Raw genomic sequence first — 103,744 nt, 5'->3', positions numbered from 1 at the left:
TCAGGAGTTTCTGTTTTTTCTCATTTTCGCACTTCACCAGGAATGAAATTGAAATTAGAACACAAACAAGATATTTGATATACATTATGTATGTGTAATGAGATTAAGGAGTCAGTTGTTTGGATAAATATTTATCAATGTGATTTGACCTTTGTCCAAATATGTTATAAGCGATAATAGGGAAACTAATGAATCGAAATAAGTTCTCAGCTAAAGGTGCATAAATATGCATTATTCTTAGAAAAAGGAAATTCTGCAGTAATTGTGAATTCTTTGAAGAATTTCAAGGATGAAAAATTTGAAAAAAGCACTGACGTTCCTTTGCGTAGCCATTTCATTTTTGCTCTTCGCTATTTTAAATACCACAGAACTGATGTATATATTATATTATAATGAGATTTGATTCATCATGACGTCGTTGTTGTCTGTTAATTTCGAGGTTAATTCATTTAGATGAGATATTTTTATTCGATCCTCCTGATAATGAGTATTTTTCCGAAATTCTCTTCTGGTTCTGGTTAGGCTATCAACATAAAATTCTGCATGAAGCTTGAAATTATTGTCTTAACAGACCAATTGAAAAGTACCCGATCTATCATAGTAAACACATTTTTTTGGCAAAATTCGATTTTATTAGTCAACATAGTTGCCTTCGAGGGCTATACAGCGATTATAGCGATCTTCCAACTTTTCGATACCGTTTTTGTAGTACGATTTGTCTTTCGCTTCAAAATAGGCCTCAGTTTCGGCGATTACTTCTTCATTGGCGCTGAATGTCTTTCCAGCAAGCATTCTTTTGTGGTCTAAGAACGGTAAAAAGTCGCTGGGAGCCAGATCTGGCGAATACGGTGGATGCAGAAGCAATTCGAAGCCCAATTCATGCAATTTTTCCATTGTTTTCACTGATTTGTGACACGGCGCATTGTCTTGATGAAGCAGCACCTTTTTTTCTTCAAATGGGACTGTTTTTTAACGCTATATAATAATTGACGTTGATGGTCTGGCCTTTTGGAGGTAATCAATGAATATGATGCCATAACCTTGCCATCTGACTGTTGTGTTTTTCCTCGCTTTGGGTTCGGTTCATCGTGTGCAGTCCACTCAGCTGACTGTCGATTGAACTCCGGAGTGAAATGATGGAGCCATGTTTCATCCATTGTCACATATCGACGCAAAAATTCTGGTTTACTGCACTTAATCAGCTTTAAACACTGCTCAGAATCATTAACACGTTGATGCTTTTGATCGATTGTGAGCTCCCGCGGCAGCCATTTTGCACACAGCTTTGTCATGTACAATTATTCGTGGATGATTTGATGTACACGTTCCGATGATATCTTCACAATGTCTGCTATCTCGATCAACTTCACTTTACAGTCATTCAAAATTATATTGTGAACTTGTTTGATTTTTTCGTCGGTGACAGCCTCATTTGGGCGTCCACTGCGTTCGCCAATCAATGATGGTTAATTTTCCTGGATTTTGCTTCAACTGTATTTTTCCCTTCAAAAAGCAATATCTTGTCAGCAGACGGAATTCTTTTTTTTTCATCTTTTTTTATATAACAAAGGAAGCTACACTCACTTGGCAATATCCAACAAACTAATGGTCGGACTGCTGTCAAATTTTGACACGTATCGTTTAAAGGTTGGGCTTACTAAAAATCATATGGATTTAATACTAGCACTGCCATCTGTGCATCAGACCGGGGACTTTTAAATTGGCCTAATACATCTGAATACGATTTTACCTTTTATCAAAAATTCGAAAGTTATCAACAGAACAAAATTTACAGAAACCTTTTTCGAATTCTACCGCTCTGTTCGGGGATCGAACGCTCAAAAATATTGTTGAACTGAACATGAAAATGAAATCGAATTTTATGATCTACCTAAAACATGTAGAAAAGTATCAAATATTATGGCCGGCGTTATAGCTGAAACAGTGAAGCGACCATTTCAGGCCCCTCTTTTTGAAGGGCGGTAATTCAGCCCAGTTTGCTGATCACTTTTTCCTACAATTTTGCATTCGAATCCAGGTATTTTTGAATGTCGAATGTGTCAGCTTGTTGGATGCTTCATTCTTTGCTTCAAAATTTGAGCCAAAATTATTCGCGCCGACTCTGATCAATAGTATAAAATCAAATGAGGAGCTTCGAAAGACTTTTGTTTACTTTGCAGTGCTAAAACACTTAATTAAGAGACTCTTTTCAGCTTTTGTTGGAATGCGTTGGAATGATTTTTAGATACTACTCCAGATGAGCAATATTTATTGATAAGGAATGTTGTTTTTGATGTGGGCATAATGAATTCTGAGAGTTATTTAAAAATACTTCAATTCACTAGTTAATTGAAAATTTTTCAATTCATTTAGTAGATGAACGTCATTTTATCCTGGATTGAATGGATTGAATAAAGTTGAATAAGCAAAACGGAATAGATGAATATTTCAATATTGAGAGTGAAGATATTGTTACACGATGTTTTGAACCACTCTCCACCGAACATCATAAGAATGCACATTATGAGAAGCTGTAAATTTAAATTCTGTGCAACGAAAGATCAAAGCTGGTAAATTGCAATCAGGTAAAATCCTAAGCTATCGCGATGTAATACCGATGTAGTATACGGCTCAACCTGTAATGAAGAGGAGTCTGATGAAGACTTCTTCTCAATATGTGGGACTTGAAAGAACTGACAGAATCCGTTTGCACTGTCCGATACGAAGAATCCATTCAGTACGGTGAATTACTGCCTTTTCATTTGACTTTTCATATCGCTAGGATTGATTCAATACGAGATAAAGCTGACTCAGAAAGATGAAGTTTGCCTTTGTTCTTCTGAACTACTGACCTAGTTCGAATATTTGAGATGAAAGTAATTTTCATTGGAGGAGAATTCACTGCTGCTATCTTTTTCGGATGTAACATTCAATTTTTTCGATTTTTAATCCGTTTCCTTCTGATATCTACAAGCTCATTCCCTGAACACATCAATAATACGTCCATTCGGCCGTTAACACGACAACTCTTGATATCGGCCTAAAAATTCAATTATGTCCCTACGGCCGCCCGTATACACGATAACTCTTAAACAAAAAGTCCTAAAAATTTGAAAATTTCAGGGTAGATTTAAATCTCTACTACTGTGGTTAAGTCAGTTAATGGTCAAAATCTGAACAAAAATGCGTAAATATGGCTATTCGAAATTTTTTGTTTCTACACTGTGTCCGTAAAGTATGGAACAAATTCATTTTTAGCAAAACAGACCATTTTAAGAAATAATCCTGAAATACGTCGATTTTTTATTTTAATTTACCGTATTTTAAAATAATAATCTAATATACAGGGTGAATTACTTTCGAGTAATGACATCACCATCATTTTTTTTTTAATGGAACACTCTCATTTTGTCTCAAATTTCCTATTACTCTAGCTGAGCTTATTCCAAAAATGCATCACATGTTGATTGCAATTGGTACAGGGTGGACAAAAATAATAAATTAAATCTAACCAATAATTAAAAACATTTTCGAATACCAATAATATTGTAGTACTGAACTGTCATTGAACACCAATAAATTACTAAACAAATAATGACATTTCACAAAAAAGTAGACTATGATTTTTTTTTTAAATTGATAAGAAATAATTTCTTTCATATTATGTCTGCTAGACCACAAGTACCAAACATGTTTGGAAACAGCTTATTTTTATTAATCTAAAAATGTAACAAACTACAGTGTGTTACAATCAAACCAATTGCCGCTAGACAATAAGTATTTTTAATAATATTGTTAATTTAACTAATAAAGAATATTACGCCTTACTTTATGAGCAAACACAAAACTATTGTATTTTTGTCCACCCTGTACCAATTGGAATCAACATGTGATACATTTTTGGAATCAGCTCAGCTAGAGTAATCGGAAAATTGAGATAAAATGGGGGTGTTCCATTTGAAAAAAATGACGGTGACGTTATTACTCGAAAGTAATTCACCCTGTATATTAGAATATTATTTTGAAATACGGTAAATTAAAATAAAAAATCGACGTGTTTCAGGATTATTTCTTAAAATGGTCTATTTAGCTAAAAATGAATTTGTGCCATACTTTACGAACACAGTGTATTTATTTCGAAACTGTAAGTTTGAACGAAAGGAAAATTAGCATATAGAATGACAATTCAAAGCTTCTTGCGGAGTTTTATATCGATCGCCTACTCAGAACCATGATTCATGATAGATTAACTACCTCTCTCATTCTAGGTTCTTCAATGCAAATTCATTTTGATTCTATGGAGAGATCGCTTGATCGATTCTTTCAATTTTTGGATGAAACCTGCGTATGATAGAATGATCTCACTGATTCTCACTTTATTTTCTGTAGAAAAATTCGTCATCGCCTTCATTAGAAGTAATTCAATCTCTTTCCCTGGAGCTTTCTTTTGAGGTCTGCAAAATGCCAGTTATCACTGATCTAGAAAATAATCTGAGTGCTCAAGAAATTTATTGGCACCACGTTTCCAAGTGGTTAGTTAACTTTCAGTTCAAATTCTTCTTCGTTGTGGCTTGGTAAGCCTTCCGGGAACTGCGACCATGTAAATCTTATGTTCTCTATTCATTCATGGAAACCCAAGGAAGTGGTCAATGGCGTTGATAAAACTGACAACCTCCTAAGGAGCCTTAGCCTTTACCTCTAGGGGATCCAGGACTGGCTTCCCCAAATGAATGGTTCTTAGGCCAGCCAGCTCTAAACACTTGCATACCATGTATTCAGCTGTTTCTGATTCTGATCCACAGAGCCTGCAAATCTCACATTCTTCCCATATGATACAAATGATGTTTGTGCCGACAGTGCCCCGTCAGCAGTCGAAGCTCAGCTCGTGACAGCTTCAAGAGCTTTCTGGCATAGGTAGGTGAAATCATCATGAATTTTTTGGCCTGAGTAAGTCCAGAAGTGTTTGATCAGTGGGTTATCCTGTTATTCAACTCCCAACGAGTTTCTTAGTTATCATTATGTTGTGCCTAATAAGATTCCTGAAACGTGTTATTTTTTCAAACTACTCGAAAGATTATAGTTGATTCGAGAAACGAAAATGGTATGTTAATTATTATACAAAGTTATTTCATTCTGCTCCACTCGGTTAATTTAGTTTTGTATTTCAACATAGGACCTACTAATAAAAAAGTTGGGAAGGGACGAATTGTTTTTCTTTATCTGGATTTTTTCCTCGATCAATTGTAAAGTTTACAAATGAAAGCACCGCTTCAAATGTGCCTTATATTCATAAGGTATTGTTGTCAGTCTAGAATTGCGATGCTATGTTATAATTGGGTCAGACCCTCCCCCGGCTTATTTCTTTGTGGACCAATTCCTTTCATATATTGAATGCAGATCTTCAATGGATATCCGTCCATCTTGTTCGGCATCTGCCTGAAACTCTACGATATAAATTGAACTCACTAATCTCTCAATTCATCAAACTCAGAGAAGGGGTTGCTTCATTATGTGGACCAAAACAACCGTTAAGAATCGAATTCCAAGATTGAATTTCGGAATTGGATCTAGAAACGTTTCCTCTTTTTCATTTTATATCTCGTTCATTGTATGTTGCCGGTATGACGAACATATGAGATTCGATGGAACAATCTATAAATAGACATTTTTAGATTAATTGATTGATTGATTAGACATTTTTATTGATTGAAAATTGATGTCTGCAAAAATATAGTTAAATTTCAAGAAATTTTTTTTGGTCAACTTATGTAATACCTATCAGTAAATAGAATCATTTTTCAGGTACTCTTAAAAATTTGAAATAATCGGTCATTTTCTGAATGATTTGTTTACAGCAAATTCTCCTGATATTGATGCTCTGAACTCTCAAAATTTCTGAAAAGACAGAATCAATTCAATTAATACAGGTCACTCAAAACGTTCTGGGCTTTCACTCAGAACAGAATGTTTATTGATCACCCTGTATGACGGTGCCAAGTAGAGATGTAGAATTTTTATTATGAATTAATTCTTTGTGGTTATAAAAACAGAAAAAAATTAAAATGTTCACGTACAGTGTGATCCAATACTCACGAAAATAGAATAAGTCAGATATATTCCTACTCCGGATCTGATTTATTCGATTTCAGAAATATTGAAGGAAAGCGATAGTAAAAGGAGACAGAACTTCAGATTTTGAAATTATTATATTAGTTAGAGAGTTATTGCATGAGTGAAATTTCACCCATAAGATAAACATCATCCTATATATCCCAAAATAAGATACTAAAGCGATTGAAACCTCTAGATACGAGTCCCCCATGATGAGTTTTAGTCATAGTATTCGTTTGTCGCATTCTACCCGGGACACCCTGTATACGAGACCCAGTTAATCTCTGCATGATTCGTGAATCCACCTTTTACAATCAATGAACGATTAAATTTTAGGTATTGGTATAGTAACAAATCTCAAAGAATGTGCGGTATATCTAACTTCAACCAAAGGCACAAATTTTGGGATTTCAGGTGTTGTTTCCTTAGGTAAAATTATTGCATTAATTAAATAACTTTATCAGAATAATATTCAAGCCATGTCCAGTGTGAATTACATAACATAAAAATTAACCGATGAAATCGTGTAAGAAATTTTTTCATTCCTAATATTGAGGCTGTTTTATTTCAGTCAAAACATCTCAGCAATTTCTGTTTTATTAATTATTATTGGAGTATTTTGGGCGACGAACTCCACATAGGCACTGGTAGGTCCTTCTCATTTAAGTTGATGTCCGGAACAGCACAGCCTTGAAGGTTGTTATCAAGAAAATGAAATGGATCCACACCGTTGAGTATTACTAGGACATTGTAGGTCATTTCCAGACTTGATGGAACGGGATCTGTGAGCTCTGTATATGACCTTCCCTGTTGACGCGTTTACCAAGCAGATTAAAAATTAAAATCACTATATATAGTTCATTTCAGTCCAGATAGGCTCTAGAGACAATTTCAAATTCAACAAACAGACGGACCCCATTCTGCATCTTTTATTTCTGACTAGTTGAAGACTGGTAAACCCTTCTCCGAAGGGTTTGATATAGTTGTCATATAAACTATAGCTCCAGTTACAAAGACCGAACCTCTTTAAGAAAAACTCTAAGTACATAGTCAATAAAATATTATTTTAGTTTATGATCAAGAACAAAATATTCGAGAATATTATAAGACCCTATATAGCCCATATCCTTATATAATCAACTTTCAAAGCCCTCTGCGTCGTTTGCTCGTTCCAAGTATGTCTCCACTGCCAGTTAGCATTCCAGAAATCCCTCGCCGCTTGAGGAGACCCGTTCCTCCAAGGTTTACCACCAGGATTCTGGACATTGTCGGGGAAGTAACCATTGTTTGCACCAATAGCCACGTTGATGATCAAAAAGAACTCTTCATCGAAAGGAGCCATCCGGCTTCCTCCTCCCCATGGATTGTCCCCAGATAACTGACCGAGTTGGTAGAAGCCCCCTTGTGGAGGAGTGACCCTCCCAATCTCCTGGCCGTCGATGCTGTAGGCGATATGGTCTGGCGTCCATTCGACCAAGTAGTTGTGGTAGTCAGTGTCGTAACCTGCACCGTTTCTCCTCTCGTAGTGGGTCCTTTGGAATTGGTTCTCGCCGGGGCTCTTTCCCCAGTGGAGTGTACTGAACGCCAGTTGAGTACCGATGTTGCCCCCATTTACGTACAAGTTTTTGTTGCCTCTACTTTCTAGTATATCTATTTCGCCTGATCTAGGCCAGCCTCCGTATCTTGAACTCTGTGGCATCATCCAGATGGCTGGAAAGAGTGGTTTTTATTAGATTTTAAGAATAACAAGTCTGATAATATAATGTTCAAAGGTTTGATGGACTTTTTCAACAAATTTAGAAAATTCCAGGCTTTCAGTGGTCTGATCGGTTCTTCTCCTAGTGTTTTGCATGAAACTATGTTAACATCTGTCAAATGAAACATCGGGTGAAAAACAGACTAGACTAAGACCTCAATTAAAATATCAGGAATTTTTCAACTCTACTGGTACCCGGTTTGCAAAAGGCACTGAAAAAGTATGATGGTTGTCCACGTTTAGAGCATTTTAGCATCGTGTTACAATCTAGGAAGAATAATGAAGTTGCCTAAAGCAGTTTTCAATGAAACATCAGGTCAAAAACACAGACTAGACTAAGACCTTAATTTAAACACCAGGAATTTTTTAGCCGGTTTGCCAAAGGTATCGCAAAAGTATGACTGTTGTCAACATTTAGAGCATTTTAGCTTCGAGTTACAATCTGGAATGTAGAATTAAGTTGCCTATCGCAGTTTCAAATTAAACATCAGGTGGATAACAGACTAGACCAAGATCTCAATAAAACACCAGGAATTTTTTAGCACTGTTGATATCGCTTTCCAAAAGGCACTGCAAAAGTATGACTTGTCCACTCACAACGATAATAGAGTACAAACCTTTACATAATCACACTGGTGTTGATGATATATTATAGTGAGTTTGATTGATTTGTAATTTTTCACGACTTTCACACATTCCCAGTAATTTTTGTTCTCCGGCTTCAAAATTTCCGATAACAAAATGAATTGCCGAATATTCAGAGTATTTTTTGTTTCATGTCTGTCTGCCAATACTTGAAATAGCGATAACTTCCACAGTTTTTATTCGATTTCAACAGGAATTGGTGCACATTCATCTTTTCAGAAGAAGTTAGAATTGATCGCTAAAATTTCCTCTTACCTGGCCAAAGCCAATCACCAGCGGGAATTTTTGCCCTTGCTTCCAGTTTGCCATATTTGAAGGAGAATTTTCCTTGAGTTGTCATCCTAGCACTTTGTACTGGATTGAAATAACCACTGAAAGATAGATGAAAACTTCAATAGGTACTTTTTATTAATATATTATCTTGATCAAATTTTTATTCGAAGGGTTTTCCAAGAAGAAGTTTCATTGTGATAAAAAGAAAAACATATATATTTTAAGGGAAATCAGTGGATGTTTATAACATATTGAAGAGAATGGTATATCATTAATAATGAAAAACAATATTAGCGAAATGGCCACCAAAGGTACGGTTCTTATATTCATATTCTTTTCATGAGATTTTTCATGACCAATTCGCACTTTTGTGACTGTACCGAAGTTCTCGATAACTTCATGAATTCCATCTTTGAGGTCTCGAATTAATTGTGGAGCATTGACTTGGGCCTTATCTTTCACATGGCTCCAAAGAAAACAGTCTAAAGGAGTTGTATCACCAATTAGGGTGGCCAATTATGATCACTTCTTCGAGAAATAACACGGCTAGGAAACCTTCCTTGCAAAATTACGATTATTTTGTTGCTTGTGTGACACGTAGTGCCGTCTTGTTGACAATAAATGTGGCACACATCAATATCTTCAAATTCCGCCCATAAGAAAATCATTAATCATTGATTCATAGCTCGGTAGCGCAATCCATTCACCGTGACAGTTACACCAGCCTCATTTTCGAATAAGTAAGGTCTAAGCACACCAACAACCCAAAAACCGTACCAAAGAGTGAAACCTTGATGAGGGAGAAGCTTCTCAACAATCATTTTTGTATTTTTCGAGCCCCGTCACTTAATGTGATTTTTCGATGAAGATCCGGATCATTCTGATGCATTCCAAGAACCCAATCAACCGGCTTCAAATCTTCCCAAGATCGACGAGTAACCGACAAACCTGGGTTTTGGGCAACATTACGGACTGCAGCAGTAATATTCTTAGTTGTTCTTAAGCGACGCACACGATTTCGTTTCTTCACATCACCAAGTTGTCCCAACAGTAAAATGTTCTGCACTTGTTTTACTTTTGCCGGCCGAGAAGATGCTTCGCTTCATGACAACCCAAAAGTACATCAGTTTTGCGAACTTGTGAGTTTTGTGTGACTTTTTGGATATACCTTGTTCATGCGAAAACGTGAAATTCTTGGCACCTCGTTATTTTGCTCACTAGTACTCCGAATTCGATGAAATTTGGAATTGGTATATTCGGGTTGGGAACTAAAAGGTTCCATAGGAATTTGAGATTTTTCTATATAAAATAGGCGCATCTAAAAATTAGGGCATCTTTTCAAAAGAACGGTGAATGTCACAACAATTGGAAAATTTTTCGCCTTACCTATGGACATAACTCTCGTTTTATATCCTAATACTATCACGAAATAAAACTTACTTATGTAAAGGTCCATCACCAATTATTTTCGGCAAAATAAACAGCTTTCCATCTCTTGTATAACTGATAGATCTGTCATTAACATATTGTTGGAACTCGCCATTCTGAAGCAGAAAAGTACCTAATTATAATCAGTTTATCGGCTCAACCATTTTGCTACGAACCCCACAACCATCTACTTGATGCTCATGATTCCAAAGGCCTTCGTTCAAATTGTCGAACCATTCAGCAAAAATAAGATCACCTGAGCATATTTGACCTTGTTTCAACTTTGGAAAGGATCCTCCTACTGTCGTCGGACTCCATCTACACTGAGCATCTGCAGGATCAGTTGAGTAGAGGTAGAAGAGGAAGAGGACAACAATAGATTTCATTCTGTGAAAAAATAAACAAAATTATTAGATATCACGATTGAAATAGTATTAAGATTAAGATTTAATTAAGGAGGTTTCGTTTCACTACAACCTAATGGTCAATTGTTCCCCCCCTCAGAGCTATTCTCCCAATAACGTGATCTACAGCTCGCCTTCCAGTTCCAGAGTACTGATGACCTCAAATTCTGGGATGGCTTCAAGGACAATAATTCCTCACTTCTGAAAGTTTCGTGTCCAAAGCAGGTTTTGCGTTGGCTAGCGATGGCGAGGCATTCCGTCACCAGGTGATCCGGAGTTTCTTCCTCCTCCCCACAGAATCTGCACTCGTCATTTTCTGTTAGACTCATTCTCATGAGGTGTTTCCTAAGGCGACAATGCCCTGTGAGGAATCCAGTGAGGAGGTGTAGCATGTTCTACTAAGATCCAGATACTTCTTAGATCTCGCAGAGTCAAAGTTTCGAAGAAGTTTTTTGAAGTGATTCAAACCAGGAAGATTCCGCCAGAGTATTTCTCTTCCGGTTACTTCCTTATCCGGAAACTCTTTCTTGTAGGTAGGTAAAAAGAAAAGTTCTGGGCCGATGAAAGAAATTTGTCCTCCTTTTCTGGCAAGTGTGTTGGCCTCCTCATTTCCTCTAATTGCCGAGTGGCCGGGAACCCAGATTAAAAAGACCTTGTTATTCTTACCTGTTTCATTGAGTTTTCTTCGTCACTCCGATACCATCTTAGAATCGATGATATGCGAGCTCAGTGCTTTAATTGCAGCCTGACTGCAATGTATCACTATATCACATTTCTGCTAGGTTAATTTCTACACATCAAATAGTATTAAAAAATTATTTGAATATGTTCAATAATACCACCTTATGGATTGTATTGTTAATTTATTTGATTTCCTTATATTCCCCTTTTAATTAGTTTATTCGATTTTGTATTCACACTATTAATTTTTGGTGTATTATAAAAACCTTTGGAAAAATTGTATATTCATTACAAATTTGTGTTTTATCTATTTTATCATTTACAATGAATCACCATCAAGTGGGGACCGATTCGATCAAAAAGTCGATACTATTACTATTATAGAGTTTTCCTGTGAAAAATGTTTTATTAGGTACCAATCATGGGAAAGATAGGATTATTCAATGTTATGTTCTGAAGTTCTCTAATTTGATTATCAGTCTTTAACGTCTATGTGACAAAATTTCTAAGATAATCGAATTCTAAGTACATAGGTACGCAAAACGTTTTTGAGAGCAGTTTTAGTTGCTTTCATCAATTTTTATATTCTATATAATCTGAAACGTGATTTGAGAACATTTCAAAATATGTATAACCAATATGCTGCATGTGTGACATCACTAAAACGCGTAGTTTTGCTGAGTGAAATAAATATTAATGCATGATTTCAAAATTGCAACAACTGAAAAACAACGCTCTACACAAATTGTGAAATCGTCAGCTAGGGACGCTCGTAAATTCGTGCGCCAATGCGCCTTTGGGATGCCACAAAACTGCTTATGTGGCTTTCAAGGGCACAATTGATGCATGGATGAACGAACACTCAAAATCTGATTAGGTATACTATGTTATACTTTAGGACTCCTTTCATTTGTTTTCCATTATCAGTTTGAATTTTTTTATGGTTACACTCAAAATTTAAACTACATGAAATGTGTGAATTGTTTTTCGATATTCTGACATTCTTGAAATTTTACACGAACCTTGAAATGGGTATTTATTAGATAGTCGTGAAATCTCAACAGCATCGGACTTTTAATCACGAAAATTGGGGTATTTCTTCTTAAGATGTCTATGGTTCTGATTGTGTAATTATGAAATTTTGCTCGAAGCTTGAAATTGTTATACTAACTGACAAAGAAACTGCAACACCCAGAAATGGCTGTTTGAATTCTAAAGTCGATGTTAAGTTGTTGTTAAAATGCCTAGAGCACATGTACGCGGAATTTATCGCCAGCTAAGTGAATTTGCAAGAGGTTTAATTATTGGTCTACGGGAGGCGAGGTTGTCATTTCGAGAAATCGCTAACCGTACGAACAGAAATCCAACTACTGTTATGAGACGTCAAGCGTAGTTTGATAATGCCCAAAATCGCAAAAGAGTAGGCAACGGACGTCGAAGGGGCACAAATGAAGTTCAAGATCGACGTCTAAGACTTACGCTGTGTCCTACGTGAGCGAATCATTGCGAGCGATTAGCGCGACGCGACCAAACGCGATATATCAAACAATGTAATATAATAGCGCTGTCCTACGTGCTGCACGCAGGACAGCGCTATTATATTACATTGTTTGATATATCGCGTTTGGTCGCGTCGCGCTAATCGCTCGCAATGATTCGCTCACGTAGGACACAGCGTTAGCCCCGGTGCACACATCCGACATTTACAGTTGCGACACCGTTGCGGTGTCGTACGCTAGTGTGCATGCTCCCATTTGATTTTTTGTACCACAGCCCGCATGATGGCAGTTACGACGTCGCAACGGCACGGCGGGTAGTGTGCATGCTCCCATTTGATTCTTTGTACAACAGGCCGCAAGTACGACACAGCAACGGTGTCGTAACTGCAAAAGTCGGATGTGTGCACCGGGCCTTATGGTCTAGAGACTCATTTGTGACAATTCGATTTTTGGCTGATGGGTAGTTAGGAGAACAAGGCCATCCTATAACCGTCCGAACGGTTTACCGCCGGATAAGGTCTTTTGGACTGCAGCATTATCGACCCCATCTTGTGTTACTTCTAATGGTTGAGCACCACCGGCAACGATTACAGTGGTGCAGAGTACGTCAATATTCGAATGTGGAATGGCATCAGGTCGTCTTTTCTAATGAATCTTGATTCTCCTTGGGTGAACATGATAGCCGAAGCAGGGTGAACCTCAGTTTGATGTTGAGCATCATCATATATACTGGACAGTAGGTGTTATGGTATGGGGTGCTATTGCACATGCAAGTACCTTAAGTCTTTATTGAGATAACATGACAGCGCTGCGTTACCTTCAAGAAATAATGTAGCCATCTCCCTTACCTTAACCGGCTCCAGAATCCAATATTTCAGCAAGATAATGCCCGACCTCATGGTGCCAGAGCCAGAGTTAAATTAAACTTTTTTGAAGCGACCCATGTGAATCTTTTACCATGGACGTCCAGATCGTCCGATCTTTCATCCATAGAGCATTTTTGGGACATCATGGGCCCAGGTAGCATTAGAAGGCTTGAAATTTTGCCCAAGCCCTCACGGACTTTGGCTGCTCTGAGACATGAAGTACAGGTAGCTTGGGATAGTATCCCTCAAAAAGAAATAGACCATCTTATTGCATCAATGCCGAGTTGTATCGGGGAGTGTATAGATAATCGCGGTGGACAAACACATTTATTATCAAATTTATTGAAAAAAAAATTCTAAACCCTTCGTTTTTTTCTCCAAATTTCAATAATTTACTGCTTGCTTGACAATGTTTTACAGAAAAAAAATTTTAATTTAAACAGCTCTTTCTGGATCTTGCCGTTCCTTTGTCATTTAGTATATTCTAAATCAACTCGGTGGGAATAACAATATTCTGTTTGAATTTGTTATGGCTCCATACAAAAATTTGTAAAATTTAAAACGACTACTCTTTATGTGAGAAATATTGGGTACCTATTTCTTTTGAAATATCTTTCTTCAATTTTCTATGGTTCTGATTAGGTATTCAGCTTGAAATTTTCCACAAAGCTTGAAATTACGATTTCAATATAATCTCTAAATATTTCAACATCGTCAGCTTTGCATAGTCACAGAAATATTGTATTATTTTTTTCGATTTTCTTGAATTTTCTTTGGTTTCAGTTATGCGTTCAACATGGAATTCTTTATAGATTAATTTCTCATTTTAAATCATTTTACATCCAATTGCGAATTCCATTTTAATTAAATCTATATTTTTGATATAAACAGAAAAAAAATTGTCTTCCGGAAGGAAGAACTCATCGAGACGAACCTTATTTGGGAGAATCCCCGTCTCAAAATTCTAAAATTAGCATTGTGACGAAATATTTGAGCCATCTCGGTTCTACCTTGTATATTGAGTGAATTATTGAATAACTTAGACATTGTTTTCCGTGTAAATAAAAATGAACAATCTTGAGTCTCACCTGATTTAATTCCGCTGAAGATTAGATTGTGACTAAAGTTACAATTAAGGTGAAGTTTTTTATAAACAAACAACAACAACGATAAGACCCTTGAAATGATATCGGAAAAACATTCGGTTTTTCCTGAATAATATTTTCCATCTGAATAATAATGCAAAATGTTGAGAATTTAACGTAGTGATAACAGATAAATTAAGTATATTCACTGTTAAAAATAGAAATTCATTCCTGGAATTGTCAGGTTTTCTGCTTTTCATTTTTAACATTTATGGCACTTACTCCATTTCTGTCGCTCTTGTTATCGATTATCTGCTGAAATATTTCAATGGAACTAGTTTATAGTTCCTTTGAATCATGGATCGGCACAGTCCGTTTCATTCACAAAATATTTTCTACAATGCTATCAACATACTTTTTTTATAATTTATCACACTTGCTCTTGTCTGAACAAACATTGAAGATGGTAATCTGGTGGATAGAGCTAATATACTCGTAACATCAACATTCCTTCTAAACCACAAAGGATAGTCCACAAGAACATAATTACTGATAAGAAGATAAGTTCTTATCAATCAAAGTGGTCAAGGTATTGCAACATTTTAATTCATCAAACAGTTACTTAATCTTCCTTCCGGTTGCCGAATTTGACCAGAGATATACACTGTGTCCGTAAAGTATGGAACAAATTCATTTTTAGCTAAACAGACCATTTTAAGAAATAATCCTGAAACACATCGATTTTTTATTTTAATTTACTGTATTTTATAATAATAATCTAATATACAGGGTGAATTACTTACGAGTAATGACATCACCGTCATTTTTTTTTTAATGGAACACCCCCATTTTGTCTAAATTTTCCGTTTACTCTAGCTGAGCTGATTCCAAAAATGTATCACATTTGGTACAGGGTGGACAAAAATACAATAGTTTTGTGTGTGCTCATAAAGTAACGCGTAACATTCTTTATCAGTTAAATTAACAATATTATCAAAAATACTCATTGTCTAGCGGTAATTGATTTGAATGTAACACCCTGTAGTTTGTTACATTTTTAGATTAATAAAAATGAGCTGTTTCCAAACATGTTTGGTAGTTGTAGTCTAGCAGACAGAATATGGAAGAAATTATTTCTTATCAATTTAAAAAATACATAGTCGTCTAGTTTTTTGTGAAATGTCATAATTTGTTTAGTAATTTATTGGTGTTCAAAGACAGTTTAGTACTATAATATTTTTGGTATTCGTGAATGTTTCAATTATTGCTAAGATTAAATTTATTATTTTTGCCCACCCTGTACCAATTGGAATCAACATGTGATACATTTTTAGAATCAGCTCAGCTAGAGTAATCGAAAAAGTGAGACAAAATGGGGGTGTTCCATTTAAAAAAAATGACGGTGACGTCATTACTCGAAAGTAATTCCCCTGTATATTATTTTAAAATACGGTAAATTAAGATCAAAAATCGATGTGTTACACGAGTAGTTCTTAAAATGGTCTGTTTAGCTAAAAATGAATTTGTTCCATATTTTACGGACACAGTGTATAGCGAAACTACCATGTAACTGTCTGAATAATAATGTTTTTCTAGTTTTTAACCTACAACATTTTTTTTTCTGTTTTCCACGAAGTGGCGAGTTTTGGAATGAACGAGTGGTAGAATGAGCCTTCTGTACGAGTATTATACATTATTTTCTCTAATTCATTGCATTTTCATTGAAATTAATGAAATATTTCCATAAATATATTTTAGTGATTTTTGCATTGAAAAATGTTGGTTGGCAGAACTGATTTCTTTAAGGCAAATTGATGAATTGACAGATAAAGCCGTGGCGGAAAGTTCGGAGTACCAACATAGAATAATAAAATATTACCATGAAAACTGTGCGTTTCTGATATATTCCCGCACGATTTTGTTCTACAAGATGTGGAAGAATGAACGGAATAACCACATAATTAGAGAAATTAAATTCTACTGCTTAGAGCAAGTACCACAGGGGACATTTGAGTAATGATAAAAAAACATATATCTACCCGAATGAGTTATTTAGTTTCCTGAATATAGAATATCTTCTCATGAACGAGTCGCAATATTCAGAAGGATTTACATAAAATTAAAAAATAACAAAACGATTTAGACATTATAAAACTCTGTGTTGGATTCGAAGAGAATTATTCTTTATGTTTCGCATAAATACGAATTTTAAACCTATTCTTGTTAAAAAGTAGACGCTCCTGTATAACAATTAATTCTGCATTGATTCAGTTTTTTTCGGTGTTTGAAAAGAATTTTTATACAGAACAAATCAGCTGTGACGTATGTCCTATATGATGAAATAAATTTGGATATTGAATATATGAATGAAATAAAATGAATCATGGATTCCTCTTTCAAAGCTTTCGAAAGAAAAAATCAATATGTGTAACGCTTTATTGTGTACACGCTACAAACCACAATTTTTGAGATATCGAGATTCAACATAGCGCGAATGAACACAGGTGAATCGAATCAATGCAAATTGGAAAAGCTTTTCCCAATCCTTTCAAATTTTCCGGTGATATCGTTGAACACGCTACAGGTTCCAATTTTAGAATAATTAAAATTTAAATTGAAAAAGAGGCTGCTTCTCTTATTCCTTCAGAAAACATAAAAACTCTGCCAATGATGGTGACTTTGTTTTCTCTTCTTATGCTACAAAGAGGTTGTTTTCGGTCTTGTAACACATAATCTTGTTACGTTATATGATTCCATCGAGATCAGACTAGAAGAAAGCGAAATATTAAGTTCCTAGCACTACTAGGAATAGACTAGATGGCAGTTATAAAGAATGAGTAGTTTAAATAATATAGGTTGAAAGGATAAATAATGATACTGTTTCAATTGAAAGATAGAGATCAATAAGATTTTCAATTAAATAAAAGTATGAAACACAGCAATCAGCGATGATATCTGAAACACCAATCAGAGCCAATGATGTCACTTTTAAGTATTATTCATAGACATGACATACGTAGCCTAATATTCTACTCTATGTAGATATATGATATAATCCCAAGCCCTATAGATTAGAAGTCTAATCTATAGACCTTGCTATAATCCTACTTCGAGACACTTCAAAGTTGTTTTGTTGTTATTGCTGGCGTTTCGACTCATTTTTGCATTATTCAATTGTTGTTCGCCGTTTACTTTTGTTTTATTCCTTGTGGATCAGCATCTAGTATATTTTTTGACGTTCTCCAACATACACAATTAGGGATTCATCAAGCCTAGTAGCTTGACATATTAAACAACTACTTGACTTGAAAATCAAGCTCGTGAAAAATTACATATTAGAGCTTGACTTGTCTTGATTTTAGATATTTATTGCTTAAATTGATATCAAGCTACTTGATATTACTTGAGCTTGATATGCATGAGTCCTACGGCATATATTTCTGCAATATCGTGCGCGCTATACCTACTAAATAATGGTATTCCTCGAGCGCCGAGAGACCGAAGCATTCACCAGTGTGACTGTATTAGTAGTTTTCTCACATTTCTATGAAATCTATTGGTAGATTTTGGTAGTTTTAGAAATATCTTCACAAACTTGAACAAAATGGCCAAAGATTCTTAATCAATACCAACATCTTCAGCTCCTGTCGAAAGACAATTTTCCAGAGCTGCTCTTACAGTTACAAAAAACAGCAAAAGCTTAGGCGACAAATCCATAAGATGCCACATGTGTATTAGATCCTTGTTGGAAAATTGAAAAATCAAACAAAGCCTGGAGGTTTCTCAATATTAATAGTTTTTATTTTCTTATTATTTTTTATTTTGTTATGATATAGTATTTAATTTATGTTTATATTTCAAAAAAGTTGATATTTTCGGTTCGTTTAAACAATGAGTTTTATAAATAAAAGTGTTTTTTGAAAGGTTCCTTCTCATTTCATCATTTTATTATTGATGTAACACTACACATTAAAAATGCTAAAAATTAAGTAGCTTGATATGATTCGAGTACTTGATAAATAAATACTTGACTTGTGATTGAAAAACTACTACTTGACTCGAAATCAAATCAAATTCAAGACAAGTAGCTTGAAAATCAAGCCAAGCCGTGAATTCCTTTATACAATGAAAGGTTATGGAAAGGTCGAGTCATAAGCGGGAACCATGGCTACTATGACAGTTTTCGAACTAGATTTGAATTACATATATAATGAAAAAAATGCCACAGTTTGCCTTAAACCTTGAGTTTATTGCTAAAGTTAGGTCTTTTCAGGAAATAGTAGACATAGGGGGATTTCAAAATCTGTTATCTAACCCATTTCACTAAAAAGAAATAAAGCATATTTTGTATATACCTGAAATTTTTATGGAATGACTTATGACCCATCCATACCAATTTTCATTCTCATCGAAGTTCCAGTTATTCGAGGTTTGAGGATATTCAACCTGCAGCCACTGAAACAGCTAAATTCTATATTGGACAAAACTGAATACCGTACCAATTTACATCTAGTTGATTTGAGGTTTTTAAAGTATATATAAAGTCACTTGAAGAAAGCCAAAATATTTCGATTATACAAGGGTTGTCCAAGTTTCCAGAAATTCCTTTGGAGCCTGTGAATTTATTGCCTAACAATACTTTCAAATAAACCCTGGTATTTAGCAGATCGCGGTATCCAATTCAAAGGGATATCTATGTCTAAACGTTTTTATGCACTAGTTCAAGTGACTTTGGATATACTATACAAGGCTTTGCAGATATAGAGACCGATAAACAGAAACAACAAACCAAAATTGTATCCGAAATGCAATTTGTAAACTAAAATTTTAAAATCGGATATCAAATCATTTTTTTCATTGTTTAAGAATGCCAATTTCTCGAAACATATTGAGATCACAAAATATGCTTATCAGTTTTCAGATCCGTTGCTATACAAAACAAAATGATCTTCTCGGCTGTTTTATGTCCGAAAAATTTACTCTTCCGTCGAAATTTTCCCCTTCTGACTTTTTAAAAAGGTATACTTTGGATAGTAGGTAAATTCAAAATTCATACAAAATCTTTGATGATCACAAAGATTACTATTTTTTCCATTTCTTCTGTTTCTTCTAACCGAAATATTGCAATTTTCTCAGTTTTCTTAGTGTTTTAGATTTTGTGAAAACTCTGGTTATCGATCTCATGAAGATTAAATTATGAAGATGATTTCGAAATAATTATTGGAATCCCACATTCAAATTTATTAGAACAATCAACTTTACATAAATTATGTTACAACGCCCAAACTTTAACATAATCAACTTGTAGAGCGCTCTGTCTAGTTCCTTCATTCCAGGTCTGTCTCCATTGCCAGTTTTGATTCCAAAAATCTCTAGCAGGTTGCTTGGATGTATTTTTCCATGGTTTACCACCAGGATTGTAACAATTTTCAGGGAAGTAACCACCCGTGCCACCAACAGCCACATTGAGCAGTATATAGAAATCTTTGTCGAAGGGAGCCATTTTTGTACCACTAGAAAATGGGTTTTGTCCTGTAAGATGGCCTAATTCATAGAATCCGCCTGCAGGTGGTGTTACCCTGCCTATTTCCCTGCCATCAACACTGAAAGCTATGAAGTCAGGTGTCCAAGTTAACCTGTATGTGTGGAAACCGTTGTCAAATCCTGGTTTATTATGTGCTAGAGATGCCAAATCTGTGAGATCGTAGTTTTGTCCGAAATGCACTGTACTGGCAACTTCTTCGGGACCGATGTTTTTTCCCCATGCCCAAAGATTCTTATTACCTCTGCTTTCCATCAGGTCTATTTCACCAGAGTGGGGATAACCTCCGTAGTTCCGGCCTTGAGCAAGCAGCCATATTGCTGAAAAATGAAAGCAAAAATATAACATTTTCTCTAAAACATGTTTTCCGATGCGTTTAAAATATTTAAAGTTGTGATATTAACAAAACTCAACAATAAAATTAGGGAAATTACGTTACTATATTCAGTAATAATTTCAATTTACCTCAATTTGATTTATTTTTTTCAATAATAAATCAATAAAAAAGTAACTTCCTCTGAAATTTGAACAATCCAAAAATCGAACGACACCTTCATCTCTTCTCCATCTACAGTGATTTCAAAAACTATCAGAGATAATTTTTGGACTGAACGTTATACAGAGATAGAACTATTTAGAGGGGCACTACAGGGATATCAAAAACCGTTAGAAATACAGGGTAGCTTAAATCACAAAAAAGTTGCGTTTTTTTGGGATGAGTGTGTTGGTGTGAACAGATCCAAAAAGAGATTTCCAATGGTTGCCGAGATATCTCGAAAAAAACTAAAAATCCGGATTTTTTTCCTATGGACGCCATATTGGTTCTACTTATGGGGGAATAAGGGACAAATTACGAATTCAACAATATATCACACTCTAATATCGAGTCTAGCTACGCAAATTTGAACTTCCTTTTAATTTTTTTGTTTAAGAAGTTGGCTGATGCCAAAATTGTCAAATAACTTGTTACTTCGTTCAGTTGTTATATGAAGACATCACTTGATTTTTTTTTAAACCTGAATCCTGTTTGATAAGTAACGTCCTATTAATTACATAATCATGCTGATACCAACACTCTACATAGCGTACTTCTGACAATGTCTGTAGAAATTGTTCTACATAATTTAAAAATTTCAAGTGATGATTTCACATAACAACTGTCAACAAAGTTGTTTGAAAATGCTGGCACTCTGCTACTACTCAAACAAGAAAATAAAAAGGCAGCTAGACTCGATATTTTTGTACAGTTTGATACGCGAAATTGATTCCTAGCATATCGCTTGGTGAAACATAATTTTAATATTAATAAAAGAAATCAAAAATCATAATAGAACACTTGAACGTGAAACGTATAGTCAAGTGTTTTTTTTCAATAGTGTAATATATTATTGAATTCGTAAATTTTTTCTTTATCACCCCATAAAGAAAACCAATATGGCGTCCATAAGAAGAAAAAATAATCGCGTATCGAAAATAATGAAGAAAAGAAAAAATCTCATAACACCATTAGAATCTCTACATTGTTTAATGGCTACAAACCGAATTTATCTCCAGAAACAAATGAGTTATACAGAAAAAAAATCTCGATTTTTAGTTTTCTCGAGATATTTTGGAAACCATTAGAGATATTCTGGATCGGTTAACATCAACACACTCATCCCTTATAAGAACGCAACTTTTTTTTGTAATTTAAGCCCTGTATTTCTGACGGTTTTCTTCGGTTTTCTGTATATTCCTGTGTAGTCAGTTTGCGAGTTCTTATTTTCCATTAATTTTGTGAGAATTAATAGCTATATATTTCGTGTATAACACTTCTAATGTTTTTACCCAAGTACACAGCCAAAATACCTGTGTGATAACTCTGGTTATGTTCAGAATCTGAATTAGAGATAACATCAAATTGGACACGATAAAATCTGAGCCGTATTTTGTTGTTTAGTGTATATTTTCGACGCCCGAAGTTTCTGGAATGAACAGTCAGGCAAATTTTATTCATGTTAGCATCAGTGATCTCAGCAATTAAAAAGGGGACATATATTCACCTGGCCACAGCCAATCTCCAGCTGGCAATTTGGCTCTCGTTTCCAGGACTCCAAATGTAAATGCGAAACGTCCCTCTGTGGTCATGCGGGCACTCTGAACTGGATTAAAATACCCGCTACAAGAGAAATATGATGTTAGACAAATTATTTTGTAATTAAGTTGCAGGTTTGTAATGAAGAAAGGTGGAAATCGAAACTATGAACTGCCCGTTAATAGTAGGAAAGAACGAGCTCTTTGGATTGATCAGAAAATCTTTACAATCAGCAACCAAAATGTATCAATCTAGCTATACAGGGTGTATGGTGACCAGGGGTCAACGGTTAGGTGAAGAAAAAGGATATCTGTGTGAGCTTAGAAATGATATTGAAATGTCCTCAGGAATCTCGTTTCCGGATTCAACACAGTTATATTTTCTCAACATCTTCAAAATAATTATTGAACAAATAAAATCTATCGGTGTTAAATCCGGAGACCTTGGTGGCCACCGAATATTTTGATTATCTGAAATTCACAGATTATCGATGATAGGCCCAATACATCTAAATCGTTATAGAAAGGTCATTTCATCGATGTCATAAAACATTTAAGTAATTCAAAACTAGAAAATAGTTTCTGAAAAAATTTTGATTTGTATAGGTAGTCCTCATCATATTTTCTTGATTAACCAAAGGAAAAATCAGATTTCTAAACGATTTGTCGGATTAATCTGAGAATTATCATAATCTACAAAATGCTCATTTAGATTATATAAAAATACCTACTGCTTCAAAGGAACATCGCCAACAATTTTCGGCTGGATTACCAAATTTCCATTTTCTGTGAAACTAACAGATCTATCGTTTACATATTCTTGAAATTCGCCATTCTGAAAAAAAATAAATGAAATGGCTAATTGAATTGAATATTTGTGAAATTTAGAGAAGATACTGCTTGTTTTGCTAAAAACGCCATCCCTCCTCCAACATTCCTATATTGGATAATATTGATTATATAACTTTTTTTGCCGAGAAGTTCTACCCCAAATATTTTAGAGATATGAATAATTGAAAATTTTATTCAGAATTCGTAAATAATATCCGAAGATTCAAACCCCACATCATGATAAGCACTATTAGCAGTATAAGTTAATATCGAAATTATTACACAGATATAGGTGTAGATAGGATTGATAGGAGGAAGTTTGCAGTGTTTCTAAATACTGCATTATCCAAAGTTGGACTGTTAAATTCCATATAGTCCTCATACAATATATAAAATAACAAATAAAAAGCTTTGAAAATTTCTACAAGATACTCACACCATTGCCATTAACAGTTAATTCATGATTCCATAGATTCTGGTTGAGACTGTTGAAGTTCTCTGACAGGATAAGATCTCCTGAACATAGTCTACGTCCATTGGTGTGAGACCCACTTACTCTTGTTCTTGAAGGTCTACATTGACCAAAAATAGGAATTACAAATTCAAACAGGATAATAATACATGTCAAGTATTTCATTGTCAAGAGGTGCAGCTAGAACAAAATCCCTGTTCCTGCAAATATACATATAGTAATACTTGGAAGGACAACATAAACATCAATTTATACCACGCACAAAACCACTCATGAGATATGTAAAGTAGGTACCTATGTAGAAATCTAAAGTTATCTGAGCTTTGTGGTTGAAATTACGTTTATTTTAACCATTAAATTAAGTTTGCTACTTTTTCTCGAAATAATGAAATAAAACTAACTATTCTCTAATTTCATATATATTTATAAGTACATATTTAATATTTATTATACTTATATGTACTTAGGAAATGAATGCATATTCAGAAAGAAGTAGTCAAGAACTAATTTGTGAGCTTTGCAGGTTGACCATTTGAAAGAACATGATATTTGAAAGTGATTATCTGTAGATACGTTGATCCTAAAACATACCCAATATATGAGAAGAATCCAACAATTTGACTATTGGAGAACAACTTTGAATTATATCAAAGGAACCCCATTCATTTCAAAACTAATAGCTGATAGTTACATGAATAATTCTGTCATGTTATTGAATACGGTATCATAATATATGCACTGCCATCCAAATTTCTTTTTATACAATATTTACAAATATTCTTAGAATGATGAGTTAAACATTCTTAAATTGAAATATGCAAGTATCAATGTTGATAATGCTCTGATAGGTATATATTGACATTCCTACTTCCGAAAAATAGGAATACTTCGTTAATAACATACCTTTTAGATTCTATCAGCTTAAAAAAATTTACTTTGACTGACAACTCAATGAAAATTCCGAAAAAACTAGGTGTATTATATTTATCTATTTATCAATGTTTTCGAATCCAATCACGTAACTACTCAAAGTTTTGTATTTATAGAATAGATTAGAATCGAAAATTTCAAGATTGCATGATTGACTTCAACCTTCTTCAAGCACTAAAGATCTGAATCAGAGATATTCGAGAACAAAATTACATTGAAAAACGCACGAGTGCAATTTCTATGTTTCAATCAAGTTCAATGTTTTATTAGAGAAGGTAGGTTATGCATTATTTTTCAAATTCCTGCAAACGGCCAAATATCATAATAGCTAAGTTATATTTCCATAACACATCTCAAGAAAAAAAATTCACAGGCCGACATACAGGGTGAGTCAATAATGCTCAATCGGTCGATAACTCCTGTAAATTTTGGGCTAGGAGAATGAATCAAATTCTGACGGAATCAACAGCAAATTATTTTTGACTCTACAGACTGGTCCGAATGTGACGAAACACGATACAACCCTATTTTTACAAATGGGGATTCCCAATTTGTATATCAAACTCATGATCTCCATGAAATTCTGATTTCGAAATACTCCACTTGTCATCATTTATCTGTGGTCAATAATGCTCAATCGGTCGATAACTCCTGTAAATTTTGGGCTAGGAGAATGAATCAAATTCTGACGGAATCAACAGCAAATTATTTTTGACTCTACAGGCTGGTCCGAATGTGACGAAACATGATACAACCCTATTTTCACAAATGGGGATTCCCAATTTGTATATCAAACTCATGATCTCCATGAAATTCTGATTTCGAAATACCCCACTTGTCATCATTTATCTGTGGTACTTTTTGGCGTAGGCCACTTTTTTCGAGAAATTTAATAATTATAATGGTTTATACTAAAGATCATATCTTGAAAACCGTTTGAGATAATTGTACGATTTATTTTTTATTGAATTCCCGAAAAGTTTTCAAGTCTTCTGCAAATTTACGGATCACTCTACAGGTGGTTCGAAAGACATTGCAATTTTCTAAAAATGACCTTTAATAAGTGTCAATAAATCCATTTTTTCAAATAGCCTAGTGAGTAATCTCCATTTTTTTGTCTTAACATGTTGTTCCTAAAATGAATAATCTTCAAAATGCTTCGCAATTCATGTTTTATACTGGAGCTGGTAGTATACTTCTCACGCATACAATTTAGAAGGGATAAGATTACTCAACTCTACTATCTACTAGTAATATCAATTGTAGATGAGCCAAATCAAAGAAATTATCGAAATATTTGGAAACATTCATTTTGTCAAATTAAATGAAGACCACATGAAAACACCGGTTGATTTTGAATGAAAAAGTATATTTTGCTAAGAAACATTCCGTTTTCTTGAAAACCGGAAGTTCAAATGAAGAAAAAATTGGTGAGAAGTTGTCTATGCACCTTCGTTAAATTTGCAAAAAAAATTTTTTTTTTAAAAACGGTGTTTCCTCAATAACTTTCCATGCCTTGGTTTGATAGTTTTTCCAATTACATATTTGAGTTGCCCGTGAGAAATACTATCACATTGATGGGTCACTTTTCAATTTTGCTTGAAGGATAAACCTTAAAATCCAGTGAGCCGCTCACGTGAAACACCCTTACATTGAACATATCATCAATTTTTTTGCGAAAAACGAAAAGTTACCAACATTTTTTTTTAATTCGCGAAGTAAAAATACTGTCATTCTACAATGTAGATTATGGTTTAAAGAAATTATATGAAAACCCCATAAAAATGATGGTTGTAAGAGGAAAAATCTATAATTTCGTTTTGAACTGAGCAGTCACGTGTGGTGTTTCCTCTTAAGCTTCGAGCAAAATTTTGTATTGAAAGCTTCATTATAAAATTTAAAAAGAATATGAAAAAAAACAGAAAGCTCTGACGTGAAGTCAGGAGCTTTTGACCAATCGTTAATTCTGCGCCAATTAACCAAATATAGAAATATACCGTTATAGACTTCTGTAGTCTCCAAGAACGCAATTGGCAAAAGAACGAATAGCTCAGGACATCACGTCAGTTTTTTTTTTTTTTTTTAATTATGTTTGAATGAAGATTTCAACACAAAATTTTGTAACGAATTTTTTCTTACAGCTCTAGATGATATACAGGGTGAGTCTTTGACTTGTACCGGGTTTTTCACCATAAGTTGACCCCCCCTTTAACTTTGTTACTGAAAGAGGTACAAAAAAATGTTTTCTACAAAAGTTTCATGAAATCGACTAGTGTTTTTTAAAATGATTTCACAAAACGAAATATATAAAGGGTGGGCAACATATTGATTGCAACTTCATTTTTTCAAATGGAACATCCTGTATATTTCTCTATATTTGACTAGCTCTTTTTCCCATGATTTCGAATATATAACATATGTTTGGCCTACCTCTCTTATTCTGAGTACTACAGAGTTTCAAATTTTAAGAACCTGGCAAGCTTAGTTAGTAATCAGTTTTAAAGTGGTAGGCTGCGATAACTCAAATTGCCCTTTTTTGTGTTTTCTCGTTGGCAGCAATTTATGACATTCATTTGTCATTGAATGAAACTATTCATCGAATATGAACCACACAGAAACGAAAAATTTTGAAATATTTTCACTTTATGTGAAGAACAATAAAAATAAGAAAGCTACAAGGAGAGAATATGGAGTTGCATTCAAATCATCCAATTCCAATTAATAGTGAAAAATGTATGTCATATTGTTGCCAACGAGATAACTCAAAAAAGAGGATTTTGAGTTATCGCAGCCTACCACTTGAAAACTGATTACTGAGCATGCTAGGTGGTTCTCTCCTAGTAGCTTTCTTATGTTTATTGTTCTTCACATAAAGTGAAAATATATCAAAATTTTTCGTTTCTGTGTAGTGCATATTCGATGAATAGTTTCATTCAATGACAAAAGAATGTCATAAATCGTTGCCAATGAGATAACTCAAAAAAGGGCATTTTGAGTTATCGCAGCCTACCACTTTAAAACTGATTACTTAGCTTGCCAGGTATGGTTCTTAAAATTTGAAACTCTGTACCTAGTACTCAGAATAAGAGAGATAGGCCAAACACATGTTATATATTCGAAATCATGGGAAAAAGAGCTAGTCAAATATAGAGAAATATACAGGGTGTTCCATTTGAAAAAATGAAGTTGCTATCAATATGTTGCCCACCCTGTATATATTTTGTTTTGTGAAATCATTTTAAAAAACACTAGTCGATTTCGTGAAACTTTTGTAAAAAACATTTTTTTGTACCTTTTTCAGTAACAAAGTTAAAGGGGGGGTCAAATTATGGTGAAAAACCCGGTACATATATTTCAACCGAAGATTCCTGAGGTCGAGAAACACTTTTTTCCTTGACTATTTTTTCCAACTCGATTTTTTTTTTCACTAAATATAGCAAGAATTCTGGAGTCGACAGGACTTTTATGGAATTTGGAGTGTGGAAAAGATTCATCACATCAATTAAAAACTATATTCCTAAAATCATTTCCTTCGATTCCATTCCATATGAGAAATATAACTAAAAATTCCATAAAAAATGTAATTTCGTGAATCATTATTACGAAATATATTACCTTCCGCGGTTTTTCTATGAAACCAGTTTGATAAGATTTATACATCCTTCTTCTTTTATTGGAGCCATTGTGTAGTTGAACTCCGTTCATTCTGCAATTCATTCAAGGTAAGAAATCTTCGAGCTCTGAGTGATTGATAGAACGCTCAACGTTTTATTGATTAGTAACCAATCCGAGATTAAATCCCAAAAGCTCTTCAATCATTCGATTGTCACTAGAGAAATTTGCAAAATTGCACTGGAGAAAATATTCATCGTTCCACCAGTTTGATCAAAATAAAGGTCAAAGTAGTTATAATGTTTATCTGCATATTAATTCATTAATTGCTTAGCTATTATATTTCTGGGAAATCCTATTAAATGTTTAAATATTCTGAAAGAGAGATTGGGATTTTTATGAATTTTGAAGTAGTGTACAGATTTATGTTTTTTATATTCAGTTCATTCAAATTTTGTATTTTGCCTATTGAAAGAAAATACAATAAGAAGAGGACTAACGTGGAGTCAACAGCCTTGCACAGTTTTTTCAATAAGTATTCATGTAATTTTTTATGAAATTTTGCGTATAGATTGGTGCTTCAATCTGAACACTTAGCTCAATCTTCTCGCCTGAGCACAAATCTGAATTCCAAACTCCCTGGTCTGATGAGACATGCTATGAAAACAGAAAGACGTAATACTTTCAACACAATGTAATTGCCGCTTTTTTGGGTCAATTTTGTGTCAAAAATTCGTTGTCTAGTGAGGAGATCTGAGAATCCCTTCGAGCTGGAAAAAAAATGAATGGTATACTTTCGGGCTTGATTTTTGATATAATTAATTTGGTGAAAAGCGCAATCTCATGAATTCAACTGTTGCATGAAAATTAAATCTTCTTTATTAGGTACCTATTATTATTATTATTAACATGCAACAAAAACATCTTTCAAGCACTTTTTTCAGTAGAATCCATTGGTATTATCATTTATTTTTTATTGCGATCAGTTTTGAAGTTATAATAAAAACTTTTGTTTTAAGAACTTTTCAAAAAGATAAAACATATGATATAGAAATTTCTCTAAAAATTCATCGAGCGTTTCAATTTCACACGGCAAATCTACTGATTGCTTTAAAAATCTGTGAACTTCAGATTAAACAATTTGAAAATATTGAAATATTCGGATGCCTCCGGATTTCTGGATTTAAAACTGTTAGATTTTTTCAACATCAAAAAAATGATTAACCAAAAGATAAAATCTAACGGTGTAAATCCGGAGACCTTGGTGCTACCGAATATTTTAATTATCTGAAGTTCACATATTATTATGGATAGGCACTTGGTTGATTTGCTGTATGAAACTGAAACTTTTGATGGTTTTTATAGTTTGATAAGAAATTGATATATTAAGTCATAGATTCTTGGGAAGGGAAAAATTGAGCTATTATATTTGTTATATAGAAATTGTTATTGTTTTAGAAATACAAGTTATATTATAACTTCACAACTAATCCAATAAAAAGTAAATTATTGCACCAATGGATTTTAGTAAAATGAGTGCCTGTTTTAGTTTTATGTTAATAGCACCAATAATAAAGAAGTTATGAAAACTTCTCATTTCACATTTTCCAATTTTCCCTTATACCTTGAAAACAGTTGAATTTATTAGGTTGCGATTTTCACCAGATCAATCGAGACCAAAAATGTTCCATTTATTTTTTCTAGCTCAAATTTGGGACACCCGATGCAATTAATATTGCTGTACCTTACCTAAAAGAACCAAGATAAAGCAATTGATTAAAACTTGTTTTAATCATGATCAACTACCAAATAGTAACGGCTGAAACAGTTCAATATTTAAAGCAATTGAAACAAAACATGATGTTCATGGTATCAGAGATCTTTTTCTATTGGTTGTATCACATTTGTACAACACATAAATAAATAAAAACGAAATAAATGAAAACCAAAGGTTCTAATTGTTATAATCCAATATTTTCGATTCTCCACAGTTGTTCCCCATAAAACATGAAGAATTTACTAACCATTCTGAGCCTTGTTTTCGAACTAGTCAGCAAGAGTAACCAAAAATTATTATGTCCGGAAAGTCTGACCACAGTAAGCGGAACTTCCGCTCCAAAAGGAAGAATTTGCAGTGGTGACTTAATCTTCCAAGACAATTTCGAAACATTCAACCTTGATGTGTGGCAACACGAACAAACACTAGGAGGAGGAGGGGTGAGTCATAAAATTTTATCTTATTTACGTCATTTTGTTTCTTTTACTTCATTAACTGAAATTTTCTCAGAGACACCAAGAAAGAAGCAAAAATATTCGATGTTTTTTTATTTTCTCCAAGGCCTCTAAGAGACCTATCAGGATCTCATATACTTAGCTTATGCTAGCTATGTAACTTCTTAGACACTTAGACTTCGTAGACTTTGTTACTAAGTTCCATCAGTTTTTTAAGCATAGTACTGTTGTCATAGCAACCGGTTAGACTATAATAAGGAGTTATATGGTGTCCCAAATTCGTTGCTCACTGAAAGCATCTAAAGAACTATAATATAAAACATAAAACTTAGAGAAAAAATCTTCAAGAACCCCCTTTTTTTTTCGAACTTATAAGATATCCAGAAAGCAGATCAAATATATACAGGGCGTTTCTGAAAAACTCAATATCTTTGAAACGCATGACATTTTCGTAGAACTGATAACGATATACTTTTCGACAAATCTGCGGCTAAAAAACTGCGTTGAAAATATGGGGTGTCCCATTTAAGAAACACAAACTTTCCTACATATATCTAAAATAGTAAATAATTTGTATGGTCTGATATGGGTATCATATAATAAACGAGAAAAATTGCCAAAAAAAACGTTTTAGATTGTTTCGAATATCTCGAGCAGAAACCAGATATAGCGAAATATTTGAAAGAGTAATTTTGTTGAAACCGCCTGTAAGTCGAATCAAGATAGATATATTGATTGGCAGATTCTAGATATAATCTGCTTTCTAATGTCTTATTATTTTGAAAAAAGAGATCGGGGGTTCTTGAAGATTTTATCTCCAAGTATTACAGTTTTCAAGATGCTTTCAATGAACATCGCATTTGGGACACCTTGAACCTGAACAGTCAAGTGAACTCCAAATATGTGCATTAAATTATGGGCAATGTGGTAGTTAATTAATAATATGTGTCCCTTGAGTGGCTGAGTTCCTATAGACACTTTATGTCGCTATTGTGACACCTCATTCGATATAATTTGAAATTCATTGCTTGCTTATTCCAGAGTTGTTCCTACCTTCCTTCATTTTAGGATTCAATCTATCCCTGTGAGCTACACACTATGTAGCTTCACCAAAGACCTCTTTCAAGTAGACATTGATCCATGATGGATAGTCTCCTCCTCAGCATATCCCTCTTATGTTCTAAAAGATTTAAATCCAGTGAACGGAGTTATATTCACCACAAGCTTCATGGACAAAGACGACGGGCAGTATACAAACAGGTGTTGCCTTGTTGAAAAAAATCTAATCACTCTGGAGCATGATATTTTTCTCGACGAACTGTCCTCTATTGGGCCTACTATAGGCTTTGTGCATTTTTGGGGGTCTTTCTTCACAAAAAGCAAGGGGTCTACTTGAGAATGAATTTATCTGGAAATCGTTAACAACATTATAAAATTTACAATTTTTTGATTTTAAAATTATTTGATTTTGAAAATTAATATTGTTCAAATTTCATTTCAGAATTGGGAATTCCAATGGTATACCAACAACAGAACAATCAGCTATGTGGATGAAGAGATTCTGAAAATAAAGCCAAGATTGCTAGCAGACGACACTGGAGAAAGTTTTCTTTACTCTGGCACCCTTGACATTAACGGAGGTTCCCCATCTGACGAGTAATTATTTTTTTTTAATAGAAATAAATATAGGACCAACCAGTTTTGAATCGAATGGTAAAAATTAAAAGCAAGCCTTATTATACATTGTTTCATTGTGTTTCATTGGGAAACGGAAATACTTCACAGGTGCATAGGTGGCACCAATGCGGTTCTGGAGATACCCCATTCATTGGGTCTTACTTCGTAGCAGAGATAGAGGGTGTTTTATGGATTTTGCCCGTTTCTTTCTGAGGCCATATCAAACGAAACACCCGGTATATTATCTTCATATTTGGTAAATATGTTTCTAATTGGGAGCCTAAACGTATCATGCAATAGCCGCCTTGAAAATCCAGGTCCGGGTTAACAAAAAATTATGAATCGTTTGAATCCTCGTAACAACACCCTGTACATCGGAATTTTGAAAATCTGTTTTAATATTCGGAAACATCACTAAAATCTAAACTGAGACGTTTACTTCAAATTTTCGCGAAGACAGTTTTACTGCACAAATTTTCAACATAAAAGTGAAGTTTTTAAGAACTTGGATACCTGAAAGTGGTTTGAAGTGACTTTTAACAATGAACTATCAAAAATATTAAATCCATAATTATTTCTGAAACTGAACTGAAATGGTATACAGCTATAAAAAGGAAAACCAATGTGACAATGAATTACAAAGGAATGTTTAAATAATTATTGATTCAATATTTTTGATAATTCATTGTTAAAAGTCACTTCAAACCACTTTCAGATATCCAAGATCTTAAAAACTTCACACTACGTTGAAAATTTGTGCAGTGTAACTGTCTGCGCGAAAATTTGAAGTACACGTCTCAGTTTAGTTTTTAGTGGTGTTTCCGAATATTAAAACAGATTTTCAAAATTCCGATGTAGGTACAGGGTGTTGTTTCGAGGATTCAAACGATTCATAATTTTTTGACCTGGATTTTCAAGGCGGTCATTACATGATAAGTTTGGGCTCTCAATTAGAAACATATTTGCCAAATATGAAGGAAATATACCTGGTAGTTCGTTTGATATGGCCTCAGAAAGAAACGGGCAAAATTCATAAAACACACTGTATCCTGTATCTAGCTACGAAGACAGTAAGACCCAATAAATGGGGTATCTCCAGAACCGCCTTGGTGCCACCTATGCACCTGTCAAATATTTCCGTTTCCCAATTAAACACCCTGTAATGTGGGGATTCTATTAGTGTTTCAACTTTTCAAAGTAGAATAAGAGCAAAACACCGGCAAAATCAGCAGAGCAGACAAAATCTTAATGAAGTTTATAGTTCATTTTCTGTTGAAACTTTTGGCAATTTTTTATTGTAGTTTGATTCCTCGGCAACATAAATGTTCAAATGCCGTCCTCAGTTACTTTGTGTTTTACTATGTAAAGGATGATATTGAAAATATCAATGGACCAGATCCTTATCAAGTAAATTCTAATTTATTAATTTCAGTTCCTTATTTATGTTTTAGATGTACGAATCCTGCTTGGTATGGTTGCTCGAGAACAGGTAGTCCCCAAACAGTAATAAATCCCATAAAGAGTGCTAGAATAAGAACTTTGAATTCTTTCCGTTTCAAGTATGGAGAACTTGAGGCTAGAATCAAAATACCTTCAGGCGATTGGCTTTGGCCTGGTAGGTGTAATAAAACCATTATCAGTAATATTCTTTACATTTATGAATATTTTTGAAAACAAACAGTCCCTGGTTTATTATTTTCTTAACTTTGTAATGATCCAAGTGAAAACAATTTCTGCTTACCCTGAAATGTTCACAATTTACTCCTGCTTGAAGAATCTTAAATTCAAATGGAACATTGGAAAAGCACTGTCATGATGTTAGGAGCTTCGAGCGGTCGTGATTCATGCGCCAATTGCACCCTTGGATATACCTATTCCTATATACGAGTAGGTATGTGTTCTCCAAGGACGCAATTGACGTTCGAATAAATAAGTGCTCAGAAAACCTCATTCTTTCACTTGATATTTTACCCAATTATTTTCGAATCGATATCAAATGAAATTCAATCATACACTGTGGCCATTTGAAAACGAATTACAGACGAAATAAAGTTTTTCGATAGAAATGCTCGGACAGGTCGATTTCTGTTTCGAGGGGGACAACTTAAGATGTAGGTTACGGACGCATAGCGCTTCAACCCTTGCTACTACAACCCTCACCCCCAAATTTTGAATAGGGAAGATGGGGTGAGTGATACCTCATTTGAAAGGTATTTTTATACTGATTTCAGCACAGTAATTGTTTTTTCATTTTATGCATTAGTTCTCGAAATATTCTTAACTAAGTATTTGAAAATGAAGTGTTGTTTTCATGGCACTTGTAGTGTTTTGTGAAAAATCGACATTTTGAGCTTCAAAACAACCATGACTGTGGCTTCCTTCCTAACTAACTAACGCATGAATATTTCGAGAACTAATGCATAAAATGAAAAACAATTACTGTGCTGAAATCAGTATAAAAATACCTTTAAATTGAGGTATCACTCACCCCATCTTCCCTATTCAAAAATTGGGGGTGGGGGTTGTAGCAGCATGCGTCCGTAACCCACATCTTAAGTTGTCCCCCTCGAAACAGAAATCGACCTGTCCGAGCATTACTATCGAAAAACTTTATTTCGTCTGTAATCTCGCCTGTTTCGTTTTCAAATGGCCACCCTGTATAATATCAATTCAATACTCATTTCATTATTCATAAATTCATTTTCATAAGTAATACAATCATGAATTCAGATGACAAAAACTAGCCTCTCAACACACATTAATGACTTGAATCTCAGCTCAGTCCCCCATTAAAATTTTCCGGAACTTTTAATTAGTTTATAGCTATTCTGCAATAAATCACAACCCCCTACTCTAATAATGTCCTTTAAACGGGATAAGTTATACATTATGAATAGAGTTGAGATGAATTTGATGAAACTTCGAATTGTTGGAGAACTAAGCTTCATTCTGTTGTTAGAATGAATATACCTACTTTCAAAATATTATTAGCTATTATGTTCTTTCTAATTTCAACATTCCTCAACCCTTGCGAATTATATATATATAGTTCGTAAGGCATAATAACACTCGCTTCTGAAATTAGTGGTTCCTCATTGGGGAGAATCTTCAGCTTCCTCGGTGGCTTAGTGGATTGAGCGTCGAACTAGCTATTCGGAGTTTGCGGGTTCGAGTCCCACTCGAGGAGGTACTTTTTTCAGAATCGAAAAAGTGTCTGAATGCCGTGAAATTAATTCATTTATTATTTGCTTCAATTTAACCATCTTTATAGAATTCTATTCTCAAGAAACTGACTAAAGAATTTTCACAGCTCTCTGGTTATTACCACGTAATAACCAATATGGTGGATGGCCTTCCTCAGGCGAGATAGACATCATGGAGAGCCGTGGTAACAAAGACCTAATCGACTCAACAGGCAAAAACATAGGATCTAAACTAGCCTCAAGTACCCTCCACTGGGGACCTTCCACGTTAATGAACAAATATACGAAGACACACTACGAACAATCCAGTTATGAAGGCTTCGATCAAGAGTGGCACATTTACCAGATGGTGTGGACACCAGACAATATCACGTTCAAGATCGACAATCAAACCATAGGTACAGCATCACCGCCAGAGGGTGGTTTCTGGGAAATGGGAGATTTCAGCAACACAAACATGGTGAATCCCTGGAGAGGAGGATCAAAGATGGCACCATTCGATCAGGAGTTTTATATTGTTTTAAATTTGGCAGTGGGGGGAACTAGTTTCTTTCCTGATGGTGCTAATAATAGTGGTGGTCAAAAACCGTGGAGTAATAAGTCGCCTAGAGCAAGTGGAGACTTCTGGGAGGGGAGAAATCAATGGTTGCCTACTTGGAAGATGGGAACCGATGATCAGACTCTTAAAATTGACTATGTTAAAGTGTGGGCACTTTGAATAATATACTCCTTGAAATATTTTCAGACCAGACCAAATAAACAAATTACATAGAAAACCAATTACTACTTCTTTTTCGTCTTACTATCCAAAGATAGGCATTAAAAAAACACGGCTTGTATGGGGAATTCTATGGATTATTACTGCGAATGCAAATTTAAACTCAAACATAATATGGGTTTATTTCGTTAATTTTTTAAATTACCTGCATAAAAATTTGAATTCAGTTTTCAAACTTTGTTGAATCGCTTCGTTACGACTGCACAAAGTGGCAACAGCGCCTAGTACGATAGCTTGTACAACCAATTCAATGTAGAACATCCTTATATGAAGTCTGTACTTTACTGTCTTTATTTCTTGGCTTTCCTTTGCAACCAGATCAAATTATAGCTATTTTTGTTTACTCCAAGTAACAGATTTTACGACCTTTTCTAACCAATTAATATGAAGTCGATGTTGACATCGAATGGAATCAAATTTTAAATCCTCAAAATTATTTTCCTTTTTAGGTAGGTAATTAATTGTTTTGTTGGAAATGGCATGTTAGAAATGTGACGTTTTAACAATATTCCATAACAAATATTTAATTTACGTTCGAAGGAGAATTCCCCATTAGATTAGGTAAATATAGAATTAATTATTATTAAAACTTCTTATTCTCTTTCCCTTGGTCAAGTGAAGGGCTGCCATCACTCTAGATACGTTTTACAGTAAATTTTTAACAGAAAAATGCAACGGTATATTTTTCCAGAAAAATAGGCATATAGGCATTCGAGAACATTTTGGGATATACACTGCAAATTGTACTACTAATAAAATATTCTTCCTTATGACTATGACCATGAAAATTTTAAAAATAGTTCACCCAGTCGCTATTGAAAAAGTTTAACATTAAAATGATCAGCCTTCTTGAATTCAAATGAAATTATATAAAGTTTACATGATTTACGCATCGATTCCTATGGCGTCCTGAACAAAAATTGATTTGGACCCTTTTTATTGGTATCTAAGGTAAAAATCATATTCTCTAATTCTGTAGATGATCTGTCCATTCTGCCCCATCTTGAAGAAAAAAATCATGCAAGAACAACTAAGATTCAGACAGATTTCATGGTCATATTTTATTATTATACCCTCATTTTTCAATGGAAAAATAACTAAAAGATATTCATGGAAATATTACATTAAAAATTCAGTGAATTAATGAAAATATCTAATGTACCTATAATACTCGTACAGGAAGACTCATTCTAAACGTCGTTCGTTAAAAAAAACTAGCTTCTTATTGGTGGCTCGTTATTGAATATTGAAGTTGTGGAAGAATATGCCTTCTGATTCTGCACTTATTATAAATAACTATTATTATAGCAAAATCTTAGCCTTGATAGTTTCGGAGACTTACAAAATTTTATACGACTTTCTCGACGAATAAGTACCTATACCACTGATCGTGATAGGCATATATTGAAAGATGGCAGCGAATCATGAAAAAAACGAACTTTTTTAAACATAATTAACTTTTTTTATTCCTTCGAAATCAGATAAACAACAGTATATTTTTCTCTAATAATTGTAATAGTTGAGCTCGGTCTTAAACAAAATTTATTTCATCAATGTTAGTTTCTCAAATAAATTGTTTCAGCTATACAAATATGGATAATAATTTTTGATAACTTATTGATTGCATATTCATTCTAAAAATATTTTAGTATGAGGATAGGTATCCGAGGCTCATATAATATCATTGAAAATGATATAAACATTTTTATATTATCCATATTTTATTCCTTAACCGTTAATAATGGAGATAATTTCTGAAATTAAATACCAAATCTTTCCAAATCGAGTAGGGGTAGAGAAATAATCGACATCGAAAAATTTGATAAATACAAGAATTGTACCACTACCACATATAGTTGATCAGTATATAACATGATAGAATAAAAAAGATTCTTCTTTTCATTGTATCATGAGTATATAAGACCGTTTCATTTCCATGGCAATGATCTGTTTGTTAGACAGTTTGATTTCCATGGCAACCGCTACGCAAACAACATATGTTAGGCTAGAAATAGTGTTTTGAATTAGAACTCGAGAATGAGATTCAAACTATCACAAGCAGAAAATCCCTCTCACACCGCCCCCGTGACGTGTGTGGGTTGGAGTAGCACAGAAGAAGTTTATTCAGCTGGAGATGACAATATTCTCCTATCCTGGTCAGTATCCAATAACACATCATCTAAGGTTGCACAGTTTCACAAGGATTTATACCCAACTGATATGCAATTCCTTCCAAGAACTAGTGGCTCTGTAGGAAAGCATGGTGACATAATTTTAATTACGGCTGCAGACGGAAAATTTCATATTTTGAACAGAAACGGAAGAATAGAGCGTTCCATTGAAGCTCACAAAGGGGCTGTTTTAGTTGGTCAATGGAGCAATGATGGATCAGGCTTACTTACAGGTGGAGAAGATGGAGTCATTAAAATTTGGTCTAGAAGTGGAATGTTGAGATCTACGGTAGTGTCAAGTGATAATTCAATATATTCTGCATGCTGGTCACCGGATAGTCAAAGCATTGCTTATACTCAAGGAAAGTGCATTGTTATAAAGCAGTTGGCCCCAAATACTAAACCATTGAAGTGGAAAGCGCATGAAGGTATTGTTCTATGTCTGGCTTGGAGTAGTGCCTCTGAATTGTTAGTATCTGGTGGTGAGGACTGCAGATATCGTGTGTGGGATAGTAATGGACGACAAATGTTTTCAAGTATGCTGCATGACAACCATATAGTATCATTAGCATGGTCACCAGCTGGTGACCTATTCGCTGTAGGATCTTACAACACTCTTAGACTATGTAACTATTCAGGTTGGTCTAGATCCTTAGAAAAACCAATTACAGGTTGCATATACAATATGTCATGGTCTGCTGATGGAACTCAATTGGCTGCAGCATGTGCTAATGGACATGTCCTCTTTGCCCATGTCATAGAAAGAAATGTGCACTATGCCAATTTCACTGCGTCACTTACTGAACGTAAGATAGTAACAGTACACGATGTTCAAGAAGAAGCTTTTGAAGTATTGGATATACCAGACAGAGTTATACAGATGACAATGAAATATTCCCACCTGGTCCTCACGACACCCACACAATGTTATATCTACAACACAACAAACTGGAATACTCCAGTCATTTTTGATTTGAAGGAAGGTTCTGTAATACTCCTACTTTTAGCTGAAAAACACATGCTATTGGTAGAGAAACACAATATTAATCTTTACAACTATCAGGGAAGGTTAATAGCAACACCTAGATGGCCAAACATGAGGCTTGAAACCTTGAAAATTTCTCATATATCACTGTCGTCTGACACACTAGTTGTAAGAGATGCTGGAGACCCAAAAATAGTTTATATTATCGACTTGATCAGTAGTCGAAGTGCTGGTGGAGACAACACACAAAAAGTTGAGCATACAATGAACATTTCTCAAATATCTCTTGATCAGTGGGGTCCAGCTACAAACAGAAATATGGCAGTTTTAGATAAAGCGAAAGATCTTTATATTGTATCTGTAAAAGCCACAAATAAAACATTTTGCAAATTAGGCAGGAAGATAGAATCATATCAATGGAATACTGAAGAAAACTTGATAGCAGCTATTCAAGATACGCAGCTAATTGTTTGGTATTGTCCCCAAGCTTCATATGATGCTACATTACTAAAATTATGTTCCTTTTATTATGATTCACCGGAACTGGGCAGAGGTCCAAGAATTAGCGATTTTATAGGTAGCTCTGTTTCTGTAAGAAAAGCTGATGGTTCTCTGATCAATGTGTTTATTTCACCTCTACCATCCATTCTACTGAAATATATTCAAGAAAATAAGTGGACAGAAGCATTGAATCTATGTCGTTCAATGAACAATACAACACTTTGGGCTTGCTTAGCTGTTCTGTCAACACAATGTAATCAAACAAATGATTCCATTAGTATTGCTGAAGAAGCATTCGCTAATATCAATCACTATGAGAAAGTATACTACATTAAATACATAAAAAATATAGAAAATTCAGTACAACAGAAAGCTGCCTTGGCTCTGCTAGGTGGCAAACACCAAGAAGCAGAATCTATACTCTTGCACAACGGAATGGTTTTTCAAGCTATCTGGACCAATATTCAGTTATATCACTGGACAAGAGCTTTAGAATTGGCAATTAAACACAAGACACATATAGATACCGTTTTATATTTGAGGAAACAATATCTGAACATCCTGGGTAAGCCAGAAAACAATAACCAGTTCATAGGTATTCAAGAAAATGTTAAGTATGACGACGAGAAAGTTAAGGAAAAAATCGATCTTGAAATGAAGAAGATGAATAAAACTGCTTGAATGAATAAATAAATGAATAAGTACTTATGGAACCAAAAACGTTAGAACAAAATTTAAAATGATACATATGTATTTTTATTAGTTGAAAGATGTTTTCATTTTTTTCATTTTATGGCTTCATTCTTACAAGAAAAATTTTATGAATAAAATGAAATGAAATAGAAAGAAAAAAAAAAAAAAGAAATAGTCCATTCCTCTAGGATTTTAAGTTTTTCATCATCGACTTCATCAATATTGTTAGCCGATTCAATTAATTCAAGAATGAAGCCATGAAATCGAAAAAATTAAATGTCTTTCAATGAATAGTAATCTACATCATTTTAACTTGGTTAAAATAGTTACAATATTTCACGAATAAATGTTTCAGCATTCAATAAAGCTGATAATGGACTGGAAAAAACATTCGAATTCTTTCTGTTTCTTCTAATTTTAATGAGTTGCTCTAGCAAGAACACATCACTGAAAAATTTATTAAAGATATGATTATAATAAAAAATAGTTAATTTTCAAAGGAATAGTATTATTCCTAAAATGTAAATTGCAAAAAGCAATTACTAAGACTACCAATATTCAAGAGGAAAATAACTGAAAAAACATAATTCACTAGACAGTATAATATATAATTAACTGACTAACAAACAAAAACATTTTTATAAATTTACATATTCATATAAAAATCCAATATTGATCAAATTTCTATAGGAATGGATTTCAAAGAGCATATACTTTAACATGTTCAACTTCTAGTACACTTTTATCATTCCAAGTGCTATGCCACTGAGATTTCTTCTTGTAAAATTTCTTCTGCATTTTTGGATTGTTATTTGACCATGGTTTATTATCTCCATCAGGAAAACTAAATCCGCCAACTCCAACTCCGATTGTAATGTACATCTTAAAAAAAAAGATTCATATGATTATTAAAAAAAAACCCAAAAAGAGGAAGAAGAAAGGGTAAAGGTATTAAAGCAGAGTCTACCTATTCTATTTAATTCAGTCTTCTGAATACAAGATATATTCAGTCTTCTGAATACAAATTTGAAGGCTAGACTTCCTGGTCTGTGAGAACATAGAATGATGTGAGATTGAGATTTTGAAAGAGTGAATCGCACAATTCTGCTGTGCAAATTGAATGAAGTGAAATGTTCAGGAGTGTTTCCGCCAGGAAAAGTGATTTATTCCAATAATAATAATTTCTTTCATTTCTGACCTATAATCATATCTAATCCATCCTAAATCTACAATACATTCTAAAAATATGATCTTCATCAGTTAAATATGTGGGGCGTGACTATCAGAGTTAATATTCAGAAGTAGAGGGTGGTCGCATTTAGGTTTTCAATCAGGTGGTGCTGTAGCTTTTTCTTCAAGCATCTCTCATTAAGATTTATCCATTCAATTGAGAGCCTGTTGTAAAGCCTGATGCCAAGATTTTTTCTTTCTATTATTTGCAGTCTAGTGCCTGTTATGTTGAGATCATTCTTACATATTGTATTATATGTGTGTCAATCTGAACTTTTATCATACTGGCCTACGTTCTCAGCGACATCCATTTATTCATCAATTCAGCCAGAATTGGCTGAACATATACAACACTAGCACATATTGCTTTTATCATTGTTTTTGTCTTCCAATTCTGTTATAATATTACCTATTTCTCTTCTTATCAATGATATTTGGCTCTAATGGATGATATGTAATCAACTTTGTACAATTTGCTGTCTTGTAATTGGGAATCTTTCCTGTTTAGACAATAAAATTTTTAATTTACTTAATTTACCTTATTACCCTTGACTCGATATTCTAAAATTACAGATATTTGGCCAAAATTATAGCCTGCTATTCCCCGGAATAAGCACACAAAAAGAGAAATATAAATCAGGAAGGAATTTAAGATTAAATTTGATTGTATAGAAAGTACTAACCTCCTTGTCAAATGGTGCCATTCCTGAATGAGAGTTTCTCCACCTGTCACAATTTTCCAAACCAAGTTGTGACTCCAAAGAAGCAAATCCACCTTGTGGAGGGGAAATATGGCCATAGATATTGTCGTTGACACTCAACGTGATTTTTTCTGTGACGAATAAAAATATTATGATTGTTAATTTATTTTTGATTTTGACTAAATAGGAATGACCAAAAAATTAAATATAACTTGAATATTGGATGGAGGCTAAGAAAATTTAATTTAAGAAATCTTCAGATAAAAATTTTCAACCAAGGAATCATTTTGTTTATTTCTGAAGTCAATATGATAGGTTTTTCCATTTTTTTACACTGCCTCTCCTGGGTCTGTATGAGACCTTCACAACTTGCAAGAGTTAGGAATATATAGTTATTGAGCTTAATGTTCCTGGAATTCCAAGATGTATTTCAGATTGAATGGGGGTTGAAAAAACATAAAATATTTCCTATAAAGAACTGCACAGTGCTTGTTAGAATTAGGTATAAAGTACACTATCTAACAGATATCTTTTGATTTTTTTAGTTATTTGATACTTACCATTTGACCATTCTACTCCAAACCTATAGAAATCATCAGACCAACTATTTGTTCTTCTAATAGTTTTCATTCCATAAGTCCTACCGCCGTTAGATGTTCCCAAGATGCATCCTCCATAAACTACTTTTGAAAATTCTGAATTTCCAGGCAAGAAAGCAATTCGGATTTGGCCTGACTGGAAATTTTCTCCATATTCTTCATTTTTGGGATTCAAATATAACTCTAAAATACAAATTGGTTTATCCAAGACAACCTGACAATGATAATGGATGAAGTTATTATTCTTAAACATTAGAAGATATTACATTACCTGGATATATCCAGTCACCTTTTGGTAATTTTGCTTTAACTTCTATTTTACCATACAAAAAATTAAAAGATGACTTAGTAGTTATCTGGGCTGAAGCAACAGGTGGTTTTATTAAATAAGACTCAGATGCTTGATAACAATCTGATGTTCCAAGTTTACCAGTGCAACTAAAATGGGTCAAATTTTATATTATCAATTTTTTTTTTTTTGAGCCGTATATTATCCATTTTTAAGACATTCCATTTTGTTTTAAACAGATAAATTGCTGAATATCTCTTGGATTTTACATTTCTGAGAAATTTCCAACTTAAATTAAAATTTTCAATTTATACCATTTCCCTACAAAAATCAGTTGTACATTTTTATAGCTGAAATATCACTTTATTGAAATAAACATATGCATCATCATAAACATCTAGTGCTGATGGTTTGCGAATTGAATGAACGTTTGAAGTAAGATATTCATTAGTTTTTAATTGTTCGATGCTAGTTGTGTTCAATATTATTTTCAAAATAGAATGGTTGGATTCATTGCAAAGATGTTGCCTTTGTAGATTATTTGAAATACTTTTTTTCAAAACAAATTAAATGAATTCTTCAAAAATTCCATCTGATTACTAAAGCAAAAATCTATGAAGTAGAATCTTAGAAAATTGCTCACCTTGAACCTAAATTGAATACATCAGGTGAGGTTTCAAAGTCTCTTCCAAATAGAGAACTAGATAGTACAGGTTTGATTAATAAACGCCCATCAGCAACTTTCAATACTTCTGGCTTGGATGTATATATGACAAATTCATAATCCTACAATTTCATTGAATCAACTTAAAATTTCACTGATATCAATGGAAATCAGTATTCTTTGAATTTTCTTCATGTTGCATATTCACAAAATGAGAAGTTGACATTTTATAATAGGGACTTACTGGTTCTCCAGCAAATTTAACCTCTGGACTCCATTTGGAACTATCTAATTCATTAAAATCTTCAGAGAATATGAGTTGCCCTTTACAAGTCCTAATTCCATTATTGTATTTTGTTATTGATGCATGGCAGTTCTCAATAGGATCAATTGTTGAAGAATGGACAATAAAATCTGGAGTTTTTGTAGGGACTAAAGGTGGTTTACGAGTTGAAGTACCTGGTTTCTGTATATCTGCAGGAAATATAAAATAAATTGTATCATTCATTATATCATGTTCTTTATCAATAGAGATTATAACTTTTACCAAAATTTCTAATCAATAGAGTTCAAAATTGAAAAAAGGCTTTCTTCATGATATTATACTTGATACACTCGTATATTACTCACCTTTAGCTGTAACTGTGAATTCTCGATCATCATTTGTATAGCCTGATTTGTTTCGTCCATCGAAGTAATCAACATAGGTCCAATAATAAAGAGTGTCCCCAACGTTCAATACAGCATAAGGATCGGAAAATGTCCATCTCCCATTTTTCGCTTTAGTGATATCTTTTGAAAATGTTCCATCTTCCCTGCCATTCATCTCTTCGTTGAGTTTGGCATGGAATGCAAATAGTTTGATACCATCCACATCTGAGCAATGAAAGATAATTCAGAATATTTGATTATGAATGAAAACATCTTTCCGCTATTTTTTATTTAACTGAAATTGTTTCATCATACTGTGAATTCATTAGGTCAGCATTACTGGATATTCGTTGTTATTGATATTTCAAGGAGAATTTCGGTCAAATAAAGACCAAACAAGTAAAATATAATTAATTAAAAAATTGTAAGTTGTGGGAACAGATTCATATCCCAATAAGAGGTGCCAAATTATTATTTTCATAATAAAGCTTGTGTAAAATAGCTTTTTAATTTCTCATTCGAACTCCAAACAACCCATCGCGACGGCGAGGAGATCAGGACATTTCGGAAACCAGAAAATATATGAAAATAATGAATATTTAAATTTTTAGAGGTTAGGTTACGGCTAGTTAATCGGATGCATAGAATAATATTGTAAGTAGCGATACTCTAGATCCGAAAGTACCTATTCCATTAGTATCGATACCAAGTCGAAGATATGGATACTTCAAATACCGTTGCATTGAACTTGAACAGCGAATATTTTCATAGACATAGAGCAGAAGAGCAGGTCCATCAAGAGGAGAGATGATGGTGATTTACCCTGAGCCCGTTATTTTTGGGGACCGCAGTAATTTTTAGAAGACCGTAAAAAGAAGTATAGATAAAAAATTCCTGATTGAACATTATATATCCCTGTTATGGGTCCTTTGATGAATTCAGGTAACCAACCGATGTTTATTATGCAGAAAATAGGCAATAAAAGACAATTATGAAATAATGACAACACGTGCATGCGTACTTCTTTGTCGGTACTTTGGAAATGAGAATATGAAATATGTATAATGCTTGATTCAATAAAAACAAGACTGATTTTCAATGAGGCATATCCGCTTAATTTTTCCTATTTCGTTTTGCTATCATAAAAATTATTTAGCTTTGTTGTAGAATCGTAGGAAAAAAAACAATTGCTTATCTGTTATGAATTGAAATGAGAGTTCTTTCATTTTTATTACCCATATTCCTATTATAGTCCTATGTAATACTCGCAAACGTTTTGTTTTCAAGATAAAGAGTATTTCTTATAGTCCTACGTTTTGTGATAATTATATCTACAAGATAATCTTCGCTATAGATTCGGTCAATAAAAATGAATACCAAAACTTATAATAAATTTATTCATAAAAGCTTACTGCCTGGATCTTTAGATTAACTGGGATATTTCTGAAGATTGCTCAAGATTTGTTTTAATTTTTTTTTTCTGAAATCGGTAGCATATTCGTCAAAACTACAAGAAAACAAAAAGTGTAATACTAGACCAAAGTTCATTTACATTTACCAGTAGTCCACCCAAAAAAGTTCTGGAGAAAAAAATCGGTCGCACTGTTCCAAAAAAATATCACCCTGTAGATTTACATTCAAAATTACCATATGACATGATGAAAACTTCAAAATGTAAAATTCAAGTTGAATATCTTGTGAAGGAAAGGTGCTATGAGAAAAAACTTCAACACCCTGTATCTCGAAAACGAAGGGTTTCCCAGTCCATTTTTATAGAACTTTTTTCGCAAAATGATACAAGAAATCTGTCATTTTCACGTGTACCGGGTTTATCACCATAATTTGACCCCCCCTTTAACTTTGTTACTAAAAGAGGTACAAAAAAATTTTTCTACAAAAGTTTCACGAAATCGACTAGTGTTTTTTAAAATGATTTCACAAAACGAAATATATACAGAGTGGTCAACATATTAATTGCAACTTCATTTTTTCAAATGGAACACCCTGTATATTTTTCCATATTTGACTAGCTCTTTTTCCCCTGATTTCGAATATATAACAGATGTTGTTTGGCCTATCTCTCTTATTCTGAGTAATACAGAGTTTGAAATTTTAAGAACTACCTGAATCAGTTTTCAAGTGGTAGGCTGAGATAACTCAAAATGCCCTTTTTTTGAGTTATCTCGTTGGCAACGATATGACATAAATTTTTCACTATAAATTGGAATTGGATGATTCGACTGCAACTCCATATATTCTCTCCTTGTAGCTTTTTAATTTTTATTGTTCTTCACATAAAGTGAAAATATTTCAAATTTTTCGCTTCTGTGTAGTGCATATTCGATGAATAGTTTCATTCAATGACAAACGTATGTCATAAATCGTTGCATGGGCGCCCGCAGAAATTTTTCAGGGAGGGGCGAAATGAAAATTATTGAAAAACAATAAGGCGTCCATGATTGTCATTGAAAACCTCTCCTGCCCCCCCTGCGGTTGCCCATGAATCGTTGCCCACGAGATAACTCAAAAAAGGTCATTTTGAATTATCGGAGCCTTCCACTTGAAAACTCTGCGATTACTTATAGCTTGCCAGGAGGTTCTTAAAATTATTGAAAAACGATAAGGCGTCCATGATTTTCATTGAAAACCTCTCCTGTCCCCCCTGCGGTTGCCCATGAATCGTTGCCCACGAGATAACTCAAAAAAGGTCATTTTGAATTATCGGAGCCTTCCACTTGAAAACTGATTACTTAGCTTGCCAGGAGGTTCTTAAAATTTGAAACTCTGTGGTACTCAGAATAAGAGAGATAGGCCAAACATATGTTATAGTATATTCGAAATCAGAGGAAAAAGAGCTAGTCAAATATGGAAAAATATACAGGGTGTTCCATTTGAAAAAATGAAGTTGCAATCAATATGTTGCCCAGCCTGTATATATTTCGTTTTGTGAAATCATTTCAAAAAACACTAGTCGATTTCGTGAAACTTTTGTAGAATATATTTTTTTGACCTCTTTTAGTAACAAAGTAAAAGGGGTACAAATTATGATGAAAAACCCGGTACCTGCAATTTAGGAACAGCCTGTATGCTGGGTGATTCACTGCGATGGCCTATTAGACGTTTAAGGAAAACTAATCATAATTTTGTTCTGAAAATTAGTACTGGGATTTGAGACAACGATCTTTCTCCCAAAAATATTTTCAGACCTCAACAACTTCCGGTTATACCAGAAACAAACTATGTACTATTTTCTTATTTTAAAGGTACATACATTATAATAATATAGCATCATTTGATAGCTTATTTGATGGCAATTTGGGCAATATGACATTCCTACCTCAACGGTTCATGATATGAAAATTTGTTAAATATTTGAAAAAAATTCGAAAAAAGATCTGATTTTGCGTGAGGTGTACTTCATACTCATTCATTCCATGAAACTTGATATTGTCATTTTATATCTGAAAAAACATTTCATTTCGAGTGAAATGGAAGTTTTGAAATTATCGAAAAAAAATTTCAACAGACGAATTTACGGAAACCGTAGCTGGATTTTGCCCACTAACGAATCTAAGTTTCTATATCTTTCCGTTCGAGAGTTATCGTGTTCACGGACGGACATAATTGATTTTGAACACAGATTTTTCATCAATGAGTCCAACACTTTATCGTTTGAGACAATCCCTGTAGCTCAGGAAATAATAATAATAATAATAATACAGCAATCTGTTCAGGGCGAGCGCTCAAAATTATCAAGACTTTTGAAATAAACATCTATAAATCAAATAATTAAAATATCCAAATTATGATAACATTGTTGCGTGGTTGTTGATGATTATTATTTGGCCATGATTTTATTTCTTTTTATTATTTTCTCACCTGGGATAGATACTTTGAATCCTTTAGGCCTGAAGATTTCAAATTTCGCTTCAGGGACATCGAAGGAATAGCAACAAACGAACACTAGCACAAGCACAGTAAGTGTTAAACGAGCATTTGTCAAGATCATCGTAGAATAATAAAAACAGCCTTGCATGCACAAGACTAAGCGAAATATCTTTCTTAATTGTTATATGTCCACTGCAGATAAATGATATCGCAATGTGGTCAAACTCTCTGGTATTCCCGCTCGTAAATATTAAAAAGAAGTATAATCAAAGTAGAATCCTCATAAAAATATTCATGATTCTATTTTCGGCGGAGGCTATGAACTGATGATCAGTTTTTATCGGGCAGAGTGCAAAGATGATATCTTTACAATAATAAATTAATAAAACACACTGTCAGAAATAATTATAAAAAAATCGAGAAAATCACAGACTTGACGTCAGAAGCACTCGTTCATTCATGCGTCTATTGAGTCCTTGAAAACCAAAAAATTGCAAACCTAAGTATCACACCTCACACAATAAATTCTGGGCCTAATCGGTAGGATCGCATTTTTCGTGAAAGCCATCTCCAAGAGTGATTTCATCTTTCCTGGAAGACCTTTCAACCGTCTCTGGAGAATGAATGCAACATATCAAGCAATTACTTTTCTTGCACAGTATATTATGAATATACCGAAGTCATTTTTATCCATTTTTCCAACAACAACGAACGTGGCGTCACTTAACCTTAAATTACTCGATCAAGACTGAACTCTTCGCTCTGATTTTGACACGCATTTTTTGAAGCTTGATATGTTCTGGTTATGTGATCAGCTTGAAATTTTGCACGAGCCTTGAGATTGTTATTTTATACATCATGATTCTGCAGAAGCGAGTACGAAGGCTCATGCTCAAGATAAAAACTACTGAATCATGTAGGGGCAAGTTCAAGAACAATCGAATTCTAAGGTTCTTTTCACACGGTGAGACGTACGGCTCTCGCTCATGAGCGAGAGTGTTTTTCGCCAATACATGCAATCCTTAAGAAAACAACTTGTTGTATTTGATCAGTAGTCGAAGTGCTGGTGGAGACAACACACAAAAAGTTGAGCATACAATGAACATTTCTCAAATATCTCTTGATCAGTGGGGTCCAGCTACAAACAGAAATATGGCAGTTTTAGATAAAGCGAAAGATCTTTATATTGTATCTGTAAAAGCCACAAATAAAACATTTTGCAAATTAGGCAGGAAGATAGAATCATATCAATGGAATACTGAAGAAAACTTGATAGCAGCTATTCAAGATACGCAGCTAATTGTTTGGTATTGTCCCCAAGCTTCATATGATGCTACATTACTAAAATTATGTTCCTTTTATTATGATTCACCGGAACTGGGCAGAGGTCCAAGAATTAGCGATTTTATAGGTAGCTCTGTTTCTGTAAGAAAAGCTGATGGTTCTCTGATCAATGTGTTTATTTCACCTCTACCATCCATTCTACTGAAATATATTCAAGAAAATAAGTGGACAGAAGCATTGAATCTATGTCGTTCAATGAACAATACAACACTTTGGGCTTGCTTAGCTGTTCTGTCAACACAATGTAATCAAACAAATGATTCCATTAGTATTGCTGAAGAAGCATTCGCTAATATCAATCACTATGAGAAAGTATACTACATTAAATACATAAAAAATATAGAAAATTCAGTACAACAGAAAGCTGCCTTGGCTCTGCTAGGTGGCAAACACCAAGAAGCAGAATCTATACTCTTGCACAACGGAATGGTTTTTCAAGCTATCTGGACCAATATTCAGTTATATCACTGGACAAGAGCTTTAGAATTGGCAATTAAACACAAGACACATATAGATACCGTTTTATATTTGAGGAAACAATATCTGAACATCCTGGGTAAGCCAGAAAACAATAACCAGTTCATAGGTATTCAAGAAAATGTTAAGTATGACGACGAGAAAGTTAAGGAAAAAATCGATCTTGAAATGAAGAAGATGAATAAAACTGCTTGAATGAATAAATAAATGAATAAGTACTTATGGAACCAAAAACGTTAGAACAAAATTTAAAATGATACATATGTATTTTTATTAGTTGAAAGATGTTTTCATTTGGCTTCATTCTTGCAAGCAAAATTTTATGAATTTAGTCCATTCCTCTGGGATTTTAAGTTTTTCATCAATATTGTTAGCTGATTCAATTAATTAGAGAATGAAGCCACGAAATCGAAAAAAATTAAATGTCTTTCAATAAATAGTAATCTACATCATTTTAACTTAGTTAAAATAGTTACAATATTTTACGAATGAAAGTTTCAGCATTCAATAAAGCTAATAATGGACTGGAAAAAACATTCGAATTCTTTTTGTTTCTTCTAATTTTAATGAGTTGCTCTAGCAAGTACACATCACTGAAAAATTTATTAAAAATATGATTATGATAAAAAATAGTTAATTTTTAAAGGAATAGTATTATATTATTATTCCTAAAATGTATATTGCAAAGAGCAATTATTAAAATTACTAGTTCCATAAAATACCAAAATTCAAGAGGAGAAAAATAACTGAGAAAGCATAATTCACTAGACAGTATAATGTATAATTAGCTGCCTCACAAACGAAAACATTTTTATAATTTTAAATATTCATATAAAAATCCAATATTAATCAAATTTCTATAGAAATGGATTTCAAAGAGCATATACTTTAACATGTTCAACTTCTAGTACACTTTTATCATTCCAAGTGCTATGCCACTGAGATTTCTTCTTGTAAAATTTCTTCTGCATTTTTGGATCGTCATTTGACCATGGTTTATTATCTCCATCAGGAAAACTATATCCGCCAACTCCAACTCCGATTGTAATGTACATCTAAAAAAAAAAGATTTATATAATTATTGAAGAAAGTGCACAAAAAGAGGAACAAGAAAGGGTAAAGGTAATATAGTAGAATCTATCTATTCTATTTGATTCAGTCTTCTGAATACAAATTTTAAAGCTAAACTTCCTGGTCTTTGAGAATTGGCTGAATTGATGAGAATTCTGTACTTGATAAAAATGGAAAACGATGACTCATTAGTAAATAAGACATTGCTCAAAAATGAACTATTTTCATTTTCTTTTTCCATCATCGTTTCACAAAATTCCATTTGTTTGATATGGTCTTCTGGAAAATCTCCTGAGTTGTTTTAACCTTATAGATCGATAACCATTTCTTTTCAAAATATTCCGAACAGTTCAATCAGTAATATCGACTCGTTCGGCAATTCGATTACTCGAACAAGGTTCACTGGTTTCAACAGCAGCACACACATCTACCTCTCTATTCAGACGATTTTCATTTTTGAATTATTTTCGAAATCGCGGATCTTGAAGGTATCGTCCTATCTTCAAAGGCAACAATAAATGAATTCATTGTCTCCTGAATTAATTGACCACCAAAATACCATTTTATTATTTGAATTATAATAGTGAAATAAAAATTCTCTGCTATGCCGATGACGCCGTACTGGTGGCTGAGAGTGAAGACGACCTCCAACGGCTGTTACATCGTTTCAATTGCACTGCCAAATCATTCAATATGACAATATCAACCCAGAAAACCAAATGCATGACAACATCAAAAACACCATTAAGATGCAAACGGGAAGTCGACGGCAATATCATCCAACAAGAAATGAAATTCAAATACCTGGGCATAGAATTATCAGGCTGTGGTGATGTTGAGGAGGAAGTGAGGGCACAAACTGTGAGGGCAACAAGAGTGGCGGGATGTTTGAGTGACACGGTGTGGCGAAATAAAAACATCAAAGTGGAAACAAAGGCCAGAATTTATAAAGCAGTAGTAAGACCAACTATGACATACACCGCTGAAACTCGACCAGACACAGCGAGGACAAGACAACTACTGGAGACCACCGAAATGAGGGTACTTCGCAGAATAGCTGGAAAGACACTACTCGACCGGGAGAGAAGTGAAAATATAAGGAGAACATGCGGGGTGGAAAATACCAATGAGTGGGTATTGGGTCGAAAGAGAGAAGGAACGACCACATAAGTAGAATGGACGAGGAAAGGATGGTCAGAATTGCACGCGATAAATCACCACTAGGTCGCAGAAGTTTAGGACGCCCTCGAAAGCGATGGAGCGACAATTTGTCGGTGTAGGCAGAGATTCGACGGAAAGAAACAGGCGAATCGCCTAAAAAAGAAGAATGAAGAAGAAGAAGAATTATAATAGAGCATAATTAATTTTCAAACCGATATGATCTAACGCAAAATCACGTGGATTGCGACTGATTCCATCGCGCACGCAGGTCGAGACCGAGACTTCAGGTTCAGACCTGACTAACAGATCTCCCACTACGCTTGCCAGCGGCCATTCGGGAAGACCAGATTTTTATTTGATATGGCACCGCACTCATGTTTCGATTCTTCCACTGTTCCATTGGAGCCAGAGCGACTTGGAGATTTTTACGCTAAATCCCATGGTTCCGAGTGAATTTTCCAAACCTGTATAGCGGGTTGAAGTTGGAGCTTTAGATCGGTTTTGTGGGCCTTCCATGTTAAGTGAATGTCAAATTGCACAGACATCAGTTGAAAATGAGAAAATAATGGTTTTGGTTTTAATCTTTATTGAGATATAATATGTTGGCGCTAAACCCTTGAAACAACAGACTTAATCAAAGCCTATCAAACCACAGGAAAAATATACTCATAAGTCACCTATTCATAACATGTATAGGAGGTTCAACCCCCTGGATGTCTATTAGCATTAACACAAGCACATATTGCCTTTTTCATTGTTTTTGTCTTAGAATTCTGTTATATATATTATGAACCAATTACTATTCTTATCAATGATATTTGGTCCTAATGTATATGCTATGTAATCAGCTACAATTTGCTGTGTTGTAATTGGGAATCTCTCCTGTTTAGACAATGCAATTTTTAATTTACTTAACACTTTACCTTATTACCCTTGACTCGATATTCTGAAATTACAGACATTTGGCCAAAATTATAGCCTGTTATTCCCCGGATAAGCACACAAAAAGAGAAATATACATCAGGAAGGAATTTAAGATTAAATTTGATTGTGTAGAAAGTACTAACCTCCTTGTCGAATGGTGCCATTCCTGAATGAGAGTTTCTCCACCTGTCACAATTTTCCAAACCAAGTTGTGACTCCAAAGAAGCGAATCCACCTTGTGGAGGGTAAATATGGCCATAGATATTGTCGTTGACACTCAACGTGATTTTTTCTGTGACGAATAAAAATATTATGATAGTTCATTTATTTTTGATTTCGACTAAATAGGAATGACCAAAAAATTAGATATAACTCGAATATTGGATGGAGGCTCAGAAAATTTAATTTAAGAAATCTTCAGATAAAAATTTTCCACCAAGGAATCATTTTTTTTATTTCTGAAGTAAAAATGGTAGGTTTTTCCATTTTTTTTTACACTGCCTCTCCTGGGTCTGTATGAGACCTTCACAACTTGCAAGAGTTAGGAATATATAGTTAGGTATTGAGCTTAATGTTCCTGGAATTCCAAGATGTATTTCAGATTGAATGGGGGTTGAAAAAACATAAAATATTTCCTATAAAGAAACTGCATAGTGCTTGTTAGAAATAGGTATAAAGTACAGTGCATCCCATTTTGGGTGAGACAGCTAGGTTTCTCGCTTGTTATTTAAGATAGAGCCTTGCGGTTTTCACGTTCCTGTCCTACTTTTTCGTGAAACTTTAGTTGGTCTAATCAGATTGTGCATAACTGTTCCCGTTCAAAAGATACAGGGTGATTTTGGAAATTGATACTTTTCGGACCCCTTCTTTATCTCCGAAGTTATTAGAAATAATGCTGAGGTAAAAACTACGTCTGAATCATAATTCTGCGTAGAATCCAGTGGCGTACTCAATTTTTTTTCGGGGTATGGTTTTGAAGATTCAACACAAACTTATGTTTTTTTTTTTCCCTTCAAAATGATATATGACACTATGTAGGTAGGATGTTCAGAAATGTTAAAAAAACACTAAAACATCAAATAATGATGATTTTTTGTTAATGACCTGGCTGTCTCACCCAAAATGGGATGCACTGTACATTATCTGTCAGATATCTTTTGATTTTTTTAGTTATTTGATACTTACCATTTGACCATTCTACTCCAAACCTATGGAAATCATCAGACCAACTATTTGTTCTTCTAATAGTTTTCATTCCATAAGTCCTACCGCCGTTAGATGTTCCCAAGATGCATCCCCCATAAACTACTTTTGAAAATTCTGAATTTCCAGGCAAGAAAGCAATTCGGATTTGGCCTGACTGGAAATTTTCTCCATATTCTTCATTTTTGGGATTCAAATATAGCTCTAAAATACAAATTGGTTTATCCAAGACAACCTGACAATGATAATGGATGAAGTTATTATTCTTAAACATTAGAAGATATTACATTACCTGGATATATCCAGTCACCTTTTGGTAATTTTGCTTTAACTTCTATTTTACCATACAAAAAATTGAAAGATGACTTAGTAGTTATCTGGGCTGAAGCAACAGGTGGTTTTATTAAATAAGAATCAGATGCTTGATGATAACAATCTGATGTTCCAAGTTTACCAGTGCAACTAAAATGGGTCAAATTTTATATTATCAATTTTTTTTTTTGAGCCATATATTATCCATTTTTAAGACATTCCATTTTGTTTTGAACAGATAAATAGCTGAATATCTCTTGGATTTTACATTTCTGAGAAATTTCCAACTTAAATTAAAATTTTCAATTTACACCATTTCCCTACAAAAATCAGTTGTACATTTTTATTTTTCGCTTTTTGCGAATTGAATGAACGTTTGAAGTAAGAATATTCATTAGTTTTTAATTGTTCGAGGCTAGTTGTGTTCAATATTATTTTCAAAATAGAATGGTTCAATTCATTGCAAGGGTGTTGCCTTTGGAGATTACTTGAAATATTTTTTTCAAAACAAATTAAATGAATTCTTTAAAAATTCCATCTGATTACTAAAGCAAAAATCCATGAAGTAGAAACTTAGAAAATTGCTCACCTTGAACCTAAATTGTATACTTCAGGTGAGGTTTCAAAGTCTCTTCCAAATAGAGAACTAGATAGTACAGGTTTGATTAATAAACGCCCATCAGCAACTTTCAATACTTCTGGCTTGGATGTATATATGACAAATTCATAATCCTACAATTTCATTGAATCAACTTAAAATTTCACTGATATCAATGGAAATCGGTATTCTTTGAATTTTCTTTATGTTGCATATTCACAAAATGAGAAGTTGACATTTTATAAAAGGGACTTACTGGTTCTCCAGCAAATTTAACCTCTGGAGTCCATTTGGAACTATCTAATTCATTAAAATCTTCAGAGAATATGGGTTGCCCTTTACAAGCCCTAATTCCATTATTGTATTTTGTTATTGATGCATCGCAGTTGTCAACAGGATCAATTGTTGAAGAATGGACAATAAAATCTGGAGTTTTTGTAGTGACTAAAGGTGGTTTACGAGTTGAAGTACCTGGTTTCTGTATGATATCTGCAGGAAATATAAAATAAATTATATCATTCATTATATCATGTTCTTTATCAATAGAGATTATAACTTTTACCAAAATTTATAATTGATAGAGTTTGAAATTAAAAAAAGGTCTTTCTTCATGATATTATACTTGATATACTTGTATATTTCTCACCTTTAGCTGTAACTGTGAATTCTCGATCATCATTTGTATAGCCTAATTTGTTTCGTCCATCGAAGTAATCAACATAGGTCCAATAATAAAGAGTATCCCCAACGTTCAATACAGTATAAGGATCAGAAAATGTCCATCTCCCATTTTTCGCTTTAGTGATATCTCTTGAAAATGTTCCACCTTCCCTACCATTCATCTCTTCGTTGAGTTTGGCATGGAATGCAAATAATTTGATACCATCCACATCTGAGCAATGAAAGATAATTTAGAATATTTGATTATGAATGAAAACATCTTTCCGCTATTTTTTATTTAACCGAAATTGTTTCATCATACTGTGATTTCGTTAGGTCAGCATTCCTGGATATTCGTTGATATTGATATTTCAAGAATTTCGGTCAAATAAAGAACAAAAAAGTAAAATATAATTAATTAAAAAATTGTAAGTTGTGGGAACAGATTCATATCCCAATAAGAGGTGCCAAATTATTATTTTCATAATAAAGCTTGTGTAAGATAGCTTTTTAATTTCTCATTCGAACTCCAAACAACCCATCGCAACGGCGAGGAGATAAGGACATTTCGGAAATCAGAAAATATATGAAAATAACTCAGAACATTAATAATAATATCAATATTCCAAGGAAAATAATGAATATTTAAATTTTAGAGGTTAGGTTACGGCTAGTCAATCGGGTGCATAGAATATTAATGTCAGTAGCGATACTCTAGACCCGAAAGTACCGAATCCATTAGTATCGATACCAAGTCGAAGGTATGGATACTTCAAATACCGTTGCATTGAACTTGAACAGCAAATATTTTTATAGAGCAGAAGAGCAGGTCCGTCAAGAGGAGATATGATGGTGATTTACCCTGAGCCCGTTATTTTTGAGGACCAGTAATTTTCAGAAGACCGGGAATAGAAGTATAGATAAAAAATTCCTGATTGAACATTATATATCTATGTTTTTTGGGTCCTATGATGTATTCAGGTAGCCAATCCGATGTTGCAGAAAATAGGCAATAAAAGACAATTATGAAATAATGACAACACGTGCGTGCGTACTTCTTTGTCGATACTTTGAATATGAATTATTCGAATATGAAATATAATGCTTGATTCAATAAAAACAAGACTGATTTTCAATGAGGCATATCCGCTAAATTCTTCCTATTTCGTTTTGCTATCATAAAAATTTTTTAGCTTTGTTGTAGAATCGTAGGAAAAAAAAACAATTGCTTATCTGTTATGAATTGAAATGAGAGTTCTTTCATTTTTATTACCCATATTCCTATTATAGTCCTATGTAATACTCGCAAACGTTTTGTATTCAAGATAAAGAGTGTTTCTTATGGTCCTACATTTTTGTGATAATTATATCTACAAGATAATCTTCGCTATAGATTCGGTCAATAAAAATGAATACCAAAACTTATTTTACCATGCTCACCTGACGAAGTCATGTTATCATGACGAAACAATTGTTGTGAAAATAAATATATAAAGCGGAAATAAGTTATTTTACTTTTTAATCATTATAATAAATTTATTCATGAAAGCTTACTGCCTGGATCTTTAGATTAACTGGGATTTTTCTGAAGATTGCCAAAGATTTGTTTTAATTTTTTTTTCTGAAATCGGTAGCATATTCGTCAAAACTACAAGAAAACAAAAAGTGTAATACTAGACCAAAGTTCATTTACATTTTTCTAAACTACCAGTAGTCCTCCCAAAAAAGTTCTGGAGAAAAAAATCGGGCGCACTGTTCCAAAAAAATATCACCCTGTAGATTTACATTCAAAATTACCATATGACATGATGAAAACTTCAAAATGTAAAATTCGAGTTGAATATCTTGTGAAGGAAAGGTGTTATGAGAAAAAATTTCAACACCCTGTATCTCGAAAACGAAGCGTTTCCCAGTCCATTTTTATAGAACTTTTTTCGCAAAATGATACAAGAAAATACAAAAATATTTTCAGACCTCAACAACTTCCGGTTATACCAGAAACAAACTATGTACTATTTTCTCATTTTAAAGGCACATACATTATATTATAGCATCATTTGATAGCTTATTTGATGGCAATTTGATAATATGCCATACCTACCTCAACGGTTCAGGAGTTAATGAGATGAAAATTTGTTAAATATTTGAAAAAATTCGAAAAAAAAACTGATTTTGCGTGAAGAACTTTATACTCATTCATTCCATGAAACTTGATATTGTCATTTTATATCTGAAGAAAACATTTCATTTAGAGTGAAATGAAAGTTTTGAAATTATCGAAAAAAAAATTTCAACAGAAGAATTTACGGAAACCGTAGCTGGATTTTGCCCACTAACGAATCTAAGTTTCTATATCTTTCCGTTCGAGAATTATTGTGTTTACGGACGGACATAATTGATTTTAAACATAGATTTTTCATCAATGAGTCCAACTTTATCGTTTGAGACAATCCCTGTAGCACAGGAAATGATACAGCAATCTCTTCAGGGACCGAGCGCTCAAAAATATCAAGATTTTTGAAATAAACATCTATAAATCAAATAAAATATCCAAATCTTGCGTGGTTGTCGATGATTATTATTTCGAGATGATTAGGTATATTTCTTTTTATCAATATTTTCTCACCTGGGATAGATACTTTAAATCCTTTAGGCCTGAAGATTTCAAATTTCGCTTCAGGGACATCGAAGGAATGGCAACAAACGAACACTAGCACAAGCACAGTAAGTGTTAAATGAGTCTTTGTCAAGATCATCGTAGAAAACAAACACAGCCTTGCATGCACAAGACTAAGCGAAATATCTTACTTAATTGTTATATGTCCACTGCAGATAAATGATATCGCAATGTGGTCAAACTGGTATTCCCGCTCGTAAATATTAAAAAGAAGAATAATCAAAGTAGAATCCTCATAAAAATGTCCATGATTCTATTTTCGGCGGAGGCTATGAACTGAAGATCAGGTTCAACAGTTTTCATCGGGCAGAGTGCAAAGATGATATCTTTACAATAATACATTAATAAAACACACTATCAGAAATAATTATAAGAAAATCGAGAAAATCACAGACTTGACGTCAAGAGCACTCGTTCATTCATGCGTCTATTGACTATTGAGCCCTTGAAAACCAAAAAATTGCAAACCTAAGTATCACACCTCACACAATAAATTCTGGGCCTAATCAAAAAGATCGCATTTTTTCTTAAAATTCGTGGAGAAAGCCATCTCCAAGAGTGATTTATTCTTTCCTAGAAGACCTTTCAACCGTCTCTGGAGAATGAATACAACATATCAAGCTATTACTTTCCTTGCGCAAAAAATCATTTTTATCCATTTTTCCAACAACAAAGAATGTGGCGTCACTTAACCTCAAATTACTCGATCAAGACTGAACTTTTCGCTCTGATTTTGACACGCATTTTTTGAAGCTTGATATGTTCTGGTTATAAGATCAGCTTGAAATTTTGCACGAGCCTTGAGATTGTTATTTTATACATCATGATTCTGCAGAAGCGAGTACTAAGGCTCATGCTCAAGATAAAGACTACTGAATCATGTAGAGGCAAGTTCAAGAACAATCGAATTCTAAGAGTACCGGCCATCCATATTCAAGAGTGTCTATCTTCTACAGAAAAAAGTGCAGAATATTGCAGTATCAAATACTCCAATAGATTGCCATTAACACTAAGGAGAGAACTGAACTTCAGAAGATTTAAGAAGAATCTATTTTCTCTTCTACTGGAATTGGAACCTCATTCAGTTGATGAATTCACGAACAATTAGTTTTCAAATGTTTTGACAATATTTCGCTTCATTGATGTTTTATTTTTTAAAATTTCATGATTTTGAAATAATTACTATTATTATTATTTGTTGAAACTTATTCATCCCTACAAATCAAATACCCAATACATCAGATTATTATTATTATATCTACTACCAAAATCTCAACATCGTCTGTTTCGAAATCACGAAAATTTTAGGAAATTTTTTTATCTTCTTAAAATTTATAGAAAAACAAAATTTCCAACTGCTATATACTTAGGAAACCCGTTTTCGGATTTACCCATCAACGTATTCTTAAAAATTTCAATTTCTAGGACTTTCCGCTCGAGATTATTTAATTTATTGAATTTGACCACGAACTCGTCATGGGTTAAAATTTTCGTTTGAGACTATTCCGGGCACCAAATGAAAAAATTAAGACATTGCGACGAAATGATAGTGACGAATGACAGTTCAAAAAGCACCGACGTAAAATCAGGAGTTTTTGCGTGCTCGTTCAAATTCGTATTTCTGTATTTTTTTCAATGGAATTTCGTATGACGGTTTGAACCATTATTTTCAACTAAACATATTTCTACCTGATTGTATCGATAATTATACAGGGTGAGTCGGGAGGAACGAGCCGAACTCTAGGAACGTATTGTACACGTGAAAATAATTCAAAAAACTCATATGTTCTTATACAATTCTCATTTGTCTTCGAGATACAGTGTGTTGAAGTTTGAATTTTTTTCAAGTTTTTCTCTTATAGTATCTACACTTCACAAGATATTCAACTGAAATTTGGCATAAATATCATTGATAGTTCACACCATGTGACATGCCAATTGCGATAGCAAATTGACAGGGTACTATTTACTCTGGAACACTGCCCTCTGTTTTCCTCCAGAACTTTTTTTTTGATGAGCCACTGTTGATTTGAAAAAAGTGAAAATAATCTTCGTTGATATACTAAACTTAATGATGTCTTGTAGTTTTGTCGTATCTGCTACCGATTTCGAGACAAACAATTTGAACGATTCTCTCCAAATCCTCAGAAAAATCCAAATTGTCATGAAAACTCCAGTTAGTAAGCTGTGGTAAATAAATTCATTATTAGTTTTTATGGTTATTTTCCCGATCTGTAGCCATGGTTCATAAAGATTCGATAAACTCGTAGAATCATTACAAAAGATGTATTCAAACTTCAACATCCTCTCGAAAACAAATGAGAATCGTATAAGAATATATGAGTTTTTTTTAAATTATTTTCAAGTGTACAATACGCTCCATAATTCCCATTCAGCTTCAATCATAATATAATTATCTACAGTTAATTACTCATTTATATAAACTGCAGTGACACGCAAAGGTTTTGATAGAAATAACTACATGATACTTATTCCAACACAATGTCATTCATCATTTTGTTGAAACAATTTTCTTCAAGAAACAAAAAAGCAGATAAAAATTATATACATGCCTGAAAGGTCCAATTTTTTCCAATATACCTATTTCATGAAACGTGGTGATTCACGAAAAACGTTGGTTAGAAGATTTCAAAGAAAGACGAAGGGGAAATGAATTTCTGGAAGAAATTTCAAATTCGTTCGACGTGTTCTTATCAAGTATTTTTTTTCCGGGGTAGCAGTGAGATTTTCTTGTGTCTCTATTAAATCCTTTGATTAAATTTATAAAATTTATTTTCTGGTATGATTTCGTGTCAATCGAAGCTGGCTTGCAAATATTGTTTTTTGTTGCTAGTTTGGTATACAGCTGTCCTTTATACTCACCCAGAGATTAGGCATGATCTATCCTCAACTTTGTTGATAGAGTTCTAATGAATTTTCAGTGAATAATATTCATTTGTAGGATTCACTTTAACTATTCCTCTAAAAAGGATTTTTATCAACAAAAATCATAAATTATTTTTTATTGTAGGTCCCTAATTATAATTATTTACTTCATATTTAATTAATCATTACTTGAAAAAATTTTCAATTTTTTGTTAGAATAAAAAAATCATCACTTATTGATGTAAACATTTCTCGTCTTGAAATGTTCTCCACCTCCACTTCTATCCCCTCTTAATTCCTGTTTTGCTGAGAATAACAACCATCTTTGTTGTTCCACTATGTTAGTATTGATGGAGGAGTTTTTTCTGGATTTTAAAATAATTTAGTATAACATTTTGTGGAAAATCGCCACATACTCGAAATTGTAAGATTTTTTCTCATTTTAACCTACCAATCTTAATGAATTGATTCGAAATGCTGAATAGGTACCTATAACTATGTACTTTGCTAATGATCAGAAAAGAAAGAAAGTTATTTTTATGATATTAAACAATTATTTCGATATTCATTTCAGATTTATCGTATAATGGCAGAAAAGAGACCTAAAGCTGGACTTGCTCTACGAGATTTGGCCCCAAACATACCAACAAAAAAAATCAAAGAAGAATTGAAAAAAAATGATTTTCCTAAATATTCCACAGAAAAAATCGAAATTCCTCCACGAAAAACCAGTCTAGTATATAAATTGAATGGGAGATTCATCATAGGTAAGCAAAATTATCAGCAATCTTCAAATTAGTGAAATGTTTACTGTAGAACTAAGTAAGTATATGTAGGTAGGTACTTATCGAGAAATTCGATATGATTCAACTAAAGATACTTTAGTTTATTTATGCAACTTCCAGGGAAATACTTAAAAACACGAACTAATATCTTTTTCACTCCATAATAATACTATTTACAATTGACTACATATATAAGAATAAACATATCTATCTATCTATCTATAAATCTATGGTGAATAAATAGTGTTATTTTTAAGATATCTATATTCTAAATTGCTAACAACAACTTCCTAATTAAAGAATAGTATTGAAGATTCATTTGCTCTTTTTACGTTACGTTATAAAATTTTTTTTGCGAGTAACAACAACACCTATGAATACATTTCGCATAATTGTATTTGAATTGTGAAAACTTATTTTAAAAATGGCACACTGTTGGCTTGCCTGAAGCTGGAGGAATACGGTGTATCAGTATCTCTGTTTTGGAGCGAGTTAAAGAGTAATGCCTTTAAAGTTTACCTTCAAAGAAATTGAATCACTCTGTGAATCTTCATTTTGAAATAAACGCTCCCATTGCTCTCAAATTTAGATTTTTTATTTAAGAATAAATTTTGTACTCATTTTTTAGGAAGATTTGACACTTGTTCAACCAGGGTTGAAAAATTTATTCTGGGCTCATTTAAATTTCTAACAACTTTTTTACTATACTAAATAGAGAAATAGATATTAGATGTAAGAAGCCCTAATAGCTTTTAATTTTCTTGTTGATGTAAAAAACTTTTAACTCATAACATAATAATATTTATTGAATACATTTTTTGACGACCACAACTCAATTTATCATTATAGATGATGAAGCAATTCCACTGGAAGAACAACTCTACAAGGAGGGTTATCAAAAAGTAAGACTTAAAGAACTAGTACAGAACGCAAATCTATTGAATACTAAGTAATAAGTATTTAGTATAATATGCTCGTATTCTAGGATTACATAAGATTTCTTCTGGAAAATGAGAAAATATATGTTCTGAAAAGAGATTTCTTAGGATCAACCGTCTACACGCCTACATCAAGATTTGTCACAGTTAATATCTTACTCAAAATGCAGGTAAATGTGTTTCATTCGCAAACAATGCTTTCGTTAAAATGTCCAGTTTGCAAGCTAAATATATATGTGTACACGATCTACCAATTTGGCTATTTCTAGCGAAATAATTCGAATATCCAAAAATCCAGCAAAAGTTTCGCCCGAGCAGGGACTTGAACCCTGGACCCTTGGATTAAAAGTCCAATGCTCTACCGACTGAGCTACCCGGGCTCGATGTTGAAAGTTGCTTTAGCGTTATATAATAACATAACTAGTTGGTAATTGATCAACCACTATCAAAAATTCTATAATCTTAGATCAAAAATGATATTATAGATTCCAAAATGAAATCCAATTCTTTTTCTAGCAATATTTCAAACTTCCCGATAATGAGTTTTATATGTCAGTAAAATTGATGGATTATTCTTTGCCAATCTGTACTGAACCTAAAGAAGGCATATTGTTGGCCATAACATCATTATGGCTTGTTCATAAATACTGTGACAACAATATTCATATATCACCTAATTCGATATTGAAGGTAATATAACATATGACTTTCTAACATGTCTAGAAATTTGTATTATTTTTAGAAAGTAGGTAGGTATCTGCCTATTGGAAATTATATGTTAATACTTTTAGTTTTTGAGATGGGTGAATCGGACTAGTGAAAGGTTTACAGTGGAGGCTATACTTACAATGGAAAGGAAAATTCTGTTGTTTACCAAATTTGTAATACAAATTCCCGATCCATCGATATACTTAGAACATTTTTTGAGAAAATTGAAACTCATGTCAAATAAGGTATGGTTTCTTCAACTTATATCCATATTTATGGTATTCTCAACTCTAATTTTCAGCATATATATCATGGAAGTTACTTTGTGTGCGATTGTTTGTCAACGTTTCCAAAATTTTCTTATGTGGAGACTTCTCTGATAGCGGCGACTGCTTTGTACACAACTCTAGTCATTATGAAAGAAGACACTTCTCGATTCTTGCAAATGACTCAAAATGTTTTCCAAGAAGAAAACCTAAAGAGAAACTGTGTTGATGCTACTTCTAAAATAACATACATCTATAAAATGACAGAGTACAGAGAACCCTTCATTAAACACTCAGTTATGGAGAGACTCAACATTTGTGGCGTTTTCGAAAGATTTATTCTAAACTGTAGCAATTCAGATAGTTTACAAGTTGAATAGCCGTTGTCATTACTGAATCAGTATATTTTTGTCAGTTTTTTTTTTATAAACCTACGATGAGACATATTTTTGTTTATCAATTAGCCCTAATGCTCTTACCTTTTTCTTCTGACGATGGTTAAGAAGAATGTTTATCAGGAAATTCAATCACTTGTGTTATTACTACTGTACTACCTATGACATTTGGACACAGAGTACAATTCATTAATTTCAATTTTTGAGTTCTCGGCAACTTTGACTCATAGGTATAGAATAGATACTCAAGTCTGTGGTACTTGATATCCGCACAAGATGGATAGATACATTCTATGCTTTTTGTATCCGAATAATACTCTGTGTTATTGAACTACCTTCATTTTCGAAGTTAGAAATTGGTTTCTTCCTTTTAATTCCGTAAAGTTTATTGAAATGTTTACTCCAGTGAAAGAAAATATGTAAGCAGAACTTATTCTTGATCTATATAATGATAATAATAATAGTTGTTTGAATATATTCACAGAATTGTTGGATGTTGATAATTTCTACGGAGCCATTGCTTGCTTAGACTTTATTGAATGAAAATTGAAAAATATTCAAATTTTTCTTATAAACAAAATGCGGTTGTAGAAATTTGAAAAAATGTGAAGGTAGTGATGAAAGGTGTCATTAGTAACATTTTAAAATTTTTCTGAAGGAATTAATGGAATAAATTGAATTTTTAACGTGAAAATGGAAAGTCTTTATGTTAGTGAGTGAAATTATTTCATAATTATCAATATACCTTTTTTGTGGTATCCATTACTGTTTTGAAAAGTCATACATAAATTAGCGAATAATTATTTTTGTTGGGATTCATTCAGAGATATGAATTTGGATCAAAGTTTTGTGATATCTGATTTAGATTTCGCGCAATCAATTAATGAAGATAACTTATCTGTGGGGTAATTATACTCGTATAAATTTTTGACATAATATAGATTTTTAATGAAGTTTCTTAATTTGATCTTTCAGTAGCATTAAAACCGAAGAGGTTAAGGATGACGAATCACTTCTGTTTTCTCAACTTGATCAGTTTCGGGCGAGTGCTTCAAGTTCATTTTCGACCCTTCAAGAGAATTCTGACGATAGTACTTCCCTAGTGTTTCCTGAATCATTTGGAGGTTCTGATTTCGGAGGACTCTTGAACGAAAATGGTTTTGCGGGCAGCTTTTGTAAGCCTGAAACGGCGAAGATGTACTGTAAGCCAGAGGTTATAAAAATTCATTCAGTGAAATACAAAATTTTGGATGGAAAACATGTGAAAATTTGGTCGTGTGGTATATGTAAGTTAATATTGTATATATGTAGAACATTGGAGGTGGATGCATGTTCAGGTTGTTGTAGCTCTTTGTCAGGATATATGTTCTGAAGTACTTTTCAATATAAAATAAGAATAGATATCTCTATATTCTTATTGTTGCGTGCGTTTCGAGCCACGTAGATCCATCCTGTTGAACGATATCATCAGCATCAAAACCAAATTTATTATACCTGATTAGCCCTTAGGCAACACGTTGTATGATCAATATCGCGGCTACAGGTTCGACCCTGAAGAAGTTGACGCTTTTTTTTAATTTCACAATTTGCTTTCTATTGAATAATCTTAAGAATTGGATACTTTTTCCAGATAGAAGGAAATAATTAATCATTCTGTAGAATAGTGTAAAAACATCGCAAATTCTGTTTCAGTAAAAATACTGAATCAGTCGAGTTGAATTCAGCTATTCAAGTCGTTGCATCAGCTTCATAGTAATCGATTTAGCAGTTTGAGGAGTTTGATTTAGAAGCATTCCATTTGGATTGCCACCCCCAGTCTTTTTGCTCCATCACGTGGGTTTGTTGATAGAAAGATTTCAAATTTCGTACGTCGTTGACGTTTATTGTATTTCATGCATCAGTTATATTTTTTGAGTACTTGTTTGAAATTTGATAAACTTCATGAAAGAACGTATCACTCTATCTGTTTACAGGTGGTAAAGAGTTTGGTCACCAATATACTCTTATGCGCCATCTACCGACGCATACAGATGAAAGAAAATTCCAGTGCAACACTTGTGGAAAAGGTGAGGAACATCATGATTTGTGATAGTTATAAGTACACGTTTTTCCATAATTTTTTTGTCCTATCGGACATACTTAGATCAAGATCATTATGTTACCTATTTAGCAGGTAGCACTGTAGCAGCTAAGCCGCTATCTAATCATTGATGAGCAGTGTAATAGCACAATACATTTTTACATCGATACACAGGGTGGTAGGTATAGTTCTTCCAATCTTTCCAAATATGCGGATAATTTTCTTCAGAACTCGAACGTATCATTACCAACTTTGAAAGTAAATGGAGAAATTGATTTGATCGCCTTGTATATTAGAAAAATACTATAAGCCTCCTTCAAGTAATTTTGAATATACTTTATTCAAATGAAAGTTGAGATAAATGGCCAACTGAGGAAATAAATGTCAAAAGTGAAATGCGATAAAGTGAATCCCTCAGCAATTTGTTATTCAATATCATGAGGTTGAGAATGGTATAAATTTGGAAATAGAGAAATTAAAATACTGTGCTCCGCCTATGATGTATAGTAATAGTAATGAATAGTAATAGCGGAAGACGAAGATGAAGACTATTGCATCAGTTCAACCTAACAACGAGGAAATTTCAGATGGTTATATCAAGACAAAATGCATGACCACGTTATAAAACTACTCAGATGCCAGCTGGAAATTACCGGTCACATAATCCAGCAAGAGATCCATATACCTCTGCGTGGAGATATCTGGGTTTGGGGATGTCGAAGCAGAGGTAAGAAGACAAACCACGAGGGCAACATGAACAGCCGGATGTCTCGACGATATCATTCGAACCAATAAGCATATAGGTACAGGAGTAAAAACTAAGATATATAAGTCAACATAAGTCAACTGGATATAAACCAAAATGAGTGTACTGCGAAAGATAGCTGGGAAATCATTAATGGACCATGTTAAAGAACGACAACATCAGAAGATCATGCGGGGTCGATAACATCAATGATAGGGTGCTAAAGAGGAATGAGGAATGGAATGAACATATCAACCGCATGGATGAGAACAGGCTGGAAAGAAAAAAGAAAGGCAGATATATGATTTGACTCAGGAGCACCGAAAGACCCTGCAAACATTGGAGTGATAACCTCCATATTGAATGAGAAACTAAGAAAACATGCAATTTGTCAAGCATTCGGAAGAAGAAGAATAAAAATAAGGGTTCCTATTTGAAATTTCAAAGTTGACCACAGTACCCTCCACAAGGTGGAATCAAATGGGTTCTGGCATGATTGAACTTCCCCCTCTAAACAAAAACCTTTTATTAGAAACATTATGTTTCCTTTTCGACCTTTTTGACTGATTGAACTTAAAAAAATTATCCGGTAGAAGAACTATTTCAAGTTTTTTGCAAAATTTTGTCTTGCGAGCCTAACATAGCCCTTAAATTTACGTTTTTATGGTCCGATATAGATTTAGATTTAATTAAGGAGGTTTTGTTTCAATGCGAACTAATGGTCTATTGTGCCACCCATCAGAGCTATTCTCTCCATAACTTGATCTACAACTTGCCTTCCAGTTCCAGAGTTCTGATGAACTCCAATATCTGGGATGGCTTCAAGAAGGCTAATTCCTCACTTCTATAAGTTTCGTGCCCAAGGCAGGTTTAGCGATGGCAAGGCATTCCGTCACCAGGTGATCCGGAGTTTCCTCCTCCTCCCCACAGATTCTGCACTCGTCGTTTTCTGTTAGACCCATTCTCATGAGGTGTTCCTTAAGGTGGCAATACCCTGTGAGGAATCCAGTGAGGAGATGTAGCATATTCCTACTAAGATCCAAATACTTCTTGGATCTTGTAGAGTTAAAGTTTCGAAGAAACATTTTGGAGTGTTCCAAACCAGGAAGATTCCGCCAGAGTTTTTATCTTTCGGTTTCCTCCTTTTCCTGAAACTCTTTTTTTGTAGGTGTCTACACTACAGAAAGGTTTCGGGCCGACGAAAGGAGTTTGTGCTCCTTTTTTGGCAAGTATGTTGGCCTCCTCATTCCCTCTGATTACCGAGTGGCTGGGAACCCAGACTAATAAAACCCTGTTATTCTTACCCATTTCATTAGGATCCGATATAACAAAGCAGATTGATTTTTGTGTTTTAATTAATTGTTCATGACAGTAAATAAAAAGTTGCTTTTATTTCAGCTTCATTTAATTGGCTGATTGAATTAAATCGAATTTAACATATTTGTATCCGTTCCCCTCTATAATTCCAATCCCTTCACCCTGATCCACACTTCCAGCTTTCCGCCAAATGTCCACCTTGTCTCAACATCGAGCCATCCACTCTGCAGAGCGTCCATTTATATGCGGAGTCTGTCAAAAAACTTTTAATCGTGTGTCCACCTTAATCTCTCACAGAAAAACACATACCGGCTTGAAACCCCACAGATGTCACTTGTGCAACAAGGCTTTCCATCAGAAAGGTAAGAGGCATTCTGCGGTAAATGAAGTTAAATTTAACTTCCCGATGTTACAGGAAATTTGAGAAACCACATATTCACCCACACCAACGAGAGACCTTATAAATGTGATATTTGCGAAAAGGGATTCAACCAAATGTCAAATTTGATGTGTCATAAACTTAAGGTAATTCTCAATAATTTATTACATTGATTATACAACCATGTTCTGAGGAATCAATAGAATCCTTAAATTTCCCATAGTTAATAAACGTATATGTTTCAAGAAAAGAATTATCGACTTTGTAACAAGATCAAATGAATAATGTATTAGGTATAAAGTCACTTAAGGATCTTATTAAGTTCTTTATTAAACTTGGCCTAGCTTTCGGTCATTTACATGGCCATCTTCAGGGAAAATTAATCTGAACCTAACAATGTAAAATTAGGCAGAACCATAAAAATGACAGTCACCTTTTAACAAAACTTCCTAGTCATATAATTAGAATCTCAATACATTGAGATTTTAATTATATGACTAGGAAGTTTTGTTAAAAGGTGACTCTCATTTTTATGGTTCTGCCTAATTTTGCAACCAAGCTCCCGGAGCTTCTGGCGAGTGTGTGGCCTAGCGTTGTCAATAGAATCCAATTCCTCTCCCATCGGCCGTAGCTGACCGCTTTTGGGCGATGGCTTTTTTCAGACGGTCCAATTGGTGACAGTTCAGTTCTGAGTTGACTGTTGTGCTGTAGATGAGCAGCTCATAGTAGATAATGCCCTGCCAATCCCACCAAAAATATAGCAGAACCTTTTCTGACCGCCAATCCTAGCTTGGTCACCGTTTCCACTGACTCATCGAGTTGCGACCATAACCGTTTTCGCTTGACGTTGTCATACACCAATCACCAACTGCTACAAAAATGGGTCGATTTTGTTGGGGTTCAGCAGAGATTCAGTCCGTGAGGTTTTTTTACGTTAACTTGTGTGGTACCTAAGATGTCTAAAAACATGGTGTATGCACTCCTCAATTTTTGAATGGAATGTCATTCGACCAAATTGAAATTATTAGTTTTATTTCCTGGCGGCGCCGCAATGTCATACTTTTCATTTCGATCTTTTTTCCTTTGATTTTGACAGGATACATCAATTAAAACCCGATCCTAGCCAATCAGAAGCTTAACTAATATTCTCAAAATTGGCATAACAAAAGCTAATCAGTCCATACACCAGGTTTTCAGACATCTTAGTGGTACCAATACATCGAGCTCATTCTCGAGACCAGTCTTATGCAAATCTTTCCAAACGATTTTTAATGCAATCTTTAGCTCTTGGGCAACCTAATGTTCATAATTTCATCGACATTTTCGCCAGTTGGCCTTGCAGTGCCATTAATTCTCCCAAAAATCGAGACCGAAAATGTGCCAAAACAAAGTTTGTCATAGGTCTTCAATAAATTTTTTTTTTCAAGAAATGGCAAATAACTCGAGAACTGCTCAGAGTAGCTGTAGGAACGTTCATAAAGTACGTAGAAATGAATCAAGGCGACCTTGCTTTCTTCTTGAATGTGACCTTTTAATTGACATTGATCTTACTCAAAGGAAGGTAGACCATATGCAAATTGCACAATAAATCTCTCTCAAAATCCATAATCCAACAGATTAGATTCTAGATGTGGGGATAGACTTGGCGGACGCATGGTGTAAATAACATATCATATATACGATGAATAATGACGAATTCCACTGAACCATGAATTCGTGAAGAATGTTTGCCTTGACCTCGAGAAATCTAAATGCGTAACAAACATGAAATCAAATGGATGAAAACCATTTGGAAGTAAAAGGAATAGTAGTCTAGAAGAAAGTGAAATGCTATGACGATCAATACATTGGTCTTTAAAAATTATATGCGTTAGTTTCCCTCCATATCTGTATATTTATAACCTTTTGATTTTGTTTGATATTGTATTTGACTTTATATATATCAGATAAATTAGTTATATTAATTATTCAATATTACCTTATTCATACAAACTTTAAGCTTCTGAGAGGTCTCACAGAGATCTATAGAAGAATCGAGATAGAACACATTGAAACCTTTTCTCGTATTTGTAATCGAGAAGTGATTATTTTTTTGAAGAATTCAAAATTTGGAAGTTGATTTTTTCAACAGTTTGTGTGCATGTCAGTTTCCAGATTTCATTCATTGATTTGCTGCTTCAAAAAATTGCACCACTCTTCGAGATTCAAAACGATGGATATCTAAAATGTCAGAAAGAAAATTTTTAATTGAAAATATGTTTCTAGGCTCACCAACGCGCCGACAAACCAAAGTACGTCTGCAGAATCTGCGGCCAAGATTTCACCAAACGCATCGGACTGCGCAACCACGAACAACATCAGCACGGCCTGAATCAGAACTTGATCAACCCTGCGTCACAACCAGAAAGAATGAAGTGAGATGAAATCGGTGTTTCGAGTTTACTCATAACCTAACATTTCTCCCAATGCAGGTACTCCAACGCGATAATCGTGGATCCCATCAGAACCGACGCCATGCGACTGGCAATGCAGTCCAATCAAACGCCGTTCGCCCTGCTGAGACCTCTGACTGGCATACCAGTGCTCGTCAGGGTTCTGCCTGCTGGAGACAAGCAGATGCTGATACCGGCCACTGCCGACGACCTGAAGAAGCACGGTCAGATTTCCATCATCCCCAAAGTGAATCCGGATGAGAATTCGAATAATAATCCTAATGAATCGGAGAATGGTAATGTATCAAAATGTATAGTCTGATTCTACACATTTTCCAATGAGAATTCAGAAAGCGTAAAATGTAAATTGAATTTCAGGTGATAAAATTGTAATTCAGAACTAGGACTTTATATTCAAAAACGGCTGTTTGTATTTCATAATGTAATTTAGAAAATGAAACATTCATTTCAGAAAATATGAATTGGGGTTTGATAATTTGGAGTTAAAAAAATAGAAAATTGTAATTCAGAATTCTAATTCGGAATTATTAAAAATGAAGAGCCATTTATATTATTACTGAATCGGGATCGTCAAGGCTCTGTTAGCCTTCCGGAAACTGCCACTAAATTGATCTTTTGGTTTCAATCCTACATAATCATACAAACCTAAGGACTAAGGTTAATCAAACCGACGATATCCTAAGGAGCCTTGGCTGTTACACTGTGGGTATCCAGGACTGACTTTCCCATATGAATGGTTCTTAAGCCAGCCAGCATGGACTCTTGCATACTATGTGTTCGGCTGTTTCTACCTCTTTCTCACAGAGCCTGCAAATCTCATCTGCTGCCTTATCCATGCGGTAGAAAAGGTATTTGCATCGACAGTGTCTTGTCTGCAGTTCCACCATTACCCGAAGCTCAGCTCAAGGTAGCTTCAAGAGTTTCCTGTTATAGGTCAGTGAAAGTAGCACAAATTTCTTTGCCTGAGCAAAACCAGGAGCGATCCTCCAGGGTGTTTTTCTATTGCCCTACTCCCATTGTTGGACCGCTGCCTTATATTGGTCTTTTCAAGGGCCACAAAAAGGCTCATCAGGATATTTATGTTCCTTTCGCAAGTTCATAGGCTTTTTCATTTCCTTCAATACCACAATCCCCGGTAGCCATATCTATGTAATACCTGTGTTGTAAATTGTACTAGTACCTCATATTCGGCATTGTTCTGAATTACATATTACATTATCTAAGTGATAACTTCCGAAATACACTTCACAAATTCACTATTCTAAATTACAACTTTGTTTTTTTGAGTTCCAAATCTTCCAAATCTGAATTTCTATTTCGATTTTCTGAAATTGAATTAACTTTTCTGAAATTTTTGCTGTTCTGAATTTCACTTTCCTATTCTGAAATACATGTTTCCTCTTATGAAGTTGAGCTGATATTTTCTGATCTACAATTGGAAAAGGTGAAGTGAAGTCATAATGAAGTCTGAATGATAAAAAGCCATACTTAAAATTATGATTTTGAATGCAATGAAGATACTCACTGATAGATCTCAATGAAAAAGTAATTGCTTTATTTGTACTTTGTAGATATGGAACAAATTAATTTTGGATAGCTTGATCCATTTTTAACGAATAGGTTCTCTTGTTCTTGCTAAAATTTTTCTCTAAAACCGTGAATTTCAGCAAGAAATTATAAGAGAACATATTTGTTAAAAATGGATCAAGGTATCCAAAATTGATTTTTTTATTGTAAAATATGATTATGGAAGAAGTTTCTTGTGGAACATGGTTTAGGGGTGGCTTTTTCTATCCTTATTTGTGAACATTTTATTCTTGTCAGTTTTTTGGTTCTTAGGAAAAAAAAATTAAAACTGCTTTTAAGGCACCATCTTTAGGGGGCTGTTCTAAGCAGGGGAGGTAAAAAAAAAAATTCCCACAGACAGACCCACCCTATTTGTTGTCAAGGAATCATGCACAAATTTTTTTCGTAACTATTCATTTACACCCTGTATATCTATTGGAGATCGAGCAAAATAAAACGATGACAAAATATGCAGTCCCCAATCCTAAGAAAACTAACATTAATAATAATGAATGATAAATATCAAATTTCCACAATATATCTTCAGAATAGGGACAGATTGAATAGACATCGATAAAAATAGTACCTACTACCTACTTCTAGATACACCTATCATTAACACATCATTCTATGGCGATTATGAAATAATACACAAGCTTAGAAACCAGTAAGATATTAATTGCATCCAGTGAATGTGTGGAGGGACAATCAAATGATACATGGTATCTTCATGTAATTAATATAATAATCATAGTCAGTAATTGTAGTAATTCAAAATCAAATCAGTAATCAAAGCAAGGTGATAAATAAGGTAAACAGATATATGTAAAATTCACGTTTTAACATTTGAAATAATGGTTTCATATTATGACCAATAAAATTGTAGTTGAAATGTAAAAAGAAACTCGGTATATTGGTGTCAAATGAAACAATACGCTCTTTTTCACTACGGGATGGTCAGGGTGAAAGAGACAATCCACTATAAGGTGTTTTACTCATTTAGACTATAGAAGAAACAATTAAAATTTTCATTTCTCTATATTTTTTCTAGCAGACAAACAAGGTACGGGCAGTTTTGGAAGCACCGTACAAATAAAAATTCCTGTGGTTGCCACCGTTATTCAACAGAGTGGACGAGATGGTATGTCCATGTCCATTGTGAGTCCAGGCCCCAATGGTGAAGTTATCAACAAGCAAGAATGTACTAGTAGAGAAAATAATAGTTTCGTTTTCACCTCTACGCTAACCGGTCCACAAAGTAAGTGGTGAAAAAAAATTTAAAGAATCAATTAGATAATTTGGTGATAGGTCAAGTAAGCATTAGCTCTACCACCACAGGTAGCATACATTTTTCTTTAATGGAACACTATTTGGTATTATCATTTATTGTAATAGTTCATCCATCTTCTTCACTGGTTACCGTCTATTGAAATTTTACTTCCAATACCAGCTATCAGTTCTTAATTAGTCCAATTAGTGCTTTTGGAAAAATTATAGAAAAAAGTATCTTTTTCAAGATATTGATAATTATTTTCTTCAATGCTAATTTCACACTCGGCCCCATAATTTCCAAATTATAAAATAATGCCTATTACAGCACTGCTTAATTAGTGCTTTTGGAATCATTCGAAAAAATTTACCATTTTCAAGATATTGCCGATCATTTATTTTTACATTACCATGCCGCCATTTATGAAGTGATAGGTGGGTAATTTGTATAAGTTACCTCAAGGTCATCTGACAACGTTGCATCATCGCCAGTACAGTACCTAACATATTGCATTGATTCAATTCCTAACATTGCAAAGGGTTCATTTATTAGGTGTACAGTGCATCCCATTTTGGGTGAGACAGCCAGGTTTCTCGCTTGTTATTTAAGATAGAGCCTTGCGGTTTTCACGTTCCTGTCCTACTTTTTCGTGAAACTCAAGTTGGTCTGATCAGATTTTGCATAACTGTTTCCGTTCAAGAGATACAGGGCGATTTTGGAAATTGATACTTTTCGGACACCTTCTTTATCTCCGAAGTTATTAGAAATAATGAGGTAAAAACTACGTCTAAATCAGAATTCTGCGTAGAATCCAGTGGCGTACTCAATTTTTTTTTCGGGTTATGGTTTTGAAGATTCAACACAAACCTATATTTTTTTCAATGGAACACCCTATATATCATTACTTCGTTGAATTCGTTATTTTTTTCCCTTCAAAATGATGTATGATACTATGTAGGTAGGATGTTCAGAAATGTTAAAAAAACACTAAAACATCGAATAATGATGATTTTTTTGTTAATTGGCAATGGATTTCCCCTATAAAAAAAGAATCAATTGGATAATTTTCATTTGTGATTTTTATTCATAGTAGTGTATGCAAACAAAGATAATACACTCATCACTAACATGAAAAACCAAACGTAGGTACCTACCTACCTATAATAGCAACAAATAAATAATACAAAAATTCATAAACATTGCATGATATCTAACAGATTAAACTGTTCAAATTGCTGTCCATTTTGTCTTATACATAATTGACAGAAATTTCAATACGCCTGAGTGCATTTAATATTATCAAATATTGTAAATCCTGGAAAACTGCCTCTGTTGATGCACGAAGTTCTTCGGGACTGTTGTGTATTTTACTGTAGTATAATATATGTATTAGGGAAAATGGACAGCAATTTGAAGAGTTTAATCTGTAAGATTTTATACAATGTTTATGAATTTTTGTATTATTTATTTGTTGCTATTAGGTAGGTACCTACGTTTTGTTTTTCACGTTAGTGATGAGTGGATTATCTTTGTTTGCTTACTCTACTATAAATAAAAATCACAATTGAAAATTATCCAATTGATTCTTTTTTTATAGGGGAAATCCATTGCCAATTAACGAAAAAATCATCATTATTCGATGTTTTAGTGTTTTTTAACATTTCTGAACATCCTACCTACATAGTATCATGCATCATTTTGAAGGGAAAAAAATAACGAATTCAACGAAGTAATGATATATAGGGTGTTCCATTGAAAAAAATATAGGTTTGTGTTGAATCTTCAAAACCATAACCCGAAAAAAAAAGTTGAGTACGCCACTATCACTTGTTTCGTTCAATGGCACACGGCCTGAATGATCAGCACTTTCGGTCTTAAGCAGAAGTAGAAAATTCGATTCGATTCGTGGATCGCTTCAAAAAATGTCCAATTTTTTCACGCCGGATTCGTAGGCTGCCCGAAAGATGGGAGAAAGTAGTGGCCAGCGATGGACAATACTTGAATCATAAATGTAAAACCAGCTTTTTTTTACAATAAAGCCTCGAATTTCGGAGAAAACGGCGCACAGTGGGGCAAGATACCCAGAATGTTGGCAAAAAATCAGAAAACTGTTCTTAAATTGAGAAATGATTTATTTATTCATTTATAAGGTACAATGAAGCCCATTAAAAAATAAAAGTGTAAAAAAACAACGGGTAGAGGTTCGATTTCAGGCAGAAAAAAATTCGGGGCAACTAAAAATTAAGAATTTTAATGAATAATTTTCTCCAATGAAAAACAAAAAAACAACTTTGATACATATTTTGAATTTTGATTATTTAGAAATCAGAATCGGTATCATTATAAATTTGTTCTTCCTCCTCTTCTTCTGATGATGAATCATTTTCCTTTTGCTTGTAATTACTGGATCGCTACTGATCAAAAATAAGTTGAAAATATCTTCATTTCTTTTGGATCTACTACACTTTCTGGATATATGTATTTTTTGAAATCCTCATTATGTGCTTCCTGAGCTTCCTCACTCAACTGTTCAATAGGTAATAGTGCAGAAGACATGATCCTATAAAGGAAAGAAAAAGACACTTATTAGTTCGTCAACTGTAGACTTCACTCAGTTCCTTCAATTGAAAACATATTTTAAATCATGGTATCGATACCTTTCTTAAATTAAAATATTTTTCGGGCCATATTTTGGGCTGCTAATTATTCTTATTATTAGTATATAAGACTTAATTTTTTATTCCATACAACTTTCTCAACATACAAATGAATTGAACAAATAAATATAAACAAGCTAGATGTAGATATGAAGTCCGTCCGGGGCGGGTTACGTTGCATTACCATTATGTATCAAAACTACTCATAAAATTGATGTCCTATTGAGTTAAAAGATAACAAAAGGTAAACAAAGACAAGTATATTTCAAAGAGGACTCTTCAAGCTTTCGATTGAATATAAAATGAAAGCGGTATCAACAAAAAATCCAAAATATATGCCTGACATGCAAAAATTTCAACACTTGTACATATTATTTAAAAATGCCTTATTGACCTACTATATTTAAGAATATTATAACATTCAAATAGTAAAATTATCGTCACTTACCTGAGGTTGAAGCTTCCATCTTTGGTTTTCAAGAATTATTACGAAATAATAACAAACTAACTATTCAAAAGTTGAGTACACAATGAATTAAAGTTTACAGCTTATAAAATATTTTGATACAGTGAAAATAATAGCCGACTGACAAGTCATTGAAAAGTTCGGTGGCTGAAATAAGGGTATTATCTAATCCGTAGGATGGTTTACCACGTATTCTGAACAAAAAAAATCTTCGATACTGATTTTAATTTTTTGCCAACTTTCTGGGTATTTTGCCCCAGTTGTACGCCTATGTAGTACCGAGATTTACAAATTTTATGAAATTCTCATCTTTCTATTCATAGTGAGAGAAAGGCATCCACATTAGCCAGGCCACGCTGAAGTCCTTGAATCATTTAGGTTGCCGGGGTTCTCTGCTGACATAGAAGTGCCATAATATCATCAACTATTAAGCAACTGACCAGGGGCATCAGGCAATAAAGTAACTTTAATATGGGTACCAGGGCACTGAACCTGGATATTGAGGGAAACGAAAAAATCGATGAACGCTTTAGATGGCACGAGGAAAACTATTTCCAAAAAAAAATTCCGAACTTTTCACTTTCACGGACCTCAAAGATTCATTATTGATAGAGCACTTAAAAATTTTTCAAATTAACCAAACCAACAGACTTTACCTATAGTTCGATTCGAGTTAACCTCCAATTATGTTTGAGTTGAGTAAACTTCTTATAATTTCAGATTCCGTTGATTTGGTCAACAACAAGAACATGTACGATCATAACCAAATGGAAAACGCAGAAATTGAATTTTTCGATCAATCGGGTCACATAATTACTGAAGAACAGTTTCGAAATGATTATCAACGTAAGTTTTGATTTCATATTTCTTTTATCAAATGACTTTCAATTCTTAAAAAAAAAAATGAGCTCCAGTATTTGGGATGGCCTCAAGGAGGTTGCTTCCTCATTTCTTCAATTCTCTCGTCCAAAGCTTTTTTTTTGCGACGCCGACGTCTAGTCATGGTGAGACATTCCGTCACCAGGTGATCTGGAATTTCTTCCTCTTCTCCGCATAATCTGCAATCGTCGTTTTCTGTTGGACTTCTTCTCATGAAGTTATTTCTGAAGCGATAAAGGTACGGTTTCTCCGGACAGTCTCCGTTGACCGTCCCGTTTGGACGACTTTGTCTAACCAATCACAATTCTAGCAATTGCGAAGCTCCGCCCAACTATGCGATTCAAACAAATACGATTGGCTGGATAAAATCGCCGAAACGTGGCGGTTGACGGAGACTGTCCGAGGAAACCGTAGCTTCAGGAATCCAAAAAGGTGCGGTAGCATGTTCAACAGTGACTTGATAAAACACAATGGGGACAATACGTTCAAATTGAGCCTAAAAATGGTGAATATGGAGGGCTTAATCATAGAACTTGAGAATATAATTGACTGAAATGAACTGCACTTTGTCAAAATTAAAATCATTGGGCGTGATAGATTCAACTGAAGAATATCTACTACAGTGACTTGACAAAATGAGCCTTACATTTTGAATAAATCCCAAAAATCATCTTAACGGAAAATGTAAACAAATAGCCGCCATATTTAGGCTCAGCTAATCAAAAACGAAACCACTCGTGTCGCCACTGTGCTTTATTAAGTCACTGTTGCATATTCACGCTAAGATTCAGATACTTCTTAGATCTTGCAGTATGAAAGTTTCGAAGAAACTTTTTCGAACGATCCAACCCAAGAAGATTCCGCCAGTGTTTCTCTTTAGGTTTTTTTTTTCTCTTTCTTGTAGGTGCATTTGCCTATACTACAGAAAGGTTCCGGGCCGATGAAAGGAGTTAGTGCTCTTTTTCTGATAAGTGCGGATAGACATCTATTCTTGCCTATTTCAGTTTCCTTCGAATCTCAATTAAAAGGCGAGACGCATAGGTAAATATTATTTTTAGTTCTTCAGTTGTATACACTTCTGGACACTTGCATTTTGAAAAGATCTTCAAGAGATTCAGTACATTATTGAAAGAATGCTCAGGTGTTTTGGAAACCTTCGCAGATGTGGGGACTATACTCTTCACTTATAATGATTTGAGAGTTGAAAGGCATTCGAAGGAGTGTTATAAAACTTTTTTTTTTCTGTTTAATTTCTTATAGAAATGTTACTTTCTTGTTTATTATTATTATTACCTTCATTTCAGTGACTCCTAATTCTTTCTACCAAAACAATGGAATAGGACTTCCGTCACATTGCATACAAAATGGAAACGAGGACAATTTCAACTCGGAGGTAATAGATTTTTACAATAATCGTAGATAAAGATTGGTATTACAATATGAGATATCAGAAGAACTGATGCTTTCTTCACTATCACTGATGAGAAAAAGTAGACACTACTCAAGAAAATGTTTTTACTTGCTGTCTCTTATTTTGTTATAATCTCTTCATAATATGTTTGTTCTCAAAGAATTGAAAAAGACGGTTAAGTATGTAGTATTTTTCAAAAAATATTCTAATGGCCTGTCAACCTGTATTATTTATTCCCCCTATTTATTCGATTCTCTATAATGGCTACAAAAATAGTGAATGTTCTGGTTGTAGATTTAGGTCACCTCACTGTTTATTGACAATAGAAAGAGATTTGAAAGTTATTACTCCCATTTCACTCTTACAAATTCAATTTGCTTTGTAGGCTTGCATTTCAATGAGGGCTCTTGAAGGACTTCAAGCCAATGGAGAAGACGATTCTCCGCACTACCTCATGCCATGGAGTTTTTGAATTGGTGAAGTTTTGATACTAAGATTTCTCTTCTTTGTTCGCTTCAAGAATTTATCTGCGTTCGATGTTATTGTTTAATTATTTTATTACTTATCTGTAGATGTTTCAATTAGTGATAGTTCAAATTTTATTGTGGTCGAATGATAAGGTTGAAAAAGTGAATGTGTTATCATCAATAAATTGGAATAAGTATCGTAAATCTTTTTCTCTATTCGTAAAGGATGATATTATAAAATCAACGATTGCAAATATTGAGTCAACCAATAGCATATTTACTTTGGTAAAAATTATCGTATTGCTCAAAGCAGAAGAACATGAACATTAATAATTGGAAATGCTTTGATGGGAAAAAAATCCATTGTTTATTCCGATAGTATTTTGTGCAATATATAAAAGGATAGCATTTCATTTATTGACTCAAGATGCAGGCTAGCTACTAAGCTTTCCTGATTCTGAGCGGTGAAAAACATTAAACTCAATGTGAGTTTTTACGACAAACCACGAGTTAGAAAAAGAATAAACGCTGATATCTAGTTTGAATGACAGATGTCGTTGATTGCTTCTGGTGATCTCCAATCGACTAGCTTATTTTTTAATTTGGTTGTCTTCGATGTTGGGTTAAACTGATACCGATGATGTCCAAAAAGAGCGAAAAAGGTCTTTCGCTACTCACCGTCGATGGCAGCACGTTTTCATATAATCAGCTGTTAGTCCAGATTCTGCAAATCCCTTTCTTATAATCTTTTATTTATTATTTATCGATACCGGAGCTCCATTATGGAAGTGATTCTCTCGTAGAATTCTCGTTCATGCGAGGACAACTTCGTCACCAAAGCGGTAGTTTGAAAACATAGGAATTTGTTTTAATATTTCTTATCTTAGAGAACATGAGTAAATTAATTGTACAAAAATACATTCTATGAGTTTTTACAAAAATCACTGCTGAGATGAAAATATCATCTCACAACAAATAGGTAATCACAGTGCCCATATCTTCACATATTCTACTTTAAGGGAGCTTCCGTCGTTCGTCCATGTTGGTAACCAGTCATCTCTGGCTTTGAAAAATTTTTTGTTTATCAGTCTGTCAGTTTCTTTCCAAGGTTTCCGTTTATTGTTGGTACTCACGTAGTAATCAGGGAAGTCTGTTAGGCCACCAACTCCTACACCTAACACCACGTGCATCTGTGAAATGAAAGACATTTATAGGTAGGTACCTATGTCAAGATTACGATGTTTTCAGACAAGAGTAAGATGTTTTTAGACATCTTAGTCAAGAGTAAATAATTGACAGAAAATTGATGAAATCTGTTATTTAAGTTAGACGAATTTTTTTGTTGGAGCAGTAATTAATTAATACTCACAGTTTCATTAAAAAGAGATGCAATGTCTCTTTTGATTTCCCCATAGAGAAACTCGTCAACATAAAGCAATATCTGATCTGAAACATTAGTAAAAAAATTTGAGTATAAATTCAAAAAAAGTTCGGAATTAATGGTACTACATAAACTTCTACCAAATTGAATTGATAGCGGATAGAATTTGGCTTCACAAGGGACGACAGAAAGAAAACCAGAATGGTTTGAAATGCATTTTGCTGGAGGCAATTTTGGAATAAAATTTTTTGTAATCTCAAACATTTTTCATGAAGCTTTATCTACGTTCGATACAGAAGCAAAATGATTCGGCAATCGGTGTTTCTGCCTTCTGGTCATATAATCAGAAGTTCACGACTTAGGCTCAGAAAACGGCAGCCAATCAAAAACGAGACCACTCATGTCGCCACTGTAGCTTATTGAGTCACTGTAAGTCAATTATTTGTATAGCTCCATCTTGAGGAAGAAAAAGAAAAAGGGGCCCATACCGAGCTGAGTCGCCAGCATTATTTCAAACAAAACCTAATCAGTGAACACACCAGTATTTCAGACTAAAGACTTATGACTAAAGATGCATCTTGTTATCACTTTTATGGCGGGCTTCATAAAACTTTTGTCGTGGTGATTTGCTCGATCAAATCATTTCTATTTGTTGTCTATAAATTGATTATGGACTATATGTCAGCATAGTATAAGGAAAGGATAGTAAGCCAACCGCCGTTTAACGGCAAGGAAATAGTCACCAGGGGTCGCTACTGTAGTTGGATTTGGATAAGTAACTCGATAATAGATAGCGCTGAATCATGAGCTATAGATGGCGCAGAAATAATACGATAATTCATTCAGTGGCGTGGTTGAAAAGGGGTCACATGACATTGCCAACAATTTTTATGTTATTATTAAGTTATCACAAATACACGCCACTGGCCTAAATGCTTATTACAGAGCAGAAAAAATATCAAAATATGGAAATCTTTTGACCACTCTATTTCAAATATTTTAGTTCTTCAAAATAACACCGATTTTTTCAGAGGGCTCCACTTTACGGACCAATTTTTGACAGTAAAATTCGAGTGAAACGTGAGTACAACTAGATGGCGCTCAACATCAACAAAATCGAAAAAAGCACTACACTGGCTTACTATCCTTTCCTTATACTATGATGTTAGATAGTTTAGTGCGACAGAACTTACATTGGAGACACCAAACGCCCCCTGTACACAAGAGTCAAAGAGCACCAAAAACTAGCTCGACTAGGGGAAACAGACAAATCCAGGCTAGTCCAAAATAGGATCAAATAGGATGAAGCTTCCATAATAATAATAATATCAAAGAAAGAAAGATCAAAACGGAAGAAACTCATAGAAGCAGCCTTCATGGTCATCACTCCGAATCCCATAAGTCTGGGCATCAATCATAAGATCTAATTTGAGGAAATTAAACCCTGTTCGAGTTGATAGCATCTCGACACCACCAAATTAGAAAGGAGTCTAAATTCGGACGAAAAACTGCGCTCAGCATCTGCGCCAACCGAAAATTCGACTAGTAAGCATACCAACTGCGTATGCCGAAAGAAAAATATCTAACAAATCATTTCTGTGTTCAATTTCACTTCATTTTTGACACTTCCATAGATTTAAAACTGGTTTCAATCAATGAGACTAGTTGATCGGTCTATCAAAGTTTGATGAAACCTATCGTAAGTGAAAATTATTCAACTGTTTTAATGGAATGTTTTTCATACCAGGCTCCCACAAAACCGAATATTTATGGAAACTTTCACTGAATGGCCTTCTTCCTCTACTGGAGCTCAAATGTTTGCTACGATCTGGTTCGTTGAAGGTCAACATTGGCCCTCCAAAAAGAAGAGTCCCCCCAATATCCTCCCCTCCATTTCCGTAAAGATGCTGATTGCCTCTTGCATAGGCGATCCATATTTTTTTACTCTTATTCGTACTTGATTCCAAGTAGATTTCTGGAAATAAAGAATTTATAATTATGAAACTGTAATAAAAATAACAGATTGTGTCAAATGAGAGAATATTGGAGAAAATAAGTTTTTCTTTTCTACAAATATGTATAATGGTTTGAAATAGGATTGTTTTGTCTCCGTTCAATTATTGCATATAGTTTCACATTCATTAGTTTCAATATTGGCTATTTGGAATGAAAACCTACTTTTGAAAGGCTACAAAGGTGAGTCACAAGTGCGCAATACTGTAGTATTCTTGTTTTTTATGAACGATCATCAGTAAAAGCACAGTTTACACAATATGTTAGTGCTTGTTATAAGCTTTGCATGAATAGCTTTCAAATAAGTAACTTTCTCTACGAACGAAATAAAAACAAAATTCTCTCTATTCAACAACGAGCCTGAAACCCAGACGAGAAACTTTTATGGTCATATACTTATGACCATAGAATGTACTCATTCTAAAAAAGCCATTGAGAAGTTTAGTCAAAATATATTTCGGTAGTAAAATCTCCTCCTCATTTCGATATGAAGGTGGTGATATAACGGGTATTTCTTTTCGGGGTATACAACTTTAAGTTGGCATCACTGTTCAAGATGGCGACCGATTTAACAGCTGTCTAGTGATTTATTCTCAGTTTGGTTTGGCAATTCATCATGAATAGACTTACGCCTGAACAACGCTTGCAAAGAGTGCAATTTTATTTCGAAAATAATGGTTCTGTGCGGAATACGTATCGCGCACTACGTCCATTTTATTTTGTTTAGCGATGAAGCGCACTTCTGGTTGAATGGCTACGTCAACAAACAAAACTGCCGCATTTGGAATGAAGCTCAAGTGTATGTCGAAACACCGTTACATCCAGAAAAACTGACTGTTTGGTGCGCTTTATGGGCTGGTGGAATCATTGGTCCGTACTTCTTCAAAAACGATGATGACCAGAACGTTTCAGCCAATAGTGATCGGTATAGAGCCATGATTACTAACTTTTCCATTCCTTAATTGAACAACCATGATGTCTAGGAGCTAAGGTTCCAACAAGACGGCGCAACATGTCACACAGCTCGTGCCACAATCGATTTATTGAAAGACACGTTTGGTGACCGCCTAATTTCACGTTTTGGACCTGTGAATTGGCCTCCAAGATCTTTTGATTTAACACCGCTAGACTACTTTCTGTGGGGCTATGTAAAGTCATTGGTCTATGCGGATAAGCCACAAACCCTTGACCATTTGGAAGACAACATTCGCCGTGTTATTGCCGATATACGGCCACAAATGTTGGAAAAAGTCATCGAAAATTAGACATCCAGATTGGACTACATCCGAGCCAGCCGTGGCGGTCATATGCCAGAAATCATATTTAAAATGTAATGCCACAAGATAATATTGCTGATGAATAAAATTCAATGTCAATCGAATTATCCATCGTTGTTTTATTGCAATTTAAAGTTCTATAGCTCTAAAAAAACACCCTTTATATGGTAGGGACCACTTTATGAGCGAAGCACGAAAAAGCCTAGTGCTACAACCATTGACAGAGAATTGCATCTTACATTTGTGTGTTCAAGGACTAATTGAATTATTATTTTCTTGCATGAATACATTTTTTGCTAAAAATCTATTTTATATTTCTCAACGAATAAACATTGATTGGAATTTGGAATTTTTTTGGAATTGCATTGCTTCCTAATTTCAAAGCCAAGGAAAGCAGTGCTTAAATAATCAAATGATTCAGAAAAACTTACCAGGATATATCCAATCACCAACTGGTAATTTCGCCTTTATTTCGACAGTTCCATATTTAAAATTTTCGTTAGTTTTCATCTTTCCAGATCTAACCGGTGGTAGAATGAATCCACTGTCCTCATAAGCAATACAATCATTTTCGGAATGACTAGTACACCTGCAAAGTTTACATATTCACCATGGAATTCCAAGAATTCGACTCTAAAATACTCTTTTACCCTTCTCTCAAATCCAAGGTACCACTTACTTCATCTAATTTTGTAGCAGGTATAGGTTTGATGACTAGATTGTGATCTTTTATGAAAAGAATGTCTTCCTTCTTCTGGTAGGAACAGAATTCGAAATCCTGCAAACATTTTTGGTATATATTTCATTTCATAGGTTTCATTTTTTGTTATAACTTCACATCAGTTATCCAAATTGATATCTCTGGTATAGAGTTTGCTATAATGTATATTCTGATCTCCTCTAGTACTAAAATGATTTTTTGTTATATTTATATTGTCATTTGCTCACCGGAAAAGAAGGTATGTAATGCGCAATTTTCCAATGTTTTTCATTGACTTTACCATCGAAGAACAGACTGTCAAAAATGAGTTCTTTTTCACAAACTCGTGTTGGTCCTAATCTTTGCGTTATACTCCTTCTACAGTTTGTCTTATTTAAATCCCGGAGAGGTATAAGGTCTGAAATTCAAAGTTTTATAAGTAAGGACTCATTGAAAATATATCTTCTTAGTTTCAGACCAAGAGCAACTTTATTTTATTAATTCACGAGGCTTAAGCAAAGTTTTACTACACAGCCTGTGACAAAGATACAAAATATTCTTGATCTGGATAATAATCGAGATCGTCAAGAAATAATATTTTGAAGTTCAATCTCAAGGATCGGAATGAACCTTGATGAACACTCTATTGATATTCTTCAATCGACAAACAGAAATTGCTGAGAAATTGAAAGTAGATTATTTTTGGATGTGACAACTATATCCACACATTTGCATATGGGGTCATTTAAATATAAGGTGTAGTAAAAAAAATCCATTATTTCTGCATGAACAACAATGTTTTAATTACCATAGCTAGAATGATCCGTTTTAGGTCAAATATGCGCTGTTTTGTTCGATAACTTGTTGTTCTTTTGAGGGTAATATTATAATACCTCTCTCATAAATGCCCAAATGGTCCAATTGTTGACAGCACAGTTCCGAGTTAACAGTTGTGGCGTAGGGGAGCAGCTTATAGTAGATAATTCTCTACCGATCCCACCAAACACATATCAAAACCTTCCTGGCCGTCAATCCTAGCTTGGCCACCGTTTCCGCCGGCTCACTGCGTTTCGATCATATCCGTTTTTGCTTGACGTTGTCGTAAGTGATCCACTTTTGATCATCAGTCACCAACCGTTTCAAAAATGGGTCGATTAGGTGCGATTCAGCAGGGATTCGCAGATGGAAATTCGATCCTTGAATTGTGTTAACTCGGGGGGTACCCATACATCGAGTTTCTCTTTGAGACCACCCTTTTGCAAATGATTCCAAACGGTTTGTTATACAATCTTTGGATCTTAGGCAATTGAAACAGTGCTTAAATGACGGTCGGGCTCGACAATGTTCATGATTTCATTGATATTTTCGATAATTGGCCTTCCAGTGCTTGGTGCATCTTTCGCATCAAAATTACCGGAACGGAATTGACGAGACCAAAATTGCGCGTGATTGACTGTTACAGTATCAGGACCATAATCACTATTTACATTTTCAGTCATCTGGCTTCCATTTTTGCCTTTATCAAAGAAAAAATGTAAAATATAGCGTATTTTCTCTTTGCCAGTGTCCATCTTTGACACGCGCTCAAACTAAACTGAGTCAACTAATCACAAAACTGTCAATAAAGTAATTGTAGTACGAAATCTCATATTTTTAAAGCTATCTAGTGGAACCTGATGGGACTCATACAACGCGAGATACAGGTAACTGAAGCCATCTATTAGAAAAATAATGAATTTCTTTTTACTACACCTCATAATTCTGAGGTTATCAAATGTATGCATGGTGGATCCTAGGCTGTCCTTGACAAGAAACATGCTTAGTTAGAAACATGATGGACATGGATAACATCCCATTTATTTCAATGAGAACATTGGATAAACAACAAATTTACCTACTTTATGTTATAAATGAAATCATTGAAGATTCATTTCACTACTCTTTTTTACATCAAGATACTAACAGTCATGATACTAACAAATCAACCACTGTTTAGGTAGATGAAATGATGAAATTTATCTGAAATAATACAATCGAAACGTGTTGATTAATCACATAACTTAAACCATGTAATGAAATGTTTCGTCAAATAAATGCTAAAAGCTAAAAGGTATATGTAACAATTTCAAGAAAAGCATAGAATTATCAGTATATAGCAATGGATAGTTGAAATATTGAAAATGAATCCTATTTCGATTTGCAATAAAGTAAGAAGCTGTTGGTCAGAGTGAATAAAGTCCCTTTCAGTGTCCTTGGTATTCATTAAAGGGAAACTATTTGGTCACAGGTTACGCATTGTTCTCTACTTCAGCAAGGTCGTTATTTAAAAATCATGGTACGTTTGTAATAAACGTTATTTTTTAAGAGTGTGTCTACTCAACGTGTTCATCAGGTATATCTATTTATACATAATTTCTTGAACCTTGAGGCTATTTCTTTTAGTGAGTTAGGAACTTTATCACAAAAAATTTCTTACCATTAACTATCCACGATTGTCTTGGTTTTTTGTATCCGAACTTTTGATGCTGCAAAAATATCCAATAATAAATTTTATCACCAATCTCGAGTTTCAGATTAGGATTGAAATATGACCATCCATTCTCTGATGGCCTCCTTATATCTACGCTTATTTCCCCAGGTTCAATGTCATCTATTTGTTTATTTTTGTTAGCATGGAAGCCGATCACATTTATATCATCCATCTCTGAAAATGCGTCGATAATTATTTATGATAGTGTAATCATATATGAAAGAGAGAAAAAATTGGATAAGATTCATGGGCTCAATAAATAATCGACTTGAAATTGAGAAATATCGCTCACAGGAAAAAAAAGTCTAATAAGTCTTATTCTTTTCTTTCACAACGTTTCGGCCTTTATTAGGTCTTCTTTAGGTTTAATAAAAACATTAAAAACTTCAAGATGAAAATATTGAAGATTCGGAGGGAAGATGGTTCCATAATCTCGAATTTAATTGGTGACACGCGAGGTCGGCGTAATTGGTGGGGGTAAACAGTTGGTGAGAATACTTGATGAAGTGATTTTGGGAGAGCGCTTTTGCGATTATGGGAAAAATTAAGTTGATTTCATTATCCTTATACAAGGCCACCCTCGTGTATTTTCGTATTTCGACTGAAAATTTTTTATTATCGAATATTCGGGCCAGTACAACCCAGATAACCCAGATGTTAGTTTATTGTCGAACTGTACACTACTACTTCTCTGGCCTACTTGAAATATTGACATTAATGTGTTATTTCACCTTTAATACAAATTTATTATTGAATGATCTGATATTTCATATATTCAATATCGAACCAATACATTTCATCATTGTGTAATACACAAACCTTCGAAATAATTGAGAGCTCATACATAAGCGATGATGTCTGGTATTTTGCATTTTCTTTTACAATTAGTTTATGGTTTGTGGAATTACCGAGACGTTGATATCAGTGACCACATCATAATAAATCAATACCACAACATTCCTTCAAAGAATGTTTAGGCAAATAAGTGGCACCTATAATTAGTTTTTTGAAAGTTATTGTCAGATATTTTTCAGTCGATAGAAGACGTAACGGAGAAAATGACTTTGAATATGTTTTCTTCATAATGGTTACAATGGTAGTATTCTATGTTGTAGCGAAATATATCTGTCTACATTAAAGACGACAGAATGAATTCTGCTAAGAAGTAGAATGAGAGAAAATCGATTGAATTGAAAGTTTTAGCAAAAGAAAGGGCGTTCATTCTATCCATCTTCGAGTTTTCAGCTGAACGAAAAATAGGTAGAAAAAATAGTATCATTATTTGTAAGCACTCTCTTCAAGAACTTACTGGCTTCCACTATCCCAAAGATGCTTAGAAAGCGTGACGTCAAGTCAAAAACCGATTATACCATGGCAAAAAAACCCAGAATTTTCCAATTTACGATGTTTTGCTTGAAAATATTATTCTAAAAATACAGACCAAAACTCATCTCCAACGGATTTCTTTTGGTATTAATAGTCCAATATTTTTTTTGAATTTTCTATGGTTTTGATGGTATGATCAGCTTGCAATTATGCGCGAAGTTTGAAATCGTTATCCCATATCGAATCCCAAAATCTCAACTACGTCAGTTTCGTGGTAGAACAGTTGTTCCTTTCCGCTTGAAATTTACTTTCAATCTTCTCGCTGCTTCGACTATTTTTACGGTCTTAGATCCGGACTTCTCGCTGGCCAAGAGAATTATCCAAAATTATATCAAATGGATCAATGTAGAAAAAATTGACGAAAAATGAATTAAGGTGGGAAATCTTTCAAAAATCAAAAGAACTCAAATATCTCGTGTACTGTTGAATTTTGGTTTTCACTAAATATGGCTCGAACGACAGCTAATAAGTCTACTAACATGTCCTTCATGGTTAACGTCTAATTTTGAAACACCCTGTGTATCACTTCACATTTATCTAATTGACAGGTCATTTTATAAGAAATTCCATTAAATGAATTCAAAACGTTTTTTATATCTTCAAAGAGAATAGATGAAGCTGATGCACTAGGAACTCACCTCCAACAGTTACTCTGAAACCTTCAGGTTCGAAGGCTTCGAGTTTGACGCTAGGAAACTCGAAATCACATAGCACGATCGAAAACTGCATCAAAATCCAAACAAATTTCTGCACTCTAGACATACTTCGTGATTTGGATAACCGGAACTTTCACACGATAACACTCGATCTTGGTGAACCTTCGACTGAGGTTTGATAACTTGTTGTTCGCTGGATTTTCTGGATTTGATTGTTTACAGGAACATGAAGAGTGTTCAGTTTCTATCGAGCAAGACTGATCGAACTCGTCTCTTGATTGAACGTGGGGTCAAGATAATCTTTTTATTGTCGAAGCGAATACGTGTTTTCATACAGAATTAGTTACTGAATTATTGTCTGGTGACCTCCAGGTGCTGTCTAACGCGTTGGTTTCGTTGAAGTGCAATCACTCTGGATCCTATATAGGAAATAATTGGAAATATGTGCTACCGAGAAGAATGGTTACACCTACTAGTATAATAATAATAACAGTTTTTATTTATTGACATCAAAGGACATCGACCGAATATTAGCAGCTTCACCTCCAAACCCCTTTTCGAACTTCTCTGCTTTTGTTCTTGCTTTGTTTGACTATACGACTCCATAATGTCTACATCTTGGTCAAATTTCTTACAGATTACGGTCTCTTTGACTCAATGCTTTTTTGCGAATTTGTGTCTATAATTTGCTAATTTCGAACCGAGAATGGTCTCAAATGATAAGGTTCCATTCGCTAAAGATGCACTGTTAGAAATTAGTTGCTATTTTCAACAACTTCTTATTTTGTTGAAAAGTTGTAGTTGAATCTGACATTATTTTTGACTTATTTTAACAACTAACATTTTCGATGTAGTTGTTAATTCATTGCGTTGTTAAATTCCCTACTACAGTTGTAGATATAGCACCAGGTAGATGTCATAAGCTAATCACTTTATGTTCTTGATAAAATAACACAATAAAGTTTAAGTCTTAACAAAAATCAACTGTTACTACATCTACAGTAATTTTGTACTTTCATCTTCAGCGAAGTTGTCCAAAGTACAAAATATACTATTGAATTCGTTTGAATGGTGATCGTGTTTAAACAAAAGTTAAGGGTATTATGATAATATTTCATTGTTATTGGAACTAATCCTGTAAGGATTAGTGAATTCACTTAGACTTAGGTACTTCGATAGAAAATCAGCACAATTTATTCACATAATATATATTTTGAAGTATACCATCAGCTCAACTCGAGAAAAAAATCATCGGTAATATATCATAGATTGTGAGACCCATGATCGGCAAATGATATCCTCTATGATTTCATTAATTGATTGAATTTTTCACAATTCCTTCTTTCATGGCATTTACTTCATTAAAAACCAGAATACCTATTAGTCATACATAGGAATAAATTTCATATGACGCCTTGTCTGGCAGTGAATAGGTAAATGATGCGTTCATTACAGACTTTCTAGTTCGTATGTAAAATTTGCAATTTATTACAAATATCTGCATTTTACAAACTATATGCAGCGTAAATACATACTTATCTATTTCATTTCAAACTCTACTATTGCTGTTGCTATTTTTTAATTAACATGCGAGGCGCCATTTTCCATGAACAATAGAAATATTCGAATTTTTTCAGTTTGTGTCAAATTTTAATATTATCATTTATAATAGAATTATAATGTTAAATATTCGACACAAACTGAAAAAATTCGAATATTTCTATTGTTCATGAAAATTTTTTATTCAGATATAAGGTACCTACATGTATACAGGGTGAGTCAGGAGGAACGGACCAAACTCCAGGCATCGTATTGTACACGTGGAAATAATTCAAAAAAACTCATATGTTCTCATACCATTCTTATAGTAGGTGAGAAAATTTGGTGATACCTGAATAACAATTTTTTGATCCGAAAATATAGAGAAAAATGAAAGGCACATTAGGGTTATCTTTTTACAGAAACTGATATTTCTATTAACTGCATTCCTTCATCTTTTTTTGTTTTCGAGTTATTGGCCGAAATTAGAATTTGAGCGATTTCAACATTGGTCTTCAGGGGCGTATTTACGGGGGGTACTGGGGGTAATTACCCCCTCTCCCCCCAGAAAAGAGTTTTTCACGCAAAATCTTCGAATGGAAACGATAACACTCTAGGCCTCTGGCATGTTCGTAGCAACAATAGAAGGGTTTCGTTAATTGATTGATCATTTCGACTTGTTTTCTGAAGTAGGTAGAGTAGGTACAGGAAAAATTTCTCGTTGAAATGATTTACGCCCATTTTGAAGCTCTCTAGAACATTAAATTTGTCATTCTATGGTGAAACAACCGAATTAATTCCGGTATTTTTTATATCTTGGTCAAATAATAATTGTCAGCTGAAATGAAATGATTTTAGTTTTCGTTTATTGTCTATGAATACCTCGAAACTTTATAAAGCAAAGCCCTCTCAGTAAGGAGGAATTTGGCGCGAATTGCCGATGTGTTCTAGCATGTATCTACGTTAAAAAAAAGAACCACCCTGTCGTCAACCAAATCGTTGAAGCAGGAATATAAGCATCTGGTTGTAATAAAAACATCGCGCCTTTGTCGGCTCGTGACACACTGATGAAGATTCAACAACATCTTCTTGCTATATTAACAACAGTAAAACACCCTTTGTGAACATTTTTTAGTTACACTCATTCTCGTAAATCTTCGCTATTTCTCGATTCTTTTCGTGAATCCGAATCACTGGGGTTGGATTGTTCAAATGGAAATAATATCATATCACATTGAGATTCAGAATTCAGACGATTGAGTATCAAAGTATCCACTATTCCATTATCCAGTCTGTTCGCTCTTAAGGGTATAGTAGTGATTAGGTATATGTGTTGTGATATAGAGCTTGACTGTTATTATTTTTGTGTTACCTAGGAAAGATGATGCAGGTGAGTACAATTGAATAAAATCGATTTACGATTAAAAACTTCTCTTTTAATTTTTGGCTTACACACCTATTTAACGTAATAATATATAGTCGTTACACATTAGGTGATCACAACTGAATTATATTTATACTGAGTGTTGTTTGTTCAGGAACAATTTGAAAATTCCGGCGCTGCTACTAACAATCAGTACGATTTTTTCAATCAGACGATTGCAAACTATTTCATAAAATTGAAATATAAGGATTCATTGGAATGGGTTGCACTTGCAAGTCAATCCTATGCAAGTATGATTGAAACAGGTTAGGCATCTTTCAATTCTCTAAAATCAATTCATTTGGTCAGTAATATACACAACTCTGAATAATTTTCAGTTGTTCATTATGTAGGCTTTTTTAATGAATTCTATTCCTGATTTTCATAGAAACTAAGTTCATCATCAAAACCTATTTACGTACCTAATAAATGAATAACAAAATTGAGGTAAAATTAATTTACAGTGAAAAAAAGGTATCCTGAGTTGGAACATCAAGAATTGGTTCTATCGGATTCGGCAGGAGCCATACTTTCTCTAGAGTTTTTTCCAATTTTTCTCGGATTTTCAGAAAGAGGTGTAATTATTCAAGTTTCAGTGCAGAAGGGTAAGTAAATTAAAAAATTGTTTGTTGTAAAAACGATACTTATATCACTGAGTGCTAATTACGCTTTTTTTCGAAGAAATATTATTCTTTGATGTATTCAATACTATTATTACCTATACAGGGTGTCAACAGAATATGAAAATAACATGCTCGCGTTTGAATATCCTTAGGGTTATCGACGTCGATATTTTTGTGATGTGAAATTAGCATAATTCTACTGAGAAAAAATGGCAGAAGTTCTTCTGGGAAGACCCGAAACGAAAGAGATTTTTTATTTTTAAATAGCACACTAAGTATATTTTTCCATATGTACAGGTCATTACGAGTGCCACAATATGTAACTTGTCAATTTTTGATATATCATGTGAATTATTTTGAACATTGCATTCTTATACCTAGATGACTAAAAATGTATTCAATCGTTCAATTTTCAGTTCATCATGAGAGAAAAATACGAAATTTTGGATATTTAGTGAAGAGATGTATTTCACTCTCATGAGTCTCATGCTGTACTGACAATTGAACGATTGAAGCCATTCTCAGCCATCTAGGGTGTAGATAAAAGAATGAAATGTTCAAATTATTCACATAATATGCCAAAATTTGACAAGTGATATATCGTTGTATTCGTAATGAAGTGTACAATGAAGAAATGAAAAAATCTAATTCGACAACTCTAAGGATGATTCAAACTCGAGCATGTTTCAATATTCCGTTCACACCCTGTAGAGCAGGGATGTCAAACTCGCAGCCCGCGGGCCGCATGCGGCCCCCTTCATCTATTATTGCGGCCCACCTCACTCACGAAAAAAATGGTTTCTTTATATCCTGATTTTTTGAAAGGATATAATATGCAGTCCTACTGTTCTTGTTTTTTCTTTACCATCTACTTTGGGACACCCATATGAACACAAAAGCGAGCACAAAGGTGATTTGGTAATTTCTCAGGATGTACACATTTTAGGTTCTTTTCGATATTACCTATCAAATTTTTTAATATACATACTTACTCCAATAGATATAAGAAGAAAATTTCATAATGAATCAACAAAATAATTTTTTCCACATAGAATTGTTTGCTAAAAAATCAAAAATTATTTTTCTATTAGAATCTTAGAATGATTGCTCAGGATGAAAAGTTATATCATATTATCACTTTTAGACACACTCCTAGAAATTGAAGGATACCCAACGAACTTAGTCCTTCTACTTTTTCGGATTCAAGTACTTTATGTAGTTTCGACACTAATGTCAGTTGCCTATCAGACGTAACTAATGAAGATTACCCGAGGAAAAGAGCTAGAACTGAGTTGAGAGAAAGAGAAGTAAACGTGCAGGTAAATTTTTTCTCCAAATGCTTTGCGGTATTCATTGACCTGAATTATTTTCAAATTTTCACTGTAGTACGAAACTAACAAAACAGAAACCCATTCTTTCATTTTCAAATATTTCAGGAATTGAAAGAGTATATATTGAAGGCTCCAGGAGGAAAAGAAGTTGTCTTTTTCTACAGGAATAACAGGACCCTGGACGATAAACATAGGAAGAGATTAGTAAACATTGTAGTGAATCATATGCTACAAGATACCCTTGACGTATTGCCTTCTAATTACACAAAAGCGACATATGCATCAGCAATCGTCCAACTATTTCCTGCTCTAAGGGACAAAACTACGGAAGACGGATTTGTAAGTTCCGTTTTTTATGGGGAATCTTCGATGGTGCAATCTTTCATTTACAGGAAGACAAGAATTATGATATTATTGCTTTGAAAACAATATCGCATAAGGTTTCATATGATTTGAGTTCCCCATATCTAAATAATTTCAAATGTATCGTCCCAAAATTTGACATAGTTCTGAAATAATTCATTTGTGATAATTTTGTATGTTCCGTTGGCGCTATTCAGGGCTCGATGTTTTCACCGGATTATGTATACTGCATACTTGTATGTAGGTAAATGAAGAATATGTATAGTATCTCTATCTAAAGAATATTCTGTTGATATTTATTTTCTATATTTTGTAATTCTATATTTTTTTATTTAGTTTTCAAATGGCATTTTAATTTTTTGTTATAACATTTTTTTTATTAGATAATAAAGTTTGTTTCACAAAATCTAGATTTTTAATTGTAAGACGAATTTTATTTCAGCGAGAAACTATCTTGGCATCCTAGTGCAAAATCTTGATCTGTTTCGATGAAATCAACATCATATATATGTTTTCATTAGTCCAAGAAAATATGCAGATAATTCAAAGAAGTGAAGAATGATAACAAAACGATAAAGGTTGGATAAACTGACAATCAACTTTGGCCTAGCCCTAGCGAATGAAATCCACTGAATTGAGTTGAATACCATAACTTTTGGTTCATCATTGGGTGGTTGCATCATAAGATGGTTTTAGGCAAAACAATTAAACATAGTTGAAACGAAAATATTTTTAATTGAGAATGAAATTTCAAATTTCTTGGTTACTCGTTACCACTAAAAGGTGGTGGTTGTAACAACGAGAAACAGTGAAAGTAATAGCAAGTAATTGTACTTAAAATAGCAAGAAGGTGAGGGCAATAATTATTTCACAAAGAGTAATTGTATCAACAGAGAGTTGATAAAATGAGCAATTACTTGGCAATAGATCCGCAGTTAATGATTGCTAACTAAACTTATGCTTCGTGTAAAATTTCATTTTTTTCATTTCTAGAATATTCAAGAATGAAATCGAAAAAAATTATCCAATATTTCCGTGATCAAAAAAACCAATGAAGATTGAGTTTTGGTTGTTGATGGAAACTAACAATTCCTAGATTCGTGCTTAATATCAATCAATCAAAACAATAGAAAAATAAAAAAAAATTATAGAAAAGAAATACCCGACATTTTCGTGTAACAAAACTAGATAATATTCTGCGTGTATATCTAGAATAATAATTTCAAACTTCATACTGAATTTCGGGTTTATAGTATAGTTAAAATCATAGAAAATCGAAAAAAAATGATATTTCATTGATAACAGATTTCACTGGGCATTGAGTCTCTACTCAAACTAGCTTTGTCCTCTACACTAAGAACCGTAAATAAGAGGCTGTTTATGGTTTTTAGGACAAAATTGAGCTAAGATTAAAAAACACGAAGAAGACTACCGTAAAGTTACAGAGATTGATAAAGAACAGCGTGTCAATTGAATTAATTGAATTATGATCCAATAGGATTGCACTACATACCATATCTCCAACGAAACCATTAGAAGCAATGTTATTTTGAGAAATAATTCTGTGAATTAACCTTAAAGGGTTTACAGCACGTGGCATTCTCATATTTTACCGAAGTTTAACTACTTCTCTCTCCTCAGAGTTTTTGCGATCCCACCACATCTTTACTTTTAATTTCAGAATAACTGTTTTTTCAGCCTTTGACAAGACTTTTTGTATAATATTTTCATGTAGAATTCATAAAAAAATAAATGTTTGTTCGTATAGTTGTATCATGCATATTATACTTATTCTTTAATAAAAAATTTTTTTAATTCCTTTTTTTTTTCATTACAAAGAAATTAATAAATAAAGACTTTCCGCAATTATAAAACCTTTAAAATTAATAATAGTGGAAACCTCATATGAATCGATGGTCTCTAGCTTAAAAAAAAGCGTACTTATTTTTTTACCGATCGCAGAAATAGTAGATATAGACTCCTCTTAAGATTTTTTAATTTTGTGATCAGGAAAATATTTTTGGACTTCATATTAGAGAAAAAACACTTGTCTGAATTGATTATCACAGTTTTGTTTATAAAAACAAAATACTATTTCACAAATAGCTATCCATCTATTAATAGAATATCCAGTAGACTCAAACATGCCAAAGTCAATATAAATCAAGTAAGATTGAAATGAGTTGAATCAAATTCTAATTTATTTCAACATGAATTCGAATACAATGCGTAGATACATTATGAATCAAACAAAAGAACTAAGTTGTGTCCTCTCCGTGAAGCGGAAGCACATCTAAGTGATCTAAGCAATGAAGCTCTTGTGTTGTGTAGGTAATTCAATTTCTACCCACTCCTCAGAAAAAAAAATATACATATAAATTATAGTGGAGAGTACATGTATTAAATATCTAAATAACAATTTATTTCCGAATTATACTTATTTCACAAGATTTTGGAAACCTTCAGCTGAATATGATAAGTCGATATGAGTTTACAAATATCGGATGATTTTATTACATTGCAATACATATTATCAAACAATAGTTTATCCAGTATGAACAAAAAAATTAAATCAACAATACAACAATTATTCCCATCAACATTCAATCTCGCCATCGCTTAGGGCAACTAAAAAGTCCTTCAGATCCTTTATTCCAGTCTGATTTATTTTCTGATAATAGGGTAGTTCTCTCATTTTCTTCATCCAGTTTACTAGTTTTGGATGGGCCACTTCGTCGATGGGTACAAGCATATTCATTCCTTCCAAGCTAGTTATTGCACTGAAATCTGCAATAGTGAGGTTATCTCCAGCGACATATGAGGACTGGTTCAAAAAGCTTTCCATGAAGTCATAACCCTGTGTCATGAAAACTTTTTCGTACTCTTCTACGGATTTACATCTTCCGGAATAACATTTTTTCTGGAATGAAATTTTTTGTTATGACTAACTTTTGAGGATATTTAACTAACTAAGTACATATCCGATCGGATTAAAATTATGCCTGTATATGAAGAATAACAATTTCAAGCCCCTTGAAAATTTTTGTGCTGATAGCTTCATCAAAATCTTAAAGAAATGAATAGGCATCTTTTTTTATTGATCATTATTTTGATTCAACGAAAAAAGTACAATTTCAAACTTGATATGCATATAATTAATTATCATTTTTGAATTTGATCATTTTAATCAATTTTTATTACCAAGATCGACAAGAAAGTTTGTAGGAACTGAAGTCTGAAAATAAAAAATCTGAAAACTAAAGTTACAAATGAAGGCTGCTTTAACTGACAAAATAACATCAATTCAGTTTTTCACAAGAATTATTCAAGTTTTAAGTCTATAAGGCATCAACACTTTGAAAGAGGAAAAGGAATTTGTAAAATTTTTTCAAGTGTATGAAAATAAAGTTGATGTAGTTATAGTAGCAAAAACAATTTTGGAATAAACTGATTAATTTAATTATCGAATTTCTATGATTATCTTTATTTTGCATTTCATTAAATTCAGACCCTATTTACACTTACCACAAAATTGCGAAGGTGAATGAATAGAAAACCAGTGTCAAAATGTAGTTTTTGATCAACCATAGCTCTCTTTTTAAGGTCTTTAGGATAAAGTGAGTCCTCCCTGCTATACTTCGAAACCAAGTAAGACATTATGGCGTGACTATCGCATATAATAGTTCCTTCATCCACTAAAGTGGGAACAGTGTGCAAAGGGTTTTTCTGGAAAAAATTGGATTAATCGCACCGCAATTGGAAAACTTTTTAGCTTGTACCAAAGAAACTGCGTAGCAAGTGTTCCATGCTTAAGATGATCATGATGAAGTTAGGTATTTCTCATTGAACTATCTGTTTTTGTATTCCGAATGAACATATTCAAAATTCAAAAATCAAAACTAGTTTATTTTTCAAACCGCACGCATGAGTTAAAACCGCGATAATAAAATCCCACCGTATTCCAAGTTTTAAAATTGTTACCACTGCAAAGAGATGCGTTGGTATAATTGCCACGCGGTAGCACGTGTAGATACATACTATTTTGAGCAATGAAAGTGATCAACACGACACATACCTACTATATCAATCAACTAGAATTCTGTAAATTATTCGAAAGAATTAGTAAAACAATAAATACCCTGCTCTCCAATGAATTGAACTTTTGATTGATTCATTTGATTCAACTATTTTTCGTTGGTTTCAAACTTCAAAAGAAGTCAAAATTAAAGTCGGGATCGATATATTTAAGGTAAAGTGACCCTAGATTTGTTGTTGTTCCATAAACGGATAAAAACTAATTTAGTGTATTAATAATAAAGTTTATTTGCTTATTGACAATGCTCCTTGTCATAAATTGAAAATGATTTGCTCATATGGCTTCAATGATTTCAATATGATTGAAATGAGGATGAAGTTCAATTTGAAAAAAAGTTTACCGACATATGCATATGAAAATATGCAGTTATTTCGAAATCCTTAATAGAATTCAGACTATGTTTTTTCACGTGGTCACCATTTATTTTAGTTAAAATGTTTCCAAATATTTTGATGATTTCTTGGATTCAGTTCATCTTTAGGTACAACATGTCTTGAGAAAAAAATGGAGACTACTCAGTAGACTATCCGACAGGAAAAAAAATTCAGGGCATGCTATTGGAAAAAATGGAATTATTGACATAGGAGATTTTCTTTAAAAATTGAATTGTCTTTCGGAACACCTGTTGAGTGATCTGTAAATCTGCAGAAGACTAAAAAACTTTTCCAGAATTCAATAAAATATAAATCATAGAATTATATCCAACGGTTTTCAATATATGACATTTAGCTTAAAAACCATTTCAACCATGAAAATTTTCGAAAAAAGTGACCTACATCAAAAAGTACAACATATAAATGATGACAAAGTATTTCGAAATCAAAATTTCAGGGTGATATTGAGTAGGTACTATTTAGGTATAATATAAAAATTGGATATTCCCATTTAAGAAGATCGGGTGGTATCGTGTTTCAACACTTTCGGACCAGCATGTAGAGTCGAGAATATTTTGAGCTTATGCGCTGGATGCTCTCGATTAGAATCATTCTCGTAGCCCATAATTTACAGAAGTTATCGACCATTCGAGAACTATTGACCCACCCTCTATATTTTCGAGGTCAAGATGATTCGCAAGTATAATGAATGTTATATATCAGTTCCTAATTTTCATATAAAAACACCTATACCAACCTTGAGAAAATCCGGCTTCAGGTGTTCCCCCTTTTCTAGTTTTACGGTGACGTATTCCACATTGAGTCCTAAAGCCTCTATAGTCATCATGACCGCTCTTGAAGGAGGACTCAAATATTCCATATACAGAGTGAGCGGCATCTTGTGTACACTGAATTCACTTATCACCAAAAAATTGTTAACGAGAAGAGCATCGACAGCAGAATGAACGATATAAAGAGATATTTATCGGAGTTGTTGGTCTCAAGAAAGCAAGTCAAGGTCTACGGATTCCATCAATAACATACCTTATTACTTATTCACTTCTTGAGAGTTATTTTTAATTTTCAGTTTACTCCATATTTAAGTAATTTCATACTTTCCAAATCAATTGTTTACAGGTTTCTTCCTTCGAATCACTATAGTTATTATAAGAGGATCTGGAAATAATACATTATTGACATAATAAAGAGGATAAACAGAGAAAGTAATTGTATTTATCGAAGTATACCTACTTGGACACGCGACTCCTAATGGAATGATTTTAAATTAGACGAGGTGAAAGGCAATATAACTATACGAGTGTTATACATTTAGTTGTGTTAAATCCAGACTAAGATTTTCCCAATTCAATTTTTTAAGAAAATACAGCTAGGTATATTTCAATTATGCGGTAATAATGTAATGCTATTTCTGACAGAATATCAAAATTTTTAGTAATTGTTATTCAGGCTACTAGTAGATTTATTTATCGATGGAAATCGAAATGGAAGTGATAAACTAGTCAAAAATGAGTTTTCAAAATCTCATCAAATATAATTTGATTATAGAACGGAAGATTAGCTGAATGTATAAGAGAAAAAGGAGTTATATACTAAATATAGGTATGAGTATTTAGATGTAACTCATAATCAGTGAAGTAGAGTTGAGAGCAGGAATCCAAAAGATTCTTTTCATCATAAAACTGCAAAATTACTGTAAAAAAATGATCTCTATATTACATTAGGTCCTTACAACGATTGACCAGTAAGTATCAGGAAAATAATAATTTTATTTAATTATTCTATGCTTAAGCCTCGCCACATTCGCCATTCTTAGGCTAAATTCGAATATATTATCCTCACTGTATTTTATCAAGTCACTGTAGGACCACTGAGTTGGCATACTGATGATTCAATTATTGGTCCCGGGATGACCACAATCCCCAAAAGAGTGAGCAACATAAAAGTTGCCTTACCAAGTTGTATACTCCCAAATCAGATCACTTTTTGATTGCTATTGTTTTTTGGAAAATATTTTGGAATGGAAATATCTTCATTTTATTTGTTCAATAAACATCACTGCATAATTTCATAGGATTCCAAAAATTATTTAAAAAGTGAATTAGACAAAAGCAAACCTTTTTTCTTCAAGTACATGCCTTACCGGTTGATTATTTTATGTAGAAAATTGTTGGCTCGAATAAAAGATATTTTCCTACAACTGCTATGGAAAGTAGCGTATTCTTCTTAGCTTACTCAATTTCAAAACTATATATTGCTCATACTGTGGGAAATATTTTTTCTCACGGCACTTTGCCCACACCTCACTTGGTAGACCAATGAAATTGGGCTTTTGAGTTGTTTCTATGGAAACACAATAAATTAGCACACACTGTCAACGAAAGCCATTTTGATTTGAATCAAGTCCATTACTTGAATTATTGAAATTTGTGCAGTTGTAGGAAAAGTATAGTGTGCAACATGTGGAGAAAGTCCTTTCGCTCGTGTGTTTGCGGCACTCGCCTTTCAGGCTCGTGCTACAAACTTCCACACTCGCGAGAAAAGTTGAACAAATTTGTTGCACAATATACTATTCACTATCTGTCGTTCTTATTCCCAATAATGCATGAAAAATTGAGAAAAAAAACACTTACGTCATTCGTCCTCGAACAGAACTAAATATAGGTACTAGGTAGGTATAATTGAGATGTGGATTTATCATAATGCATTCAATTGATTCAGTCATATTGATTTTATAATATGATTATTAATATGCTTTTGTTTTCGGTTAATTTATCAGATCTATTTTTTACGGATGAATTGGAATTTTTCCATATTTTGTTTGAATATCCTACGGTTCTGGTGACGCGATCAACATGAAATTCAATAAAATAACTGTAGATTCTTATGGACACGGACACAATTGAATATTGTTATTCCTGGCTCAAAATTCGAAGATAATAATAAATAAATAAATAAATAATCTTTATTTCAAAACAATTCAAGTTACAGACAAGAAGAGAAATGAAACATCTTGACATAGATGTCTCTTCGTGGAACGAGCGATAAAAATACAGTGTGCACAAATTACCCTGTAGGAAATTCAACAATGTCAGCTAAAATGAAAATGCTCTCCTAATTTCTTCATCCAGAAATGATTCAATTGCTTGGTTTGAAATTAATTGTGTTATTTCTTAAACCTTATTATTTTCAGTTCAGTTTGCTTGATAATTATCAATTTGATCAATTAAAATTATGAATAAAAACAATAAGTATTTTACTTCAGCTATTTCTGTTTATATTCATAATTTCGAAATGAACTTTCATGAAGTAAATATAGAATCAATCGAATATATGATTAATTCATTTTATGTATATGTTTTGACACTTTATAATAATATTTGAGGTCATACCTATTTATCTCAAGTGATGAAGTAAATTAGAAAATATGACACTATATCAATATCTTTGTTTGGGAGTTTAATAATTT

At 33.6% G+C, this 103,744-nt stretch overlaps 9 protein-coding genes and 2 long non-coding RNA genes across 19 annotated transcripts; 6 read left to right on the top strand and 5 right to left on the bottom strand.

Moving 5' to 3' along the window:
* Positions 1-7,154: 7,154 nt before the first annotated feature.
* LOC123673001 (beta-1,3-glucan-binding protein-like) lies at positions 7,155-15,223 on the bottom strand. 2 transcript variants are annotated; one of them, XM_045607382.1, is made up of 5 exons: positions 15,031-15,223; positions 10,390-10,600; positions 10,226-10,329; positions 8,768-8,883; positions 7,155-7,821 (listed from the first exon to the last, which is right to left on the bottom strand). In XM_045607382.1, exons 1-5 carry the CDS (start codon positions 15,033-15,035, stop codon positions 7,223-7,225), a joined length of 1,035 nt encoding a protein of 344 aa, XP_045463338.1. In that variant the 5' UTR covers positions 15,036-15,223; the 3' UTR covers positions 7,155-7,222. The 2 variants fall into 2 exon arrangements, with proteins under 2 accessions (XP_045463338.1, XP_045463339.1); XM_045607383.1 differs by lacking the exon at positions 15,031-15,223 and adding an exon at positions 14,752-14,906.
* A 4,742-nt stretch (positions 15,224-19,965) lies between these two features.
* On the bottom strand, positions 19,966-48,693 carry LOC123672221 (beta-1,3-glucan-binding protein-like). The gene is made up of 12 exons (XM_045606236.1): positions 48,462-48,693; positions 44,562-44,807; positions 44,176-44,405; positions 43,911-44,053; positions 43,250-43,416; positions 42,940-43,161; positions 42,362-42,510; positions 41,151-41,330; positions 23,631-23,846; positions 23,095-23,198; positions 22,333-22,448; positions 19,966-20,610 (listed from the first exon to the last, which is right to left on the bottom strand). Exons 1-12 carry the CDS (start codon positions 48,616-48,618, stop codon positions 20,021-20,023), a joined length of 2,520 nt encoding a protein of 839 aa, XP_045462192.1. The 5' UTR covers positions 48,619-48,693; the 3' UTR covers positions 19,966-20,020.
* LOC123673000 (beta-1,3-glucan-binding protein-like) lies at positions 24,717-36,100 on the top strand. Of its 2 annotated transcripts, none has more exons than XM_045607380.1 (5): positions 24,717-24,871; positions 30,200-30,425; positions 31,942-32,096; positions 33,569-33,732; positions 35,428-36,100. In XM_045607380.1, exons 2-5 carry the CDS (start codon positions 30,216-30,218, stop codon positions 36,036-36,038), a joined length of 1,140 nt encoding a protein of 379 aa, XP_045463336.1. In that variant the 5' UTR covers positions 24,717-24,871; positions 30,200-30,215; the 3' UTR covers positions 36,039-36,100. The 2 variants fall into 2 exon arrangements, with proteins under 2 accessions (XP_045463336.1, XP_045463337.1); XM_045607381.1 differs by lacking the exon at positions 24,717-24,871 and adding an exon at positions 28,202-28,318.
* LOC123672998 (intraflagellar transport protein 80 homolog) lies at positions 38,110-40,836 on the top strand. The gene has a single exon (XM_045607372.1). It carries the CDS (start codon positions 38,136-38,138, stop codon positions 40,434-40,436), a length of 2,301 nt encoding a protein of 766 aa, XP_045463328.1. The 5' UTR covers positions 38,110-38,135; the 3' UTR covers positions 40,437-40,836.
* An 875-nt stretch (positions 48,694-49,568) lies between the features above and the next one.
* LOC123672220 (intraflagellar transport protein 80 homolog) lies at positions 49,569-50,486 on the top strand. Its single transcript, XM_045606235.1, has one exon. It carries the CDS (start codon positions 49,569-49,571, stop codon positions 50,484-50,486), a length of 918 nt encoding a protein of 305 aa, XP_045462191.1.
* A 565-nt stretch (positions 50,487-51,051) lies between these two features.
* On the bottom strand, positions 51,052-90,722 carry LOC123672218. The gene is made up of 17 exons (XM_045606233.1): positions 90,491-90,722; positions 88,413-88,640; positions 86,185-86,354; positions 85,887-86,014; positions 85,668-85,825; positions 83,691-83,921; positions 81,935-82,011; positions 81,552-81,755; positions 71,847-72,039; positions 58,847-59,023; positions 56,207-56,452; positions 55,817-56,049; positions 55,552-55,694; positions 54,943-55,112; positions 54,633-54,854; positions 53,591-53,739; positions 51,052-51,346 (listed from the first exon to the last, which is right to left on the bottom strand). The coding sequence occupies exons 1-17, from the start codon at positions 90,612-90,614 to the stop codon at positions 51,164-51,166; spliced, it is 3,036 nt and encodes a 1,011-aa protein (XP_045462189.1). The 5' UTR covers positions 90,615-90,722; the 3' UTR covers positions 51,052-51,163.
* On the top strand, positions 51,810-52,987 carry LOC123673004. Its single transcript, XR_006746403.1, has 3 exons — positions 51,810-51,945; positions 52,206-52,208; positions 52,718-52,987. It is a non-coding gene; the product is annotated as an uncharacterized LOC123673004 (long non-coding RNA).
* Positions 61,906-65,060, bottom strand: LOC123673003. Its single transcript, XR_006746402.1, has 2 exons — positions 64,960-65,060; positions 61,906-62,148 (listed from the first exon to the last, which is right to left on the bottom strand). It is a non-coding gene; the product is annotated as an uncharacterized LOC123673003 (long non-coding RNA).
* Positions 63,554-80,769, top strand: LOC123672999 (zinc finger protein 567-like). Of its 7 annotated transcripts, none has more exons than XM_045607377.1 (11): positions 63,554-63,676; positions 65,851-66,161; positions 66,849-66,941; positions 69,197-69,379; positions 69,433-69,542; positions 71,662-71,810; positions 71,868-72,124; positions 74,467-74,673; positions 78,529-78,654; positions 79,992-80,080; positions 80,484-80,769. In XM_045607377.1, the coding sequence occupies exons 2-11, from the start codon at positions 66,071-66,073 to the stop codon at positions 80,568-80,570; spliced, it is 1,392 nt and encodes a 463-aa protein (XP_045463333.1). In that variant the 5' UTR covers positions 63,554-63,676; positions 65,851-66,070; the 3' UTR covers positions 80,571-80,769. The 7 variants fall into 7 exon arrangements, with proteins under 7 accessions (XP_045463333.1, XP_045463332.1, XP_045463334.1 ...); XM_045607376.1 differs by lacking the exon at positions 63,554-63,676 and adding an exon at positions 65,254-65,294; XM_045607378.1 differs by lacking the exon at positions 63,554-63,676 and adding an exon at positions 65,329-65,583.
* A 1,193-nt stretch (positions 90,723-91,915) lies between the features above and the next one.
* On the top strand, positions 91,916-96,114 carry LOC123672215. The gene is made up of 3 exons (XM_045606230.1): positions 91,916-91,941; positions 95,259-95,412; positions 95,530-96,114. The coding sequence occupies exons 1-3, from the start codon at positions 91,916-91,918 to the stop codon at positions 95,845-95,847; spliced, it is 498 nt and encodes a 165-aa protein (XP_045462186.1). The 3' UTR covers positions 95,848-96,114.
* Positions 96,115-97,966: 1,852 nt separating this feature from the next.
* Positions 97,967-101,452, bottom strand: LOC123673781 (glutathione S-transferase 1-like). Its single transcript, XM_045608462.1, has 3 exons — positions 101,015-101,452; positions 99,313-99,513; positions 97,967-98,707 (listed from the first exon to the last, which is right to left on the bottom strand). The coding sequence occupies exons 1-3, from the start codon at positions 101,153-101,155 to the stop codon at positions 98,384-98,386; spliced, it is 666 nt and encodes a 221-aa protein (XP_045464418.1). The 5' UTR covers positions 101,156-101,452; the 3' UTR covers positions 97,967-98,383.
* Positions 101,453-103,744: the final 2,292 nt, after the last annotated feature.

Source organism: Harmonia axyridis, chromosome 2 (genome assembly GCF_914767665.1).
Source record: "Harmonia axyridis chromosome 2, icHarAxyr1.1, whole genome shotgun sequence".
In the NCBI taxonomy this organism is placed as follows: domain Eukaryota; kingdom Metazoa; phylum Arthropoda; class Insecta; order Coleoptera; family Coccinellidae; genus Harmonia; species Harmonia axyridis.
The sequence above is the reverse complement of the archived record's forward strand: the minus strand, read 5'-3'. Positions and strand labels throughout refer to the sequence as shown.

Bases quoted from the DNA above. Each gene is read 5' to 3' on its own strand.
- LOC123672220 (XM_045606235.1), top strand. From the start codon at position 49,569: ATGAACATTTCTCAAATATCTCTTGATCAGTGGGGTCCAGCTACAAAC.
- LOC123673781 (XM_045608462.1), bottom strand. From the start codon at position 101,155: ATGCCGCTCACTCTGTATATGGAATATTTGAGTCCTCCTTCAAGAGCG. The intron at 99,514-101,014 runs GTTGGTATAGGT...AATTTTTTCCAG, and splicing joins TGAAGCCGGATTTTCTCAAG to AAAAACCCTTTGCACACTGT. The intron at 98,708-99,312 runs GTAAGTGTAAAT...ATTTCATTCCAG, and splicing joins TTCACCTTCGCAATTTTGTG to AAAAAATGTTATTCCGGAAG.
- LOC123672218 (XM_045606233.1), bottom strand. From the start codon at position 90,614: ATGTCTAGAGTGCAGAAATTTGTTTGGATTTTGATGCAGTTTTCGATC. The intron at 86,355-88,412 runs GTAAGAAATTTT...TTTGAATTTCAG, and splicing joins ACAATCGTGGATAGTTAATG to ACCTTATACCTCTCCGGGAT. The intron at 72,040-81,551 runs TGATTACCTATT...GTGCTTCTTCAG, and splicing joins ATGTGAAGATATGGGCACTG to GTCGTCGGCAGTGGCCGGTA.
- LOC123672215 (XM_045606230.1), top strand. From the start codon at position 91,916: ATGACGCCTTGTCTGGCAGTGAATAG. The intron at 91,942-95,258 runs GTAAATGATGCG...TAGAAATTGAAG, and splicing joins CCTTGTCTGGCAGTGAATAG to GATACCCAACGAACTTAGTC. The intron at 95,413-95,529 runs GTAAATTTTTTC...CAAATATTTCAG, and splicing joins AAAGAGAAGTAAACGTGCAG to GAATTGAAAGAGTATATATT.
- LOC123673000 (XM_045607380.1), top strand. From the start codon at position 30,216: ATGAAGAATTTACTAACCATTCTGAGCCTTGTTTTCGAACTAGTCAGC. The intron at 30,426-31,941 runs GTGAGTCATAAA...ATTTCATTTCAG, and splicing joins AAACACTAGGAGGAGGAGGG to AATTGGGAATTCCAATGGTA. The intron at 32,097-33,568 runs GTAATTATTTTT...TTTATGTTTTAG, and splicing joins GGAGGTTCCCCATCTGACGA to ATGTACGAATCCTGCTTGGT.
- LOC123673001 (XM_045607382.1), bottom strand. The intron at 10,330-10,389 runs GTTCGTAGCAAA...TTTCTGCTTCAG, and splicing joins ATCAAGTAGATGGTTGTGGG to AATGGCGAGTTCCAACAATA. The intron at 7,822-8,767 runs GTAAGAGGAAAT...CACTCTTTCCAG, and splicing joins TGGTGATTGGCTTTGGCCAG to CCATCTGGATGATGCCACAG.
- LOC123672999 (XM_045607373.1), top strand. From the start codon at position 65,704: ATGAATTTGGATCAAAGTTTTGTGATATCTGATTTAGATTTCGCGCAA. The intron at 69,380-69,432 runs GTAAGAGGCATT...CCGATGTTACAG, and splicing joins CAAGGCTTTCCATCAGAAAG to GAAATTTGAGAAACCACATA. The intron at 71,811-71,867 runs GTGAGATGAAAT...CTCCCAATGCAG, and splicing joins TCACAACCAGAAAGAATGAA to GTACTCCAACGCGATAATCG.
- LOC123672221 (XM_045606236.1), bottom strand. From the start codon at position 48,618: ATGCAAGGCTGTTTTTATTATTCTACGATGATCTTGACAAATGCTCGT. The intron at 43,417-43,910 runs GTGAGCAATTTT...GACCCATTTTAG, and splicing joins GTATTCAATTTAGGTTCAAG to TTGCACTGGTAAACTTGGAA. The intron at 41,331-42,361 runs GTTAGTACTTTC...TTTTTTTTTAAG, and splicing joins TGGCACCATTTGACAAGGAG to ATGTACATTACAATCGGAGT.
- LOC123672998 (XM_045607372.1), top strand. From the start codon at position 38,136: ATGAGATTCAAACTATCACAAGCAGAAAATCCCTCTCACACCGCCCCC.